This window comes from Parambassis ranga, chromosome 13 (genome assembly GCF_900634625.1).
Source record: "Parambassis ranga chromosome 13, fParRan2.1, whole genome shotgun sequence".
Taxonomy (NCBI): Eukaryota; Metazoa; Chordata; class Actinopteri; family Ambassidae; genus Parambassis; species Parambassis ranga.
Window position 1 is genome coordinate 19447482 of NC_041033.1, and position 144179 is coordinate 19591660.

The following is a 144179-nucleotide window of genomic DNA, read 5'->3' on the forward strand; positions in this document are numbered from 1 at the left end:
TCTTTGAGCCTTCTTGAAGTTTGTTATATCAGGCCTGAGGTGAGGAAGAGGAGGAGGAGGAGGAGGAGAGGAGAGATGCTGGACAGTTGAGCAAACACTGCTCATTTTTCAATGATTCCTTGCAGACAGTTTGGTAAACACACTCCGCTGATTGAAGCATTAATAATTATATGTTGTTGTGTGTTTACACTCAGCTCAGATTAGAATGATCCTCAGTCTGTTTGCTCCCTCAGACGAGGAGCAGTGATGGTGGAGGGGGTTCCCTCAGGTGGCTCCTTCCATCTTTTGCTTTTTACCATCATTTGTTCTGTCATCATTTGATTATGAAGATTACTCTCTCTCTCACACACACACACACACACACACACAGCAGACCACCTCCCTGACTCCTCAGGGTGCTCTGGAGGAGGAGGTGCTCCTTTCTTTCACTGAAAGCTCAGCTGAGCATCAGAACCGGCTCTGCCACTTCGTGTGATCCTGCTGCTGCTGCTGCTGCTGCTGCTGCTGCTCGCCGTCAACACACAAGACAGGGACCAAAAAGTTTTAAACTTCAGCTGTTTTGAAGGTAAGTTTTTTCACTTTAAGTGGTTGTGTTTTATATTTTTTTAGCATTTTTTAAGACATTGCATCATTAATCATTAAGAGTTTTATCTTTATAAATGTGAGATATTTTTGCTTTAAAGAAATGTAGTGTGACATAACCTGGCTCAGAATTTAGATGAGATTAATCTAAAGGGATCAAATGTTGATCTACTGTGGGCTGCTTTGTTGTGAGCTGCAGGATATTTGCTGTAGATTTCTCACTTGACACCAGGCTTAAAAAAAGTCTCAGAACTATTTTTGCTGTTTAAAGTTTTGTTTTTCCTCTTCTTCTCTCTGTGGTTAAAGCTTCATTCATGCATTTCTGTAACATAGAACCTCCTCCACATTTAACATGTGACTACTGCGTATTTAGTCAGAGCACTAAATGGTGGTCAATGGTTAAGTAATGGTGGTCAATGGTGAAAAAAATGGTGGTCAAAATCGTAGTGTAGACCTTGGTTACTATGATAACAAATCACTGTTTCATTCCAGCTGTAAAGTGACAGTAAGTAGATTAAGTTGGATTTAGTTATATTGGAGGAAGGTCTGAATATCTACAGCTGATAAAACTCGACAGCAAACCAAAACACCCTGCAGGCCACAGGAAAGATGTAAATGTTCAACCACTGTGTGAACCTTTTGCCAGCTGTGATGTTAAGCAGGTTTTTTCTCCCTTGCTTCCTCTCTCAGCTGCTCACTGAGGGCTTGTTTCCCACCTCACTGTGGCTGGCTGGCATGCCCTGGGCCAGACCCCAGGTGGACCTTCATGCCGGTGGAGCAGAGGCCATGGACCAGTACAACGCAGACGACCACCATTACGAGGGCTCCCTGTTCCCCACCTCCACCCTCATCCCCATCACCGTCATCTGCATTCTTATCTTCATCGTCGGGGTGACGGGAAACACCATGACCATCCTCATCATCCAGCACTTCAAAGACATGAAAACCACCACCAACCTCTACCTGTCCAGCATGGCGGTGTCGGACCTCATTATCTTCCTCTGCCTGCCCTTCGACCTGTACCGCCTCTGGAAGTACGTGCCCTGGCTCTTTGGGGAGGCGGTGTGCCGTTTCTATCACTACATCTTTGAAGGCTGCACCTCTGCCACCATCCTTCACATCACGGCTTTGAGCATCGAGCGCTACCTGGCCATCAGCTTCCCCCTCAGGAGCAAAGTGGTGGTGACCAGACGCAGGGTGCAGTACATCATCCTCGCCCTGTGGGGGTTTGCACTGGTCTCCGCTGCTCCTATGATCTTCCTGGTTGGGGTGGAGTATGACAATGACACACATCCAGACCACAACATGGGGCAGTGTAAGCACACGAGCTACGCCATCAGCTCTGGACAGCTGCACATAATGCTCTGGGTGTCCACCACCTACTTTTTCTGCCCGATGCTCTGCCTCATCCTCCTTTACGGCTCCATCGGGTGCAAGTTGTGGAAAAGCAAAAATGACCTCCAAGGCCCCTGCGCGCTGGCTCGAGAGAGGTCGCACAGGCAAACTGTGAAGATCCTGGGTAAGTGATGCAAAATTGTTTAGATGGAACTTTGTACTACTAATCTAGGTGGATCTTTGCAGCCCCAGATTACCAGGGGACTTTATATATAACACAGGGAGATCTTTATAACCCTGTCAATCCAGCTGGAGATTCATCACGCTGGTGTACCTCGGAACTTTGCATCTCTGGTAATCCCAGTGGAGTTTTGTTGTCCTGCAGTACCAGGGAACTTCAAAGCCCTGGGTATACACCTGGTGCTTTGTAAATCTGGTAATGCTGCTGGATCTTGGTGGCCCTAATCCACCTAGAGCTGTGTAGCCCAGGAGTACCGGGCAGTTTTGAAGCCCTGAAATCCAGCTGAAAGTTTGTTGCTCCCTGCTGTGCTAAGGAACAACCTATCTGCATTTCTGTAGCTCTGGATTACCAGGGAACTATGTAGCTCTGCCTCTAGCTGGAGCCTTGTATTCCTGGTAATCCAGCTGGAAATTTGTATTAAGAGTAAAGTTTGTAGCCCTGAAGTACCAGGGATCTTCATTGTCTTGTATCACATGGGATATTGATATTTGTAGCTGTGTAATCCAGCAGGAGCTTCAAGTGGAACTATGCGCTCTCGGTAATCTGGAGCTCATAGCCCTGGATTACCATAAACTTCATAGTGTTCATAATCCATTTGGTGATTCATAGCCCTGGTAATCCTGCAGCAATTTTGGACCCCAGGAATACAAGAAGGTGTCATAGTGCATCTGTGGTACATCAGTTATATTTATTTATTCATGTTAAACTCTAAAACGTTCAGATTAAGAGACATTTTACAGTTTTTACAGTCACATCTGTTTAAATTCAGCAGTGACCGTGTGTAAAGCTCTTTTGTCTGTTTTCTGACTATTGTCAGAAAACAGACAATAGTCTGGGATTTGAGCTCATCTTCTCTGTTGGTGTTTTACTTCCATCACTGCGGCTTTAATGAAGACAAAGCTGGTGCTGTGTGTGTGCCGTGGTTGATATCAGCTGGTTAATTGTTCTGGTTTGTCTGACACTCGTCATGTCCTGCTGCTGCACATTGCTGATTGGCTTAATTTGCAGCTCTGGTATATTGTGCAGGAAACCCTGTTTTTTTTAATGGTGACCAGGCCGACTCGTATTAACCAACAAATCCTTAAGCATCTGTTCGCATTTCTGCACAGAGCTCGTCACATCAAACACGCCGCTGTTTGTCTTCACATTTGTCGATGTCCTAAATTGGATTGCTGTTGATGGCCGGCATCCATCAGCTTTAATTAAAAAAATGTATTTTAATGTGCTGGTGTCACACATATCAATCAGTGGCTGCATGATCAATGAAAATCATCAACCTATTGATTAAACACAAATACCTTGGCAGAGACAGGCCAGACATCACTGTCACAGTGCACACTGATTATCGATCAATATCAGTGACTCGGTGATGATGTCACTGCTCACGCACATTTCTGGCTCTGTCCTGTCAGCTTTGTGGCACCTTTCTGCTGCATGCTCGCTGTAATTGGCTTGCTTATATGTCCATATTGCAAAACTGGGACTTCATCGTTGGAGCCAATTACAAGCTACAGTCACTTCAGGGCACACAAGAAGGGTGTGTGTGTATGTGGGTGTGTGTGTATGTGTGTCAGGAGGAGTTCTTTTGATGTCCCTGTAATTGCTGCTGGTCAATAATACATGTCAAAGGTGAACACAGACTCTATATATCACACTCTGAACCAATTTTCTTAATCAGCTTCTCGATATAAATGAGGCCAACACGAGCACACATTCATCCGTCGGTGTTTTCTCACTGGTCTCTGAACAACAAACAAATCTTTAGTGTTTCAATGCTACAATCAGAAAAGAACAGAGCCAGCTGCTGATTAAAAAAAAAGAATCCATCAAGTACAAACAGTCAGACAAATATATGACAACATGTCTACCTTGTCAACTAGTATGTGTGTTTGGCTGAAGGAGCTGTAGATGCACTTATAAAGGAACAGTTCTGGATATTTGTGCAATAAAGTAACTGTGTATGTGCCAAAAGCTGCAGTTCCTCTAATGGCAAGCTCACTGATCTGCTGGTAATACAGCCAGATTTACCTCAGAAATGAACATCTTTATGAAAAACAGGTTTGATCTCTTTTGTCCATGTTTGTTTCAAACAGCAGCAGTGAAGAAACAGGAAATACAATTCTGCCAGACAAAGCTGATCATAGCTGTGATGCTGCATTGCTGTGATGTGTCACAGCATATCTGGGGATGTGAGTGGCACAGTGTGCACAGCTTCACCCTGCAGGACCCTGTTAAATCCAGCTTCAGGCAGACGCAGGCGCTGCCACCACACCAAACTTCAAAAAGGCTTCACTAACAGACACACAAGTAAAGTGCTGCAAAGATGCGTTTGCCCATTTTTATAATACATACTTATGTCCCTAACCTATGTGTGTACTCTTGACCAGGCACAGTGACTTTCTAAAACACACCCCCAGCTGCTGGTAATTCGTTCCTCTCATAAATGCACCGCTTGAAGTCTGTTAGGATGGATTGTGTTTCTTTTGTCTAGTAAAACAGTATCTGTGTCATTGACTTCTTACTCCCTCCTTCTTCTCCTCTTCCTCCTCAGTGGTGGTGGTCTTGGCCTTCATCATCTGCTGGCTGCCCTACCACATCGGCCGCAACCTCTTTGCCCAGGTGGACGATTACGAAACGGCCATGCTGAGCCAGAACTTCAACATGGCCTCCATGGTGCTCTGCTACCTCAGTGCCTCCATCAACCCTGTCGTCTACAACCTCATGTCACAGAAGTACAGAGCTGCCGCCAGGCGCCTCTTCCTGCTGCACCGGCGTCCCCGACAGGCCCACCGTGGGCAGAGGCAGCTGTGCGTCATCAACCACATCACCACGCTGAACGAGGGCCTGACAGGAGTCTGAGACAAACAACACATGGCAGACCTCATGTTTCACTGAAGAGGCTTCCTCCTACTACTCTGAGGACACTTGCTGACGTGTAGAGAGGCACATCTTGCACCTAAATCTGATGTATTTTTTCTCACTGACAAACAGACACGACGCCCTGCTGCTGCTGTAGGTTCGCAGTTTCCCTGTCTCACCTCCATATTGTGTGCTGCTGCATGTTGTGCTCGCTCGTCACCATCATCATCCATCCACAGTTTAATGTGCTCGTTGTTAAATGACAGATGATGCTCGCCGCATGTGAAACTGTAATTTTTAATGGTGTTGTTATAAGATTCAATTTGTGTGGTGAGAAATTGTTATCATAATGTTAGTGTGTGTTGTCATGAATCAAGGAAAACAAGTAAACCTATTAGTGTCTGTGTGTGTGTGTGTGGAGGGAGAATAAAAGCAGATTAGTATGAAAATGGGCCACTTGTGTGTGTGTGTGATCAACAGGCCACCTGTGTCCTGAGGTTTTTTTTTTTTGCCTGTGTACGTGCCGGCCGTCACATGTAATCTGACATGGCAATTATATTAAATGGGCTCTGAGTTAGATTTACACTGGCAGCCTGCATCACTGTATTCAAAGTAACGTCTGCTCTGAGTGGGAAAAAGTGAGCTCATTGCTTTTATCGCTTCTTCTTCTTGCATCTTAACACATTCCACCATTCTTCTTATTTGACGTTTTGCATTTTGAACCTCATGCACTCAAATAAACTTAAATTAGCCGACTATTTTCCAGGTGCTGTCTATCATACATCTTGTTCTTTTAAAAGGAACCGTCGTGATTTTTTTTTTTTTTTTTTACCCATGAATCATCGGACCTTGGTGTGCTCAAATACAAAGAGACAGAGTCGCTCTGGGCTGACTCATCCTCCTGACACCTCCTGACGAGCCCATTCGTCTCCTCGGCAGAGGGAAGCTTACATATATCCCGCAGACCATCCTGCCATCACCTGGGGAAAGATCAACAAGCAGCACGGCTCCTCTGATTGTTATTTTTCATGGCTGATAATGAAGAGAGCGCCTGCAAGCGGTTTGTCCAGAGTTGTCAACATCTTCTATTCTCACCGACTACCATCATTCAGCCTTGGAAACACACAGTTTGTTCCTTTTAACTCAACTTTTCAGTGCACAAGACCGTCTGTAATACACCTGCAGAGGTGATCATTTAGACATACTGTTAAAATAAGACCCTAGACATATCTGTCTATCCTGAGGCGTGTTATTGTATAACTGGAAATTAGAACGTTTAAAGCTGATAATACATAAAAAATATGTCCATTATTTGAATAACTGCCTCATTAAATGTCTTGTCTGGATTAGATCTATATCCAGGGAATAAAGGTATTTCTAAAACTCTTTGGTGCATTGATGTTTTCATCATACTCTTGACAACAAGATGAACACTGAATGATACAGAATCTGAAGCAAGAGGTGGTATAGCTGTACTGTACCTATTCTGATCATATTGATCTCTATTCTGCTGGTAAATTAGGTGGACATCTTTTAACTGCAATGATTCTCTCCACCAGAAGAGGGAGCCAGAGTATGATGCTGATGCAGAGAGACAGCAGACAAATGATTCCATTTCCTTTAGATGGGTCAGATGTTGCTGTTTAAGATAAACACTTCTCTTTTTACATTTTTCCTTTAAGAATCTTTTATCTCAGCTTCCCTGTTTTCAGCCCATTTCCACAAATTATCAGCAACACATGAGCCTATTCACTTCCTGTTTGGCTCCATGTGGCTGCAGGAAACTGTGATAAGACGGGGGGTTATACAGGAGGGACGGGTCTGTAGGTCTGTCTGCGGGGGGGTTCACTGTCTTTCCTGCTGGTTCCTCTCACTGCCGGGCTCACTCCGCTGACTGTGAGGTCGATCATCTGTAACAAAATGAAAGCAGATTTAATGGGAATGTGGAGAACACCTGCAGTATTTAGGGGTAAACTGTTTGTGTAAATCACCTAGTTGCAGCCGTGTTCCTGTGCCAGTGTCACCTCATGTCGTCACAGCTGGGCGGCAGTGAGACAACGGCTGCGTCTCTGCCTTCTTCACACCACCACAGCACTTTAACGGCAGTGATAACAAGCTTAATTTATACAGATCACCTCATTTTCTGAAGCTTTCAGCGCACGGTTCTCATTGTTTAATGAGTCGTTTTAAATACAGAAGAGTCAATACACTTTATTTCTCTAAATTGGGAGAGTTTCCTGCAATTTCGAGGATAATTAAAGCCTACTTTAGTGCAGGGAGACATGTTTAACATTCAGACAAACTCCATCAAACAGGGTCATGTTGTGAACGTGAAAAAGAAACACTTGAGGTTCCTTTGTGTGTGTGTGTGAAGACTCAGGAGAATATATCAGCATGGATATTTCCATCCTCTGTGACTGTGCCTTTACGATAATGTGAGGAATTTTGTGTGGCCACTACACCAGCTGGAGAATCTGCTTCTCCTGCAGTTGTGTGGTGTGTCATTAGTGAGACAATCCATTAGACGGTTTCTCTCTACATTTCCACACCACAAACCACTTCAGTGACTCTCCTCTCTCTCTTGCCGTGACATCCAGGTCTTTCATCCTTACATGAAAACACGAGGAGAACGAAACATCAGCTGAAAAACAGCTGATGTTTAGACATTTAGCTGGATTTGACTCAGACGGGAGCAGAAAGAGTCGGTGCACGGGGAAAAGAGGAGATAGCATGACAAATGTGCAACAGTGGGAGCAAATTCTTGCAGTGTTCTTGCACATGATAAAGTAGTTCCAGGTGAGGATGTATGAATTTCAAATTGAATTTCAAGGCTGTTGTGACCTTTGACCTCCTGTCTTTAAATCTGTCATATTTTGCACTTTAAATTTAATTAAGTTTTAGTGATTATGCAGGAAGTTTAATATGTTATCATTATATACTGTTCTAGGATGAAAAAACCTACAAAAAGTCAAACACCAACAGATTTTTCTGTGCAGTAGTTGAACCCTTCACATATAGCTGGGCCAAAAGCAGACAGAGAAACACCAGCTGTGAGAGAACACTGCCTTCAAAATAAAAGCGTACAAATGCACAAACATGGGAGGACAGGAATATTTTTATATATATATATATATATATATATATATATATATATATATATATATATATATATATATATATATATATAAATTTTGTCATAGCTATGCAGCAAATATAAATGTCAAATGCAATAAACTAAAATACAATAAAATATTCCAGGACATGTGATGTCAGAGTTTGGAGGAGACATTTTGATGTTTTTTGACACCGGCTGCACGCTAAGAACAACATGCTGATCTGAGATGTTGTCCAGGCACAAATGAAGCTTTATTATGCACATTTATGGTGTAAAAGGGGAGCCAGAGATGTTTCTTTATTTATCCACAAGTCAGATTTAGCATGGGTCCGCTGCTACACTGTGCACACGCTGGTTCAAACTTTCCAAAATGTTGCCAGCATTTTCTTTCACCACTCATGTGGATGTGTTGTCTCTGTCTGTGTGCAATGATTGAAGTGTTCAGCCACCAGCCACGCCTCATAAGCCCCAGTCATGGGGCTTTTATTGTGAAAGTCTGAAAGAGAAGTTGTGTTTTTTTTCTGGTCTAACTTGACGCACCACTGGAGCCAAACGTGCGTAAAAGTTGTGCGCTCCTCCTCTTTCTCCGTGAGGGTGATTTGGCTCCAGATATAAACACAGAGCTTCTCGCTGTGTCCTCACAGTTTGCTCCAACAGGCCGAAAACCAGGAGGAGGAGGAGGAAAAGATCTCAGGAGGGGACGAACTCTGGCACATTTCCCAGGATGGAGGTAAAAAAAAAACACGCGTGGACACTGCTCGGCTGCAGCGCGCACTTACATCATATATTTTTACCATTAACGTGTGGCTGTGGTGTGGTTGAACTGAGAGCATTACATCATCAGCTCAGTGAGGACTTGTTGTTTTCTGAGGCTTGTTTGTGTCACAGTTCAACAAACAAGTGTTGCTGATTTGTGATCTTCATGTACACGTGATATCTGATGTGAGGTGATCTGAGGTGTCAAAGTGAGCTGGTGACAAGAAGGCACTCAGTGCAGAGGAAGGAAGTGGAGCTGGTGGATGGCAAGCTGTGTGTGCACCAAGATAGATGTGTGGAGGGATTTGGACTTGTTCACTCACTAAAAAAGAAAAGCTTCTTTTCCATACATGTGTTTTTTTCCTGCAGGTTTCTGGCCTCCTCCTCCCTTTTGCTCCCTTTTTAGCATCATCCACAAGTTATTTAATGTGGCACATAGGAAGAGAAACACCCATTTTCCCCTCCACAGCAGCACGTGAGGGGCGTTCAAGCACCCCTCAGCTTCAGATGTTCTGTTTCTGCTGCTTGTGTAATGGTGTAAAAAGCGGCTGGAATTCCCCCAAAATCTGGAACACATAACTGACTTAGAGATGAGGGGATTGCTGTGTGAAAGTTTTGTTTTTAATGTAACCTTGCTGCTTACGTGATGCTTCTGTGTCTTGGTAAAAAATGAACAGACCAAGGTGTTGTTAGAAATTTCAGTAATTCATTTAGAAAGAGCAGGAATCTTCAATTGATACTTGATTGGATGATCAGTCTGTCAATCACTCCCGGAACATGCTTCTAGCTGCCAGCAGCTCCGCACAGTATTCTGTTATCTGGCCACAAAATGACAGTAATGGTCGGTCTTTGAGGCTGACCAGTGTTTACATATCTGCCACCCTCCGTTGGTCATATGAGTATAGTGCTTTTACACCTAGGTGAGATGGGACTTGTTGCTATAGTAGCCAAGAAAATGGTGGAAAAGCTTGTTGCAGATTGAATCATTTCAGTTATTTTAATCCCAAACCTGATTTTAGTCTCAACCTAAACAGGTTGTGTTGATGATGAAGCAAACCGTGAGTAAAAATGAAAGCTTGCACATCAGCCAGAATTGTATGTGATGATGTGTTAAAGGTAGGGTAGGAGATTTTGAAAACTCAGTGAGAGTCAGATTTTGAAAGTAAACACACGCCCCTTTCTCTCGGTGCTCACCCCGAAGCCACGCCTCCCAACCAGTCTGTGACTTCGGCCATCATGCACGTACCTCTCTGGTGCGTGCAGACCTGGAAGAGAGTGACAACCAGCCAATCCTCCACGCAGGGTCCACCCGGAGGATTGGCTGATGTTTTTAGTGTTTTATAGCTTCCACAGATGATTCATATTCTTCGTTTGAAAGCGAAACTGCCAAACTAATGGGTTGCTATCGGATTGTGAAGAGAAGTTACACTAATTTAACAAAAAGTGCACCAGAATGAAATCTCCTACCCTACCTTTAAAGCCTGGAAAGACGGATTGTCTTGTGAGTCGGTGACACCAGAAGAAGCAAGCTGCTGCTTCAGTCCCCATTCTGACAGTTATGATTCTTGTGTCTGATGATGGAATGTTTCTGTTTTGAAATCTGTCCCTGTCACACACCTGTACGCTAGTGTGAAGCTGTCTTGTAAAGTCACACACACACACTTATTTGATGACTTCACATTTGTGCCTCAGGCAAGCTTTAAGACAAACACATGGAAATTCTTAACGTTTGTGTTTCCCATGTTGGAAGGGAAAGCTGCTAAATACACACACTGTAAAGTTGTGTGTGTGTGTGCGCGCGTGCACCTGAGGAGGTGGTGGTTTTCCTTTGATGGAAAAACAACACCACAGCTGGAGGAGTGAGTATTTGGGATTGCCTTGCCAAGCATGTGGCATGCACATTTATTATGTAATCCATAGTAAAGTTAGGAGACACAGAGCTCAGTCAGTACCAGCCAGACGTCTGCTAATGAGCTAGTTTTTCCTCCTCCTCCTGATGCACATCAGTGTGTCATTTAAACAGTGTCACAGCATTACTAGTACCACTACATGTACAACACACACACACACCTAACAAACTGTGAAGCTCAGAGGAAAGAAAAGAAACTGGGGCCTCTCCTCAGTGTGGATAAGATAAACACAAAGCGACAAACCACCAGCATCTCATGTGACTTTGACACTTCCTGTTATGATATGTCTGCTGTAAGCATATTTTCTAGCTCATATATAATTTAACCACATGAACAGTATCCAGTAGGATGTCATTGCGACATCATTCCTCTGTAGAATCTTCATTTTCTTTCGCAGCATGTTTGGTTTCCCTGGTGATGACTGTAACAAATGGTAAATATCACAGTATTAACTGCTGACACCTTCTTATCTGATGTAATTTGTACTTCATGTTCACATCAACTCAGATGAGGACACGGGGTGGCTGTGTGAACCTGTGAGCAGCACTGATGTGATACAAAAAGATAAGAAGACGAAGAAATGAGGCTTTGTAAACGTGTTTAGGTGGTAGATGAGAACAATAGGCTGATGCTTTATAAAACATCAGCCTAGTAGCCTAGTAGCCTGTAGTCAAGCAGCCGAATATGCTGTTAGCTATTTGTTTTTCTTACTTCCTGTTCTCTCTAAAATCACTCCTAAAGTTCACATTTCTCTTGGTACTTGAAGCAAATTATGGTTTATAAACCAAGCAGCAACTTCTAGTGCAGAAAAATGGAGGCAAGGCAGGTCCCACAGCTGCAGTTCCCCAAATGGCCACTAGAGGCTGGCTAAAAGTGAGTCGATCTCCACCGAACTCCATGTTTGTATGTCGAAATTATAGATGGATTAATCCAATCCAAGATGGCCTTAAAGACTGTGTGATGTTCACTGAGGTCAGTCTGAAAGATCTCAGGTTTGTTTCCTGACTGTACACGTCCACCTTTGTTTCCAAATAGTTTTGGGGCAGCTTGGCGCTCTGGAGGAAATCAAACGCTTCACAATCCATTAGCTGCTTTTTATTGCAAAGTGCTTGTTGTTATTGTCTTAGACGTTGTTGTTGTTGTTTGCTGGCCTGGTAGGCCCTCAGACTCCAGTGTGCTATCAGGGACTGGGGCTGGTAGTTTCAGTGTGTGTGGGGCAGAGAGATAGAGAAGGTGTGACGGGACCCACAGAGCAGATAGTGAGGAGGACGCTGGTCCAGTATAGGAGGACACGCTGCTGGCTCTTAGAGGTTTTGGTGTGAGCCAGTTTTTAGGGCATCTGCAGATTGTCAAATATTTTCAGGTTCTGTCAGTGTAATGTCTGAAAACATGCAGAAGGATTTTGAGAACAGCAAACCAGACAGAGGAAGTGGAAACTTGAGTTGAGTTGCTCAGAGGTCTCCCTGCAGAAACGGTTCACCCGCCTGCGCCTCCTCACCCACTGTCATCTGGTTTTGGCATGCTGCCCTGCTCTCTCCTTTTTTGGCAGAAAAGAGTGCAAACACAAAAAAAACTGCTGCACGCTGTGGAAGTGTGAACAAAAGGCATTTTGAAAATATAGAAAACAAAGGAAATGGGAGAAAAATAAGTGTTGTTGACTGAGGGAGACACTTCTTCCTGGTTGCTAGCTGAACAGGTGTGTGGGTTTTTGGGCAGAACTGCACAGACTCTGTCATGGCAGCACATGTAAGCGAGATTTTTGTACATAGAGCAGAGCCGTCCTGTCCTGTGTATACGGTCAATGGCCTACTACACATGTGGAGTCATATGCGAGAGAACTGGAAGTGCAATGGCTGCATCTCCAGGATTTGTAGCATGAAGTGAGGGAGAGCTGCTGTCACTGCCAGACAGCAGAATGTTCAAGTATTGCAGCGATGCACGAGTGGATTCCAAACCTTGTGGCACTCCACAGTGAAGTGCAGGGCTTGGCTGGATGAAGTCATCCCACGTCTGTCTGTCTGTGAGCCATCTGATCCGCCGTCCAGATGGTTTTCGTCATGAAGTTGTGTGTGTGTGTGTGTCAGTGTGGATCAGAGTGGTTGAGAAAACCAGAACACCACATCCAAGTTTAAACATTTGAGGATGTAATCTCCCCTGTGAGCTGTTTACATTTGTCTTCTGACAACTTTTATTTCTTAGTTTTGGCTTTCAACAAATCAAAAATGATATTAAACACGCTGCTATGTTATTTCATTGAAATATATCACAGCAAAACTGCAGTTAAACATCATCTGAGCATCTCATGAGGCCTTAAATAAGAAATATACTTTTTAATCTTTGTGTCTCTTTTTTTGTTTCCTGTTTGTTTCTCCAGTCTACAGTTCACCTCTTCTTCATCTGCACCCCCCTCCCTTTTCCCTTGAGGCAGCATCAGATGACCACACACACACGCAGTATATTAGAAAACACACACACACACACACAGAGTATGTTAGAAAACACACACAAGGGCAGTGCCAGTGAGGGCAGTGGAAAAGTGAGATATTCAGATGAGGTCTGGTCCAAATACACATCATGTTTTCCTGGAAAAGCAGCGAGCCAGAAAAGTTCCTGTCTGACCACTTAACAAGTGTCGGCAGAGAGGAGCAGCTCGCTGTGGAGATTTCCCTCCCGGCAGCAGAACATGCTGCTGACTGCAGACTCAAACTGAAGCCAAACCCTCACTGAACTTATTGAACAAGATTTCAGTGAACAGCTGTGAGCTGCATTTATCCTCACTGTTTCTGAGCTTATACAGATTGAATGAAGGGTTAAAGAGCCTCAGCTGACAGCGTCGTTATCAGCTCTGTGATAGATTACACGGCGCATCGCTGTCTGCCTGCTGCTGCTGGTGTATGTGAGGTTTGACTCGAAGTAATATCATGTGCTTCCTGGTGGAAACGGGCATCACAGGAACAGACAATCACAGGCTTTGTGTGTGATCTGTTTGTCTCTGTGTTCTCCTGCTGGTCATACAGTAAACCTCGTGTCTTCGTCTGCAGCCGGTGGGATTAACCTTTACTTCTTCTCCACACAGATCACTCAGCATTCACTGTTTTACAGTATATTTCTTGTTATCTAAGGCTTGTATAAAGAGCAGGATTACTTTATCGTAGCATTAGCATGATGTAACACTTTATCGGGTGCTACACAGACACTCGGTCTGTTTTCATTTCTGTTATAATTCCAGATATTATTATTTCTCAGGTCAGTGGAGGGAAGTGAAAACTACAGAGGCCGTGTCCGAAATCACCCCCTAATCACTACATATGGCCCTGTATAGTGCCTCCACCATTTTGTAGTGCTGTCCGAATTCATAGACCCCATATAGGGCCCTCAATGTATCCCACAATGCCTAGTGCATTGCAAAGTAGTGTCCATCCGATGCTCACTACAATTAGCAACATGTACCATCATGCATTGCTCGGACCGGCAAAAAGAACGGGAACGGATGTTACGTCACCTGTCTTATAAATATAATGATGTTTTCAGAATGTAGCATGACCGGCTGTGTTTGCTTTATAAATAATTTGCCATAAAACGTTTATTGGGCTATAACGGCACATTATTATTGCTAACAATGTAGTTTGTTTAGCCGGCCGAGATCGGCTCGTTTAATTTGCGACAGCAATGACGTCATTAACGGAGACAGAAAATGACGGAGGTAGAGTCTGAAATGTCCAAAAATGCTTTCACAATGAGTTCACTATATGCTGCCCTACATTGAACTCCCCATGTGGGGAGTAGGAAGTGAGTGATTTCAAACACTAAGGTCCCAGGGCCCATCATCCTTTACAGTCCGCTCACAAACTCCTCCTGCTTGCGTCTGATTGGACAAACCCTTACACTGTCTATTTTAAACCAAAGCAACATGGCCGCTAATTTGGAGACTTTCCTGATGATGTCTTTATTTTGGCTCAGTAAAAATTATTAAAGGCTTTTTAGTTGGATTGTTGCTGATATTAGAGTACTTTCATGGCTTTTAGGTGCATTTGTGTTGGGCTGGATGTGCCTGGTTTGACAGCTGTTGTGATGTGTGGGTGAATACAGAGGTGGAGCTTACTTATGTTTTTACCCTAGACACATTTATATTACTCATAAATGAAGTTAAGCTAGAGGTGGAGGCATCAGGGTGAAGGCTTAAGGTCTGTAAATATGATGCCATGGAGTAATTATGGAGGCTTTAAGTTTCTGATATTGTTACGTTTGTAGAAGTTGTTCAGAAGTTTATGCTTACAGCGTGTTGCAGCTTTGATTGAAGACATGTGGCTGGATGTCATTGAACCATACAAGGCCTAGAGTTGGTTATCAGCAGTGCACATGTTAACCCAGCTGGGACCCCACGCTCTGTGGAAGAGTGGGAAACTATGTTTCCCTGCAGGAGATAGCAGCTCAAACTATTTCTGGGGCTCTTGCCTGGGAAAAAGCCCCCGGAGCTGTGCAGGCAGCTCTGCCCAGTAACCCCTTTAGCTCCCCTATGAGAGAGAGAGTTTCCCTGGATATGCAAGACCACATCTGAAACATACTGTAATCCAGCATACAGAGCAACTGAGCATGTCTAAACAAGGAAACGATGAAAAAAGCTTCTTAAGGCAGAGCCTCAGCCATGTGATTGTAGTTTAAAAAAAAAAAAACGGGCCTGGGTCGAAGCTATTTCTGAACTCTGACTTCCCTGGAAACGGCTCATTTAGACTCGCTCTTACATACACTGTCAGACTCAATGCACCATTATGAAAAAACAGATGTCATAACTGCTTAGGGTTGAAGCAAAATCTATATTAAAGACAGTGTGGATGTGTCACAGAAGATTTTCTTAGCTTGGATCCTCAGACTACTCAGACGGCTGGGATTCAACGCAAAGACCGGTCCTCCTCTGCAGCACAGTGCCCTAAAGCTGCACATTTTCCCAGAAACTTGTAGCATGATACACTGATATGTATTTGTGAATTCCTTTTGAGACTTTTAATTCAAATGGTTGATGGGATTAAAATGATCTAATAAATTCTAAATTTATCCTATGATGGCAAAATATAAGGTGGAATTAAAAAAGAGCGAGGACAGTGCGTAGCTTTCATACATGTTCAGCACACGACTACATTAAAAGCACAAATTATAAAGAAGAAGAAGAAAGAGGGTGAAGAACAATAGTTTGATTGCCGTTGCTAGGCACTTCTTCTTCTTTTTTAGTCTTACGTATGTTTTTTGGCGCGTATCTTCAGCATACATTGACCGATTTCAGCCATTCAACTATCAAAATGTTCATCTCACAGAGGACATTCCGGGTCAACTTCAAGTTTTTTTCAAAAAAATTATAATTTTTCAAATATTAAGCAATTTCGGTGTCGTTTTTTTGAATATTCTAATACAGATGTTCTGTTTACATGAAGCTGAGATGGCACTCAAAGCGGTCACACCATTAAAATCATGCAAACGATTTAAGGCTTATTCTTCCTAGACCTTAACAGAGAACCCCTGCTTGACCAGCTGAGGTGCCGCAGGTTGTGGTTACTTCATGGCTCCATTTATACAACATCTAGCTATTGCACATTGTTCTGTTCTGACTCCTACAACATGTGCAGGAGTGCACTTTTAAAGTAGCCGTGTGTGTTTTGATAAGACATTCTTTAGGCATTTTACCATGAGCAGAACCTCATCTGTCACCTCATGTACTGTGCTCATGGTGTGCGCAGGCTTTTTTCATTTATTTTCATTCTGCATGAAGAAGTTCATTAAAGATAAGGGCTCGCTGTGGAGGAATGTTAATGGATCTTAAATGACTTCTTTGAAAATATGTTGAATAGTTAACACAGCTGGAGCCCCTTGGAAATGTTCATGTAGCCGTAACCTTCATTTCTGTGAGCGAAAATGGTCAAAATATTAAGTGCAGAGGTCAGCATCTGAAAGTTTAAGATGTATTAGTGGATGTTATTTGCATTTAAATATGGTCTGTGTAACAGGAAAAAGTGAAGCCTTGATTTTTCTGAGCAGAGACCCAAACAAAGACGGCCTCGCTTCCTTCGCCTGCGCTGTTGTGACTTGTGCTCCGAAGGAGGCGTTTGTTTTCGAAGGACAGGAAAGAGTTAAACAATTAGAGGTTACAAAATAATGGAGTGGGGGCGGGTGGGTGGTCCCCCCTGGTAATTATTATTTATCATGTATGAGAAAAGAGAGCTCAGGAAAAGGGGTCGGGGGGCGGGTGGATTAGGATGCAGAGCCTGAACTGTTGCTGGGTGGAGCGAGAAAGGTGGTGAGGTCATGTTGAGAACGAGAGGGAGAGAGAGAGGGGCGTGTGATTAAAACATGGAATGTGTATATCTGTGAAGCCTGGGAGATACGTATTTTCATAGGCCAGATAGGGGTGGGGGGACTGAGAGTGCACACCCAGGAAATGTGACAGAACTGGCAGCTGTGAGGGGAGGCGAGAGCTTTTTAGTGGTCAATAAACATAGGCTGGAAATGAGACGTGGTATGGAAGCCAGAAGGAGACAGGGAAGGGCCCCACAAACAGGGGCTACAATCCAAATCATCAATGAGATCAGCTCGAGTCCAACATGAGCATAGAACCTGGAAAAACAGGGCAAAACTGAAGTGTTGTGTTCAAGGCCTTAAATTCCAGTCTGACGCCATCAGTCCACTTATCACTTATCCTGCAGCTGATATGTGGAGTGTTACCGGTCATCAAAGGCGCTCTGCGGAGGAGGGACGTTCAGCCAGCCAGCTTTGGGAATAAGTGGGAGAGAGGCTGAAAGTGATAAGAGTGCGAAGCTGCAAGGACAGGTCCCTCCTGTCCCAGGCCGCGGCGTGATGGAGACCAGCTGTGAGCAGAGCTTCCTGTGCTCTTTACGAGTAGAGGAGATGAGTTCCTCCACCGAACGACACATGCTGGGGAAGTGTTTTCACCCTCCATGCTGTGTTTCTCAACCTGTCTGCATTTCCTCGAGGAAGTGAAACATTTTCAGCTGCAGAAAATCGCTCTTTGTTCAACGACTTTCAGCTCATTTGACTCATCTAGCAAGTCAAATTCTGACTGAATCTTCTGGAGTGGTTTCACATGTTTCACATGTGTGTTGGTTGCTCGACATCTCTCTCTCACCAACCAATCAATATCAAGGAGGGGTCAGACATACCATCATAATCAATGTCAACAAGAGAAGAAGGCCTCGCCTTTTTTAAAAATAAAGTACTGAAAGATGATGTTTGCAACAAAGAGATGTTTTAAGACTTTAAAGATGACAAACTAGTGACAATAAATGCACTCAGTCACAAGCTCCAAGTACAGTATGAGTGCACACAAGATGCATGGGCTCGCACAGAGCACATTTGGATGACCTCACACAGCCATGTTTAGTAGTGTGGACGTAAATGTGTCCACATTGAAGAACCACTTACCACTTACACATGTCACTCAAGATGTGCAGAGACTACTGTAAACAGACAGAAGTGTCCACCTATGAGAGGAATGTGAAGACACACGGCATTCTATTGAGACTATGGCAACTCTCAGACTACCAGGAAGTGAAGTGACCTGAGATTTGTTTAAGGTCACACAAATCTGATGAAGAAATCTTTCAATCCTGATTTTTAAATCAGACTTGAGTCAAGATGTGGTCCTACATTGGATATAAACCTGTGTGACAGTTCACTCTTTAAGATGGACACATATGAATTAACGACATCCTTTGTAATGTGAACATTTCAGTGATTTTTATGTAAGAATAACTAACCTGTGACATCTGCCCTTGTTCAAGCTAATCTATATATGAGCATCGCTGTTATATTAAGCATATTTAAGGTGTTTTTATTGAATGTTTTTCAGAAGGACTCTCCATCCAAGCCGTCTGTGGCTGAGCTGGCCGGAAGGTTCAAAGGTCATATTCTACCGGCTCCAAATGATGAGGTGCTTTTATTTGTGACTCTGCAATTTGCTGGTGAAATCATAGAAGATGGTTGTGATTAGATTTTACTGAGCACTCCCCCTTTCTGTCATTCGTAGCTGCCATTTCGAAGAAAACCTCCATCTTCCCTGAAGTTGCACAATCAGTCTGATAATAATGAAGAGTCAGATGTGAGTGTTTTCTTTTTTTCTCTTCACTGACCCACGTGCTACATTTTGGCTGCTTGAGTTTTTACAGGAAGTGGCCAGAACAGAACACAAAGATTCTTATTTTAAAACCATAAAAACATCATATTTAATGTTTTACATTTTGAGAGTTCACATGACACCTGTGTCTTATGATTGTCCTCTCTGGCAGAAATCCACAGCCCCCCCGACCCCCTCTAAAATCAAGATGAAGAACTCGGCCATCTTTGAGAAGCTGCAGGTTGGTGTTTGAATACTTTGTGAGAGAAATGTGGAAACAATGTGTTATTACAGCACAAGGTCAGACAAGTGTGAGGGTGTAGTTAAAGCAATACTGCCCCCTAGTGTTGAGTCCAGAGTGGTACCTACCGGTACTCTGCTCCCATGCAGAGGAAGAGAGAGAGGAGGAGGAGGAGGAGCTTGTCCTTGATGCCACAATCGGCTCAGATTAATGAGCTAATGGGATGATGGGCCACAGAGGCTCTGCTGAGGCTCTAACTCGCCACTCTAGTTTCTTTAGTTAGCAGTTCGCACGGTGGGCAGCCATGGGACAAAAGGGCTGCCGATTCTCCCTCTTCCTCTTCTCCCCAGTGCAGGTAGGAATCTGGATTGTAGCAGGGGTTAGCAGAGTTAAATCTGAGTTTTATGTTCAGGGTGTAAAAGGAAACTTACACCTGTGTGTTGACCTAGAGATTATATAGATTTTAAATGATGTTTTCAATGACGAATATCCCTGTGTGATTAAAAATGTATAGTTCACTCTTATTTTGGAATAATGTGAACTCTCTCTGAGACTTTAAACAATGTTATGTTGATTAGTATTTAGTTTTATTAGAACACATTGTACTTGAGATTATAGTGTCTGTAAGCTTCAAGATCTTCCTCTCCTTTCACACCTCTTGCAGGCCAACCTTGCTCTGTCCCCCACCGCTCTGCTGCCTTCACCCAAGAGTCCTGAGGTGAAGCTGCAGCCGGCGCCGGCGCCGGTGCCAGCGCCGTTGTCGCCCACCTCGCCCCGCAGCCCGCTGACCCCTCTTAGCCCCACACTGCGACCCTCACGTCAGTCCAGCGAAGAGGAGGATCCTGTCGGCTTCGAGAGCCCCCCTGAAGGAAACCCGCTGCCGAGCTTCAACAAGGTGAATATATCGCGCTGAACAGGTTGATGTTTAGAGGGCCCAAATCACACTCTAAATCACATTATTCCAGTCTCATGTTCATGTGAGTTCTGCGTCACTATGTGGCAAAGAGTGAGCTGCTGTCACATTAACAGCACTCTAAGTGTTTCTCACGCTATTCGCTGAGTGAGCAGTGACGTCACAGCCTGGCACTCGCTCCTCGTCCACACACACTTGCCTCTCGGCAGGTGTTCTGCATCTTCTGTTTAAGCAGGCCTCGGATAAGCTGAAGCAAGATGTGTGCTGCTGCATGGGGGATTGAAGGTGTAATCCCCTTAGCCTAGTTAGTCTCTGGATATATTTGTTTAGTGCTCGCACGCATACGTTGATGAGACCTGGAGATGACACAAAATCAATATAAAGTCACATTTTTGTTGCCATGAATTAAAATTTTAAAATTTGTATCTGAACTCTCTTCATTCCTTTTTCCCATTCTTTCACAGACTCGTGCACGACTATCATTCAAGAGGCGTCCGCCAACGAGGCAGCACAGGAGGTCAGCTGGAGAGGAGGCGGGAGCCTTTGGCAGCAGTCTGAGCCCATGTGAACTGTACAGCCCAAAAGAAAACGGGGACAAGGACCGGGTGTTGGACAGCCCGACGGAGGAAGCTGAAAACGAGCAGCTGGGCGGTTTAAAAAAAGATGAAAACAAGGATGAGGACTGCGATAAGACAGAGGATACTAAGGTAGCACAGAGTGACCCAGACAACAGGGAGGATCCAGAGGAGGAGGGAGAACGAGGCCCCGGTGCCGAGGCTTTGGAAGAGGACCCGGAGCCTTCAGAACCTGCTGACGTTCAGGGGGAAGAGGGGCAGGAGGAGCTGCCTCTGCAGGAACAACGAGGATGAGATGACAGGATGGGAACTGTGAATGTTTCTGATAAGAACAAATATATATATATATATATATATATACATATATATATAAGAATAAGTTATTCAGTGCTTTGATTTAAAAAAAGGAACTCCTCATTAAGGGTTCACCTGTTTTAAAGTTACCTGCTCTTTTAAAGCCCTCTGTCGCCCTCTCCTGGCGGTCTCTAAACACTGGAGAGTCACAAGAAGCAGCTGATCCTTCAAATGGAGACAAAAAGTATCACAGTTGATGTACTGTATCCATGGCAACGAGACGTTTCATTCATTCATTTTGACAGAGACAATAAGTGTGCACCTCTGTCACAACTTTGAAAAAGTGCTGACTGCTGGGTTCAGAGACATGAGTAGACTTTCCTTATATAAATATATATGTTAGAAGATATATAAATGTTTTTGGTAACGTACCAAAAATCACCTTTACTTTGGAATTATACACTTTTATTAGTTTTCTTTGGATGTATTCTCTGACTGAATTTTGTTTGCTACATAACAGCAGCGTCACAGAGCTCAGGGCCTCAGAGGTGATGGACAGAAATGTTCTGAAAAAAATAAACAGCTTCCTTCTTATGTAACGGAATCCTCCATGTTATATGTTGTTAATCAAATGTTTGGGTTGTTTATTCAGAAAAATGCTGAATGTAACCGGTGATGCAGCAAATAAAAAACCCACACAGGTGAGTTGGTGCCCATATTAGACCTCTTCTCAGGCTTGTCGGTGTGTGTAGCGTGCTCTGGATTACAGCTTTGTTGAACCTGTTAATGTAGGCCAGACTGCACACATGGCATCGGTTCATGGAGTCACAAAATTCTCTGCCATGGCTTTGATTTGTTTTTGATTTTGAACCTTTACATGGCTGTTGTCGGCTCACACACAGTGATGAGCTGTTATTCACAGAGCAAAACTTCAGAATTGTACCTGAATCGCTTTAATAATGGTGTTTATCCAATTTTACCTGAGCTTCTCTGGCAGCAGCTTCTCAACGGGCCGAGCCCACTGCTGAGAAGCTGCTCACAAGCCACCATGCATTTAGAGAAGAGGCCAGATATATGTCTACACAGTAACTACTACTGGTATATGATGACCAGCATGTGACTGACTGACCCTTTGTTAATGTTTCTAATAACAAAGAACATCAATAACCCAATAAACAAATGATCAATCATCACGATCATGTGTTTATTGGGTTATTATTCACTACATACATGGGTTTATTGACATATATTAGGTCTATGACGATCATATTATGTCTATCAGGAAGTAAACAAACAGGAAAATGTGTCCAGATACTAGAAGCAGCTTTATTTGGTCAAACACTCACACATGTGAACTTCTTTATGTGACCTCATGGGGGCGCTCGATACATAAATAAAAGCTTGGTTGGGGCCACACTCAACCTTGAATTTTATCCTAAATGTTGTTTTTTTTCTCCCCAACCAAAACAAAATAAATCTGTTTTAAGGCAGGTGACATGTTATCCAGGAGGCGCGTCGCTATGGCAACGAGTCAGTGGTCCATTTGATTGAATGATGGCAAAAAAAAGGTATTTAAAATTTTCATTTTAAAATAGGAATGTTAACCTGGTTAAAGGCTTATTTTATATTTAACAATATTTCTATAATATATAGAAACTCAATGCAGAAATCTTGACGTTGAGAAGAAATGAATGCGGGGTTGTGACATTCTCTCGTCATTCCGGTAAAGTTTCCTCCCACCGGTTTCTTGAGGACTTATCGGGACCCGCCTCTTGTCCTTAGACCGACACTCACCTGTCTGTGTGCGGCTGGGAGAGGGAAGGAAACCTGGACAACAAAGTTTCCACAGAGTGCCGCTTCTTAGACGATGTAAACCCGCCGAGTCAGCTGTTTGTTTTTCTTTTTACAGTTGTCGCCTTTTTGAACTTTGAGCCTGAGACGTTTACGGCCCCGCACATAATGCGGGATTTATGAGCGTTAAAAGTTTATACGAACAGATACTTCCGGGTTTGCAGCTGCTGTTTGTAAGCAGCTAACATGGAAATTAAAATGGACACAATGAGGGCAGATGAGTACGATGCAGCAAGATTTTCCTCTAATGAGCGGGTAAGTTATTGATTTATATATATACATATATATTTTTATTGAACACAGAAAACTGATATATTCTATACATACATAATGTACATGATGCAGACAGGTGTCTCCTATTTATAGGTTTTTTAATATGAGATTCCTTTTCGTCATAACATCATTCTTCATATCTTTGGGTTCAATTTACAAAATATTTTTATAGAAAACTAAATTAATCAATTACATAAAACAAAAACATGTGTATCTTCTAGGAGGCAGCAGATGTTGAGGCACACAGGAGTCCTGATGCGACAGAGACGGACCAGTTCCTCTCTGAGCCGGTGAGTTTTCACCGCCGTGGTTTTGATTCTTTGGTATCTTAATCAGCAACACATCGCCAGTCTTTCCTGGAAGTGGAAGATTCTCACACACTGTTTCTGCATGGCTGAATATGACAGGCAAGCTTTTTGTGTTTCACCAGGCCTTTAATGGGAATGGAGGTCACACAAGCGGCCAGAGGAATAGAGGAAATAATGACATCGGTCACAGGGTAGGAACTGTTCTTGGGTATTTCCTAAGGGAAGCATCACTTTAATGTTTCTTCATGTCCAAGTTTCCCCCTCTTAAACATGTCATTGTGTGTCTATAGGAGGGTGCTGTGTGCAGGGTGAAGAAGGAGCTCTGCCAGAACGTCTTCCACGGAGTCAGGCTGTGGATGATTATCGTCATCATCCTCCTCATCATCGCTGCTCTGATTATACTTTCACTATTTGTGTGTGCAGGTAAAAAACTTACACCACATAAAAACACAGAACGGGTTCTTTCAGAACAAAGCTTTGACGGTTTCTCCTTTTAACAGCGATCCATGAGGACGTGGACGAGAAGTTCGACTCTTCTCTGTTTAAAGTTCCTCGGTATTTCAATGGCAGCTTCCGTTTGCCAAACTTCGTCTTCACAGAGGAGCTTCTCACGCCTTCGTCCAACAAAAGACAAGCCCTCGCTGCAGAACTCCAGAACAAGGTTGGGCCAATTACTTCTAGTCATGTCCCTCATATGTTTATACTATCACTGTCATTTAATGCAGTATAAGCATCAGCATGTTCACATTATAAACACCAATTTGATCACACATGGGCTGCAAACACAACACAAGCAAAAGAGACATTTTCTTACATCTTCCTCTGTTAACACTGAGCTGGATTTTCTTGTTTTATTCCAAGATATCCTGCACGTTGCTCTTCTAAAGCCGGCTCTGAGGGACACACACTTTTTAGGACCCTGTGGAAACATTTCGTCGATGTTTGCAGCATCACTGTGTTTCCTGCTTTGAGCTTTATGATTTGTTGTTGCAGTGTTTTGAGCCCTCTCAGCCACTGTACGTTTACTCCTAATCTCTAACTTCATTTAACCCTTGTGCAACGTTCGCAAACACTACCCTTTCATGTTGTTTGGGACAAAAACGTCCTCAGATAAAAAAATGTTTTCATATTTTTTTTGCATAGACCTTTTGATTAACTTCAGTTCTGATCAAAAGTAGTGAAACAATCATTTCCCCCCAGGATTTTAACCCTTTAATCACCAATTTCATAAGGGGTGGTGCCGATAAATGGAAAAAAAAAACACACAAAATGGCTCATTTTTAATAGAAAAGGTGAATGTGGACTGGATTTTTTTTAAACCTTTATCACAGTCTTGGTCATGTCAAACATTAGTAACAACATCGACTTTAATGCATTATTATTTTTTGCACAGCACTGGATTTTCATTTTTTCTCCCTCACGTGTTGTTCGTGGAAATTTTTGTCCCATAGACTTCCATTATAACCACATTTTTTGACTGCACAGCCATGGCACTACATAATCATGCATTCTTGATTGTTGGTGGTTTACCCTGTTGGCAGGAGGTCAAATTTGTGATTTTTACAGTTAACAACCTGATGACCCTATTAACCCTTTACCTGCAGGCCCAAAAAATGTATGTAAAATTAAGCTTATTCAGCAAAAATGATTCAATTTGCTCACATATAGACAAAGTTATGGCCAAAATAAACAGAGAAATTACTCTCAGTGCATAAGGGTTAAGCTTGTAGTGCTTGTAATGTCTCATACAGAAAGTGAGTGCTGCATTAAGTCAAAGTATAAAGTGGAAAAACTGCTTCAGTGAGCCAGGACCTGCACAAAGCAACAAAGTGTCTGTTGTTGCCTTTATCTTGGCAGCAGCTCTATGCAGAGCGAGCGGTTTTATCCAACCACGTCTCTCTCTCACTGTTTTGTTTCTGCGTGTTTGAACCTGCCGCACCCAGCTGAACGACCTCTACAGATCCTCCCCTGCTCTGGGGCGATACTTCTCCAAAGCTGACATACAGGCTTTCAGGTAAACCCGCATCACAGTCAGTGGTAGTTTTCTTCTAGTTTCACAGCATTACTGTGTGTTGAGTAGTTACTGAGCTGCTTCCCCTCCTGTAGGAGCGGTTCAGTCATGGCTGACTACACGCTGCTGTTTCACCTGCCTGAGGAGGAGCTGGGCCAGCTGAGGAACTTCACTCTGAGCTGGGAGATGGTGTTCAATGTGTTCAGACAGTTCCTGTATGACCAGGAGTCAGCTGAGTCGGGCCCGATGTACATCGATCCAGATTCCCTACAGATGTATTCAAGACACTGATGCGACAAATGATCACACACACACACACAGACAGACCTAAGAAACTGTTGTGTCTTGCTTTCTCTCAACACATTAGCAAACACTGGTAGATGTCAGGCTGCAGGGTGATGTCTTCATGACAGGCCTGCACATGTGTTTTAACCACAGGAAGCTACATGCCCACACATCCTCGGATCCACTGTGTATCTCAGTCATTGTGGGTCATGTGTGTGTGTGGGGAGAAGTAGTCAGGTTAAAAGATCATCTGCTTGGTTCAGACCACAGAAGAATGCTAACAAAAAACAGAGCGAGGGTATTTGAGTATCTTACATGTGAAGAGTTAACAGCTGTGTTATATTATGCCAAAGATCCCTGTGTGTTGGGCTTTATGTAATGCCTTGTGTCATTTTACATCAACACCACAAACTGCTACTTTACAGGTTACTCCTCATTGCTGGAGTAGTATTATATATTTTACATAAAATTATTTTTTTACACAGATATATCTCCATAAAGATGAATGTGGCACCGGTTTCTCGGGACTTCAATAGAATGGAATTGCACCTTTTTGGATAAACTATTTAACAAATAGGTCCTTTAAACACTGCTGTGCTTTGGTTTTATATCCATTCCCTGACTATCTTTGTTTGTAGTGTGTTTTTTGAATAGGAAATGAAAGCGTTTGTTCCATTTGCATATCTGTGCCGTCATTTTTGCTTAAGCAGACAAACCCTGACTGTAGTCCTTTAGAAAGTATTTGCATAGAAAGCAACAAAACTGATGGACTATCACCTGTAAAGGCATTTTATTTACAGTACAGTCCTCGTCACTGTTCTCTGGTTAATGCTGTATTTGAACAGTAGGGGGAGTTCAAGCCTCACATGCAACAGTTACAGTCTCCCGTTGCCTCCTCTCATGGCGTCTGGTCGGCTTTCAGTGGGTCTGTTTGCAGAGAACAATCAAAGAGTATCCACGGATGTTTTCATGTTAACTAATGGTTAACTAACTGTCTGCTCACATGCAGTTGTCATCAGCTCATTTTATTGTTCCATATTTATTTCAGGTTAACCTTTAAGTTAACCAAAATACAGAGAGGAACAATGGGTTCAGATAACAGTGCAGATATGTAGCCTGTCTAGTCATTTTTCATTAAAAAGACCAGATTAGAGGCATTACTGAGGCTTTAATGTTTATTTTTATTGAATAATAAGAAACAGGCTACATGGATTTTTTCCATTTTGTAATAATGGGACTCTTGAGCTATGTCTTTTGTCCTGGGGGGGGGGGGGGGGGGGATATCAGCCTTCACGTGCGTTCCTGTTTGCTGGATGATTGTCACATGCTGGCCAAAAGGTCAAGTTTAAACTTCAGTTTCCAAAAGATTTTACCAGCCCATTATACTGTACATACAATTTCTCCACCTGCTCTTTGAAACCTGTAAACATTACAAATGTTTCTCTAGACTGGATTTATTGATTCAGGTGACACAAGGCTGCCCTTTTGCTGTATTTTTATGGTCAGTGAGGGTGCAGGTGTCTATCTCCGGTCTGATCGGAGGTAAACTCTTTTCTTAATCTGTTGGCAGCAGTGTGTGTAAGATCTGAAGGAACAGTCTGGCTGTGTTTATCTTATGGGCTACTTCACTCTGTGGTGGTCCATTATCACAGTCCTATTTTAAGCACTGTTAATCGTCTAAAGCCAGACTTACTACAATCACTGCCCTGAGCTTTGATAGCCTCAGTGGTTTTTTTTAACAGCAGTCACTGCAGTGCTGTTGAACCTGTGAGATCAGTCACACATAGGTCAGGCATGGGTCAGCAGCGATGGTTAAACAGGTTTTTATTCATTATGTGATGTATGGACAAGGATTCAGAACTGACATATTGTCTTGTTAGCTTGTCATAAATTCTGTATTTCAAGAAATTGATTAATTATTTAAACAAGACAGCCTCTTATTTACAAATCTATTTTCATACTTGCTTTGCCAATCATTGTTATGTAATGTGAACCTTTGTGGCTAAAATCAAATATCAAATAAAGTCACAAGTGCATGTCACTGTCATAACACAAGTTATGCATGTAGATTAGATTTAATCTAAGAATTAATGTGGAAGGAAGAGATGATGTGTGATTCCTTTACAGTTCCGTCATCTGTCTTTTCAGTGTTGCAGCTTTTGTGTTTAACCACTCATGACACTCAAGATATTCTGGATGTTTTAATTATGTTTCTTTGTGTTGGGAGACAGGCTAGAGTTGATGGCTGGGGTTAGGAAGAGCAGGTCTTACAGAAGCATTTGTACGTATAGCCATTTAACTTACGTGCTCGTCCTGTTCACTTAATAACTGTATTTTTTATCAATATTAATAATGATAGTTTATGTAATGTGCCATACGAGGTGCATTAAGAGGCCCAGAGAGGACAGAGGAATCCTAATCTTTGTAAGTGGGTGCAGGACTGTGCACAAATTCAGATTATTAATTGGATTACAAATCTCTACAAATTATCTCAGCAAAAAAAAAAGCAGATACAAACAATCAAATAAATCAAAAGCCAGGGCCTCAGAACATGGAGCATATTGATAGAAATAATGAACAACAACAATACGGCCGCTGTGGCACCATTACACACTGTTAAAAAAAAGCTGTATAAATTACGGTAAAAAAAAATGTCAAATAGTGACAGTAAAACTGACTGTAAAATTTTAAATTGTATATCACCCCTGAAAACACATGGAATTACTCTAAATCAAAAAACAGGATATAACTTAGATTTTTACGGACAATATATATTGAAAATGCACAACTTTACTGTAAAAATATAATATTTTGATAAAAATAACTGGGAAATACTATGCTGTCACAAAGAGGTCATTGCTGTAAAATTTGCAGTGATATTCAGAAGAAATGACAGTTTTTTTTTTGTTACTCACTTTTAAATTTACAGAACAAAAGCATTCAAAAATTTGTGGTGAGTACCAACAGTAGTGAGTGATAAGTGCAACTTCATCGCGTTTATTCAAAGAGAGAGAGGGAGAGTCGTGCGCATTTACGCACATGCTGTGTGTGTGTAAGTGTGTCTGTGTGTGTGTGTGTGTGTGTCTGCACGTATTTGGGCGAACTCCATTCTGCGTGATAGAGAGACCAGAGAAGTGTAAACCCAGGGACTGTAGAGACGGTAGAGCTCTTGGTGACGTTACATTGATGTTAGACTCAACTTAAAGAAAACGCTGGGAGGAAGCTGTTGTCTACTTAAAGTTACAGTAGATGGTATTATTTGGCTGATGATCTGTTATTTGCCATATCTGTGATGGACATAAGGAGAAGGGTTACAGGCTGGAATTAGTAGATCTGATTCCAGATTCACAAAACAAGCGTTTACTTCTGTATGTTTGACATAGACATAAAAATTATACTGTGTTGTAGAGCAACATCTTGTGATTCTGACTGTGTCCATATTTTTTGTCTGAAGGCTTCAGTTTGGACAAAAACAGAAGTTGTTTAGAGGGTGTTTTTACATTGGAAACGTATTAGGAGGGGGACAGAGAGAGCTGCAGTTAGGGGCAGTTGATAAACATTCAGGTTGCCATGGATACAGACAGGCAGGCAGGGCTGTTACTGTGGTGACAGGCTGACACAGGATCAAAGGTATACCTTTGATGATTCAAAGATGAAAGGTAACTGGAAACTAACCTGCCCGAAGTGCAAAGCAATAGGCGTCCTAAAGGAAAAAAAAGCGTGATTACTGGACTAAACGCGGAGTACAGAAGGATCAGAGAGGAAGAACGAGAAACACAGCTGCAGAGGAGGTTAACATCTTAGCAATAGACTTCTTCACACAGTCAGATTCGTGGTGAGTACCAACAGTAGTGAGCTGCTCTTATGACTGATTCAGCTCATAATCAGATTAATACAGCTGATTTTATGACTGATTCAGCTTGTGTTCAGAGTAATTCAGCTCTTGTTCTGCCATTCAGCTTCTATTCATATGCATTCTGATGTGTCAGTTCTAACTGTTTGGTGGGGAAACATATAAACCATGTTTCCCCACCAAACAGTTAGAACTGATGAAGCTGCTTGGATGAGCAGTGAAACATCTTCAAGAAAACTCTACAAGTCCAGACGCCTTGTTTCAATCTTCTCTACGTATGATGACCTGGATGACTGAGAACCTTCATCAACATTCTGATGTGTTTTTTAATATTTTTTGAGTTCAAAGCAATCATTCAGATAAGCTTTCAAAGCAATGCTTCAGCTTCTGCAATCAAACTTCAGCCATTCAACTATCTCTGTCCCCTTCCTAATGCATTTCCAATGTTTCCCATCCAGGGTGTGTCGTGTCCTCACAGGGTATACCCCGCCTCTCACCCAAAGCCCCCCGTAACCCTGCACTGCAAGACAAGCAGGGTTAACAGAAGATGGATGGATGGATGGAAACACCCTCTAAACTGCTGTTTTTGTCCAAACCGAAGCCTTCAGACAGAAAACAAGAAGAGAAGCGCGAGATGAAAGAGCGCAAAGAACAAGAGAAGCGTGAGAAGAAAGAGCGCCAAGAACGAGAGAAGCGTGAGAAAAAAGAGCGCCAAGAACGAGAGAAGCGTGAGAAAAAAGAGTGCCAAGAACGAGAGAAGCGCGAGAAGAACGAGCGCCAAGAACGAGAGAAGCGCGAGAAAAAAGAGCACCAAGAACGAGAGAAGCGCGAGAAAAAAGAGCGCCAAGAACGAGAGAAGCGCGAGAAGAAAGTACAAACGGTGAAGCAGTTTATTGTGGAATCAGACGGCTTGATCACTGGACTGGAAAAGGTCAACGGGACCGTCCTCACAAAAGAAAGTGAAAATCTCAGAAAGGCTGCCGAAGAACAGTGTTCTTCCAAGTGTGAGGAGCTGGCCAACGAGGCCTGCACTCTGAGGAGTGACCTACAGAAGGCCAACAAGACCATCCAGGAAAAAGACAGTATGATAAACCAACTGTCAGAGGACAGGTCCTCCTTCAAAGATCAGCTGAAACATGAGCAGGAATCAAGAGAAAGCATTGAGAAACACCTTGATGAGCTTGAGAAACATAACAGCGAAATTCAATCAGAGGTGGTTTGTAAGGAGTATGTCATTGCTGACCTGTTTGCTGAAAACAATCATGTCTGCAACGAACTGGCCAAGAGCAAGGCCAAGTTCAGACAGTTGACAGAGCTGGAATTTGAGCAAACACGGAAAAGATTACACCAGTCTCTGGCTCTGCAGCAAAAAGCGACTCTAGAGTTAAGGATAAAGTATGAAAAGCTCAGAAAAGAAAATGAAAACCTCAGAAAGGCCGCCGAAGAACCTACCCAGTGTTCTTCCAAGGAGCTGGCCAACGAGGTCTGCACTCTAAGGAGTGACCTACAGAAGGCCAACAAGACAGGAAAAAGACGGTATGATAAACCAAATGGAACCACCAAAGAAAGAATGTGTCGCAGAAACACCAGAACAGATCAAGGCCAAGGTCACACAGTTGGAAGACAGAGAGCAGGAAATCCTCCTTGCTCCAAGATGGAAAAAATTACAGAACCCACCAAAGAAAGAATGTGTTGCAGAGACACCAGAAAACAAATGGGACAGGCTGTTCTGCATACACAACCAGGGCTACCTAGACCAGGACAACCTACACGGCCAGGAATATGCAGACTACCAGAACAGCTGGGACTACTAAAGCAGTGATATTCAGAAGAAATGATAGATTTTTTTGTTACTCGCTTTTAAATCTACAGAGCAAAACTTATCTTTATTTGTACAAAATGAGATGTTAAAATATGTTATGTGTTTGTAAAAAAAAATAAAAAATACAAAAGTGTTATACTTACAGTATAGTGTAATAGATTTTTTTTCTGGAAACACTGTAACAATCATTTGAATTTGTCAGGTTGCATTGTGCTTGTGTAAGGCTTTTAATAGTTGCAGTAATTGTGTCAATGATTATGTTAATGGGAGGTGCTTACAAAAGTGCACAAATAGCTGCAAAGTTATTGTTATTTACGAAGCAATCATCTATAAACTAGACCTTAAACCTAAATATTTTTTTTCTTAAAAGATTTGACTATATTATTTATGTATTATATACTTCCAATATATATTGCCATTTATTAATTGTTTAATATGCTTATTTAAATATACTGAAGCTCTAATACTGAAACTCAAATTCCACACCAAAAGGGGGCGCTTATACGTCAATACACTACGTTTGCGCAGAAGACGAAGAAGAAATCAAACGCACGGAGAAAACGGAGCCTGTGGAGGAACAGAGGGAGGTGGTGACGTCACGGAACGTTTTGAATTTGAACCCTTAGCTAGCGCCACAGCTGCGCGCCAGAGTCTGAGCTCTTGTTTTAATAAGGACTTATAATAAGGACATCCTTGTGCTCTGCTTCCATGTAAGACACCCAGAGACAATTCTGAGGGCCAAAGATGCCCTACTATTAAACTAATTTGAATTCTGTTGAATTAAATGTTGTGTCAATCTATGAAAAGACACCAAAATCATCACCACAACCTTAATCTGTTTTTGCTACCTGTAGGAGCTGACAGCGTCACCTGGCCAAGAGCTCGGATTTTCAAGCTGAAATGATCCAACACCTCGTCAAACTTCGTCCAAGGTGTCACAGCAGCTTCTCAATGACACCGCCAGTCATGTCAAGACACAATGGTTCAGACAACAGTCCTGTCAACTGCAAATACAGGTGAGCACTACTACTACTACTACTACTACTACTACTACTAGTGCAGAGAGGGTTGTGCCTGAGTGAAAACATCCAAGCAGTATGAGCAGAAGTGGAGACAATACACAGGTTCCAGGTTCCAGACATTCTGACTGTTTGACACTGGCTTGTTGAGTGAGGTTTGGAGTGAGTGGCCTATTTTTTAAAAATAATTTTTTTTTGTGGCACTGCTATGTGAGTATGCTGAATGTTTTTATAGCGCCAGCTTGATTTATTCTGTAAAATTAACGTCATCCCGATGTAATTCCATATACATCGCAATGTATTTGTTACGGTAAAATCCTGGCAACCACAGCTGCTGGTAATTTACCGTAAAGCTGAACTTTTAATAAAGTGCCGTAATATAACATACAGGTGTCCTGCTTTATTACTGACATATGTTGCAATTAGGTCTATGGGAGTGTGTATTTTTTTTAAATGTATTTTATTTTTGACTGTTTTCTGATAACATAAGGCACAAAACAAACCACACACAATAGACTCAAACCAGACGTACACCAAAAACACTACAAATACTGCCAGTCCACAGAATATGCATCATCTATAAGTCAGTCTCTCAGATGTTGAAAGTGCCCAGTAGATGTCCGAAACTGTCCATGAGGTAAACACCAAAAGTGGTCAGAGGCATCCAGAGGCACTCAAGGTGTTAATTATATATCCAAAGGGCATAAAAGGGAAACATACAGCCATAAAAAAGGTACAATACAGAATATGCATATATGCCTAACTTGATACAGTATTCTTGTCCCTGTTAATATAATCGATAAAAGGACCCCAAATCTCAAGAAATTTGGCACCTGTGTCAGACAAAATCACCCTTTTTGCTATAACCATACCAAACATAAGAGCTTCTTGCAGTGCTATTGGGAGAGTTATAGAGTAAGTGGTAGTAAGATACCATCTGACTGCAATGGCTTATTATATATATATATAAAAAAAAAAGATGATCCAGGGTCCCTTCACTTGATTTGCACTTGTCACAGGTACTTGAGACAGAGGGGAAGATCTTATTAAGGTTAGTTTTGGAATAAGGTAATGTAATAAAAGCGATGGATTATTATATACTGGATAAGCTGAAGTCTAGCATTGATAGAACATGTTTTAATTCTTTTTAGCCCCATTGCCCACAGCTCTTCTGAAATCTCCTCACCAGCATCCTTGACCCAAGCATCTCTAATGTGAAGGGAAAAAAGTGAAACAAATTGAGAAATTAGGCCTTTGGATATAGGGCTACTAGTTATAAGGCTGTAGAATGTGTGTTGGTTGGGCATCCGGTCAAGGGGCAGAGACTGCCTTACAAAATTTCGAATTTGTAGATAGGGAAAAAAATGCCCAGTGGGAATGAAAACGATTGTTTATATAGAGACCTCTGGAGACAGGCCCCTCCCAGCCCAGTGAGTGAATGAAGAGTCCATCAAGCCTGGTTTGAATGTGGGATTCTGACATATAGGGGCATAAGAGGACAAATCAGAGAGCTTCAAAAAGTCATACTGTAATCTGTTATACATCCTTATTTTTCACAGTAAAATTCTGGCAACCACAGCTGCCGGTATTTTACCATAAAATACACCGATTTCTTTTTTTCATTGCAGTAGAGATGTCAAGAGTTCAGGTTCCACCGGAGTGTAAGCATCCCACCCCACCTCAGTTATAACACATGTAATGTCCTGCAGGTTCTAGGAAGACTTCTGCAGTTATCCCATTAAAGGGTTATCTCTGCTTTTGGCTCTTCCAGGACTTAGTGATTAAGGCAGTCATTGCAGGAGTTTTTCAGGCAGAGCACAGACCTGCAGCTGCTGCACTGTCCTCTCCTCTCCAGGCCTCAGCTTCACCCCCCAGCTCTCTGCAGGAGGAACTGCTGGACGCAGGAGGAATCATGGGCGCACACGGCTCCAACCTGGACGACATTCTGGAGGAAGACATGCATCACTGGTACACTAAATTCATGAAGGAATCTCCATCGGGGCTCATCACGTTGTTTGAGCTGAAGACGATGCTCGAGATGACCGGGATGACGGAGGAGGCCAGCAGCTACGTGGACCAGGTCTTCTTTACGTTTGATATGGATGGGGTAAGAGAGGCATTTCCTCATCTTCTCTTCTTCTTATTCTTCTTCCTTGAGGAGGCTATTGTGCATTCGCCTTTTAAACCAAACAGAACAGATCAATTCTAAGGACACAGCAGAGATTATGGAGGTCTCTGACTGCCTCTTTAAGTAGGATCAAGTGAGGTTAACCTGTGTTTGAGTGCTTATCTCTTTCACAAAGTGCACCCAGTAAATGTCTGCTGTGGCTGCTTTTAATGATAAAATGCTTTAATTGTGAAGTTCTCTGTCTTTTTTTCTTTTTACAGGATGGCTACATAGACTTTGTGGAATATATCGCAGCGATAAGTTTACTGCTAAAAGGAGAAATAAATCAGAAGCTAAAGTGGTACTTCAAGCTCTTTGACCAGGATGGAAATGGAAAAATTGACAAGGATGAGCTGGAGACTATATTCAAGGTACAGTATGTGTCCCAAGAAGAACCTCACACTTCAGTGAATTAAAGATTACTCCCCTCAGTCACTGAAATAGCAAGTGTGTATTTAACTGTTTGTGAACTGGATGTTACACTTAATCCCTCTGCTGTTTACTTAATTGCTGGTCTAAATATAGCCTTCTTATAGCCTACTTCACTAAACAGTCATCAGCCTGATTATATGAGGTTTCCCTACCTGTTTATAGCTGTAACACTTGCCACTTGCCTCTTTACTCTGTTAGTTCCCTTTTTATTCGTCAGGTAATAATCTGTACACTCTTCTCTCAGGCTATTCAAGACATCACCAGAATTTATGACATCCCACCAGAGGAGATTGTGACCCTTATATATGAGAAAATCGACGTCAAAGGAGAAGGTAACAAATAATGTTGGATGAAAAACCCACTGGTGTGAAATAAGAGAGCATCAATAAACATTCAGATAAGTGTGAAATTAATATTTAAACTGTGTGTGTGTTCCTCAGGCGAGCTGACACTAGAGGAGTTCATCAGTGGCGCGAGGGAGCATCCGGACATCATGGACATGCTCACTAAGATGATGGATCTCACCCACGTCCTGGAGATCATCGTCATGGGGCAACGGAAGAGTGAGAATGCTGTGAACTGAGCCAGCCACTCGGCGAGTGTGGCCTGTGTGGAGGTGAGCTGATTAAAGACTGCATGCACTGGACAAAGCGGCAGGTCCCATCTCAGACTGAAGTGAATGAGGACCTCCATGAAGATATGATTAGTCATGCATGTGGCCTGAGGGATTCGACCTCTTCTTCCTCTCCTCTTCCTCTGCTTGTGCTCTCACATTTATGTGTGGCATCGTTAAGGTTTTAACCCCCTTAACAAGAGACGAGTGTGAAGAGAGGCAAAGCTGCTTTCAGGTCTCCGTTATGATTCCTTTATGATGCACTGTAAGGTTAAAAAAACCTGAGCCTTTTCATGCAGACACAAATATATTCATCTAAATTGTCCCGACAATGAATTTTTTTTATCTATAATTCAACATTTCAAATCCACAATTAGACCTGCTGAAGAGCTTCTCACTAAATATTCTAAAAAGCCATCAAGTCGCATGATTATATTTTTTAACAATATTTGTTCTTTGTTCAGTTTCTTTATTGATCTGCATGCAAACTACACCACTGTTTACAGCTGGATAGTAATTCAATACAAATGTAGCAGCTACAGGTAAATCTCTGTGTCACTGTGTACAGGAAGTGTAATGTTTGACAATGTTTTGCTGCAATTAAGGTTGAAATGTTGCCTTAAAAATCAATACAATGCTTGTTTTTTGTTAAAAACTGTTTCATGTTTCAGACTTTTTTTTCATAATATATAATATATATATATAAGATTAAAAAAAGATAGTGGCTGGACATGTAACCATTATGTGACAATGTAGGCCTGAAAGGACTCAAGGTCGCCATCTTGAGGCCATCTTAGAACACTATGGTCAACAGAGACTGCTGCTAAAAATCAACAGTATGTACATGTTTGTAATTGTTGTGTTAAATTTATTTAAATTAATCTCTCACAGTTTAAAACTGATCTTAAACATGAATTGGAGGCCAATGCCTACTTTAACATCCAAACATATTTCATGTCATTGCACAAAACTAGACATTAAAGAGCTGATTATCAGGATTTTTGGACATAAGGTGGTATTTTTCTAATCAGACCGGCATGTGGCTGTGCTTCTGATCAGGCCTTCCAAAGGACAGACTGTCTCGGCAGAGCTTTCAATTTCAAATGTGCAGAAAAATCTGAGCTTATCACAAGTGTGAAAAATCTCTATAATTGCATGCAGTTTTGAGGAGTGGTCCGTCTGGACCCATTTCATTTCCCTCATTTTGAATTAGGACCATCATAAAGAGTGAATATCCAACTTTTCATTTGCAATGTTATGTACAGGCAAACAGCACAAGTCCATGTGATAACCTCCAAATACAAACACAGCGTATTTACTTTGTGTCACTTTAACATTCCTCGGGCCATTTTTATACTTAAAAGAATCAATATCACACCATCCACTTACATTAAGGTCATCCAACATCAGGCTGCCTTGTTAATGATTTGTGGTAAGTTCATTTTCGTGCATGCTGGTCGGACATTACAATCAACTCTGAGAAGCTGTGTGTGGTGAAAATCAAATAAAGATAAGGGTTTGACTCCACATAGCACTCGGTGTTCCTAGATATGTCGGATGATACTGTTGCATAACTGCAATGATCCACCCACCTGGGCTCACTGTATAAATTGCAGCATCTGCTGCCATGCTTTGCGCTGCACACTGCTTCCTACTGTCCACCACCACAGCACAGGAACAGCAGACCACATCCACCTTCAACCATGCAGTCTGCCGAGGCCAAGTTCAACAAAAACAGCCTCCTCTTGGCTCTGAGGCGATACAGCACAGCCGTCTGTGAAATGGAGCAGACCGTCCTCTTACCAAGCCTGCTGCGAGACGTTCCCTCTGATGATCTGTGGGACAGTGAAGCAGCAGAAGACACATGCAGGGACCTGTATGACAACTACTTGATGTTCAAGGCCATAAGATCAAAAGTGGAGAGTGGTCTGATTCCACTGGATGACCACAAAGCCAAGAACAACGGGGCACTCAACAAGAAGCTGGAGCCTCTCCTGGACAAAGATCCAGAAGCCCTGTTCCGCTTCCATCTGAAAGGGCTGTTTACTGTGATGACTGACCTCACCAAGAAGACTCAGAGCGTCACTGAGAAGTACATTGATATCATTGGAGTGTCAAAATAATGGCAAAACATATGTTGTCATCTAACCAAGTGTGCTCTGAGTCACCTGTACATCTTCAAATATCTCACCCGACCACATTTCTATGGAACAACTGTGCATTTCCAAACGTGATGAATAATATCTATTCACATGCAAACTGCAGCAGCTCATACTCATGATGTAACAAAAGATTCTGTGGTGTATCAACAAGCTTACTGGTTTCTGTGATCATTAAAACTTCAGACAAATGAAAATTAAATTTGTTGTATTTTTATTTACATAACTATATTCCATACAATAAATGACCAGTAGATTTCAAGACAGACGGTCTGCAGAGGTGTCCTCCGTCCCTCCCTCACTCTTTCATCACTTAGCGCACCGGATGGAAAGGCTCCACAATCTCTGCAAAGGTCTTTTTATCTGCAGGGATAAAAGATATCATTTGTATATATATATATATATATATACACACGCACACGGGCCACTGTGTTGTGTTGTGAGACTTGTTTAACATCTAAAACCTCAGAAATTACACAACAACGAATGTACATAGGGTCACATACTATACACTGCAGCAATATACTGGCACATGGCACAACAGGACATCACAAGATGCAATGATAGTGTACAGTTCTTTACAAAGAATAAATCAAACAGCACTTTCCCCATCTTTGTTGCTGTATGTTCAGCAAAATCCATCTACCATGTTAAAGGTAGGGTAGGAGATTTTGAAAACTCAGTGAGAGTCAGCCAGATTTCCAAAGTAAACGCAGTAATTGGTTGCTATTGGATTGTAAAGAGAAGTTACACTAATTTAACAAAAAGTGCATCAGAATGAAATCTCCTACCCTACCTTTAATGCTAAAGGTTGCATACATAAACAATCAGTGGTGTTTGATGTCTTTCCAAGGTGCATGCCATCCCACCACTCAAAAACAGATAAGCACACTGCACAAATGTCAAACTTTACTGATAAAAGAACATGACTTACCTTTCGGTGCAAATTCATCTGGATGCAGTCTGATGTACTCATTCATATCACGATCGAGCTTGGCGTAAGTGTAATTTTCATATTTTGTAAGGTGGTAGCCGAGGAACCAGCCGATTGTTGTCAGCAGTACCTGTCGATGGACACCTAAAAAAGCAAATAGGACAAATTATACAACAGTTTCCCTTTTGACAAAATAAGGGATTAAATTTAAGGTTGTTTTGCAAAGTGCATGCATGGAGCACCTGCAATGTAATCAATTTCCCCCTGGGATTAATAAAGTATTTCTGATTCTGATAAATACATTGAAAACGTGTCATAAGACAAAAGTAGAACATTCAAAGTACGTTATCACCTATTTCATACCCGTTTGTAATACAACAAATTATAGCATAATGGCTCTTACAATTATGTGATTCATTTGTAAGAAGAAAAGTAGGTACAGTAACAATTCAGAGATCATAACAACAGTGTCATAACAACTGATGCTCTCTTATTAATAATAATAATAATAATGATAATTATAAAACAAGCTCATGTTTAAATAGATGCACAAATTAGATAAAATACGTTTTTTATACTGTTGCCTCCATTTGAGTGCAAAGCGTAGCTCCGTAAACTAAAAACAGCTAACATGCTAACATGCTAACCTGCTTTAAGAGGCGGCCTGTGGTTCAGGCCATTATGAAGCATAGCAGAGAACCAGCCTACAGCGCCCAGCCAAAACGAATTCCGGTTGACGATTCCGGGAGGAGGGAGAGATTTCCCATCGTCTGGAATGATCCCCATGACGAGAAATGCACCCTTTAAATCTTTATGTATTTTAATGACCTCCCCGCAGCCTGCTTCTCTGCTCTCACCTCCCGTAGGAAGACAAGGGCATGGTGTGCAACCGATTTAACGTCCGGGTTAAAAAAAAAAAACAAAACGAGAATGGCTTTAGTTCCGCCTGATACGTTTCCAAGCAACAAATACGAGACGACAAAAAACTTTGCATTTGGCAACAAAAGCTATTTGTTTTCACGGACATTAAATTGATTTATGTATAAAGGAACACATACACAACACGTTAATTTATACATCAAGCTATAAACCATTGCGTGATCCACCGACAGCTTACTTTGGTGAGTAGCTCTTAGCTAGATTCTAGCTAATAGCATTCTCTCCTCACTATTAAATCCCTCTTCAGTTTTACATTTTGTTCCATGTTGTAGGTGAAAATACTTTATATACTTATAAAATAAATAATATAACAATTAAAAGACAACATGCAAAGTTACTTCCAGTATTTACATTAAGCTAATCAGGCATGCAATGAAATGCAGTGGAATAAAATGTTCTTTTATTATTATTTCTATTTCTCTGATGTACTGGGTTATTTTGCATGTGAACTGATGACATCATTGAGTGCAGTCCTCCTCCTCCTCCATCAGACAGGCTGCTGCTGAGCTGCTGAGGATACACAGCCAGAGGAATTATGCCCTGCCCAGCAGCAGCGGCTTTGCCCATTTGAAGAGGTGACCTATGCATACCAAGTAGTTATAAGTCCGGGGACATCCCGGTGTTTTTGGTAAGTGCAAACTATTTCCTGGCTCGATTCGGAGGATTGACTTTGATTTTTTTTTTTTTTTACCCCCTCCTGCATCTTCAGATAGAGCCAAAATGGCTAGGATCCCACGGTAGCAGCTAGTTGCTACTGTTGCTAGCTGCGCCCTAATGGCTATCAACTCAGATTAAAAAATATGAAACAGTGATCGCAGAAAGTGTAACGATAAATCGGATTAAGTATGAACAGCATGTTTGAATTTAAGTTGGCTTTAAAGTAATGAATTAAATGTTGTGGAAGAAAATGCGACACAGGGATTTTTTTTCATTATATATGTAAACAATTGTCTAATTAATGCCTCCAAATATATGTTTCTGTTCCGTAATTGTTACTCGATGATTCACGGTGTCTTGTAAGCAACAGTTTGTTTGCTTATTACGGTGATGTGTTTAGTTTTCATGCACGTATAGGCCCCATTCACAGCGCTGTTACAGCGGAGCAGACACAACGTTACTGCAACACTAAAATGTCATGTAATCATATATTTCACATGCTGTTTTGGTTTGTGTGCTTATTGATCCGTTAGCTACAGTTTTGCCTTTTATTCTAGCACTGCCTGATCTTCCCGTCATTGCTGCATGAGCCCCTGAAAGTGCAGCCTGGCCCCTTAAAAACTGCAGCCAAGCAACACAGCAGAAACTCACATTATGATGAGGATCTGGTGTAGAAGTGTTTGAGGGTTTAAATGTGTGGTAATTAGAACAAAGTGCATGTTAATACAAATGCATTGCATCATTCATATCTGCAGCAGGGATGGAGTTGGCACCACTAGTCCACATTAATGGCCAGTTCATTAAACTGCACTCTGGATTTTAGTGAAATGTGCAACTAGTGTGTTTATGCAAATGAGCTTAATCTGCACTCTAATTCTGACACTCAATGGCCTCATGGTATAGTGAAGCTTATTTAGGCCAGATGTCAGATGTGATTTTACTCCAGAGGATGCTGCCATGTGTGGGACATCATCTTGATCTTAGCCGGCAATATCAACATGCTCTGGAGCCAAATTTGAGCACTGAAAATACAGACAGATGAACCTGAACAGTGGTTTTGAAGCTCCTTATATCACCATCTTGTCATCCTTTTTTGTGTTTGTATTGATCACCTGTGTATTTTCTTTGTTTGTTCTTCACAGTTTAGTATGAGCATGGAAGATTATGACTACCTGTTCAAAATAGTTCTGATAGGAAATGCTGGAGTTGGGAAGACATGTCTCGTCCGGCGCTTTACTCAGGTTTGTATGTGCCTCATGTGGCTATGCGGTTGTAGAATTACTGATTTTATTATGTTTTAAACGTGTACATTTCTGTTCTGATTCTAGGGCCTTTTCCCACCTGGACAAGGGGCTACTATTGGAGTAGATTTCATGATTAAAACTGTGGAAATCAAAGGGGAGAAGGTCAAGGTACAGCAAGACCTTTATCATTGATATAAAAGCATGTCCTTGTCTCTTTTGAGCAGTTACTCATCTCATACATTGTCTTTTCCAGCTGCAGATTTGGGACACAGCTGGACAGGAGAGATTTCGCTCCATTACTCAGAGTTATTACCGTAGTGCCAACGCCCTCATTCTTACGTATGACATTACCTGCGAGGACTCCTTCAGGTGCCTTCCGGAATGGCTGAGGGAGATTGAGCAGTATGCTAACAACCAAGTGGTGACTATATTAGTCGGTAAGACGGCGTTAGCTGATCTAACTTTCTGTTATTTTCTTACAAAATCTTAAGAAGCATTTTCCTGGTGTATGAAGCTCACACACAGCCTTTGCTTCCAGATCCATCCCACACACACACGAACACACACACCTACCTCATCTTTCCATCTGTGCCATCACACACCCCCACTACTGTTCAGTCAGACTCAAGAAAGATATGTCATAATGCAAGAAGCCAGGCTCCTGTTTGTTGTGTCCCCTAAGAGATGGATGTTTTATGTATGTTTTGTAGGTAATAAAATAGATTTGGCGGAGAAGAGAGAGGTTCTCAGGCAGAGGGCTGAAGACTTCGCCGACGCTCAGAGCATGCTGTACCTGGAGACGTCAGCTAAAGAGTCCGACAATGTTGAGAAACTTTTCCTCGACCTGGCCTGCGAACTTATTCGAGAGGCCAAGCAGAACAAGTTGGATAACAATGACACTGCCCCAATGCCTGGTGAGGGTAAAACCATCAGTTACTTAAGCTGCTGCAGCCTCAATTAGAGAGAGCTCAGCCAACCTGGCCATGCTAACTCAGTAGCCATTGACTGTAGAGGGTAGATGGCTGAGCCCCAATGCCTCCGTCCCACTAAGATGGCATACAGCCACTTCTTAGTCTGGTCATTTCTAGTCCCATGCCTTTTTAACCCTGTACAAAGGGGAGTTAGTCAACTTTAGTTTGGCCTTCTGGGAATGAGCATTTTTAGATGCTACCAATATGATGAACATTATCCTCAGTGCAACAGGATGTAAAATGTTGGCCTGATGTACCCAGGAAGTCTTGAGTAGGGCTCCATTTTATCTTCATCCAGGTGAAATGGAAGGATTTTCCTGTTTGGTTTTTAGAATCCATTTTCAATATTCACCAGCAGTATTATGTGAGTGGAAAGCTCTGCCAGGTATTTTGTTGAAAAAAAGAACTTTCATGTCATTGGTTAACGGTAACAGGTTTACATAAAGTACATTTTTAAGATTTGATCAAAATGCAAAAAAAAAAAAGCTTTGCAAATGAACCCTACGAACCAGTTGCACAATCATTTATTTTCCACTACAATTTCTTCTGCTCTGAGAATTATATACGAAGTTATTAATTCACTTTTGTAATTTCATTTCCAAGGTATTGTTTGCACCTGTCATTACATACTGTGAAATATTTGTTCCCGATAGATTTTTTTTCTTGCTGCTAAAATGTGTTTTTATGTCAGATAACATAAACTGAAGACACGTATAAACGCTACAGTATTCTGTGACGCCATTATTATTATTATTTTAGTATACTTAAAGTGATTGTGATTAGTCAGTTGATTTAGCAGTTGGAAAGACCGCCATCAGCAGAAATTATAAGCAGTTTAATCAAGTGAGATTGTTTTTGACTGCCACCTCTCTCTCTTCTTTTGTTACCCATAGACAAAAAATTTTGCCTTTGTTGTTGCTGCCTAGCCATGAAATTGTGCGAAGGGGTATGTTTATGTAGTTCTGTATGACTTGTCGTATTTCATATGCTTTTATTGTGAAATTTCTTCGATTGTTCAGCATGTTTAGCCATAATTTGTAGTGTCTAACTTTCATATGTATTTGCCATAACTTGTAATGTACTGTATTGCACAATGCCGTATACTGCACACTTATTTTTATTGTAACATTTTGTCTTTTTTTTGTTTTGTTTTGTTGTACAGACTTAGTACTGTAGTACATTTTAGCACTTTGCTTTTATAATTTTGTATTTTCAGTAATCCCTTTGTAATACTGGCGAGCAGTTTGTTTTGCCTTTTAGATTTTAACAGTTAATCATGGCTAATCCCTAGCATCTTCCTGTCAACACACAACGTGAGAAATACAAAGGAAACACTGTTGGGATGTTGTGCTTCTTTTCCTTTATGTGTACAAAATAATCCCTACGATACTCTGTATAACATTAAACAATTACACTAAAATACAGCGTTTGTCGTCATGTGACAGCAGCCTTTTTTTTAGAATCTTTGACCGGAAGTTCTTTTTTTATTATTATTATTAGAACTTGAACAGCCTTTATAGCTTTTAAATTATGAGATATTTCTATAGTTTTGATGTACTGTTTGGCCTCATTCCTAAATGCAACAAAAAAAATGTTTTTGATTTGTGACCGGAAGTCCATCATCTGATAACTTGCAAAACAAAAATCACGTGACAGGTGACGCAGCGAGCTAGCTAGCTAGCTAGCTTACCTAGCAAAACAAAAAACCGGTGTGGATTTTTTTTTTAACTCTGATACTTTTTCCGTACGAGGGTGAACCCACTTTCGAAGTGTGTTTGTTAACGTTTTTTCTCTTCATGGTTACTCGCATGTAAAATTAATTTAATTTATATTATTTTATAGGAGTGTATATATACCTGCCTTCGCTAGTAGTCAAACGTCTACTGTTTGAAGGTATTTCCTGGTGCAGTGTTAGATTCCGCATTAAGTGTTTGGCTTGTGTTAGCACTAGTAGCACTGATGTGGGACTATGATCGGTGTGGGACAGACAGACTGCTCTGACTAGAAGTTTTGCAGCAGCGTGCTTCCAGAAAACTCAGACTCCCATCAGCCATTGCGAGCTATCTACAGTAGTGGGCTGCATTCATCCAGGGCTGCTAGCAGACTACTGTTAAATTTAATGTGTTAAAATGTTGTGGAGACTTTGAACCCGATGCTTCCTGCGCAGCAGCGGACTCACTCAGCTCTGATGCTAAATTTAGCTCACCCACACTGTCTGGAAACACCTCTCTTGATTTGCTGACACAGGAGAGTCTCACTTCCTTTCTTTGACGGGACAAGTCTCCTCTCCCCAGAGCAAACTCAGCCAGGCAGATAGGCAGACAGATCATCGTTAATCATATGCTGCAGTGTCAGTGTGGTGTGAGCTGACAGGAGCAGCGATGATAGCCGGAGACAGGACCCCGGTGTCGGACAGAGCTGCAGCTACCTGCATCCTAGCGTTGTGTTTTGTTTGTTTACACGTGACCGCACTCAAGTCACAACTTTTCACCAGACAGGCTGAGTTGACTTACAGCGCCGAGCCCCCCATCAGCTACAAGACGCTCTACTTTGACCAGAAGGTGAGTTTAAAAGTATTTTTTCTCCTCTGTGTGTCACAATAATAATCATATTTGACATGATTTCTTCCTCTTTTGCTCCTTTCTCTTTCACTTCTCCTTTAAATGGTTGACTTGCTCCTACTGTAGCCTGAATTTACAAGTGTAGAAAAAGTACTATTTACAAAATTCCTAAGGCTTTGAGCTTATATCAGTGTTTTCTAAAAATATAACCCTGATAGTAGCCTACCACAGATGTAGTCTGTCGTCTTTAAAATGAACTTGTACTTTTACAAGTATTATTAAGCTCACTGAGGTGATGACCCAGTGATAAAGCAGACCTGACTGTAGTCAGCTGCCGAGCTTTACTGCTCTGGCAGTGATACTCAAACTGTAATGGAGGCTCTGCTCCAATGTGTCAAAGGTTGGGGGTTTGTTACTTGTTCATGACAGTGTGTCGCCACAACACAACTCCCAGCATGAATAAAGAGGACACGGAGATGGATTCTCAGGCTCTTTACTTATGTAGATGGAGGGAGTGGAGTACAGAACAAACAAACAAAAGTTTATCTTAAACATCTTCCCTGAAGTAATATTAATCATAACTACAGTCAAACAGCCACCAGGCTCTGTATATTCAAAATAAGTAATTCCCCTTTTGACATTTATAAAAAAACATATCAAGACAAAGTTTTTACTGGAAATGTATAATACAACCTCACATGCACCATAGCATACAGCACATACAGCGGAGCAGTCTTTCTTATCACTAAATTATCCACCCATCCTCTAATATTTATCACTATATAATCAACATGAATCAACAATGTATCATAAACGGCATCACTGGCTTTGCTGATTAACTGAACTATCACATCAAGAGATTATAAGAGCACAGAGGACGAAGAGGAACAATGTAACTGAGGCGTCTGTCTCATTGAGTAACAACACAAACACTGCCGCTTAGTCCTGGGTCAGAAATGCTCTCTGCTGAGAAACCTCCACCTCCGCTCGGCCTCCGCCTCTGTCGCGGGCAGGTTGCTGCTCATTAAGCCACGGTGATGCACAGTCTGTGCATCGAGTGCGATGCTGCTCGTAGAAAATGTGAGTAAAAGTATTCAACTCATCAAAAAGAGGAAGTGAAGTAGGGGAAATAATAATACTCTAATAGAGTACAGATCCAGCTTTTTAATACTAAGTGCAGTAGTGAAGTAGTCCTTCCTTAATTTACACCTCTACAGATGATCTCTGACTTTGATTATTCATTTTTTTTAATATATACCGTCCACAATAAATAATTGGATCACTTGCTCTTTCTAAAAATTCCCAGTGCACTTAATTCTATGGAGCTTCATGTGTTGTGTGCGCTCAGACAATAGGTGTTTCCATCTGACTTCCTGTAGTGAAGGGAAAAACCATCACAATTGACTGTGTTCCTGCCAGCAGATCTGGAGCTACCCTTCCTGGCTTCATGCCTAAAGAGGTCTCAAGGGCCCAGTGAATGTGAAACACTTTACCTCGGGGGGGGAGGTTGAAGAGCTTCTCTCTCAGCCTGTACATTTTCTATTTCTTGTTACTTCATGGTGACTCAGATTGCATGATGAGGGTATATGCAGCGGTACATCATCAGGTGTTGTGATGGATGATGAGCTTTTCTCAGACAGTCACACAATGGTGCGTCTCACTCTAATGCTCCTACACAGAGGAGTGCTGAGAAAGGCAACAGTGTGCTTTTATGGTGTTGGTCATGAATTCCTTCACAGTCTTTAAAGTGTTAACTTAATATTGAGACCTATAAGCAGACTAAACACTAAACTAAGGACATTTCATCAATATGTTTGTTTTATTGATATATTTTACACTTATTCTATCTTATTTTCGAAGGTTTAAATAATGCGTTTGTTCCCTTTTTTCCCTTTTGTGCTCAGGTTCCTTTAAATCAAATTAATAGAGTAAGAATAATAAGATAAACAAGTATCTTTTCATTTATAATTTCAGGATGATTTGAACATTATTTAGAATCAATCACAATTAAAATAATTTTAAAGACAGTTTTCCAGTGTGGTGCTACCTTCCCTTGCTGCTCAGACTGAAAGTGAATTGTAATAAAAAAATTGATGCGAATCACCAGCTGAATAATCAAGAAAATAATCTGCAGACATACTGTGAAGTGTGTGTGTGTGTGTGCACTAAAATGTGTTTGGATTCGGGGACAATGCTCCACACCTGGTCCAACCCACGGCATCCTGTCTAATCAGCCAAGCTGACAAGAAGATAAAAACCCATTTCCTCCCCACTGACGCCCACAGTCTCATCCAATCAACAAGAAATTGTTTGCTTCTTCTCGACAAGTACAACAAATAAAACACTTTTTCAGTACCAGTAGCAAGTCCGCTGTTACCACAAAAGAACCATCAATCATGCCGTTCTTTTTTCACCACTTTGTTACACAAACTGCTGTGAAGAGAGCACCACCAAGTCATCAGGAAATCCTCTTGGCTGCGTTTTGCCAGCAGACAATGAATGGAAGTGTCTTGCAGCATCCTTCAGATGAACTGCTGTAGTTTACTGGAGCATTGTGCTCTGCTTGTTTCCCCTCGTGTCTGTTTGCTGGACTCAGCTTTATGTGTTGTGTGATACCTAAAATCAGAGCCGGCTCTCGGCATAGGCGACCCGCTGAAGGGGGCGCTGCTGCAGGTAGAGAGTCCACAGCAACCGGCGGGATAGATTTTTGCCTTGAGCGGGAGCGGGTGGGTGGTCATGGAGAAAATTACAGTGTCCCGTGATTAACCGTGAGTCAGAGCAGCGAGCAGGGCATGGCGTATCTAATAACTCAGGCCTTTTGTTGAACTGATAATAAATTGATTTGTTGGCGAGTAACGAGTAACATATTGAATATTTTCCTGTAAGTTATTCAAAACAATAACCTATACACCTTTTAGCCCGGTGATTAACAAACAGCACAGCAAGCACTACAGTAACTTACAGGGAGAGGAAAAAACAAATAAACAAACAGGGGGCATGCCATATTCTCGCCTAGAGCACCACAGTGGTTTGAGCCAGCTCTGCTTAAAATGCCACCCTGGTAGATGAGCTGCAGTGAAATTTAAAGGAGGCCAAAGTGTTGAAGTGCTGCCTGCTGTCACCACATGGTGGCACTACTAATCAGGGTGTGGATATGTTATGAAACCAGACTCACAGGTTTTGTGATGTGCATACTGAGTGGGTGGAAGTGATACAGTACTCACTGGGGGTTCTTTTGCCAAAGCACTTTTATTTTTGGCATTAAGATGGTGGATTTATTTTTGTGTTGTTTTGTTTAACACAAGTTTAAATCTCAAAATCAGACATCTCAATTTATAAGGACACTAATCCCATGCAATTCATACGACTTTTTCAAACGAGTAACTTAAACTCTAACATTACACTTCAGATGAGAAGTACCACTGAAACCTTCTTTGCTGCCAAACTGCTGAACTGTTCCTTTAAACTGTGTCACTCCTAAAAGCACCGCCAAGTGTGAAGGAGTTGAGTGCTGAATGAACACATTGAGGCCCCCAGAATGTTTTTGCTGTCACTGGCTCATAAAATTACTGCCTCCTTTGTGCCCAGCGAGGACGGGAAGAGAGCGAGGACGGGAGGGGAGACAAGACAAAACAAAAAAAAACTAAACAGAAACATTTTGTATGTTAAGTGTCGGGGCTGTTTTTAAGGGTTGGACGACTGAGTAGCCTCCTGGGGTCGTCTTCTCTGTGAAGCTGTTGGTTTCTTTCCTTCCTTTTTGTCTAATAAAGAACACAGGAAATATGCCTGAAAGGGGAAGATACCCCAGAATCCCTGAGGTTTTATGAAAGGACATTTCTGTGCTCGTCTAAAGTGGAACTAATGCAGCATCCCTTAAAATGGCTTCAACATTTTTTAATACAAATTGGGGCTAATTACTCACAAATTCAACCTCAGGGATTTCATAACATTAGAGTTGGCACGGAGCCTCTTGTCCAGTTACCCTGAACAGTTTCTTTGGTATTTATTTTAACATGTGTATCAACAAGTGACCAAACTTTTTTTTTTTTTTTTACAGATTGATCATTTTGGCTTCCTAGAAGATGGCACCTTCAAACAGAGATACCTTGTGGCTGACAAACACTGGAAGAAGCCTGGAGGACCCATTTTATTCTACACAGGAAATGAAGGCGACATCACCTGGTTCTGCAACAACACTGTAAAGTATCAGCTGTTACCTTGTGTGTATGTGTGTATGTACACTGCAAGTAATCCTCAGACCTGCTCGACATGCGTTATTGTTTTGTCTGCAGGGATTCATGTGGGAGAATGCGGAGGAGTTGGGCGCCATGCTGGTTTTTGCAGAACATCGTTACTATGGAGAGTCCCTGCCATTTGGACAGGACTCTTACAGTGTAAGTGAAGAGTCACACACACACACACACACACACTGAAGTCTACGTGAATTAAATATGAATCTGATCACATGTTTGTCATTTGCTTGCAGGACAGCAGACATCTGAACTACTTGACCACTGAGCAGGCGCTGGCAGATTTTGCAGTTCTGATCCAGAACCTCAAGAGCACTTTACCTGGAGCTCAGCAGAGCCCTGTCATAGCCCTCGGAGGTTCTTATGGAGGGATGCTTGCTGCCTGGTTCAGGATGAAATACCCACATATAGTTGTTGGGTAAGATATTAAGTGACTTCTGAATTGACCTTTGTGCTCTAAGCTCCATTTAACCTGCTCACAGAACCCCTTCAGACAGTACTCAGAATAAGAGATGTGCAGTTTGAGAGTGCAATAAATGGAAACGCTTCTTCTTCTTCTTGCCTTTCAGAGCGCTGGCATCCTCCGCACCAATATGGCAGTTCCCTGGTATGGTGCCATGTGAAGACTTCAACAAAATAGTAACACAAGACTTTGCCAAAAGTGGCTATAACTGTGATACGAACATCAGAAAGTCCTGGAAGGCTATTAATAATGTATCTGCCTCTGGTAAGTCATGCTCTTTTATTACTGTTGGAAATGTGTTCTCGGCTCCGTCGGCCTGTTTCTTATATTACACTACATTGAACATGTTTCATCTTTGGGATTTTAAGATTTTTGTAAAGCCTGAAACCAGACAGCTGGTATTAAAACATGTAGTGCTGTCGGGGTGTAAAGTCTAGAGCCTCTACACTGAGGACTCCGAGGTACCTTCTCCATGATCATAAACCTTAACTGTAGGATGAAGCTTTATTGAATCGAGTAAGAACTTTTTATTAGTATCAAATCTTTAGAAGTGTAGCTGGGCTGTTTAAGTTGATTCATGTCATTTTATCTGCTCTCTGCTCGAGTTATCTTTTAATGATGTTTTCATTGAACTCATTTCAGCAGTTTATTGTTTATATATCTCACCAAGTCAGAGAAAACCTTCCCTCAGATGAGTAATTATTAGCTTCTTTTGTCAACAGTCAAATTCACATGATGCTTTACGAGTTCCTGTTGACTGGTTAATTTAAAAAATTGACGCTGGTTCTCCTCTGCTGCTCATTAGTGTGATATAATCCTTGTTATTTTTCACTGTCTTTTAACAAAATTTAATACAGTTGTTTTCATGTCTACCAAGAAAGGTAAAGTTTGGAGAAAACACTATGAAAGCAGGTCTTTGTTATTCAATCACAGCGACCCAGAAACAGCAGATAGATGGGTGAAGGTGCTACAGTTTGTGAACGTCCGCTGTTTCAGAAACATCTGTGGACCGAAGGAGAAGAAAAATGATACGATAAAGACGAGAGATGATAGATTAACATTAAAGTCCAGTCCTAGCTTTAAATTTAAAGGGATCCTGTCACTTCACACCTCATAACAGGATACTGAAATCACCTATGGATGTCAAATAAGATCAAATATGATATAATTAGCATTTAGCAGCTGTTAAGCTGTTAACGCCTATGGCAGGTGTAGTCACTTGATTTGAATGCAATAGATGTGCAGTGGTGTTTATGTTTTCTGTTCTCTTTTGCCCAGAATCTGGTCTTCAGTGGCTGTCGGAAGAATTCAGTCTGTGTACGCCTCTTAAAAACAAGAATGATGCCATCAGCCTGAAAAACTGGCTTGAAGAGACCTGGGTGAATCTGGCCATGGTGGACTACCCATACGAGGCTAATTTCCTCGAGCCTCTTCCTCGCTGGCCGATCCAGGTATGAACTGCTACAAAATAAATTCTGCATTTTGCATCATTGCAACTTGGTAAAGCGTCTAATTTGGCCTGACAGCGCGTCCTTAATTGAAATGAATGTGCGATTCAGCCGGTTGTGCTACAAGTGTTTGTTGTGGTTCTTCCAAGCTTTTGTTTACAACAGCTGTCGGCTAACTTCATTAATATTCATAAGGATCGGGTTTCTTTCTCATTTGAAGTATTCTTTAGATGAGCAGCTACAAGTAAACCACCGTCCTTTTCTCCTGTCGTCCTTTCATTTGCACACTCCATCAGATCTCTGAGGTGTTCCTGTTCGGACGCTCAGACGGAGGACGCTTGCCCAGTGCGGCTCACGGGCCCATTGAACAAAAGTTCACCACTCCACCCTGAATAACACTGTAACAATTGCTTAACTCAACACTTCACAGTAAATCATTAATGCAAAAAAACATGTTTAAGCATTACAAAATGCTCCTTGTTTTTCTGGGACAGTACAGTGACTGTTCTCAGGAGCCTGATTGACTCAAGTGCAGTGTATTCCACCAGTCACCTTGGCACATCACGTGCATAAACCGAGCTCCGCTATTGACCCTCCCTCAACTCTGTTTGGTGCTTCTGCGTCCCTCATAGTGTGTCAGGCAGGAATCTCACACTTCCATTGTGATACATTTCTCATTATGTATCTCTAATCCATTCAATAGATCCAGGAAGGTTTAGGTGAAATAAACACTAAATGGTCATTTTGAGTTTTTTGGCTCCTTGCCTTTAATGTATGCGACCCCTATGGGTGGTTTAAGCGGTTTAGGCAGTGGGTGCAAAGAGGAGCTTTTTTAATGACAAAGCTAATGTGATTATCTGAGTGAGTGTGAGAACGGGGTATTGAGGGCTTAGAGGAGGGAAATCTGTTGGCAGAGATGAATGTATAAGCCTAATCCTATCTGAAAAGTAAGGAGAAGATGCTTTGGAGCTATTGCAGTGTTGTTTTTTTTTCCACAGTATAAATCTTTGGTTGGACATGTCTGTGGCCCTCCTCATCCATCGACCACCAACTCCTCCCCAGCCCGCAGACAAAAGCCTTAGTAACAGACTCCGCACTAGTGCAGCTCCCCTCCAACCTCCAAACAAGAAAGCCCAGTTTTCACTGCCTCACAAAGAGTGCAGAACAACAGCGGCGGCCAACTCCGCCGCTGCAACCATAACAACACTCAGTGACATCAAACAAGAGCTGAAGCACAAATATTTATCATTCACGCTATTAATTCTGAGAAATCAGCCATGGCCAAATAAAACGACAGTAATGAGAATAAAAACCTTTAGATTTTATATCATTGGCGTGAAGTAGATGGATGTTTTTTCCTCTTTAGTGCCAAGAATAGAGCAATAAATTCAGCTTCATTCCAGGGAATTTCACATGCAAATCAGGCGCCACCACTTTTTATGTGGAAACTACTTTAAGGGCGCCCAGGAAAGCAATCTTTAGTCTTGTAAACAACTTGGATGCAAGAGATTTTTCATCTTAAAAATGCATCAGACCTACACCTTAATCAAACGTCTCTTTATTTTGTTGTGTTTTTTTAGGTGGTGTGCAAGCATCTCAGCTTTGATTCGTCTGTGTCTGACTACCAGCTGCTGCACGGCATCTCCCAAGCAGCGAAGGTCTACTACAACTACACCGGAAGCTCCTCCTGTCTCAACACATCTCGGACGGCGACCAGCAGCCTCGGTGCACTCGGCTGGACGTACCAGGTGCAAAACACGACGCCAGGCTCAGCGTTGTCATGCTGAATAAATCAGTGCGCAGTGGTGTCAGTGGGCAGCTTTCCCTGTCAGAATGAATATGTGTTCAATCCCTCATCCCCAGGCCTGCACCGAGATGGTGATGCCCATGTGTACAGATGGCGTGCAGGACATGTTTGAACCCGAGGAGTGGAACTTCCAGGCCTTCTCTGATGAGTGTCACGCATGGTTTGGTGTCAGGCCACGCGCCGACTGGGCAGGGACAGTCTTTGGCGGAAAGGAGATCGCCTCGCACAGCAACATCATCTTCAGGTAAATATCGCATGGCAGGCGGTTAGTCATGTGTGAGTGTTTAATTTGGGGAGTAAAAGGAGGATTTTAGCAGATTTCGCCTGGCTTTTATTGCTGCAGAATTAGGACTGCATGCAGGGTTAACCACAGGAGGTAGACAGAAGTACAAAATTACTCTGTAGCTCAATAACAAACACTGGCAATCAGCAATTTGCTGCACTTTGAAAACCTAAATCACAAACATCCCTGCTTTACTCTCTGCGGTGGCGTCTATGGAAATAAGCTGTAATTGCAGCAGTGCTTTTGAATATTTCCAGAGATCCAAACAGGGTCCCCTATGTGACTCCTTAACATGTACGGCTCATGTGTTTTGTGCATCTTCAAATTTCACATCATTTCATTTGTGCGGGCATAGGCTGCCCCTGGACTTACACCGACTGCGTAACAACTGCGTCACGTTTCCGTCTTTAGCCCAACGTCAGTTCCCACCAGACGCATTTCTGAAGTGTGTGTATTGCTGGTGTTTTATATCATCGCATGAAGAACAAATGCAGAGTCAATCCACTACTCCACCAGCCACCACTGCGAGCCTGACCACACTGAGCTGCATTTTATCAGCACAAAACTGAGAAATATCTCCATGGAAACAAAGATTCAGCAGCCTGTAAGCTCCCGCCGTATTATTATTGTGTGCGAGTGTTGCTCGCACACCGCGTCTCCTCCCCCACTTGTCCACCAGCATCAGACAATGCCAAGAACTGGAAGCCTCATCACTGCAGCAAGCCAAGATCATATAGTTTATATCCAGCACATCCATCATGCAGGTTAGTTGTTGGACCATTTCATCAGTGGCATTACACAAGGGTGTGGTGTGTGGCTCGCATACTATTATTGGCAGATCTCCTTAGTTTAAAACTTTAGTGCTCTTAACTTTAAACCTTAGAAATTAAGTTTTCCACTTTACATAAATAAATAATTTATTCACTCTCATCTCTTTTAAAGTCGTCAAAGCCATGTTTTCATATTTTTTTTTTCACGGCCATGACATCGACAGTCGAGATTAGGTGCGTCTGATTCTCTCTCCTGTTGTTTTTCAGTAACGGAGGACTCGACCCGTGGGCGGCTGGTGGAGTGACTTACAACATAACAGATTCTCTGGTTTCCATTATGATCCCTGATGGAGCGCATCACTTGGACCTGCGCTACAGCAATGACCTTGATCCTCCATCAGTGCGCGCCGCCCGGCTGTTAGAGGTGAAGTATTTTAAGGACTGGATCAAGCAGGCTGGAAAGAAACCTCCTGCACTCCAAAAAAATGTGGCCTAAAGACGACAATATCTAGGATGAAGTTTTAACCTGTGAGGACACGGTGCTTCTCTGACTTCCCGCCAAAGTTTTACGCCCCATTTTCAATCAGTTTGTGTTCATATTGTGTTCCCACGTCACTTTTTCTAACGCTTTTAGACACACTCCATTTATTTATGCCAAAGAAAGGAGCTGTGTGATTATCTGGGAAACATCAGATCTGTTTGTCATGTAAACACAAAGCTGTACACTAAATACATGTTTGTGTATTCATCTGATCATCATCAAAAAACCCGTTTTGTTTTCTTTCATGTAGTCTGACAAACACGCACTATGTCCTGTTTCCTTCTCCTCACACGTTGCAATCAATGACGCTTTCAAAAGCTTTCAGCTCTTTGATGCCATTCCTGTCATTTTGCTTCATTATAATAAAAATTGCCCCCCTGTCTTTTATTTTTTTGTGCTTTTTAAAACACACAAAATCTCAGGAGAATTTTTTTTGGCACCAAATATGAAAAATGCATTCAAACTAATTGCCTCTTCTTCTTTTTTTTTGTATTCATGTCCTGCTCTGCGTTGCTTTGTGTGCCATCATCCGTCTTAACAGCGAAACCTGATTAAAAAGCTACAGATTTATTGTCACACAGTCCTCATTATTGTCTTCTGATCATACACAAAGCAGACTCTTTGTCATGTTTTAGCAGTCCTTCGTCTTCCATTCCTTGCTTCTCCGAGAACAATTGCACATGCTTGAGATTTAATAAACCCTCAATCGGAGGAGGCCAATAAAGTGAGTGGTGGGAGGTTATTGCAGCTGTGCCTGCTGACCTCACCCCTGCAGACCAACCTGTGGGATTCCCCTTGGCACGCATTAATTCACTGGCTGCCATTAAAGCTCCAAATTGTGGCACAGATGCAGCCTATAGACTCTGGTTTGTTCCCCCCTGCAAGTAATATTATTAATACAACTCCTGCAGAGCCAAAGAGGTCGAGGAGGGTTGATGGGAGGTTAAGAGTGGACGCAGGGACCAAGAAGCCTTTTGTAGTTCACTCAGAAGTAATTGTTTTTTTCAAAATGTCAAGATAGAAGACTTAAATCTCATGGAAATCTTGATACTAAAACAGCGGCTGCTAATGAAAACACATCCTCTGAGCTCTTTTGGTGGCTTCTTTTATTCTTCCGCAGTCCCCTGACATGACATGACCTTGTGAAGCAGATGGGAAACATGTCTTACACTGGTATGTGGGTTGATTTTCGACCGGGAGTCACAATGCCTGGCTCTTCAACATTTTGTCACAGGCTTGACTGCATTTCAGACACCTCAGTGGAAAGAAACACAGCTAAACATGGGGGAGGACGAGGGAAGGGAGGGTGGGGGGGGGGTTCCTCCGCCGCTAAATGCCCTCCTTAAAAGTTTTCTCAGGACTTTGAGAGGTCATTAATTTCGCCTGCCTTTTCTACGTCTCTGACACCAGGCCATCAATCAGAGGTGTTATTAGTATTCGCTCAACCCCAAACTCTGAGTGCGTCCCTGCTTCAGACGGGGACCACACAGTAGTAGGAAGAGATTAAGCCTGTGCGTGTCACATCACGTTGTACCGAGCAACCCCGCTCCTCCTTTTAGGGTTGGGTGCTGCTGAATAAGTGAATTCTGAAGGACAGATAGTGTGGTGGTAATGTTTAACCAGACGCTCGACAACAGTGCAACAGATCTGATTTTCCTCAGTTAAAACCTCCTCACATTTAAAAAACAATATATAAATGTATATGTATAATGTGTATATATATATATATTTGAGGCAGTCTGCTGCAGCCTTTCCCCTCTCTCCCTCTCAGCCTTTATGCAACAATAGAAACTTGTTTCCGGGATCTGTGCGTCAGGCTCTGTGATGTGAATGACCCACCAGCACAAAAGCCAAGACCCCCTGACTAGAAAAAAAGAGGGACATGGCTGCCATGACTGTGATGATGTCACTTTGCCAAAATTGTGCTGCTAGCACAGAGAGGGGAGGCAAAATCACTTTGGGCAGGCGTTTAAAGCTCAGGACTGAGATCATGCGCCTTTTTCCCCCCATTAAGTGAAGAAAAGTTTTAAAACAATTTCAGAAAACATTTCTGAAATGTTATTTTAAGTTTTTCTTTACCTCTTTTCTTGGATTTTGTTTTTTTTTTTTTGGTCACAGGTTGTGTTGGGTCACAGATAATTAGTGCTATCATTTCACTTTCCCCCTTTTCTCCATAGGAATTAACATAAGAAAGGACTTTTTCATCTCTCTAACCCCTAAACAAGTCACTGATTCACCTCAGTCCAAGAGAAAGGGACGTGTAGCATCTCTTAAAAGGAGAAAAATGTTTAAATGTGACGGAGCGCTCTCTCTGGTAAAATAAAGGCCAACGGTCTGATCGCTCAAAATTCTCTCGAAATTCCACTTAAATCCAGATAAGTGCTGGCAACACAACATTCTGGCTCTGGGACACATCCTCCATTGTATTCACTGCTGGCCAAGAAACTTCCTGTAAATGCGTTATTGTTTACAGCTGAAGTTTCATACCCAGGATTTCTTAAGGTCAACATTTCTTCTGGCACACTGAGCCTGAACTGCACTTTATTCCCCTTTAATTTAACAGCTCCGGCAGCTTTTCTAGTTAAATCGACTGTTCATTATTGAGACCCATTTTACGAAGGGGCTGTGAGGTGCAATTTAATGAATCTCTGGCACAAAGCTCCCTTTCAGTGCCGCGCGAAGAATAGAGGCTATTTAGACCCTGTAGGGCTTTATGTCAAAGGCAGCCCATAATAGTTGTCAGGCCAGGGCAGAAATTCCCACTGGCCTGGGAATGCACTAGAAATCAACTTTTGCCATGAGCAGATTAAGACACAAGCGAGCAGTTGGGGAAGATTCTCCCAAATAGTGGCATCTGTTTGGGCACAAAGATTTTCCCACAGAAAAGAAGCCTCTCTGGCTACTGTAGAGGCGCAATGTGATAGCCGGGTTTGTTTCAGCGCCTGAAGGAGCAGTAATTAGATTACTTGTATGTTTTATTAGTATTCCAGGCAGGAAATGATGATCTTATAGTGGTTAAACATATTTTTAAAAGCAAATAAGAATAGTGGTGGTGATTTTTTTGGAGGATTTTCCCTGTTTTTGTCACTCGTTTGTATTTGTTTTAATAGTGAGACTTTTTGTGGCTGGTAAAAACCCTTAAATATACTCTCCAGCAGGCTTTTCTTCTCACTGTTACAGTAATATCCTCCAGTTTCATGAAAGCCTTTTTTTTGGTTCACAGCACACACAAACAGTTAAACCAGAGGGGGAGCGCTCTGACAGAGGTTATTGTCTTCAGCTCAGCAGGGAATTTCAGACAAATCCCTCTTACATGCAGGTGGTCGGGCACAAGCAAAGAGTTAAGTCCTGCGCTCCCTTTGCCCCTCCTGTTTGATGTTCTGACATCATTAGTCCTGCCCCCTGAAAGATCTCCTCGCTTCTCCTCAGAGCCCCTCACTTCTACTCTGGAATGTTTACAGCAACTTGATGAGCAGCATCAGCACCGAGTGTGTGTTAAGAGGGAACGAGACATGCTCTGAAGAAAAAACTTTTGCTTCAGGGAACACAGTGGATGCCACAGGTGTAGCCGCTGGGCCTTAGCAGAGTGATGGCTGTTCAGGCTGCAATCATGAACCCTCAGTTCATGAATTTCTGCTTCCCTGGTTCTGTCATGGAGTACGATGTGGAGAAGAGTCTGGACGGGAGTCTCCTGGGGGAGGCAGAAAATGACGAGGACTACAAAGAGACCACTAGGGACCTGTTGAGCTTCATAGACTCGGCCTCCAGCAATATTAAGCTGGCTCTGGACAAGCCGGTGAAATCCAAAAGAAAAGTCAACCACCGGAAGTATCTGCAGAAGCAGATCAAAAGGTGCACAGGCATTATTACGCCAGGAAACGTAGCAGAAACGCCAGGAAAAAGACAGGGTTCCCCCCTGACTCAGCCGAGCCCTCTGCAGAGCAAAACTCTGCCTAAGCGCGACGGGGTGCAGGCCAGCTTACAGAGCAAGAGCCTGGCAGCTCTCTTCAGCCCTGTGAAGGATATAAGAGGTGAAAAGGCCAAGAAGCCGCCCCTGAGGCATCGCAACCTGCCTCCTTCCTTCTTTACTGAGCCTGCAAACTGCTCCAAAGTCAGCTCCACGTCGGGGATGACGCTGAAGGACCTGGAACGAGGCAACCCTGAGGCTGCAGAGTTCTTTGAGCTCTTGGGACCCGATTACAGCAACATGGTCAGCGACCAGGACCTTTATCAGAGCATGCCTCTACGGGGGCAGCCGGAGCTGGGAGGCCCCGATCCTGCTTCTTACGATGCTCACCATTTAGTGGGTGGCCTCCTGTACTCCGAGCCCTGGACTAGCTGCTCTGGGCCCTCTAAGAAAGCAGGAGAGAGCCTGCGTTCAGGCCCAGCTCAGCCTCCAGTCTACTGTCAGTCTGAGGCTGCTTCAGGGCCCATAGAGGACAACGCACTGTGCACTTTGGCCTTCCCGAGCTTCTTCACAGACTGCTCCATACCTCAGGTCACTTATGATTTAAGTGGTGGCTATAATAGAGCTAATTATTCATCTCTATGAGAAACATATAGACATATGTGTTGTTAGTTTAATATTAGCCTGATATTACTGTGTCGTATTTCATCCCTATTCTACAAAATGTCGAATAGAATGTCATGCAGCTTTTCCCTCCTTCTGATTTTGGGTAAATCTTTTTAATCTTTCACATTTTACGAAAACAAAACACACATCCCGGAAGCCTGGAGTTGCTGGTTTGGTCGACTAAACATCAGTTTATGCTAGAAGCTGATTTAACAGAACAAATGAGGCACTTTTTCCCCCCCACTCCTGTGCAGCAACATAAAAGTGAAAACTAATTCTGCTGAAACAATAATGAGAATGCCATGTTTACTTTACAGAATTTTTATAGCTCTGAATTTATTTTCAGCTGGCAGATTGAGCCTTTAATGTATCTAGCTTAATGTGAGAAGTCAAAATAAAGCTGGTCTTTATTACTTTGTCTGTTTTTGTGTTCATTGTGGAAGGAGAAGTGAAAATCTGTCTGGTAGCATTACCAGATTTGGATAAGCAGAAAGAAAAACAATGTGTGCTGCAGGTTCATTTTGCATTCCTTCAGGGACATACAGGCTGTAAACACCTCACACCTACACAAACACCTCAGCATTTTCTAGATGAAAAGTTCATGTAAATGTTAATCCTGTTAAACCATCATTATCCTTAATTAACTTTACAAACAAACATTGCCGTTTCTCCCACTGAACAAAGATGGAGGGAGTATCGGATAAATTCAGTGGCTAAATTTGGTAATTGTGCTGGTCTTTACTTATTTTTTGAGGATTTAATTTTTAAATGTTCTCGCAGGAGATCTCTGTGGAGATTTGAACTGCGAGTCATGATTACCTCCCTCTGCTGGCAGGTGAGGATTCATTCATTTACTTCCTAACATGGAGTCAAATATCATCAGAGTGCAAGAATTCATGCTTAAATATCATTCAGGTGTTGGCATGGTGAGTTTAAAGAGAGTTTTATATGATTGATTGATTGGTTTCAGCATCATTTTTGTGAAGGTTTGATGCTTTTTACATATTTTATAGACGCTACAGGTCTTTTCCTGTCATGTTTTGTCAATGTTACCAAAAGAGGACGTTTCCTTGAACACACACATCTGTGTCATCAACTTTATGAAACAGTGAGCCATGTAGTGCTTTGATACATATTTTTGGGACCATAGTGCAGACTTACAGCAGCGGTGTGGAACCTTTGTTAGTGTTTGTCCTCCCTGTCAGTCTCTGTTATACCTAATCCTTGTTCTGAGTGCAGAGATTCTCTCGTTTTATGTGTGTGCCTCCCCACTTCAGATGTTCCAGGGTGGGAACATCCCCACTGACAGCAGATTTAAAATGCTGCAAAGAGATCCATGTGGAGCTGTTAGGATTAATTAGCTTTATGGGTGTTTGAATGTAATAGATGTTCATTTTTTTTGGAAAAAGTTCTGTGCTGTGTCTCATTTAATATACACGTAGCCATCCAATAAATTTTATATAGCTCCAATAACAATTAAAATCTCAAGGCAGTTTATAGTCTGAGTCTGAAACCTGCAGAGCATTAAAGCGAAAAACAGCTCCCTCTTTAAAAAGAAGAAACTGTGTCAGGCTTATGTGAGGGCGGCTACTTTGTCTGGAAAAGAGATGCAGACTCAGAGGCATGCACACATGTTCATAAACATCATGATGCATGCAAGGCTGAGGCAGGCGTTTATATTATAGTAGTATATATAGTAGAGAGTGAGATGGTTGGTGGGGTCAGCATGTGCAGATCAACATGCAGCTCAACAGCCAGGGATCCCTCAGGGAGAGAGGACAGAGAGTCTGAGCTGACACAAACCTAATGGCATGCTGTAGTGGCTTATAAATATAGAAGGAGGAGGAGAGCAGAGGAGAGGAGAGGAGAGGAGAGGAGAGGAGAGGAGAGGAGAGGAGAGGAGAGGAGAGGAGAGGAGAGGAGAGGAGAGGAGAGGAGAGGAGAGGAGAGGAGGTCCCTCAGTGGCCTGTATGCCAAAACCTTAAAGGGTCAACGGAGCCAGCACTGCTTAGAAGCTTGTAAACGGTTTTACTTCACTGGACTGAACGTAATTTTTTCTCCTTTTATGTTTTTTGCTGAACAAAACATCAAATGAGAACCATAAATATGTCGAATCTCCAAGCGTGCAGTTCATCCACAAATACACTAGATGGCAGTAGTGACCTGCTGAAGACACGTCATCCACCACTCCCATGCAGACAGAAATGATGTATGACATGCTGTATGTAATTGCAGCCGTGTGTGATAAGAACTGAGTGGGTCTTCAGATGTCTTTACATAAAACCAATCTGTCCTGAATTTAGTAAGTTGGAGGGGAATGAGTGATGATTTTTAATCTCTGCTTTCACCATCATTTGAGATGCTGCAAGCATAAAATATGATGGTGAACATATTCATTGTAATACATGCTGCACTTTGAAGCTAATGCTGTCTGCTAGGCTTTTGTTTTACCTGCTGCCTGTTGGTGTTATTTGCAAATTGGTCATCACCGGTTCATATCACATGCAGGGCAAAACAATATCTGGCAGCACAGCAATCTGCACACAGACACACACACAGAGACGGTGTATGGATTTTCTGTCCCTGAGTCGACACCAGCTGACACATTCAGATTAGGGCCACAGTGATGGAGCCACAACTGTATCCTGCTTTGATTTATGGCACACTGGAGATGCAATGTTTGTGAAAGTGATTAACAAGATCTGTGTCACTGCTGCAGACCTGAATACCAAGAGCCAGATATCCAGGTAAACTGGATCATATACAGCAGAATGTGTCCAATAAACATGTACTACAAGCAGATAATGTGAGGAGATGGACACAGCTGCAGGAAGGTTTCAGCCGGTCCTGAGCTTCCACTCTCGCCTCCTCGCTGACCTTTCACAGCTCTTCCACATGTCTTGTTAACACCATCAGGGTGGAAGCAGGATCATATTCACAGACAGCGCTCCGTGACATGCAACTCTTTCTCCTAACTTAACTGCACGACAAAATTTTTGCACACCATTAATGCTTTATCTTTAAATAGTTAGAACAGGTTCTTATTTGGATTAATAAATTGCTCACAGGATCTGTTGATGCACTATGTTACACTAATCTTTGAAGACATTTAAGATTAAGATTAAGATTTACTTTGTTAATCCCCGTGGGGAAATTAGGTCATTTCAATAAACAGTCATTACAAGTAGTCAGGAGTCAAAAACATCTTCAGCTGTGTGTACATGCAAAGAAATCAGTCAAATGGCAACCCCCAAGGTCTGAGACATGAAGCTAATGCTAAGTGTAAAAAACTGCAGTTCCCCTCATGTCCTGTAGGGGATGACTAAAGAGCAGCACATACTAAAAAAATGGCAAATTTGGTCGATAATACACCTGCCAGAGAGCGCACAAGGTTACGTTTATGCAAACAGAACATTAGGATACGTTTCCCAAAATAGCACTGCATAGCATTAATGGAACACATATTCCATTATGGCATATTCCATTGGTTAATCCGAATACAGGCAAAGAGGTGGAGCACAGGGTGTCAGTGGGCAGCTGACTGTCTCTCAAAATGCCCATTGATATAACATAATTAAAATTAGTGAGTTACATAAACAATCAGTTATCATAAACAAGAACAAAAGACCAAAACCAGGCTGTAAACATGTTTATTTTTACTGTAGTAGTATATTGTAACATCGAGGTCTGTGGGGATTGACTCATTTTTTGGAGGCAGCCCCCAGAGGTCGTGAGGGGAAGTGCAGTTTTTGACATTTTTAAACTGGCGATGACCCATTAGTACAAAAAGGAATAGACCATAACAGCCATATATATAATCATACCATCTGAGCATGAATGGGAATAATTGGTGTAGAAAGGGCTTAGCAGGTTCCACAAGAGGGTTCCTTTGACCTCAGAAACAGTCAGGACATGGCACATGCTTACATTTACTTGTTACAGTCAGAGTCCTAGACTTTAAAATAGTAGCCTGTACTAGTGTTGTCACCATGGACTTGTGTTTGTTTGCAATTTCCAACTACCTGCAGCAGAACCTGTTATAACCCAGACCCAACCCCAGCTTTGTCTTTCTATTGTCAGCCCACGCAGCCGTTTGATGTATTTTTTTTTTGTCCAAAGATTTTCTTCACAAAAAATATTTTGTCAGCTCCAAACTGAACTTTAAATTCAATGATGCTATTTCATCACAAAGCCTGTCGTGGGATGCTTCACCACCTTTCAAGGGCATCTTGCTGCAAGTTCTTTAAGAACTCTACACAAGGTCAGATTCACAGAACACTCTACGTTCTGCAGTTAGATTACAGGGACCTGCACTGAACAAAAGGCAGTTTATCAATAAACATTAATTTCTTTTTGTCTTCTCTAAACACACAGTATTGCTCTCAGCACGGTATATTCCGTTTCCATATGCATTTCATGTCTCACTGCCTTCCATTTAAGTCTGCATTCATTTTCAGCAGTGATGATGCACTCACTGTTTTCCTCCTCGGGGTGTTGTGGGTACACTTGCTTACATCTGTGTGTTTTTTGTCACTGTGATAACAATTGCAAGCTGTGCAGCTGACAAAAGTCTTACAGAGATTAAAGACAGTGCTGCCTGAACATTTTTTTTTGACAGACACGATTCGCTCTCTGGCAAATCGCATTAATAAATATCAACCTTAAAGCCAAACAGATGACAGATGCCACAATTAAAAGAGCACTGCCTTTCACCTCCTGCATGGTTCAATGGACAAACTTTGGTTGTTTAAAGGCCAAAAAATCCTGATGCGGATGCAGAAACATGAGCTTTAATGAAGGCAACGCATTAATTGAGTTGTAAAGTTGTTTGTGAAAAGGCGAGCTCTCAGGGAAATGAAACTAAAAGAAGAAAAATACAGTTTTTTTACCTGTTGAGTCTCCTTCGCTTTGGAAAACTCATCCATCCATCTATCTCAGTCATGCTTGGTGGAGCTAAGTATCTGAGGCATGTTTTAGCCAAGCAATTTCCTCCAGTTCTTCTCCTCATAGTTGGTCATGCTCCGTCAGATTCACAGCTAGAGAGATTCTGTGCCCCCCTGACAACAGCTAAACAGAAGGTTTAATACACTGAATATCTGTTATCCCTGAAATGTTCCGGGGTCTCGTCTATCTCTGAATTATTCAAGACACTTTTGGCAGATCTCTGTTCTCTGTAAACCTGCACAGAGGTGATGCTTCCTGCTTATTGAGGTCCACCTGGTCCTTTCAGTTTTTGCCATTTGCTGCAGAATTTGGTCACTAAAGCGTGAAACAGCAGGAGAAAGTCAGAAAGAGGCTGATTACTTTAGACACAGTGCTAATTTTACAGTTGCTAATCACACTTATTAGAGTTAATTAACAACCATAAGTAGGTGTGTGTGTCTGTGTGTGGAGGGTTTTGTGGTGGTGGTATTGGGGGGGGGGGGGACTGACTGAAATAAAAATGAAAATGTGTCAAATTCATCAATTATGAGGAGGCGTTGCTACACATACTGTATGTTTATGAAGACTGGGTGTCTAAATGTGCATTTGTGGCCTATGACATCTATTTTTCAACATAGTCCCCTCCTACAGTTGCACACTTAGTCATCAGATCCCTTCTTGAACCTTCAGAATGTGGTCCACAGCAGCAGCAGTGAGGTCATCATCGCTGTCACAATGGTGACTGCCGAGCTCCTTCTTCATGTTGTGCAAGTGGCAGCTTGTTATCACTAGAAGAACATAATATGAGGTGGATATTTCCTCTCCTTTGCCACCACAGCTCCGCTGCCTGCCTGTGTGCAGTGTGTGTTGTTGGAAGTGGGGCTTGTTGCCATGGTAGCTGAAGATGGTGTCAGTAGAAGGGAATGGTTTTTCTTCTGAAATGTATTTAATCTAATGATTGAATATATTTGAATCCCAATCCTGACTAACCTTAACCAGTAATTTTTACCAAATGCTTGTTTCACAAACAGAACAAGAGGCACTTCAAATCCATCTGTCACAAACCCCAGACTCCTGGGTGAAGGTCTGCTGCAGGGTTAGTGCCACCACCAAAACCTTGTATCCCCCTTACATGGGCTTTTGCAGCTATAACCCATAATAGTACGTTCTGACGTAAACATGTCATTTCTGGGGGATGCAATCATTGACCGAATGTGTTTGTTTGTGAGTAATAAGTGTTGGAATAAGGGTGTTTGCCTCTGTGGACTTTGAATTGTCAGTTATTTTTTCCTGTCTCCTGTTTCAGACCTCAGTCCTGTAGACCTTTGTAATAAGCCACATCTGTGATGCAGACCTCTTCTAGTGGATCCTAGACTCTCAGAGGTTCTTCTGTTCTTTCATCTCACCATTGGAAGTAGTGGACCGAGGTCTAATCTGTGCTTCTAAACTGCTTTGAAACACAGGAAAACCAAACAACAGAGATATTCCTGGTGTTAGATTGTCTCTGGACAACTTGTTGAGCTGAATCTGCTTCTTATAAGAGCACACAGGAGCTGACACCTTGGTCATGTGGAGTTTGTTTTGGGTAACAGCGTGCACATTCACATTCAATGGTTTCCTGTTTTCTGCTGTGCTTTACACAGACCTTTACCCACTTCTTCAGCACGCTATGAGAAGGAATGACTAGTGTTGCCATCATGTCCTCCTGGACCTCCGTGCATGATAAGACCTCAGATTGGCTTTCTGTAGAATCACTCAGAGCATTTAATGAGAGTTGTGCTGCCTTTGTCCAGTGAGGCACATGCTCCCTCTGTGCATTCCCTTCCCAAACTTTCTTAATTTCCTGTCGTTGGATATTACATAAAGCTGAGATGGCAGAAGAGAAGCTGTGGTGCTCTTCCTGCAGCACCTAAGGGAACATCATGATTAGTCTCTTCCAGATCCTCTAAACGAATGTAGACAGCATTTGCATATTCCTGTAAACCTCTCTGATTATCTTACAGAGTCTGATGGTTGCTGTTAAAAGCGACGGTAATTGAAGTCAGTTGCTCAGAATTAGCAGGACAGCAGGAATTTGGTGAACAATTAGTTATATCTCTTTTATTAGAGCTGTCCAAAGTAACTAGGTGCTGTGTGAGCTCCCAGATAAAACACATCATGACTGCTGATTTATTTACTCTGTTTGTTTTGTTTCTCTGCTGCTCTGGGTGGAACAGTGGTTGGTGTTAACTGCATGAAAATGAGTTTGGGTGGCAGCTGATCTTCAAATCAGCTTTCCAGCTACAGCTACTGTAAACCGGAGCTGTCCAATAAAAGGACAAAACAATGCAATCATGGCTCTTAGCTGACAAATAAACAAATTCAAAGTAGGCCTTTCAAATTAAATCACTTCTTGATGACCTTGTTGTTCATCTTTTATGCTTCTGAGCAATGAAAGCATCACTCATTATAATTGGCAGTGGCAAAATGAACAAAATTAGCAACAAGACTCAGCAGCAAGCTGCCACTTACCCCGCAGCCATGTTCAGTTTATAGTCCATTTGTGCTTGTGTCCAATACCTCAGAGCAAAAAACGACATGTTTCATTTCCATTATTATCACTTACTGGCTTCCGGTTGTAGCGGCAAACTCAAGAAACACAACAGTTGCATAACAGCTCTAGCTGAGAGCTAGATATGTATAGCCTGTCTGCAGAAGGTTTAATGTCTGTCATGGCACCAGTGATGATAACAGTTTGCTTTTTTACCTGTTTATCTCTGTGCAAAGTGGGAACATGAATAAAATTCTCACCTCAAAATAGATGTTACTTTAGGTGAAAATGATCAAAACTGGCTGCCAACGAGACCCACAGAGCTAAGAAGAAAAAAAAAATCCTCCCTGGTTACTGTCAGGTGCAAATGCTCAGAGATGTTAGGATGGAGGTGTCTCAAAGCGAGGGCAGGACGGGGGATCTAAAGATATAAATGATGTGCCCATCATCTGAAGGAGAGGAAGTTGTATGTGCGTCCCTCGAGAAGCATAATAATCTTTAAAAGCAGAGACAATCCCATTACCTGTCACAGATTTCTTCCCTCATAATTGCCCGAGCCGCCCCCTGTGGGAGTGACAGGTGGGGTGAAGGACGCCAGACTCTCTGATATCCGGCTATCTTCAGGAAAAAAGTCTAGGGGACGTCTATTTCAGTCTCGTCACTCCCACAGCATCATTTGGCCTTTTCTTTAAAACCCAGAAACAGGAATCTGGTGTAAAGTAGCACAGCAGTGACATCACGGCTTCATGCTAAACACCAGCAAACACAGTAATACGTCCAGCCAGTGGTGGGCAGAGGCACTGTTTACTCGTCTGTCCTCTCCTCTCTCCTCCCTGCCCCGCGGGGTTGTTGCTTTATGCAGTGCAGAGTCGACAAATGAAGTGAAGATAACCTCACCATACACAGCTATTAGTGGTAAAACTAATGAAAAACTAAGAACCGAATCCCAAAGGCTCTGAACATCAGACCAGAACTGTGCATTTTAAGAGCACCTGACCTGAATGCAACAACAGCTGAGAGGGAAACGCACGAACAGCAGTGGGAGAGAAACAGGAAAAGACAAGTAGGAGAGGTGGGCATCTGCTCGAGATGAGTGACTCAGCCCACCTCTTCTGCCTTTCATTGATTTTTGGTTGGTTGTTCTTGTTTTCCTTTAAGGGCCCGTGAAAGGTCACAGGGGCCAGTTCTGGCCTGCAGGCTCTAACTTTGCCCAGGTCGACTTTAGATAAACCTTTCCTGGACCATTTACAGTCCTGTTTGTACATTTGTGTGCTATTTGAACATGGAGGCAGGTGTCAAGTGCAGTTTAAGATAAAATAAAGATTAAAAAAAAGATAAGATAATCCCTTATTAATCCCACAGTTGGGGAAATTGTTGGTGTTGCAGCAGCAGGAAGTGATTAAAAATAGAAGCACAAAACATACTCAGTCAAAAATATTAAAATAAACCGTGGAAACTGAACTATTTAACACTGGAATTGCACAAGAAGTAGATGAAGATTCTCAGTCATCCAGGTCATCATATGTAGAGAAGATTGAAGCAAGGCGTCTGGACTTGTAGAGTTTTCTAGAAGACGTTTCGCTGCTCATCCAAGCAGCTTCATCAGTTCTAACTGTTTGGTGGGGAAACATGGTTTATATGTAGTTACAGACCTCAGTGGGTGGGTCTGGGTCAAACTTAAAAAACAATAGCACTAAATGTTTCCATAATTACCTGTGATGATCTGGCTGACTGGGACAGGTGTGTCTAACGACTATGAAACTGCCGGAGGGGGACTGGTTGACAGCCCTTTGTTCTTGCTGTGAGTATGTGCAAACTTCCTGGGAATGGATGGAATCACTGCATTGTATGTGGTAGAAAGATGATGTCTGAGGCCAACAGACACAGTCCAGACGCCTTGCTTCAATCTTCTCTATGCACAAGAAGTAGTACAGTTAGTATAGTTTAAGCCACATATTTATGAAAATATATGCACTATGTCCATAAATAAAAACCTGGTCATTTGCAGTGTGAATGCTACGTCCATAAATCCCCTATTTGTAGCTTTCAGGCTGTAAAAATTTAATTAAAGGGTTATATCTCATATCAGGTTAAAGTGTTAAAGCAGCAAACAGCTACAGTGGATGATATGGATGCAGGGATGCAGTGGTGGTCATTGGTGCCTAAGGCTCGGTGAGGTCCAATCCCACAGAGGCAAGGTAGAAATGGTGTCAGAACACACAGTGCACCGTACTTTACTGAGAGTCCGTGCTCACACCTGTTCACTGATGCATGAGTCAAGTCTCCACACTCTTATAAAATAATGTCAGAGCCTCTTCTTCACTAGGTGTGCCACATCCAGACAATTTAAAAGTCAAATTGTAAATAACAAGTCAGCTTTAAGCAACACTGTGCCTGTTTGTTTTGTATGTGTCATTTGAAGGAACGTGTCTTCCATACATTTACTCAATCACCCTTTCCATGCCGCTGTGCCCCTTAATGTCCTTGTTCGTTTTTGTGATATGCAAATATATGCAGATAAAGGGTCCATTAGCATCTTTATCCCATGAGATGTGTCTGCATGTACTGATTGTATTTCTGGAGCCAAAAAATTCATATAGACAAGCCAAGTGTTTTCTTTTTTTTTTCTCTTCTCGTCTGGTAAATTGTTCCATTAGCCTTCCTCCGAAAAATAATTCTAGGCTTTCCAAATACCAGCCTACTCTCCAGCGATATCAATAATTATTACTAGTTTCCGACAACACAATTACATGTTGGAAAGACGTGCTTCGTAAGTGCTCGGTGCTGTAGAATGAAGTCCGCAAGAGAGTGTGTGTGTGTGTGTAACTTTGTTTATTTATTTCGGTTTCCAGCAGTCATTTAAAATCTCTGGCGTCTCCACTAAAGTTTGCAAACTCTGTCACAGGAGCTGGCTTACATCTTCAAAGCAGATGTGTGTAAAAGGTGAAATCCTCTCGAGCAGCTGCGTTCAGCGCTGGTTCATTGACCATACAAAGACAAATGACTAACAGCTGCTTTACACGCTGCAGTCACATTCTCAGAAGGTGAATTTCCTTCTTTAACTGTATTCGCCCTTTGTGTTGTAGTGTAATTATTCACTCACTTATAACACACAGACTTATTATAGAGCTTTGAAACTGATTTGTCTCACTCTAATTTATCTACATTCCTTCATTGTCTGACTGCTGATATATAAACAAAGATCAGTTCATTCCATCAGCCTCCATTGCACTGGGACCAGAGAGCTCCCAGTTTTATATCTCCCTCTGATCACCATCCCTTTGCACGTTGCTGCTAATAAACTGTAAACACCACGTCAACGCCCTGCCTGCTCCACCCAGTCTCACATTAAACTTTGCAATAGCTTCACTGGTCTCTTCACTGGTTCTTGCTGCGCCTGAGACGCTTCTGTTAAAACCGGATATATATGCTGTATAATATATATATATATAATATATATATATATATATAATAAAATATATATACCATTGTAAAACATTTTTAATATGCATTTTAAAATAATCTTACCCAACTGCCTCACCCCCAGTTTTAATGCCTAACCCAGTGTCAAATACAACTAGAAATGGAACATATCCATGAGTGAACCCCCACTATCCCTACATCCTTACCCCTTTGATCAAATTAGTGAAGGGGCAATACAATGATATTTTCTGTTAACGTAAATGTAACATAATATTGTTTTTTTTTGGTCTTATTCTGTTACCATAAACATAACCATGTGTCATATCTGGTGGATATTATGGACAAAATGTGGGTTTTTTTGTTTTATTTTGTTTTGTGTGTGTGTGCGAGGACGTTGTTTTTTAACCTAAAATTAGAGCACACATACTGTCTTTGTTTATTAAAGTAGCTGGCAGGTGATTGGATGAATGATCTGTCAGTCATCGTGTGCTAACGTTCACCAATGCAATCATCAAATTGCCAAAGAGAAAAAAGCCACACAGGGTCATTGAAAGCGAGCATGCATGTAACAATTTTCCCATCTTTGTAAGAAAATGTGTGCTTTTTAAGTTCTCCTCATATTCTGTCATCACACCTCAAACACACTTGTAATTTAAAAAGATCTTATCTCCACCATGATGTGCAAATGTTTTCTGTTCTGTGCAGCTTTCACATATTGCTCTCTACAGCCTACTGTGTTCTCTGTGTGTTGTACTATGAGGCGTCAGGTAGGAAATAGATCATCACACAAATAAGTCAAAAACTGTAATAATATAAAACAGTCAGAACTGTATCTAACACAGCAGCTGTAACACTGTTACAGTGGAAATAAAACCTGTGTATCCTCACAGTAATCCCATCGCTGTTATGATATTAACACATTTTTACAAAACTCTGCATGATGGGTGCAGTCATACATATTAATGCACAGCTTTACAGCAAACACCTCATAAATGCCCGAGCACAGAGTTCAAGGTGTGATGACTGTGGAAAAATTGGCAATGAAAAGAAAGAATAGGCCCTTTATTTAGATGCGCGGCAACAAATCTATTGACTCGTCAATAAACCTTCACCCCGAAGCCGTGAATCTGTCAAACGCTTAATCAAATCAAATCTAAAATCAATCGAGTCTGATCCTCAACATGAGGGCTCATTAATGTGTTTCTATTGACACAGACATCTGCATACAAAGCACTCGGGGTCCACGCCTGCAGCTTTTAGATGAAACATTTTTATAAAAAGCAATATTATAAAGATTCTTCTGTCCTTTTGCAGAAGTGGAGATGATCCTTCCTCGTTATATATGCTCTTTTAGTTTCATGTGCAACAATAGCTCTGATTCTTTCAATCAGGACAAATGCCATTAGTATGAGTGTAGTCCTCTGTGACCTTTTCAGATTGCGTTATGATAGTGAACACAGTGACAAGGTCAGTGAGCGTCCTCTTTGTGTAGAAGAGGAGGAGGAGGAGGAGGAGGAGGAGGCATGTGAGCGCTTCTAATTTAGATATTATAGCAACAAGCACTGAGGAAGAAGCTGTAGTAAACAAAGAGCATCACGCAGCACACACAGGAGTCTTTGTTATTCCTGACCTAACATGTACCAATTAAAGATGCACACACATAAATCATAAATGTCAAAGCTGATTTCTATGAAGAGGTTTTTGTTTTATCTCTTGACAAACATCCTCATGGACTCAACCAACAACTTGTCAAAATGAGAATATTCAGGACTCCATCAAAGCTCCGACACTAAACTCCACGCTTCCTTCTGCCGACAGCACGAGCACAGAACTAGCTGAGCCACCGTAGCCACTTAAGGTAACGCTGAACTCAAAACAACCCCGGCTTTGACCTTGTTAATTCATTTCTCTGGGAGGTATTGATCGTACAGCGGTGGCTGAACAGACTGCTGCTGTGTGTTTGGGTAAATATGATACAAATACGGAGAGAAGAGCCTCGGGCTATGAAATAAATTTAAATTTGTTTGTCTGGCAGTGATAGAGAGAGACAAACTGCTCGTATTGTATGACACACAGAAGTAACTGAAGGCTGTGTGATGATGATGATGATGATGATGTTGATGCATATGTAATAATATATAAAATATACATGCATATTTACTGATTACAATTGAGTGGTGCAGGATAATCACCTGCCAAGTGACAAAACGATAATCCTTATTGACTCATTCAGGAGTGATTACCACAGTTCATGTATTTATGAAGTGTTCAGTGATAAATTAATTCATTAGTGAGAATAAAATTAAAGTCTTGCTTACACAGGTGTGATGTCACTGGAAGACATATAGCCTATTATGCCAAATCAGCTTTGTCACATAAATATTCTGAGTGAGTCTAGACCATATAGACAAATGGACGATGCCCATAAGTATGGCCAAAATATCTCACTTACACAGGTACTGCCCTGTTGGAACAGGGTGCTACCGTAGAACGAGAGTCCATCCAAACACTTCCATGATGAGCCAGTGTCTGTGGCTGCTCCACTGGCTGCTGATCGTGATGTTACTTCCTCCTTTTTTTTTTAGCCAAAAATGACCCATTAAATATGAATGTATTAAAAAATAGCATTTACTAGCTTACATGCCATAAACAGGCAGTGTTTATGACCTATATTGCAGGCAGCCACCAGGGGGCAGTTAAGACATTTTGGACCAAGTTGTTGAGCTGTCATGTTGCCCATCTCTGTTTGCAGTCAATGGTATAGATCAAAAAACTCTTCTCATTCCTTATCTTCATCTATGAAAATGTGTGTCAGAGAAAAGCCCCCTCAGTTCTGCAGCCTCTTGTGATGTCATAAGGGGGATCAGATCCTTTCCTCGATCTATGGTTCAATCTAGATTGCAAATGGAAGCTGATGCAGGGATTTATGTATTCATATAGGGGCTCTGCTGCTGGTCCTTGTATGCGCTATGATAAATCAACATGGTTGATTCCATAAAGTGTCTTGACATGGCTTAACACCACAAGTATTTATAGAGAGGTAGAGAGGTGTGCGTTTTTAGTAACATTGCATCAAAAATGAAGCAACAATATCACCACCAATATTCCACCATCTGCAGCAGGACACCATCTGTTACAGCCGTGGATGACCTCAGTAGTGCGGCTCATTCATTTAACACCTGCACTGTGACAATTTATATCACTGTTCCCTAGGTGTGCATGTAAAACTTACTTAAGAAGAGCAGTCCCACCTCACACCTACAGCCAATTCCAAAGTGCGACATTTATTCAGAAGTGAATTGCTAAGTATCTGACATACATGGGGAAAAAAAAAAAAAAGAATTAACGGCACCGCATCCTGTCAGACAAGGTCAAAAGTAACAGCAACATATTTTACTTTAAACACCTGCGTCCATGCTGCAGCATGCTTTGTGTTGTAATTCCAGCAGGGTGGAGATAAAATGCCTTTACTTTGGTGAAATGTCAACTTCATAAAGCGAATATTTTCATAACGATAACAGCGTATGGAATCCTTTCATTGTGACTTGTCTTGTGTGTGTGTTTTTTTCTCTCACTTTGTTTGTGTTATCATGACATTTAATGGAGCAATCAAAGTACAAGCAGTGATAACAAAGCAGCACTTGAGGCCTTTTTTTTTTTTGCAAGCCACACAATGCTTGCTTACCGTTTAATTTTATAATTAACATACATGAATCTTAAGCTCATCTTAATTGAATTACGTTGGTTTTAATTAAGGGCTATTTTAAAACTGTAATGGGACACGCCGCTATCACTCTGTGTCTGATAAATGCAGGGGGCAGGGCAGGCGAACACACCTCTCCTTGAATGAAAGAGGCTGCGAGTTAATTATGTCTGCAGAATAGTGCACAGGCAAGGCACAGTGTTCCTGCAACGTATATATATATATATATATACATCAGTGCGGATGATGCTTCACAAACCAATAAGCATTTCTTTGCCCTCTCTCTCGACGCTCCATCTACTTTGATTGATAGAAATTACACAGTTGTAGCTGAGCGAAGAATTCCACTGCATATTCCTAGAAAAGCTAATAACAGGAACAGAAAGGTGCTTTTGTCACACAGATCTAAATCAAAGTAACAGACCATTAAGGCTCCTGTGCTCCGGAAGGTGAGGGCAGCACCAGAGGTGAATACCTTTACTTCAAATAGTTCTCCAAATACATGTGACATTACGTCTTAATGAGCCACACGTCTGTGAATGTAATCTCAGTGATAACCGTGCTGTGCAGGACCATATTCACTGTAATGCTTCGGCACAGAGTCTGTGCAGGAGGAGGAGGAAGAGCATGCAGTGTAATATCATCTCAATGTCATCGAGGAGATTATTGTGAAATAGCTTTGGAGTTACTGATGAAAGTGAACTAATAATAGCGTGAACAGATAATGCTTCATCAAGTCAGGGGATGAGACGGAATGATCAAGGGAGCGAGTTTTAAATTTGAGGAAGAGGAGGGGGGGGGGGTAAAATCAGATGCTACATTACATCATTAGAGATAATCAGTGTGTGGAGGGTTGGTTTGTGATTGGAGTTTATTATTTTTAGTGTACCCGCTTTTCCTGAACATGCCTTATTGAAGTCAACAGGTAATTCACACAGTTCCGGCAGATCTTGAGTGAACTTGTTATATTCAATCAAAGGTGTTTGCACTGGCAGAAACTGCATATATATGGTCAGTGTTGGGAAGAATACTTTTAAAAAGTGTTCAGTTACAGAATACAGATTACATGCCTTAAAACGTAATTTGTAATGTATTTCGTTACATTACTCAATCTGAGTAACATATTCTGAATACTTGGATTACTCACACATTGAATTGCAGTTTAAGTGATAGAGTGCAACAATCAGCCCCTGCTTACTACAGAGGATGCTATAAAACATTCAATAAAACATGTGCAGATTGTTCCAGCTGACTGCATTCAGTGTTATTAGTTATTCTAGAGAAACAGAAGGTAATGATGTCAGAATAATATATTTTTTAAACAACGTAACCCAAAGTCATTTTACACAAAAAAATCCTAAAGACTCATTTTACCACGTATAAAACTACCTGACTGCAAGAGACATGTTCCTACTGAAATGTTAATCAGCCTCTGTTTTGGACGGAGTTAGCTAGCAGCTAACAGCTAACTAGTTCACTTATTCAAGTGACGCTAACTGTGTACCGACATCATGACCGAGGAGCATTAAGCACGCAGTGCTTCATCCTCATCCTCAGACTCTGACCTCCATCAGTCCGGCTGCTCTGTCCTCTCTGTCGCCCACAGCTGCAGCTTTGCTCAAAGATGTTGTACTGACGGTAAGAGCTCTCACTCCAATGACTATTCACCGCCATACACACGTATATGACCACACAGTGAGACAAGGAGAGTCAGACATCTGCCGTAAACAAGATCTTTGTTGTAAGAAGACAACGATTTTTTTACCTGACTTGTTTTATCCAGCACAGTGAAAAAAAACATGTGAAAGTACCGTCGTGTAATCCACTGATTTCAACGATGTAACTGTATTCTGATCTCTTAAGTCTGTAACTGTAACGGAATACAGTTCCTATTTTTTTGTATTCTAATTACGTAACGTTGGTACAAAGTAATCCGTTACTCCCCAACACTGAATATGGTGTAGTGTGCCAGCCAGTGGGTGAGTGCAATGTCCATTCTGATCTGCTAGTGCTAGTGTAGTTTCTCGTCATGTCACATATACACGTTTGTTATGCTGTGAATATGCAGCAGAATGCTTCCTTTCCTTGTTCCAAAACATTTTGCTGAAAACCTGTTGAAGCACAAAGGTTAGACAAGAGCAGGGCCTGATGTTAGCGCTCAGATTTTAGCAAACACTCTTTTGTTATCATTGTCAAACTCCAACCTTCACACTACACACTGTTTTCAGCACATCCAGAAGGAAGTGTGAAGGTCAGCCCTGTATCACCTAACAGCAGCACGTTGTGTGCAGTTTAATGTGCGTGTTGTTGTCGGTGTTGTTATTTCACACCGTGTAGTGTTGATGAGCTGATGTTGATCAGCTTTAACAGCTAACATGTCAATAGAAGCTGTAAAATGACACAGGAAATGTTCCCACAGTGATGATGTGCTTTATTTGGAGTTAGGAGGAGTCTTGGTGATGGTTGTTGCCATGGTTACGGACTGACACCGACACTGATGACATCAGATACGTACAGTACCGTATATGTTTTTTAAAAGTTTGAGATGTCTTTTATTTAAACTTATTTTATCGCAACACTAAATACAATCTAATTTAGTCCTAAAGGCTGTTGAATGGCCGGTGAGTATCGCACTGTGAGCAGAAGCTGTTATACTGCCTTCAACAGCTGGAGGGGATGCAGCACAGTGGGAGCACGCCGTGGATTCACATTTGTGGATAATGAAGCAGATGTGATTCTAAGGCTCCCCGAAAGAAAAACTTAATTGAAAACACAAGACCCAAAAGAGCTTAAAGAACAATGATTAAGGATACTAGGAAGGATGCTAGATTATACTCTCAGATTTTTACTCTGACTTTTATGGCCACACATCAATGATGTTTTCTATATATTTTCCACCGTTTTTAGCTAGCTAGGTTCAGGTCTGGACATGGTCCGCCATCTTGTTTTTCCACATCACGTGCAATACTTATGATTTGTTTAAAAAAGTATGTACTGTAACCATAGACCATGTTGGTGGCCTCTGAATTCTTATTAACTCCTGGTTAATCCAAATACAGACAAGGTCTGTTTTTGTACCAGCCTGTAAATATGTCTATTTCTGCTGTAAAGTTGAACATGGAAGTAAATAGGCTTGTTTTGGAGCCAGCCCCCAAAAGGTGGTGGAAGGAACTGCAGTTTTTGACACCTTCATATGGGCTGAATAGCCTTTAAACTGGATACGTTCAGACCTATCACACACGCCTGTCCACGCTTAATCCGGCTTAATCCGGCTTGTTTGTTGTCCTCCAAACCGCTACGTGGCGCCTCGTAATATACAGAGTCTGTTCAGGCCGCGCTAGGACCACATGTGCGCATGCGTCGTGCATTTTTTTTTTTGTCCCATGTCGCTCATTTTTTCTTGTTTTTATGTTGCTAGCCGGATTTGCTAGATCCACCTATATCCACCTATAATCTGGAAATATCCAGATTCACGTTGTTTAGACTCAGAAAAAAAACTATCCAGATATATCTTGATACGGCCTGAATCCCGCTCTAGCCGGATTAATTTCCCCAGTGTGAACGGGCCCTAAGTTGATGATGTCATATCCTATTATATCATTATAGCCTCATGTCATACAACCGTCTACAACCTGAGCAGCTGTGTGTGGACTTTTGTGCGTTCTTTGACTACATAATCAGCCCTAAAACTCCTAATTAGTTTGTTTTATTATAATCCCACACAATCATGTTTTGGGTGTTTCAATTAGATAAACTACAGAGAGCAGCCTGCTGCGATTTAACATTTTTTTATTGTGGAAACTAAAGTTTGTTCTTTTTTTTCTAAGAAATCATCTGCTTCTACTTTTATGACGTTCCAAGAATACTTGGCTGAAGAACACAGCAGTCCTAACAGTGTTTGCTCAGTCTGGATGAGAGAGTGTGAATGTGTGTGTCCATCTGTCATAACCTGTCCATTGTAGTTCTTTTGTTTATTGATTTTGTCCATAAATCTCTTCAGTTTCACGTTCTGTCTCTTTCCCCCCTCCGCTGATCGAACTGATGTCCTTTCTGACCTCTGCCCGCCTGCTCGTTTCAGGTCCTGCAGGCAGCCGGCACTCTGTTTGTTTGGTTTGTAGCATAATGATTTCAGATGTGTACAACACTGGAAAGTGACGCCAGTGTTTCATGCTGTGTTTTACATTGAAGCGGTCTTTTAACCCATACTGTGCCATGGATGTATATGTCCACCATGTCGGCTATAGTTCAGGCTTCATTTCCTTAAATCCGTGGTGACATAATTAAATCTGTTTGTTTACCAATATCAATGGGTGGCTGCTGTTACTCACCCTCCACTTGCTGTAGTAAACACACACATGCTGTGTGTCTGGGCAGGCTTATGTAACTCAATTACAGCCATGCTCTTAGATCCTGCGCTCTAACTAAATGATTCACTCACATGTTGTCGTGATACTCCCTAAACAATGTGATGTGTCTAATTACAACTCCATTATCTGAATTATCAGTGTAGAAAATGTGACAATCTCACGTTGCTTTAAACCCACCCCTCTCGGCCCGCTTGGCATTTCTGTCACGATCACGGCGTTGTAATTAAAGGGGCTTTGTCTGCCCATGGATCATTGCTTTTAGCTGATTAAGGAATGATAGGAAAGACTATATAAATCAAAGACAACCAACCCAACTAATTAGCTGTCCTAACCATTACATCCACTAACAACCGCTGGGGGTGCAGGCTTCCCTTACATAATCAACTTCATTATTAGATTGTTTCACCTTGTAATGGATCACACCTGATAGCAAGCCTGCTTAGCATGTAGAGGCAGAATAGGTGTGTTGTGTCATGTGTCGTCAGGTGCAGGCAGCCTGTCAGCGCTGCCGATGGGCAAAACAAATGTTTTCTCTTTTTTATGTCCCCCCTCCCCCCCAAGGGCAAACAGGGTGGCGGGTCATTTCAATTACTGAAACACTTTGGCTTGACTCTAATTTGTCTTTAAATCAATTAATAAATCTTGACAGCAGCATTACATCAAGGTGCGAACTGAAAGTATGAAGGACATGCTTAATGATTTAATTACAGAATTACACAATGACATTATGTGAATACAAAACATCTCCAGCATGTGAGTGACAATCAGGACACAAAGCCTCAGTGACAATCCTCCAAGCGCAAAAAAAATTAAAAATAAAACTGTGACCATTGTCTGTGCTGAGCAAAGATTGTGTCCTCAAACGCCTCACCTTTAGAGTGGGGCTATTACATTTCTCTTGATATTGGCCCGATGCTAATCAGTGTGGATTGTATTTTATGCCTGGAGGCAGGAAAATGTGCTGATGAGAGCTCCACAATAAATGAACCTTATCACCTAATGGCATCTCTGCCCACCTTGTGACTTACAGAAAAAAACCCCTGCTAAATGTCACAGGCAGGCCGAGTGCACATGTGAGATAATTAGAGAGGAACGAATGATCCACAGATCCATTGGTAAGTTACAATTATTGCTGATAGCAAACTCTGAGGTCTCTTGGATACGCTAGAGATTTCAAATACCATCCTCCATTTTTACACACGGGAAATATTTCTGTCACAGCTGAAATGTAATGATTGGAGAAATAAGACTGACCTTAATAGACCTCAAGAGGGAAAACTTCAAAAAACGACTACTTATATAGAACTTTAAACGCCACACTTTCTACACATAGGCGCCATTGAGCAGTAATGGAGTATACAAAACACAAATAGCTGCGTGTCAGTTCACTCACAGGCTGCATTTGAAGGCTGATTTCAGCCCGACAAGGCTGTGTCCCATTTCCAAGTCTCTTTGTAACAGGTACACTCTTTTTACTTGATAGTGAAAGATGGAATGGATGGATCAACCATTCCTAAGATTTCCTGAGAAGCAGCTACCAACAGCTGTCAATGTTGCTGTAGGCGACAGGAGCAGCACAACCTTACACAGGCCAGGCCTGTCTCGTTTAATCCTGACAGAGTTTAATCTGACCTGCGACACTCTAGTAAAACTGCTACCTTAGCTGAGGTAATAGCTGCCAGCTTGTTGTTATTGTCATCAGATCTTACTAACAAACAAACCAGTATGAAGAGTAAAGAGCATCTCATTCACAACTTGCATTGCGTGTGATATTTTCCTCCCTCCTGTGGTCATACTGTGTCTGTCTGTAGTGCATGTCAGCTGTGGGCCAGGCTTGTCACAATGATGGCCAAAAATAGAGGCCAAACCTTTCCCTTATATAAAAACGATTAAAGCTGTGAACGCATCTGTGTTAATCCAAAATGTCTAAACCTAACCACAAAGGTGACCTTCTTAAGAAACATGCTCCATGTGAGTGGATACAAATTATAGATAGATACAGTACAGAGTTGTTCCCAGGATTCACGTCACTCAACGTAACAGACATTTGTTCACACTCTAGGTACCATAGCACAGATGACTATCTCCTGGATAGCCATTACAAAAACGCTCTACACCACCTCCAACCTCCATCACTTTTTTTCTGCTAGGAAACACAACACAATCTGTCCAACTAGAATACAACCCTCTTAAATTTAAAACAACATACATATTGATCACTGGATCAATTTGCTCACAGAACACACTAGAAAAAAAAACATTGGGACCCATTCATACACTACTCAACATGAACCAAACTCCTGATGCAACACACAGCTTCAACAGTAATTTACAAAAACCTAAACTGTCCTGTTATTTAATGTATCACATCCCATGTTCAATAAATATATAAATAAAAATCAAAGAAAGAAGCAATCACCCAGCCTCCTGGCTGAAAGTCTGGGGCCTCTTGTGGACTTTTGGCACCAGTACGAAACAAAATGAGTCATTTATATTTGAGGATGTGTTTGTACACCAACCTAAATGTCTGTGAGCTTTTAAACAGTTTACTGTAAGAGAGATACCTTCCCTGCTCGGTGCAGCATTGAAGATTTATTGTTATTCATACCTCTTTTGCCCTTTTCAGGCTGCGGAAAAACAAAACAGAGAAGGTAAATAACCGACTTTTCTGTTGCCATTTTTATTTTAACAGGATCATTCCAAGGCAAGAAAAACGTTATACAGAACTGCCAATTCATATAATAGTTTTATTTTCACCTTATATTTCCTGGTTTAACTTGATGCTGTGAAAAATAACATTTAATGAAAGACTTTTTCCAGACAAAACATCTCCATCAGAGTCGTCTGTGGAGAAAAAATATTGAAAAGTTTCCCTCTCAGCTGGCTCGCAGAAGTGAAGCCTCAGCCACTCTTACTCCGATATAATTGGTCTATGCCAGAACTTCAATCATAGATTACGAAGGCGATAAGTGGATAATTATCAGTACACTCTAAAGAGGTTAAAATAGTAATTTTCCACTAATTAACCCTGTAGGGTGAACACAAATCTTGACATGGATAATATAAAAACAAAGTAATTTTTGGCTCAGTTATAAACTCCATATTTTCTTCCTGATATTAAGATTATCATTCAGCTTAACACACCAGTGTGTGTGTGTGTGTGTGTTTGTGTGTGTGTTCAGGATGGAAATGCTCTGTAGAGCCAGACTAAGTAGACAATCAGTCATTCTGAGTAACGGCAGAGGTGAAATGTAAGTAAACTCTGTGAATGTGCACAGCCGCACAAGTGCCAGATGCTGGCAGCCGGTGCCAACATGACATGTGAGTGACTCATTATATCAGAGGAGAGGAATACGCTTGGCCTTTCTCTGATGACTCCGTCGCTCATTTAAACCATAAGACTCTTTTCCATCAGGGAATCCAGCCAGTTGGGAAGGTTCCCGACTCATTATTGGCATTCGGGGGGGAGGGAAAGAAAAAAAAAGATTTTTGTAAAAATAGCAATGAGAATGGCACCATAGGGAGGCAGCCATGGTATTAGAGGAAGGAAAACTGTTTCCTGTAAGCAGCAGATTATGAAAACATTAAGCAACAATTACCGTAATGAGAGTTATTGAAGCGGTAAGGTAGCAGACAAGCTGTGTGCATCTGGTTGCCGCATCTGGCTGTAGTGGCAGAGCATCCGAAGGGGCAGGCGGCAAAGCATTCATTTGTTATAGCCGCTCCTTCCCTGTGGATGGAGAAATGGCATGTCAGTAATTGTCACGTACTGAAAATGATCTCACAGGCCGCACGTTGATGCATGCACACTGCTGCAGATACTAAAAGCGCTGTCAGACATTTTGAAGATGTCATTTAGGATAAATTGAGGGAATGGCATTCACTGGGCAATCTGTGTCCCTCCCTCTGTGTTAAGAAATGAGCACAAGAACTGCATCATTTGGAGCTACAAATTTTGGATTTGTTTATGTCAACAAAAAGCAGCCAGAGAGAGAGAGAGAGAGAGAGAGCAGCCAAACTTCCCTCTGCACCAAAGCAAATGTTATTGTTTAAATAGACGTTAATGTTTGCTGCAGTGAAGCCATTATGATTGGGATTATGTTATCTAACGCACAGCAAAGTGGATTTTGTGCAGCTTATGCTTAATACCATGACCCTTCATTTGATAAACTGGTTTATCAAGGCTATTATTATTAGCATTTCAGTGTCTCCCATACATTCAGCCATAGAAGCAGAGAATGCTGCTTTCATCTTTTCAATGGTAAACTGTGCTTTATGATTAGCTCCAGTGCATGTGGATCTGCATCTGCAAAAAAAATCTAAAATAAAACATTAAAGAAATGACGAATTTACTTAATTAACATCAAGCAATGTCAATAGACATTGTGACAAATATGTTTTTGCATATTTTTAACTAACCCTCCCTCTCCTCTCTCTCTCATTCAAACTGAATTTCTGTTGCCAGGATGTGAGTTAAAGATGGAAATGTGTTGATAATTCTCTGATATCAGGCAAGATTTTTTTCTCTCCCTCAGGACGCTGCATTTCCATCTGTTGACATCATCTGTCTCTCTCTTTTTTAATGGTCCTCACCAGATTTTAGTCAGAAATGTCCTTCACTGATGATTGCAACACGTTGTAGATCAACCATGTCACCAGCAAAACCCTTTCACAGATCCCTGTTCTAATGCAAAAAAGAATATTATGGTGCATGTGTTGATCAAGACTAAACCGACATTTTGTGTGTTTTATTTTGTGTTTCACTCGATTCCTCTCCCTGCTTTGTCACTGGCAATTTAGTATACAACACTGAATCCTGCCCTCGCTGCACCCCACAGCCCATTTAATCAGGGAGTGGGATTAAGGCTGAGCAGCCCAGCCTCAGACAAGATGTACAGTAACACGACTCTCTGCTAGGTGCTCAAGATGGATGGGCCGGGCTACAGTCTGGATGGAACGCCTCCATTGGGCCGTTTGGCCTGGTGGAGCCCATCAATCAGGGCGGCACCAGAGGTCTAGGCTGAGGCTGTGTAATGATGCGAACAGCATGTGGCCGAGCCATCCCTGGCTGCTCAGGTGTAAGGGTCTGCCCTGTCCAGCGGTCCTCTCAGCTCCTTCACCGCTATCATCCATCAAACACCGACCATGTTCACAGAATGCAACAGATTTCAGTTTGATAAGATAACTTTGCTTCAAGACTTGATGTAAATGATGTGATGGTATTTTCTGGGCTGGTTGTGTTCAATTATAATAATTCACACATATTTTATAGGTTTTTTTAAGGTTATATGGAGGTGCTGTCACAAGGGAACATTAACTTCAACCCATCAGATCAACTAATCACAGAGGAAACACAACAAGACACATAGGATTCCTGACGTTCCCCCCGGGGATCAATACTGTATCTATCTGTCTATCTTAATGCAGGTTGCATGTTAGTGCCATCTCTTTACAGGTACTATCAACTGTAAGCAAACAAGTGTTGACAATTGAACAGCACACCCACAGCTGCACTTACAGGACACTGGGCCACCTGTAGTTAAGCTACACAAGCACAGATTTTGAATGCTGGCACAATAGCTCAAGAGTGGCTATATGCAGAACATCATTATCTTAAAATGACATATAGGCCATCTGCATATCAGATGGAGGTATACTGTGTCCCCAGAGAGTGTATCAACATGATGTCAATATGTTTGGAGTGTGGAGGTGTTAATTGTCAGACACTAGCTGCTGCTGTCTGTAAGCATAATGAAAGTTACCATATGCTGTTCTTTGCAGTTAGATGGAAAATGCATGTGAATATACCGATACTTGCAATAGGATGAACAATATTACTATATTAGATATTGGAAATACTTCTCACTCCTTATAAAAAAAACAACTGAATTAAGCCTCCTAAGATCTAAAAAGGCCGCTACCCTCCCGAAAAGCCCATTCTGCTCTCATTGGTCAGCTCCAATGACCTGTGCTGCACTGTCATCCTAACTCTAACACATTGCTGGCAAAATAGAGATGCAGCGGTAAGGTGAGACATAAAAACATTAGTATATGGCTCTGAGTGCAGGATGAGTCATCAACATTTACCTAAAAAGTACATTTTTATGTCATTTTTTGTAGCTCTTGATGTACTGTATAGTGGCGGACATAAAAACAAGCATTTAATGGGGACATAAAGCTGCGTAGACCTGGGCTAGACAACAGTTAGCCCCTGTTTTGGATAAATGATTTGTGTCTGCATGATTTTCGCCTGCACTGTGTTTTGACTTCAAAGAAAAAGCAACAGTACAGAAGTGAAGACTAGACAGTTATACAGGAAGTTGCCATTAGCCATTTTTTTATGTGGCCCATACTTAAGGCAGCGTATATATATATATGCTTCGGTCTTTCTATAATGTTCATTAAAGGACATATTTTACTGCACATTATGTGCTTCATACCCCTCACACAAACATATTATCCTCCTGGATGAAGGTGGCCTTATGAGTCCCATAAAACAAGCCTCATGAATATGAGTGTAAAAGCTGCTGCTCAGTCTGGACTCAGTGTGAATGGAAGGTCATTTGGTAGAAAGCATGCGCTGCAAAAATGTATGCTTATAAAAATGTCTTTGGTAGAGTTTCCAAGCTGCTGCCTAATGGCCTCCTTTCCCCCCACCGACTGGAAGCAGGCCTGGGTTTCAGTATGTTATGGAACTGAATTAAAACAGACCCATTCTGTGGTCAAGGATTTGTTTTGTGCTGTCACATTTTACTCCCAGTGACCCTGAAATTCCATCATAAGCGCTATATCGCAATTACTATTTTTTTGGTTTCAGTGCACATGTAGGGTCGGTGGAGTAAATGAGCATCGACAAGAGCCGTATGAATCCTGCTCTTGTCTCCGGCTTGTCGTTATTTAACTGCGTGCAGGACCTTTTTTGTATTTGCATTGGCGTGAATGTGATAATGAAGGATGTTGAATCAACTAAGCATTTTCCATTTTTCTTATGTAATCAATGATGAGTGATTTTTTTTTTTTTAAAGGCAGTGCGTATGAATGTCTGATAATTGCTTTTTGTTCTTCACTGATGATTACTATGGTTATGGAGGCATAGCAATTTCTGATTAAAACCTCAAATTGGATTTCAAATCTGGGATTTGAGGTGTGAGGAGGGGCGTCACACAATGCATTATATGGATTTTAAATTCTCTTCTTTCTCCTAAATTTCAGTAAATCATTAAGAAGTGTGCGCTCAAAGGGTTTATTAATTTGATATTGATTGTTTCATTTACATGAAGAGGGATTTCACACTTTTTTTCAAATTGAATGCATAATATCCCCACAAATCCTCATAAAGCCTATAAACCCCAGAGAAGGAATATTTCCTGATGTAGTTGCAGAACCTCAGCACTTATTTTTTTTTTTTTTTTTCCATGTCACATCTTGTTAATCTCATCCATATTTGGGCATCTAATCAAGGGGACCTTTCTGTGCGAACTTCATAATTAAAAAATGTATTATTATTCTGACTTTAATTACACAACTATGTAACTTTGTTTTAATTAAAAAAATACCCTTTCCCAGTGGGAGCGTAGTTTGACTGGCTTAAAAAAGCTACGTCTTCCCCCGCATAAGCGTGATTATCATAAAGTTCACCCAAAGAACTCTGCGACCTTGAAAATAAGTGAACGACAACGATGGTCAAGCACCTATCACAGCATGCAAATTGCTGGATTGTATGCTTCGTTACTGCTTCACATTTCCTATACTGTGTCCACAGCTCGTGGCCACACTGAGGGTTAATGGCAGGCTTTTATAAAAAAAAGGTGGTGATGGTGAACGTCCTTTTTTTTTTTTGGAAAGAGACGGGCAACGTCCAGGGATTATTAAGACGTGTTGCCAAGACATAATGGGGTTCCAGCACATTACATACGCCTCTCTGTGTCATTGGGTTTTGTCAGGCATAAAAACAGTCATTTTACTAATGTGAACAAACCATTCTTCATTGCCATGGTAATGGCTGGGAAAGTGAGTGCAGTCCAGTCAAGTCATCAGTGTCATGGATGACCAGTCTCATTTGCTATAACACCATAGATGGCACTGTTGCACTGCTGACAGGCAGACTGACAGCCTGTTGATGTGCCAGTCAAAGAGCTCAGGCTGCCGTGTCACTCCACATCTGTGCATTCGCCGAAAAAAGCTGAACAACCCATGCTGAAAAGCTGAAAAGTAGAACTTCCTGCTCATTTTTCTCATCACTTTGTTTCCATGTGTGCAAAATCAGATCCATGTAAAGCTGTTGCTATAGTGAGGATGTAATTATAAGGCACACGTTTGCTAATTTGGAAAAAAAAAAGTTAATTTCCTGTGAAGCTTTGGGTGCCTCTGTGTGAATTACACACAGAAGTATGAGGTGTCGTTCACATTGACAAGCCTATTTTCTGCTCTGTCATTTCACCTGTGCACATTAAAATATATGTATGCCTTTATCATTGTAGGCAGCATGCGCTGTCAGAGAGACTGAGAACTGCTGCAATTACCTTGTTTTGAAAAGAAATCAAGACATAATGAAAAACATTTATTTCAGTTTTTTTTTAGTCTAGGAAAAAAAACAGATATGAAGTTAGTAAGATCCAGAATAAATTAGGACAGTAATTTACTTCATATAAAAGAAGCATAAGTTTATAATAACAGATTTTATAAAATGGGTTTGAGCCTTCATGGGTTGTGTCCCTCAGTGGAGATGAAAATTAGAGCTGGATTTCTAAAGAATTTAAGGCACTGCAGCGGGCTATTTATTGAGGCAAACAGCCTGCACATGGCAGCCCACACAGGCCTTCACTAGAGCTGTGTTGCCTGTCTGGTGGCTCTCCAATTTAACAAAGTGATGTTTTAATGAGCCTGGATCCAAGGGACACCAGGCTCGGGGACATTTAAGGTCCCTGCTGAAATAGGGGGGAAAAATGGAGAACACCTGGTACTGAATAAATGCATGGCATAACAGCATTGTATAGCCTTCTGACAGAGAGCGTCGACTTGTTATCCTTGTCTGTTTGCTGCTGTTAAATCACATACATTGAACTGTATGATTGTAACAGTGGACTTTTTTGTTTAGATGCACAGTAGTTGATGTAACGACACTCTGAATTATGCAATGAAAACATCAAGCCACCATCCCCGGCAGTCTGGGTGATAAGGATTACCTCTTCGCTGCAGTCATAACAAGCATATCAAGCAGGAGACTTGGCTCCAGTGCTTTGACTCCTTTTAGAGGATCTCTTCACTCTGATGTGCATGATCACACAAGTGTGATGTGTTCAGAGATCAAGGATGCTCATACCCATACACTGTGAGACTGGCCTCATTAGGGCCTGAAAGTTCTAGTTTTTTAGACTTTATCCATGCCACAAAGGGTCCATGAATCATTCTCTGAATCACGTTTGCTGGGGCAAAACTCCACATACATCAGAGGAAGGATGTTCTTTGCTGTTAATCAGATACAGACCCACGGTACTGTTACACAGATCACGACACTGACAGTCAGGAGGAGACAAATCTTTTAACCTCAAGTGTTAATTTTCATAGCTTTTGGTTTCCTGATCACATATTATTGACTGACAATAGATTATCAATAAAAATGGAACATATGTGTAATTAAATTAATCTGTAGTATTCCATTGAAAATGGTATAAAGTGCATTTTAAAGGGGGTGGGTTAAATATACAACTGTGGCTGTTTGTTGTGCCTTTTGAAGAGCCTTTAAGCAACAATCTAAGAGAAGGAAAACAACAAATGACAAAGCTAACAAGCCCTCTATATATTTGTCATTAATGTAAGGATGAATCATACAGACAGGGCTGCCCAATTTGGTGCTTGCAGGCAAACGCTCCCTTTGTTTTGCTCCCCCTAGGCAGAATATATCATATCTTATTTTGAAAGAAAATTATTTTTCAAGAAATCCCTAAGTGCTATCATGTACACATACATGGCAAATAAATTCAATTCTTAAAAACAAATCTGAAAAGTTAATATTTACAGGAAAATGCAGCCACTTCAGCTGCAGTGTCTCCTATGTATTGTCACTAGGAAACAAAACATCACTTGTTATTTTTATGTATTTATTTTTGGCTCTGCTTTGGTAATCTGTGATGCACATTTCAACTGTGCAATTATGCAAAGTTGTGGCTGTGTGTATTTATAAGAGCCTGTTAAGCAACAAGAAAACCTGAAAAACTCTTGCTTTTTGTTTGTTTTTGTTTTTTACATGTCAAAGCAAGTTTTCTCTATGTATTACATTACTGCAAATAAGATTTTTCCTACAATTATGCTTATTGAACAGCATACACTGCAGCCAGAGCCACATGTAATTTAAAAGTTTATATCTTAGTAATAAAATTTAATTATTACTGACTAGTATAAGCAGACTAAATTTCATTAATGATAAACTTTATAGAGAGATCAAGCAAATCGCTTCCGGGTTTGTTTAGATTTGTTGACACAGATGCATTATGGGAAACGGATACAGATAAATGTGCAAATTATCCTAACTGTATTGTATTGTCACATTTTTAGATGCGCCCTCCTTGAAGACTGTGTTAAGTCTTGTTTGTGTGTGTTGGTAAAATAACTTCCGTTTTTTTTATTTTTTTTAAAGATCGTTGCGTGATTGTTGTGGAGTACCCACACACAACGGCTAGCTGCTAGCTTAACAGAAGTTTCACGGTAAGTTTGGTTTGTTTTCTTCTTTATTAACACTTTTTTGTCGCGTAGCAAAGACAACGTTAGCTAACAGCTTGTTGGTCTTTTGTGATGCTTTACGTCATGTTTCAGACACCTACACCTGTCGGAAATCCCAGCAGAGAATGAGGCCTTTTTGTAAACAGCATCTTCTCCTTGGTGAGTGTCTGGCTTTCCAATCCTATTATTCTCGTTCTTGTCCCTCAAACATCATCACAACGCTGTGAATATTCTACGCCTTGTCTCTCGTTAAATTATTTGGTGTCTCTGTGGGATCTAATTGACATATTTGAAATGCAGTGTCAGTTTCAGAATAGATTGTGCTCAGCTGTGCGCTTTTTTTTTGCCTTTTATCACGCTGGAGTCTGTTCACAACTGTCAATCTCCTTAACCCAAATAATTGACTTTCATTTTAAAGCAAACTAAACAATATTCCAGGTAGATATGATCCAGAAATTAATTTGAAAGGAATCTTGTGATATGACAAGTTTGGGGAGCTTGTAACAAAAAGAAGGTTGCACTGAAACAAAATGATGAAAATGAGAAATTCAGGTTGCCAAAATATTTATAATATTTGCCTTGTTTAAAGTCTGTGTGTGCTGCCGGTTCACATTGTTATTGTTCGTATACCATGAATGATAACAGTGCAAGATTACAGCCTGGGGGTCAGAAGTATCTGTGAGCTAATGTCACTTTTATCCATGCATGCTTTTGAAAACTAGCTTTTTCTAAGTGTCTGGACCACAGAAAGCAATTTTTCATTTTTTTGATTGGTTAATATGGCTTTAGGGCTGAAGATATGGTGTCATCTGATGGATGAGGATGTCTTTGAGAATGAAATACTCATGTATGTGTGGACAACTCTTTAACTTCCTACTTACCTTTAGACCTATGACTCAGTCCATTTTATACAGTTTGGCACTGTGACGCCACACAGCTGCTTCCCAATGAAATCGTTATCAGCAACATTCTCACTCTCAGTATTGCCCGAGCCTCTAGTTTACTACGATGTCGTGGTATTTTGACATGCCACTGCATCAGTATCGACTCAAAATAATAGAAGATTCAGGCAGTTACACTGGTCTCCGCTGACTGCTTAAGGGAAATTGATTTCCCTCTGCTACAGAACTCAGGCATTGTCAGAGTGAATATGGAAACGAGACAGTGTTGCTACGTTCAAACAGATTTCCATCTGGGCTTTTATTTATGTGGGTGTGATACAATGGCTGTACAGAGGAATGCCGTTGGCTCTTTCATAATCCAGTTGTGTCCGGAGGCATTTTGGTCTGTGCAGCCTGTAGATAACCCCCCTTGGAAATTAACTGAGAGGTTTCTGATTCATTTGCATTTGTGCATTTATCTGTGGATGGCAGGCTGGACATTTTATGATTTTATTTTATTTTTTTTTTTAGCAATGCAAGCCACAAAAGGAACAAACAAACCACAGATGTTGATCATTGTCAAATTAACAAAGGCTGTCATGGTCCGGCATGTTCAACAAGCAATTATTTATTCATTCTCCAAAAAAATCCTGACAATGACACAAGTTTGAGTGGCTGATGAAATGGAAACATCTTGACTTCCTGTCTGCTGCTTGGAATCAAGATGCACTGGAAAGAACCTACCTGTTACATTAGTGTCAGCAATGGATTACACAGCTCTATAAGATGTCAGCGGTCATTTCAGTACACAGCAGAAATAACCAATTGTATTCTTTCCCTTTTCATTAATTTGGAGAGATTTCAAATGTCTGCCTCTACATTGGGAACAGAAGTTAATCAAATATAGTGGGATTAAGCATATCAATCATGTGGACTCCTCGAGGGTCCGTGTTGACTGCCAGAGCACATGTCATCATTCATTTTCAGCCAATTCACTTGATGAATAAACAGCCTGGCTGAGTGTTTGGCACCCATTTTAAATTTACATAAATCTAATTTCAGGTGAAATATTCAAAGCTCACCTTTAGCCCACGACAGCCTTCAGTCCTTATGTTGTGACTGAAACAAGCATCCTCATTGAGCGTTTTAGCAAAAGGGGACTAAGTGGCATTGGCTTGGCTTTGTTTAATTACTCACACATATTTACAGTGTAAAGTTAATTGCCTATCAGCAAGGCATGTTAAAACCTATAACCAAATGATCTGAGACATTTTTTGTATGAGCTGACTTGTAGTGATTAATATCATATCCTTAGACAAGTGCTAATTTACCTGTCATTTCTGAGATTGTTGTCATTGTTGATGTTTGACAAATGGCCAAAAACATTTATTTTTAATAATAAGGAAAGAGTGAAATGTTTGTGGTCGTATTAATCTTGTTTAATTTGGTTTGAAACATGGCTGGAGTTTGGCAACTTGTTATAAGGATCTATTTGTGTCTGTTGTGGATTTATCCTAGGAGATTATGGGCCATGTATTTACTCCTCTCTTAGTTTGCTTCTAGGCTTTCTTTGATATTTTTAATGTATTTTTAATGTTGTATTTTATTGGATTTAAAAAAAAAAACAAAAAAAAAACAGAGTGGCTACGGGACATGCATGACAGCAATAAAGGAAACAAGCAGCCGGTGGCATGTATGCATATTACATAGCAAGACATTTTACAGAACTCACAGTGCTGGTATCATTGCACAGCCCAGGAAGCAGCAAGCAGTGAAAAACCCTGGAGAGAGCATTAGAAATTTTACAGGGCCCCTGGAAGACCACCAGCTGGCTGAGCAGTGCTTCATACTATCGCTTGAAACAAAATATTGCTTGCTTGCTCATCTTCTTGCTAATTAAGAACTATATATGATGCAATTTTACAGTGAGATTAGTATGTTTTTTCCTGGTGCTTTATGGTTGACTTTATGAAATTCCTACCAACCGTTGCTTGGAAGATGCGGCTCAGATGACAGTTGCAGAACTGCTGCCTGCACTCCAGAAAATGGCTCAGAATTGGCATGTACACTCTGGTGTCAATAGCCCCTTTTACACATAGATTGCACCATAAAACCACAATGAAGAGCTCTTCTGTGTGCTGCTTTCTTCGTATACTCTTTCATACAGAATAGTAGCTCATGTTACTGCCAAATGGAGCTGAAATATGTTGATCAGTGCAACATACTTTGATCCAGAAAAGAATTGTTCCCTTCCCCACTGAAGACAAGCAAAACAGGATAGAGATCCCTTTACCTTACACAAACCAGCACTGGTTTTGTTAAATTATAGGTTAAGTGTGTGGGCTTTAGGGGATCTGTTAGCAAAAATTAAATATTGTAGCCCGAAACCTCTTAATGTGTCCTCAGTCTGCAACCTCACCACTATATGTCACTTCCCCTTTAAGAGAAGAACATGCACAATCATAGAAAGCAGTGGAGAGAGCTGCACCTGATATGGAATGGGTGCTAAAGTGTGTTCTGTTTGCCAAAATGAAACCACTCATGAAAGCAAGCGCAGGGCTGACTTTGGTACTGGAAATGACACCCACTGTATTTTGATTGTATCTCTGTGTGTAGTATGGACACCAGCTGCTTCAAATATATAGCGCAAAGTACGGGTGGGTGGGTACAGGTGGGGGCAAAGCCATAGATCTGTGCTCCAGATTGAGGCAGTGAAGGGAAGTCTACATAGAAGACTGCATTCAGAAAGAGCTTCTTTTATATTCATCCACTTGTAATGAATATGAAAAGACAGCAAGCTTAGCAGTTTGATTTAATAGTTGTACATGATGATTCTAGCTATTGTTGCAACAGCTCCTTATTAGCACCTATTGCTGCCTCACTTCTCTGCAACATACAGCAGAGTACATGCAGAGACTTTTTAATGAGTTAGCTGTCAGATGATCAAAACCCGTGCCACCATGCAGGCAATTGCACGTCTCCGAGATAACAGCATCTATGTTGGAATCTTTCCTCTTGTCTGTGAAACTGTTGGGCTGTTATTAATTTTGACTTTGCTTACATCAGTACATATTTACAAGTTATGATAACAATCAAGTCATGGAGCTCCAAGATGTGACAAAATGACTTCCTGGGATGACTGATGCAGTAATCATAGGGTGTCTTCACCCTTAATCAACACAATGAGATGTGTTTTGTGATGGGGTTTGCATCGTGTAGAATATTGTATGTCTTCAATTTGTGCATTACCAGCACTACAGGTTTGCATTCATCTTAGATTGCTTATATTACATGGATGATTGACCATAACAGATCCTCTAGCTTTTACATTATTTTCCTATGAGATGAAGCTGACATTTTGTCACGCTGTCCAATAAGCTCTTCCTGAAGTCTTTAGATTCAACATTACGTTACTGCTCCTGATAAATGAAGTGTCCTCAATCTCAAAGTCACCTTGCCGCTCCAATGTGGTCAGTTTTGCAGATTACATGCAGGCCTGCACGCGTTCATATTGGCAGGCTTTATTTTTAGTGCGTGTTTGGAGGTACTGCGTGGCTGTAAGGCACAAGACTGGTTGCGGACTTGACTGAGACTCAAATTGTCATTTTGAAACTGACAAGGTGCTGATTTGCCTGCCTGGCACTGAGCGATTGGACATCACTGTTGACAAATGGGCAGTGGAACAAAACTGGCAGGATGCAAGGGAAGACAAAATGCCTTCAGCCAGAGTTTTTTCTCCTATCTGTTATCACAGCTGGACAACAGCTAGTTAAAATTCCTGAGTTTACTGATAGTATAATCATTTTGCCGCCAACTGTTTCTGTGTCAACCACACTTCTGGCAAATATTTATCTACTGTACCATTATTGGATTTTCCGTCTATGCTCATTGTCAGTTATTTGCTGGATATGTGGAGAAAATGTGGACCATGGGGATTCAGCTGTTTCTTCCATTCTAAAGATAACAGACCTTTACATAGTTTCTAATTATAAATGACTTATTAGTAGCATGCTACCTTTGGCATGTGTTGCATATCATCTATCAACGATGACCTCACCGTGTGAAATGACACACTCAACAATATACAAAGTATTGGTGCATGACTTGGCTTGGTGCAGATGCACTGTTAAGTGATACTAGCTTGTTTATTTAGGTCTGTTCACACCAGCAAAAAGTGAGCAGCATTTGCTTGAAACAACAGGCAGGTATTTACATATTTGGTACCCCCATATTCCCCCCAACAAAATTCATTTGGTCTTCACCTTTTAAACTATAAGAGTATTCCTTCGATCAGACCAGTGTTTTGTGTTTTTACCTTTACATGTTTCGACTGCTTCCTGCAGCCTTCTTCAGAAGTCATGTGATGTTACTGGTGACGTGTCTGCCAGCTGATTTTCTGCAGGTTGTGGCGCCATTCTCCCACTACTCCAGGTAGTAGGGGAACAGCGCCACCTGTAGTCCGGCTTCTTCAGCACTGTGTCCCAGGTGTGGGAGCTGCATTAAAATCAGATATATCAGCAGGACTTTACACAAACATTAAAGTGTAAATAGTGTCTTTGATTAGTAAAATCCCCTTTTATATACATAATTTCTGCTGTCTTGGTAAGGAAATTATCTACTGAAATGCTAACTCCTATTTCCTAGGTTGCTGCTTTTTGCAGATGATTGTGTTTATCTGATTGGCTACATTTATTTTGTGATGGACAGTAACTGAGATGAGGCTCTTCCAATCACCTGCCATCGTAAAAGCACAGGTACTCCAAACTTTTCCATGGATGACCTGGATGGTTATGTGTAACAAACAAGCGTGATGTTATCACTTAGTACTTTACTGACTGAAAAATAAAATGTAAGTGATGTCACAGGTCATAAGTCACTTAAGTAAAACACATCCATGGTTCCATACTACTATAAGTCCCAGCCTCATGGGTGTGTATAAAGCTATGTTATAGCCTCATCCACCAAAACTTCTGCAGAGTTTTGTCAGCATTTATAGCCCTGTGTATTACCCCCACAGCTGATTGTTTTCTAATAATCCATCAAAAACCAGACCATATTGTGTGGTAGTTCATTTTTTTAGGTCGGTTACGATCAATCTATTGTGGCATTCATGTGTAGGGATGTATTGGTTTGAAAACTTTCAGCATAGTGTATGATGGAAGATGGAAAAAACGACTATGCTCACTTTAGAGAGTATATTTTACATCAAAAAAGGAAGCCTGGCATTGATCAGCAAAAGGCCAAATGCACTGGGGATTCACTATTTTTGTTATAAATATAGTCGTGTTACATAAAACAGGTGTAGAGATGTTCAGACTCTGGGAGCTGGAAGACAGGATACAGTAGGATTGGCAGTAGCTACTGCTGTGTGTGTGTGTGTGTGTGTGTAGAATAGGCCTGAGTGGGTCAGTGGATGTCAACAAAAGACAGCGGTTGTAAGTGGGATTAGAGAGGGAGGGATGAGATGCAGATTGCTGTCATTTCTGCAGCATTTCTCCAAAGCAATTTGTAGATTGCAGTGCATTGAGGCTGTTTGTTGTATTCTAGCTGTGTTTGTACTGCGCTGTGTAACTGGTATGTTGTAATACCAAACAACAGAAAGACCAATTAACAGAAAATCCACTGTAGACTTCATTGTTTGGTTCATATGCTCTCTAAAACTGAATTGTTTTTTGTTGCATATTCAGAGTAACTAGTTAGATTTCCTTAATTTTCCTTTAATTCCTTAAAGACTAATTAATTGTGTTTATGTGTTGGTAGTGTGGGGACAAGCCTTTTCCACAACTGATTGAGACTGCTAGGTCTAACTTTAATCTTCTTCATTTAACGTTAACTAAAGTCAATTGAAGTTCACTCTAAACTGACACCATGTTAAAGAATGTTGGTGTAGCTGTATTTGTTGGTATTGTTGTCTGATATGTGCCAAAATGAAAACTATTTTATTAGAATTTAATGCTAAAAAGTAACTCTTGTGTGGGTGTAAACGTGTACAGTGTGTCAGGTCTACTGTTTGCAATATCATGTAGCTGAGCAGATATTTCAGTGGTTGCTAAGTACCTTGCTGAGAAGTTAATAAATACTGTCACCATCTTTCCCTCACTCAATAACACTCTGACAACCATCCTGTCATTGATGGTTATTGCATTGACAACACAATCTAACATGAGGACTGAAAAAGTCATCATGTTAGATTGTGTTATCAGATTGTCTAATTGGCTTTTGTTGACTAGTTTACAATATGTAACCTTCTCCGAGGGTGGACTGGTAGCTTTTTACGCATTGCTTTGTCAGAACTGTGGTTTCCATCATATCAGCCTGTTGGTTCTGATGCATTATTCAGCTCCTGCATTGGGAGTTGGAATAAGAGTGGAACACACATTCACATTCATTTGGCAAAGGTCTGATCGGATCTGGAATTTTCAAAACAAATTCTACAGACAGGACGTGATTCTGTAGCCCTCTCTGGATGTATTTCTGAGTGGTAATGCATTCTCACTGCCTGCCTGAGCAATCCACTGAAAACTGAAAAGAAAAAACATATGTTAGATTTTAGCTGCCTCTGAGTCAAAACCAATCCAAGCTGTTGCTGCAGATAAGACTGCACTTGTAATTGAATTAAAAGTGAGACTGCAGCTTGAACATTAGTATAAATGCAGAATGACATTTCCCCTGCGCACTATATTGATTTGCTGATTAATCCTTAAAATAATTTCTCAAGTAATGGTTTTCAATGCTATTATGTAGATAATTCATAGTGAACATAATAACTAATTTTGAATCCTTTTTTTATTCTTAGTATCGGTGAATAGCAGTTTAAATCAACTTTTGAATTAAAATCAACAGATGATTAGCAGCTGGACACCCTGCTTTAAATCTGAGGACATTAGGCGCTCCTGACCCACAGCAGCTCACCTTAATCTTGTGAGCATGTGGTGGCATAACAGCTCACACCTCCCATTAGGTGAGAGGTGAGGAACCAATTACCTGGAGATATGTCTAGGGGCCAAAAATATCATTGTCAGCTTGTCACAGTGTGAGAAATGAGGTGGAAAAAGGAGAACAGTGACAAATCGCACGGCAACATGACAGATTGTGTTATCTTGTGCTTCCTCCACAGATCTGATGAGATCGACAGTCAGACCCATAAGCTTAGTACAGTATATAGACCTTGATGCCGCAGCATCACTTAATGCCTGTGTGAAAACATGTCTGTCAGTGGATATATGTTACTCACCATTAAGGACAGTCACTCACTGGAAAAATAAGTCTCACTTAGCAATGAAACAGCCTCTTGTGCCAGAGAACCACAGCATAGTGGGTGAGTGCTCGAGAGCACATTATCAACATTACTCACAACACTACTATCTTTAATCCACAATGATGTGTTTCTTGGCTACTTGGGGATGGTGCTGACAAACATTGAAATATGTTGTTGCTGATGTATTTTCATTAGTGTTGTCAAAGTAATGCACTAACCTTTACAGTTTATAATATTTATGCAGCTGTATTTAATTTAATTAGCTGATATATGATGTATGCATGTCACATGCTTCAAACTGTCACCAGACAGGTCTGACAAGTCCAAACACAACAGAATAATACAAGCAGCTTATAGCGAGTGTAGAAGATGAAGTTGCAGCTCCCTGTGCTCTCCGCCTCGAATCTGTTCTTTAGAAGAACCATAATCTAATCAAATCATATAACGACAAAGGCTGCAGAGGATGAGCATGCTTGAGTTAGCAAAGGATGCCATACTTTAATCTGACATTGTTTGCATGTGAACAGTGTTTAAAACAATGATAATGCACCTTCTGAGTTTTACTGGCTTTGAAATACTCTTTTTAAGATGACAGTCCGTTTTAATGGCCTTGAATTGTGCAATTAATAACAAACATAACGTGGATACAGCTTTTACAGATACCTCTGTCAGGTTGAATCAAATTGTGGTGGCTACTCTCAAGTTTCACAGTTTTAAGTTGACGTTTAAACAGGAAGGAAATTCATGGCAGAAGAGACTGAGATACCAATTTCACTGCTGACAGTAGCTTTAACAGCCGATAATGCAATACAGACACAAGACGTGATAGAGTTTGAGTAAGGGATATGACTCTTACTTTTTCTACAGTGGAAAAATTTGATCTCTTGCTCTCATATCACTGTCGCTGTCGCTTACACTATCATTCTCCCACCTACACATAACACCCACAGCTGAAAGCTAGGAACTCACAGGTCTGGGAATGTACAAAATCACTAACTAAAGCTCATAAGACAGACTGAAGGAAAGTGCACATACCAAGAGGAAAAACTGGGAACTGCAAAAGTTGATCAAAATCCACTGAACATCACAGAATGATGATGATGTACTTGTGCAAGAGTAAACACTGCATTGTTGCAAGAGAAAAAACAGGTCAGCCACACATCATCTGTTTGATAAATCAGTTGCCATGAAGTCTATTCATCCAGTGTCCTGCTGAATCTGACTTATATCCAATGACTTTTTTGATCTATTTAACAAAATAGATTTGATTAGTGGAGGCATGGCTATTGAAACTACAAAACCAATTCCAGTAAAAGGGTTATATGTTACATAAGTTAAACATCTCTGTGGTCGATGCTGAAAATGTCCAGCCGCCTTTCATTATTACTGCCAGTATACATTTAAAATGGGCACTGCAGTAAGGGGTAGAAGATGACCACACAGCTGCGTAACTGTGCACAATCAGAGTGAGTAGCGACAATTTGCTCAGGTAACTATTTCATTTTCACACGACATAAACTGATAGCAACAGCTGAGACTGACAGCGGGATTTATATCCTGACACTGATACTGTATATACATCACTCAGTATCAGCTTTCCTTAAAATTGAGCAGACAGATATGTGTCTGCAGCTGTGGAAAAAACCCACAAGAGCTGTACTTGTATTCTTGTAGAGAGGATAGTTCACATCTCTAAGTCTCATGGGCTCAGGCCAAAACATCCCATAGGGACAATGAGATATAGACATAGTGCCATTTGTCATGACCAGTCAGTCAGTAATAGACCTCTCCATTGTCTGATTAATGATTTCATTCTAATGATGAGTTTCATGTAATGTACACGTATTGTTGCGGAATGAACTTTGGTCTTTGCTTTTTTCTTTTGAAGTCGATGTCAAAAAAAAAAAACAATGGCCTAAGCTGCAGAGAAAATGGGAAGAAGCAACATGGTTTATGAGAAATATTAGGTTAATATTCTAAAATAATTGCTCTCACTACCATTTGACGTCGTTAGATAAGGATTATAAACTGTTTTCCCCTCAGCATTTATAGAAGGGTACCACAATTAATTTCACAGTATAACAGTTTAAGGGCAAGACTGCACATCTGGATATATATTACTTGTGTCTCTTGATTGCCTCCTGCATGCAGCGTATTCAATTGTATTAGTTTTTTTTTAACTGACTGATCAGTGAAAAATTATTTATTATTCCTTAAATTTTTAATCTGTTTTTTTTTTCTGTTTGCTTTCATCAAGAACACACGAAAAAAAAATTCTCATGATGATCAATATTAACCACAGAGATGGAAAAACGGCACATTCAAGTAGTCATCTGCATGTACTGGATTAAGTAGTATCTCCTGCTTTCAAAACAGGTTTTTCTTGTACAGGGAAGAGCACTTCTCTCTGCTGGCTGTATTAAACCAAGGAGGCTTCTGGAGGTTCTGCAAAAATAATGAGTGCTTTGAGGCAGACATATTTCATCATGAACAAGGAGACATATAGATGTTAGGGAAGCTGTCTTTCTATCAGTCAGGTCAGTGTGCTGTTACAGCCCATTTTAAGTTTTAGCCAACTGTCTTATGGGGTTTTGTCTGGCAGTGCTGACGTGGTCTTTGTTCTGTGGACTGTTTCAAAAAGAGTAGGGGGTAGAGTATTGCACCTCCCTGAGAGGTGAGCCTTTTAACCTCAGCACAATAAAGTGAGGCATCACAATTCAAAGGGTAGCTCCACACTCTGTACACAGTAATTTGTTCAGTCATGCGTCACTGTCACTCACATTCTCTATGCCATCACATTTCTGTCGTGTCGTAAATACTTCAATCACAGCATGTCTCCCCCCTGAGGAATAGCACTTTCTTGAACCAAAATGGAGGCCAGAGCAGTTTCACATTCCAGCCAACAGCTCATCCATCATATTGAGCAATAATGGCACCTTCTGTGTCCTTATTAAGAACACTTTTCATGAGATACAGATGACTTGACTTTGTGAACAACAGTATATCGAGTGTTGGCGCAACATAACATGTTCCAGAATTTATTGGCAGTGTTTTTTTAGTGGAGCTTTTGCTGACATCTTATTTATTATTAATTCAGGGATCTGATCAGAAATTTGGGGTCAAAATTCTAAATGATTGGCTTGTTGGTTTGTGTTGGAATGATGCAACACTGAACCTAACAATGTTACATATCCTTCGTCTGTGCATATAAGCGGTTGCATACGAGTTAAATGCAATTAAATATAACTAAGGCCCTTGGTCCTATAGTCCAGTTTTATTATAAACTGTTCTGCTTGGCAGCATCAATACATTATCATTTGGCTCTTTTGTCAGAGCAGCACGCTACAGATGAATGCCACTAAAAGGTCACATTCTCTGAGAAAGTATAGTCAAAATACACGTTTAAAGGACAAATGGAGTTATTTGCATTGCCTCACTTTGTGCATCAGGGGAAGAGTTTCTTCAGCCCTAAGTCACCAGAGCAGTGGCTTTTTATCCATTCAGCACAATCAGGTGCCGGCCTCTTAATTTACAACGGAAAACAAAGGTGGTGCTCCCACTTCATCCCTCAGTGCGGGAAATATAAAACTGAATTGATGTCTTTGGAGGACAGCAGAAGAGACTATATACAATGAGTTCTGTGCCAGAAGAAGAAGAATAGAAGTATTTGTCTCTCAGTCACAGCACACATTTTTTTTTCAGGCTATGCTTCGGTGGGCTAACCTCCAAACAAAAAGGGAGGGTGATAAATGAACATGTGACTCACCGGGGTCGTAGATCCTTCATTAGATCACGGCATGAGATATGTCTGGCCACACTAATGCTAGAAATGATTTCACCCATGGGTGTGAACTGGCTTACATTATGCTAAATAGTTAAACCAGTCATTACACCACAGGTATGGTCATGCCATTGATATGAAGCAGTTAGAATGCAGCCATATAAACTTAATTTACCTGCCGAACTTGGAGAAGATTAGAGAAAAACTACTGTAGCTTGTAATAAGTGGAAGAGGTTCTTTGACTAAATGAGGATTTGTTCTGACTTGATGCATTTATGCCTCACAGGTTCTGTTTTTTTTTAGTTGTTCTTAGCCATCATATCCATTAAGTGTTTCATTTGGATGAGCGGTCAGATTAAAGGGTACAGGTCACCTTGAATAACAGTAAATTGACATTAAGTAAATGGTTTTTCACCTCCGAGGCCATTTCAGTAAGATTTTTCCTATAGAAAGGGCCTTTTATACCCACCTCTAAACTCCTGTTTTCTCAGGTTATTGATCGAGAGCATGGCGTTTGATGTATTTTGTGTACAAGCTAATGCTGATAAGCTTACCATCACATTACTATCTCCTAAACTGCAGATTAAAATAAGTGCTTTGTTGTGTTTATCACACTAACATGCGATTGTTTCCACAACTACAAACCTGATAATTAATCCACATAAATAATAGAGGCTATCCCCAGGCCAATAATACATTACCTTCATCACACTGATAATAATGCATAGTCACAACTTCAGGGTCCATTTTCCCTCCCCCACAGCAGTTAAGTCACTTTTCATTTTCCTCTGGGATTAAGTGGTTGGCAGCTTTATTTACATTAAATATTCCGGACCGCTGCACCACAGCCTCAACACGCGTTTTCTCCCTTTACGTGCTTTTGGTCTTTACTGGGTAAACAAAAAAGACTTTGACTTCCCATGTGGCCTTTCTGAGTAGATGAAAAATATGAAGTTAATTAAAATGAGTAATCAGTGGTTTCTGTTTGGAAAATGACTTATTGTTTGCTTGTTTACACGCTCCAGGGAGTGCTTTCTACAAAAGGAGAGAGTTCTTTATCTAGAAAGAAATCAAAGCTAAAATACTGTATAAGCAGAAAACACTTTGTATATCCTGATTTGTTTTTTAAATCAGTATTGAATTGAAGTAGTGCCAGAATATAGTCTGCCGTGGGCTGGAACAAAATGTTTACCTTTCATCTGATATGCCATGGTGTTTCTTTAAATTATTACTGACATGTATTCTTCCATGTTAAAGACCAACCATTAAATGTCCAATATGCAGTCGGCAAACTCCTACGTGTGGCACACACAATTTGGACACCAGATGATCTAAGTTGTAGTTTTTTGGACCAAATTTGATGATAGAGGTTCCCTGTGATCTGTTAATATCCTTTTTGACTGATAGCTTGCGCAGCAGACAGCAGCTTAGTAAGGCAAAGCCTCTTATTTTCTTGTGAATTGCTTGCTCCAGAATTGATAACCTGCATTAAAATTCATTAGATTGCTAACAACGTGAACATTAGCATAAATTAGTTGTTCTCTTTTCATGTGTGTTTGACCAGCAGAGAGTGTTGGAATGCAAAACGTTGCTGAAAACCATTTTAGGATGCACTGTACTGAAGTCTGACTGTTCTTTAGGGTTGAACAGCTGTGGGGAAGCACCATAATATGCAAGGCATATTTCAGAGATGCAAAAAAAAGAATGGTGCCTGTGTACATTTCTGTACATGTGTGGGTTGGTGGTGACCTGTCACACTGTATTTGAAGATAACAAATTATTTTCCACTGTCTGCTGCAAACTAGCTAACTGTTTTGTTTGTCAGACAATACAGCAGCCAAGCAGTTCAAAGAAACTGCAAGAGGAAAAAAAAATGTCTTCATTTTAGTGACTCAACCTTAAAGTAAAGGTTTTTTCCCACCTCTATACATTGTATGTGTGGGTTTGGTGTTGATAGACACATTTAAATGAAGGCGCACCACAGAGTTTGAGTTTAACCTTTTTAAAAATCTGAAAGAACCTAAATTAGAGTAATAATTGTTTCACCAGCATTATATAAACATCATGTCTGCCTCTGTGCCTTTCTGTTTATCAATAACCCAGTAAATACTTGTCTTTTCATTCTCATCCCATAGTACACTTGACATCAGCAGGCATGTTTGAAATATTCAATTGATGCTGTACACTGTGTATGTTTTGTTGTTAGAAGAAAAGAATACATTTTATCTGGGCACCGTGGCCCTTGACACAGCTCTTTAAGATTTCAAACCTGATTCCGCTGTTAAGGTTGCTGTGACCTTTGTTTATCTACGATCTGGTTCAGTCTCTTAGACTGATGCTCTTATTAATCTTTTGCTGATAATAAGGTAGGATATTAATCCTCTAACAGTAATGCATCTCCTCAGTTGTTCTACTTAATGGCCTGATTTGGATTTAAAAGCTGTAATAGTAAAGCTGTAGTAATTAAATAATATAAATTATTCTGATTTATCATTATAAACAAAAATGAAATTACTCGTTGTAATCTCCATTATTAGCCATTTTGTATCCCATGAAATTTGTTCTTATTAAAATATATATATATATATATATATACATAAATGCTTTTATGGAGTGGCCAAATGCTGATATCAGTTATTCCTGATATCAAGGAATGTACCAGTTGATATGTTGATGAAGATTCTCAGTCATCCAGGTCATCATACGTACCAGTTGATAGTTCATGTTTGAGTTTGTGGACAATCATTTCTTCTCTTAAGTGATTGTTCATCCCAGTCTCATCACCCATTGCCGTCCAGTCTCTGGCTGAGGATGTCAAGAGAGTACATGAAAACAAAGTGATTACATAACAAGACCACTACGTCACATTACACTGTTGCTGAGCAGACTGGCCTTCGGTGGGGTGGTACGACTTCTCTGCACAACTTCTCTGAGTCAAATGGGGTTACACAGGCCTTTTCTATTGTCCTTGAAGACAGGTGCTTATTGAAACACACACACAGTGGAAAAATACAAAGCAAAATGGTGAGCGAAATAATTTTACCATCACATTTGCATATGAATAGATAACAGTGGGCAAAAACAGGAAATTTGAAAAAACAGTTGAGGGATTTGATGACTAGCAATAATGAAAGCCTAAAACCCTTGGAAGGTATCGCAGATAAAGACGATTTGGACAGTCAAGGTAGTTCTAATGCTCATTTGGTGTAGGACTCAGTATGCAATATTGGTAATCTATTTTATTTTAATAATACAATTGATGTAATGACCTGAACTCTCAAACTAATCTTGAATCGAATACCTTAATTGTTTTGTGGAAAAAGATGATCTTGACCCAGATCTTGGACGAGCCAGGGCAGGAGAGTAAGGACAATCATCCAGTCAGCAGCTGGCAGTAGTCTGCAGCTGTCAGCAGACGTCACTTGCAATAGAATTCCAAGAGCATAAATTATGATATTTAAAAGAAGAACATGAAGTTCAGTTGAAAATCCATAAAGCCAAGTTGTCTGTGAGAGCGAGAGAGAGCGACATGATCAGCAGCAGCAGTCTTTTGTACCAAGCTTCTGCCTTTTTGAAACAGAAATCTCGGTTACCAATCCAGCAATAATATAAAATAAAATAAACCATTTCTGTCATTGGCTTCCTCTGCCACAGGGGCATGTGGGTCACTGACATCTTCAGTATCCAGGGCTGTGCGACCATTCTGTTTAAAATAATAATGAATCACTTTGTCTGTTCATACCCACTGTTATCAAGGATTCCACTGTGCTGTCCTGCTTGACAAAGGGATGTTCTGGAAAATCATGGAATTATGGGTCAAACCTTTCCAATGTGTAACAATGTTGGAAAAAATGCATACGCACTTCTTTGCTCCTTTGTTTAATCACATCTATTACATATATTAATTAAAAAAATATTCAGTGTAGTCAATTTTCCCAATTTTCCTGCCCTATTATATGAAATAACCTGCAGCTTAAAGATAACCTTAAACGACACTGGCGTTATTATGCATTCTGAGCTTGTTTACTTCAAGTGCATCAAATGATTGACACGGTTTAATCCGTGCATGCTTAACCATCTCAAACACGCCCACTTCTGTTGGCAGCAGCTTCCAAAGGAAAGCTCTCACACAAGATTTGAAAATGCGAATTTAATAAAAAAAAAAATTAGCTTTGGACATCATCATTTCTGTGGACAATGAGCATAAACATCATGATGCTTCTGTGCCTTTCTGTTTATAAATCAGTTCCCACAGAGTTAACCCAGTAAATACCAAATTTGATTATGTTATCAACAAAGCCGTGCTTTCGTTCTTCCCCTTATAGTACATATGGGCCACTACCAGGCAGTGTTTGTCATTACTTTTGTTAATGGCGCTGCAGCACTAATTGACACAAGTAGTACTGCGACTGTTCACGTCGGGTGGTGCTGTTAACATTGTTTGAGTAGAGTGAAGGACACACACAATCTGTGATTAGGTTTCATTATTCTAAAAGCTGAACTAGCTTACTGAAGCACTCAGTCATTTTTTTTTATTTCTAGCAGCTCTGTTATGTTGCATTTGGTTCATTCTTATTCATGAAAGAATATTTATTTGCATTTATTATTTAGGTAATATTAATTAGACTGCAAAAGGTTTTCAGTCTTCATTACAATAATGGCACGATATTCATTTTACAGACAGTGATTATTTACCTATATACATACATGTTTTAAAGGCAGACAAGAAAAAGGAAATCAATGCACTTTATGGTATTTCATATACACATCCGTCACAGATTGACGAATAACACAACATGGCACACAGCTAGGTTTGATCACCCTATTTGTAAGTTACAGTATTCTTGAGCTCTCTTAGCAAAACAAAACAGGAACAAAAGAGCAATAAAATATAACAGGAATTAAAGCTGCAAGCAGCGATGACGGGCCCTCGCAGCCATTGCGGTCCGCGGGACCAGCAGCCACCACCTCCCCTATCGGCCCACGACCTCTCTCCCAGCTGTACCGGCACGAGCTGTGTTCTGCAGGGCATTTCCTGTGCATTGGCGAAGGGTCAAAAACGCAGCAGAAGTGGTGCTGCGTTTTTGATTACTTTTGGTCCGTGCGAGGGCGAGTGCACCAATTTTCAGCCGTATCAAGCAATTCCCCTAGGAGGAGTTCGCAAAACTGCGGGGTGTGCAAAGTGGAACAAGGCGTGTTTTTTTAAAAATGGCGGACTTCCTGTACATCGTGGAATTTTCGTCCAAGAGGCTTTTTTTCTCGTCACATGTCGATACATCTGTGTACCAAGTCTGAAGTCTGTAGCACTTGCGGTGAATATTTTCACACGTTAGGGGGCGCTGCAGAGCCATGCAGCCACGCCCGCCAACGGCGACAGTGTCAAGTCGCGATTTTCGTCGGGGGACAATTTTGTGCCAAATTTGGTGAGTTTTTGAGCACGTTCAGGGGGTCAAAATCGCGATACCGGTGCCGGAACCAGAGTCAAGTATAATAATAAACGCTTGCATTTCAATAGGGCTCTTGCACCATTCGGTGCTCGGGCCCTAAATATGTTATTTTTTAATTAATTATACTGTAGCCACTTGTCCTCTGAGCTTTTTCATTTGCTACCATAAGCACAGTATGAAATGTAAATTCACTGCAGCACATCTTGAGGTCATTTGTACATCTTCTTATGTAAAGTCAAAGTATTTACTGAAGTACAGAATCACTAACCACATTCCCTCCCTGCTGGAAATGCAATATGTAACAGTTGTCATTTCCAATTACTCAGACTGAGTAGGTGGCAGGTGATTGACCCTGTAAACATATTTTGTGCCTGAAGATGTGTGAAACCAGCCAAAAACAATGATAATGGACAGCCTGTAGTTGGTCTGTCTCTGTCTCCAATCCTCCTGCTGCATCGTAATGATATGTGCATGATTGCTGTTCTCACCTGATCCTACAAGACTGAGAGAGATTTTTCTTTTTGTTAACGCTTCACATCTTACATGCACCGAGTCTTTCTGTTAACCCACAGTAGTCTGCGCTCAAAGTGTAATAATATTAAGTGTGAAAATGTTTGCGCAAGCAGACCTGATAAACATATGGGAGGGATGAATCATGGTACCAAAAACAGTGTCGTTGGCAGTGATAAACAGAGTATGTCTGTTCTGGCAGTAAATTTGTGGAGTCACTAGGTTTGGTTTGTGCTTTTAGAAATGAGAGAATTTAGCGTGCTTTCATAATTTTGTCGCCTGCAGAGAGTATTACTGGAGTCCTAACTCCAATTAATGGTGTCCTAATTACATCTTTGGCTATTACAGTACAAAAGCAAATATGCTACATGTTCAAACGGGGTTTTTATCTATAAAGGAGAAGTGCAAAGGTCTGAGGTGCCATTCACTGAATGACTTTGTTGCATGTCAAAGCGTATATATGTTTCTCATATTTAGCACAGTGTTTACAGTGCAGAGGACTACTTTACTGGAGGCTAATTATGTTCTCTGCTTTCTCCTCTTATATTCTTTGACAGGTTTGTCCAGACACATACAGTCCTCTGTGTACATGATGGTACGTACTGTACATGTCAGGCAGACAATGTGGGGGTGGCATTGAACTCTATTTAGAGTTCTTTTTTTCCTACTATATTCACAGAAAAACACATTTTTCACTTAAAAATGCTATGGCAAATGCATTTGTGGGTAGTGCTCTCTCATCTCTCATTTGGTGCATCACATAATGTGAAACAATTATTTCATCCCCCCCCCGTGCTCACCCGAGAGCTGCCCTCTTCCTCCTCCTCCTCCTCCTCATAGATAATTTATTTATGCTAGTTTTTTGGCATCAACTAAGAAGAGGTGTGTACGTGTGCAAAGTAAATGAGTGCATTTTCAGATACTATTGGCTTTCACACTGTGAAGTTTGTAGAAGGCTATCAGGGAACTTGGTGCTGTAATTGATTTGGATCAGTTACGGCTGACTCCTGGTTGTCATCAAGAAGAAAAGATCAATATTCTCACTGATGCCAGAGGAGGTCAAAAGTATTTAGCATGTAAACTGCCCTGCAGATGTGCGCTGTGGTCATGTAAATGTTAGCTATACGCTTGTCAAGCCAGCACATGACAAGCTACATGTTTAACATTATTCAGCGATACAGCGAATGTAGCCTTTAAAGAAATAGTATCCGTCCTTATTTGTTTAAGAAGCTAACACATTAAGGAAATAATATGGAAAAAAGCTTTTTGGCCTCTCTGGTGGTATAAATGGATAATTTGTTTCAGTTTTACTTGTTAAGTCACACATTCATCTCCAGAAAGAGTCCTGAGATTTGTAATTGCAAATAAACAGTGATTACAGTGACAGTGTAAGAGGTCACAAATCTCCAAAAAGCGCTTTAGCTAAAGCAACGAGTAGAAAATTAGCTGTTTTCAGAATAACACCTTGAAAGCTATCGCCTTAGTGCAAATCAAAACATTAAAATTCATCCATTATAGGCCATGCAGAATAGCCTGCAAGTGTGCTCAAAACAGCCCTGGATGGAGGATGTTGTAATGGATCACTCTACTACTGTATAGGCCACTATTTTTAAAGGAATCAAAGAACAACTGTGCCAATTAATAGTCATCTCCAGCAGAGATCAGTAACAGACATTAGGAAAAATAGCAGAGATGGGTTGAAATGGTTCTGCTGTACTGGCCCGGTCCTCAGCTGTAGGTTTATGTGTTTTTTTGCTATTCTGCCCATGTCTGCTGTGTGTGGTCAGATGCTGAAGTTTGAATGGAACTAAGGACACTTGGGGTAACATCATTGTGCTGAGCTAAGGTTGCAGAAATTAGGTAACATACTCCTCACACTGTACGTTTTGCATGAGTTAAATGGCAAATTCAATTAGAGGTCCATCAGTGGCATTTATTTGTTTGCAGACCAGTGCATGAACTTAATGTGCAAATCTTTCATTTGGCTTGGCTGCAAGATGAGTTGACCTATAATTGCTGGGTAATTAACATCATGGAAGCCCTGGTAGCAAATTAGAATTTACCACAAAGTGACCTTTGCTGAAAATGCTATACCTCACTGAACACTCTTATTTGCCCTGCTATATCACATGATTAAAAAAAACCTAGACGGTCATTTCAGTTATTGTTTGGGAAATGACAGAAGTGGTTTTATAACTCCTTGAAATTTAGAGAAAAACTAAAACCAAATAATCTCACATTAGTGGTTGGAGAATGCAGCAAAGTGAAAGTAGTTGCACAAAACAAAACAGAAATAACAAGGCTGTCACATCACTCACACTGCCTCTGTAGGATGTATCACAATTTATCTGCAAGTCGTTGTCAAGGATACAAGCACCAACAGAATTATTATTTACCCAATATTCACAAAGGTGAATTCATCCCATGCTAATAAGGGAACCATATTTTATAAATTAACCTTGTTACAATCAAATATCATATTTGTTTGCAAGCCAACTGGAATAATCAATTCCTTTGACTTGCTTTTGATTTTAATGTCCATAAAATGTTACATGTTGACCGTATAACATCACATAAACTAGTGTTATTTTTTTGTTGAAAGATAGTGTTTTGCTGTTGAGGAAGAGGTCTTTGGCTGCAACAGAAAGATTTCCCTAAGCTGTCAGTAGAAACTAAAAACAGAGCTAAAATAAGATGAATACAGAAGCCTACTTAATTTTTCAGACATGAAAAGAAATTTCTCTTTTAATGTTGCTGCTTGATGTGTGAATAGCAGGCTAGTTCTACCTTTGACCAGAAAAGTGTGTCACACTTACTGTGCAGCGAACGTCTGCACAGTAAATCACACTGTAAATTTCTGACAGCAAAAGCACTGCACTGCCTGTACTCTAATTAGTGTATGCATAGATGTAACATGTTTCCTTAATACTGATATGAAGGTGACAAAGTGCACACACAGGTGCAAGAAGAGATTAGTTGCAATTGTAAGTTTTGCAAAAAACTGTGTAGCAGTTAAAAGCTTTTAACCAGGCTCCATGTGTCGCAGGAGGTATTTAGCGGAGAGTATACATGTACCAAAAAAAAGAACTGATATATGCTGAAAATGTGCTGTAATGTACATCAGGGCTGTTTTTGTTAAAGTCAAATTTTTATATTTTATTTTGAAATATGTGACATTTTTAGGAGCCAGTTAAATCAAATAAAGTTGCGGGTGCTGAGCAGTGGAACATAATTAGTTTATTACCTCTCATTTAAAGGGCACCAACAGCAGAGTACATTTCAGTTGGAGTTCCAGGTCACATTTTTATTGAGAGGTTAATTAGGTTCATAATGCAACTTTTCAGCAGTAGTAAAACTAACCTGTCTGAGCAGCTCGCCTCACTTCAGGTATCTGCATCCTTCAAAGGATGTTGAGTTATTAAATGAACCAGTCTGGCCTAACTATGATTTCCCTTTTGCAGCTCATCACACTGCGCCACCCCTATCACCTTGAAATCAGCAGTTAGGGTTGATTCTTACATTTAAAATTTTATTAAGTGTATATATTCTCATTGGATCATCACAAGTATTGTCATCCATTCCCTGCTAGAAGAGTAGAATTGTGTCCATCGGAGGAAGCGTTCAAAACGTTTTTAAGGCCATGCCCAAAAACTGTGACACAAAGGCAGAGGCTTTAAAATAAGATACATGTGCAGTAGCAGCAACAAAAACACAGTTTCCTCAGCTGGGTTTGGAGTATCTTTTGTTTGATTTTGTTGTCTTCGGTGCACCTGCTGGCTTAGCCGAGCAGCACGTGCACAACATGTTCTATATTGTGTCAGGTTGTGATTCAGAATGGTGATGTTGACGGCACAAACAATACAATTGCATGTAGGTCATATTCCTCTGATTTGATTCAGACATATGCAAACATACATTTCAGTGGATTTTTGCACTAATTAAAGAGCACCAGTGCTCTTCATATGAGGGTAATAAAGTTACTGTTTATCTGCAGCAGATATGCTGGTTTCATAGTCAGCTCCAGAATGTGTACAGCTGGCACTAAAAGACTAAAATCTGCTCTAATTAAAAGTAATCAGCTTTGGCTGACTGGTAAATGGACTATTCACCAAACTGTAGGGCTGGACACTTGCTACATGATGGGTCTGTCTATTTGGCTTAGATTTCAGGATTGGCACAATGGCAGGTCATTATGGAGCCTCATTGCGCCCCCAACAAGAGGGTTGTTGCACCTCTGTTTAACAGCAGTCCTGAGCATCCACCTGACATTGTTTGGAACATCATGATTGTTATTTTCACACTCTAAACACTGACAAAGTTCTAAACATTTAAAAAAAAAACCAAAGCTTTTTGACTTTTATGTGAATCCAGAATGGTTTAGGAGTCAGCATTGTGTGTGTGGTCCTCCGACAAAATGCTGCTGCTATTTCAGTTTCCACTTTAGTTTTAATGATCCTCTTGGGTTCTTCAGTTTATTGAGTCCAATCCCCTTTTACAATGAATTGATACATTAAAGCCAAAACAACAATTAACACTGTTAGTGTTGTTTAATCCAAAGCAAATCCTGCTGTTATGTTTTTATATGTTTTCTAATCTCCAAAATTATTGGAAGAACAAAAACGATGCACTTTTTTTTAGCATTATAACAAAGTGCCATATGTGAGGTCTGTTACTGTTCACATTGTCTGCAACCCTGCAAGACTTCGGTCCTCCCACGCAGCGCCACTTCCCAGCCTGTTACACTATGTCCATCCTCTATCATGCTTTTCATGTATTTCATGTGTCACTTTCTGTTTAGTATGACATAAAGACCTGCAGCGGGCGTGAATCCCCACGGGGTTCGACGCATGTTTCACAGGGTTGGGCGGGATTGACGTTGCCTGGGGCAACAGAATATTCTTATGTATTCTTATGTCTTATAACTCTAATAGCATAACTTTCAGAAATCTATGAATTCTAATAACTTGGGCCTTTTGTTCAACCGGTAATAAACTGAAAAAGTTAATAAATGATCTCATCTTTTGATCGTGGTTAAAAATTCAACTGAATATCCAACAATCACACATTGACCTATGTGTTGAGCGTGTGCCATTCCAAGCTGATATGTGATATGTGGGAAACCCCCATCATTTTGCAGGAAACATTTCAGCTCTGCACCAGGTCGTCTTCAGGCTTCATGTTAAAATGTATATTTCTTGGGACCCAACAGGACCCAACAGAACTCCGGGGGCAGTCGAGTTGGAATAGAGTTCAATGTCGGGTCGGGTGCGATCAGAGAGCCTTTGGGAGTGGGATTGAAAACTCATTTCTGTGTAGGGATAACCACCGTATAATGTTGATTCCATCAACACCCGGCCTTTAACCAGTTAATAGCTGGCCAGCAGTGGCATTTACCTCAGTTACGCCTGGACATAGAGATGTCATCTGACAAAATGCAATCGTACATCTTCACCATGAAACTGCACATAGTGGCACAATTTTATGAGACCCCTCTTCTACTTTACCAAATCAAGAGATGCACAATATGAATGCAACATGAAGGGTGTTCATTATGTTAGATCACAAGTTAATATTTCAACTCATAAAATAGTTCTTTATCGGAAAATGAGATTATTATTGCTTGAGTTTCATACTGGATGTTTTCTTGTGTGGATTCAGCAAAGTTGTTTTTTTGTTAAATGTTAAAGTCTCTGACATTATGATAGTTGGAGTTATTACCCTGCCAAAATCGGAGGACATCAGAATCTTATTGTTGTGTTTGGCAGCTCATGAATAAATATTCGTTCAATTTAAAAGTTCAGTGATTTATTTATTTTTATTTTTTTTCAGGGATTTTGGAATATGTAATTAGTCTAGCTGTTTGCAGAGACTCATAAGTACAAAAATCAAAAGATTATTGTAACTGTTAGTTTTGGCAACTTTGGATTGTGTTTTATGGGTCTTGCAAGATCTTATGAAAAGGCTTATAGGCAGGACAGTATCTACCAAAAGTTTTATAATGGATCAAACCATGGGTATCTACAGTATAAGGCCTGTAACATCAAAATCACAGAGGGAAGGTGCACAAATCTCTAAAATTGTTGGAGTGAGATGAAGGTCTCCAAAAGTGAACAAACAAAAGTTTGATGCAGAGAGCACATAATTAGGAAAACAACTCACAAATAAGCATATCTATGGAAATTATTAGTGACTGCTGTGTGTGTGTGTGTGTGTGTGTGTGTGTATATAAACTATAGCTAGCCACAGTGAACCTCAGCTACAGATCAAATGTATTCACTCTTTTCATCTGGATTTGTGTTGGATATCAAAAGACACCAAAAACTCTGCTGTGACATTTGATCCTACACATGAATTTATAGGCTGTGATCACACACACACACACACTGGAAGAGTTTTTCTAACCTGTGAGCCTCTGAAATGAGATATTTTGCCTGTGGCAGAATTCAGTTCCTGTAACTTAAACCAAGCATGATGGATTTGTCTGCAGCCCTTACTGTAATTTGCTCAGCCGACTGTAAACATTTCTAGAATCGAGAAACATCTTTTCTGTAATTCCCAGGAAACGACTATGTATTTTATTAACAAGACAGTTTAACTGGATTCGGTGTAATTCAATTTTTAATGTATGCTCAAACACAGACAATTAATGACACAGCTTTAGGATAAAGCGTTAAAAATATTTTCTTGTATGAACTCAACAGTCCTACATGTAAAATATTATATTAATGCAACAAACAGAAACAGATATGTCCACGGTTAGGTTAACCTCAGTCTATAGTGGAATAATATACTACACATGGTTTTCTGCTGTGGTCATGGAAGTAATTACATGGGTAATCATCACTCACAGACAGGCCATAGGCAGAGACAGGAAAACAATTCCTCTGGTTTTATGTTACACACTGCCCGGTAAAACCCTCTGGTAGGTCATAAGAATGAACTACTAATAGCTGCATACACGGTTGCATAGTAATTCATCTTGAAGTGATTTGAGATTTAAAAGAAATATGAGAATCTATGAATAAACATTTCAAGATGGTCTTATTGGCTGGGAGTAGCTTTTATTGATTAACATTTCCAAACAATATTCCCCTCTTAGAATATCAGCAACGAGGCTATTATAATCTTTGTAATGACTCAGACTCACTTACTGTTTTTCATGTAAAGCTATAAAAAGTACTCAGTTGTTGACATTCTCTGCAGCATTAAGCACTGAGGTCATGCTCACAGATCCACATTACTTTGGTGACACATCTCCTCTCTGAGGCGTATGTTGATGACATCTACTGCAGAGCCGTTGCTTCAAAGAGCTTTGTGTTATCAAGGGTAAACACTGCGTTTTCTGTTCCAACAGTTCATGAGCTTAACTGTAAACAAATTGCTCAGGGAAAAGTGCGGATGTATGTATGTAGTTCTGCATAAAGCTGTTGTGTTGTATACATCTAACGGAGAATTACAAGCTAAGATGGAATATTTATTGACCCATCTGTGAATCCAATAGTCATCGAGGTGTAGACGAAGTGCAGAGATATTATTTTGTATCTGTAGTCCCTGTCTGACGGTGCGCAAACACCACAAGTGCTGCAAAATGAAATATCTTGCTAGCAAAGACCGACTGGGGTTCTATCCTCATTCCGGACAAAAAGAACCACTTTATAATCAGATTAGATTCTTCGGCTTCAGAAGACATCTTGAGTTTCGTTTTTATTTATCAATCATGCATGAGGTCACAGAGATAAGACCAAGGTCAGCAAGGATCCTTGGCAGAGGAACTCCCATTAATACTACTCCACTGATCTGTCTTTCATGCCTGCATCAGCTGTGCACTATTTCACTGCAAACTGTCAACAGATAACCATGCCATTAAATTACATTCATTACAGACGCTCTGCAGATGTTGAGTGAAATCTAGTTCTGGATCAGATTTAACTGCTGAATAAATGGATACATAAAATAAATAGTTATACCACTAGTATTTGGTAGTTTGACAACATTTAGTGAATCATTCCTAATCATTCCATTACATCCTCAGAACCTTAAGATGATTCCATCAAACCAAGACAAAAATATACAGATAACAGATAATAATGGACGGCCACCAAAACTTTATAATCCCACAGCATATCTCATCATCATCATGATCTTGTAATCCTGTGTAACATTAGAGCATTGCTGGGTTGTGACCTGATTTGTGAGGATTTAATTCAGGTGATTTGTTATTTAGGTTTCTTTTCATGTTCTCATTTGGATCAAATCTGGAAAGGAATGATGATATATTTATTTTGAAATTAACCAAAAAAAAAGAGGATAAGATTTAACTGTGAGCAGGTTTTAATATTTCCAATAGTGCAGACCATTGTCCTTGTATATTTTTTTTATATGAGAGTTTGTCATGGTAGCATTTGTCTTCCATGGAGGTAATGTTAACAGAGCAAACATAACAACAGCTCATTGGCAGAATGGGGGGACAGTTGGCCTGGCTCACATCCTGACACTGTCCATGTGACAGCCAGCCAGCCTGTCCAAATAGACAGTAACACATGCATACATTTAAAATATGCAGTTACTTGCAGATTAATGCCGTGACAGTGGCAGCAAAAATTCCAAATGTAATAGGAACTCTTTTGACTTTCATAGTGAATTTAGCCTGAGCACAATGCACTGAGATCACCTGCCTGTGGCCTTGAAATGTGCCACATGCACGGACGCTAAATAACTCTGACTAGTCATGCAAAACAAGATGTGCTGAAGGCAACACAGTCTGAATTAAGAAGTAGGACAGCCTTGACTATACTGCAGTTGACCATATATGGCATTAATGTGATTGATTTGTTTATCTTACGTTGTAGACTTGTGTAGTCGCTTAGTTTTAGCGCAATCACCAGAAAATATTTGATTAATCTCAACACGAAACACTAAAATAATCCTGCAGAAAATGCTTGTTTGCACTGATGCCTACAGGTGCAGCTGTTTTAAACTTCCCCATTGTACAGAAATCAGGTTCTGCCAAGATCTGTCTGTTGTCTGTAATATTGAGTATTTTTCTCTGCCCTTTGAGCCTTACACAATGACATAAAGCTCTATCAGAGTAGAATAACTTCGAAGAGGTAAGGGGCATCAATTGTCACCAAGGCCAGTCTCTACTTTTACTGAGGCAATTTCACCACCCACCTGAAAATCCCATTTGTGTTTTTCCTGAAAGCTGGATGGTTTTACCCACCATCTGTTTCCATGCGTCAACACTGTCGATACCTCTCTACAGTCCGTCTCCTCATAGTTCTCTTTTCTTCGTTCTCTCTCCCACCTCCTTTTACCTCTTGTATTTGTGTTCTGTGTGCCACAGATGTGTCTGCACTGAACGACTGCTGGTGCCAAAGGCAGCAGATGCCAAACGGCAATCTCTACAACACAGAGAGGATGTAAAGTGGAAGTTTTGTACTTCCTGAAACAGCCTATCCCCATAGACCACTGTGTTAATGTCAAACTTTAGAGCAGAGATTAACATATTTGCTGCCAGGGTTAAAAGGTCTTGGTCCCAGTAAGCATGATGGTCTGCCTAGATATGGTCTAACACAAAAGGATAATGCATTATGTTTAATATTAAGGGTATAAAATGGCACATACTTCTCTTCATATCTTAAAATGTGTACAACTCTTTGATGTGGTCAAAAAGCTGCGTTTGACCAAATGATCCTAATTCAGCATTCAGTTGCAGCTTTTCATGGATGTCCCTTTTTGCTCCTGGACCTTCAACATGCTGTAATAATAGAAATCTTTAAATAGGGGCAAACAATAGATCATCAAGACAATGGGTGAAAAATCCATTTTCTGTCTCTTAATTACATTTTGGCTCACCTCTCATATATTTATTTCCTCTCTTTGCTCTGCGCATGTGTGTTTGGTCAGTTTAATAACCAAGGCCTCTTAGTGACCCACATGAAGCACTGATTATACTTGCAGCAATCTATTTTACATGAACAATAATTAAAAACTGGTGCTATGGCGGTTTTTCAAGTTTAATTTGCCTTTTAACTCTCTGAAGAGTTCTGTAATGCACTTACCAAAAAGAGCACTTAGTTCCACGATATCCATCGACGAGTGCATTCTTTAGTATTTTGTCATCTGGTCTGATCAGAGGAGAGTTAAAAGGGTTTGCAGCACTTGCTATGAACATCTTGATGAAAATGAACTCGATGGGCGAGTAATTTTCTGTATCAAGGGACCCAGTGACAGTTTTCCATTCAGCTTCCCTCTGGTCCATCAGTCTGCTTTACATGTCCATTTTCCAGCTGGCTAATGCAGTCTTTCAATTTGTGGATGCAAAAAATAGACTGCTGACAACTGATCATATTTAGAGCCTGCTGTATTTAAAGGGATATAACAGCAGGATGTTACACCAGTATGAAATTAGGTTATTAGGCCAAATGCAAACACCACGGTTTATTGGTACCCTCGGTGTCTTATAGGCTAATTTGAGATGCTGCTATGTGTAATGCTTACATGCTTCTAGCGTCATGCTGCTCTCACTGACCGACCATCCCGGTGTCCCTGCCAGAAGAACAATAGAGATCAAGTTTTAGGGTAAATGGAATGGCCAACGCAGCTGTGTGAATAACTGCATAAAATCGTCTACATTTGGATGGGACTCAGCACCTTGGTAGCCCAACCTGATCTCATCCTATAATGTGATGAGGTCATGTAATTTTGAATTGTTTTATGCCCATTGACACAACCTTTGTGCATTTGCATTTGTGAATGCATGGAGCTTGTTTTAGGGGCATGAAGCCCTTCACTAAAATGAAACAACCATGCAAAACTGGGACTCCTGGGTGAAGGTCTTGAGGTTGTGAGCCATGCTTCACCACCTCACTTTATACTGTGGCAGGGAAAAATGTGTGATTCTTTGATATGAGCACAGGGGGGGAAGTTGATGGAATAATTCATGTCAATGTGCACAAAAAAATGAGTTACATTACATGATTATTTTATGTAATGAAATGAGGCTGTGTTGGGTGGACAACAGATGTCCAGTCTGTATATATGTATATGTATATATATCTATATATATATTGTTTTAAACTTTTCTTAGTCTTAATGACGAACAGAGCTTGAGATGTGATGGCAGCCAATACCTCAACAAAAAGCAGAACACCGCCACCCACAAAAACGTCAAGTTCAGAAACAAAAGACAAGATGTGCAGGGACAATTTATTACCAAACATGTTGCCAAACCAAGAACGCACATTTTATGATTCAACTGTCTAGGATATGTTTTTTTCCCACCAAATAAATCATGCCTCTAATATAGCATGATTTAAGGAGCTAATACAGAACACAGACTTCTCTGATATTTTCCCAATGGTCTGAGATTATTTGTGTTCCACAGAGGTAGCTTTAAACCATCTTAAATCAGAACATGTATTATTCCAGCTGTTGGGGAAATGGCAGGTTGGGACGCTCGTCTCTGCTGAAATGTTTTCTCAGCTGCTCTCTCTGCATTACACACGTCTCCCCAGGCAGAGGACAAGAAGCAGGACCTACCCCCCTCTGTCAGGAGGAGCCCCTGGCTTCCACCCGCGGGAACTGCTTTGACTCAGGCGGCTTATTAAGCTGCTTTAAAGGATGCTGTATTTTCTGTCTGAGGCTAAAATAGTTCTGCACTCTCCATGTGAGTTTTGTAACCTCACGACTGACACAATTTGTCGGGCAGAGTCACCCTCCTCTGGAGAGTTTGACCTTAACACACCATTTAGCCCCTTCTTCTATATTTGGAAGAAAATCTGTTTGATTTTTCTTTTGGCAAAGAGGCCCTGTAACTTCTCCAGTGAATTGGCTGCTCATGTTTTGGACAGAGTTAGTTTTACACTGGCTGGGGCTCATATTCTTGAAAGTACCTAATACTTTATAACAGAATCAATGCAGAAAAACAAGTCACACCCATGACCTGTTAAAATGCCCAACTTTTAAAGCAAAAATGACAGCCTGGTACAAAGCTCTCTGTAGCCAGTTATCCTGTTTATAGTTATATGTAATGCATCAATTTATGTTAAGGCTTCAGAAATATCATCACTAATGTTTCATGCATCTTTACATATTGTCACTGCTGCATCATAACTGCATGTTTTGGATAGCTCTCTATCTCCATGCAGAAAATATGTAAATATTTGCAAACAAATATAATCTGCTAATCGCTTCATGTTAGCTTAAAGATATTAAAATCATAGCAATACCCTGTTATTAGAGGAAGCACCTAGTGATAGAATTACACCTATATTGGCTGTCCAATGGAAGAGGCATTTTGCATCGCTGTTAAAGGGAACATCATCCAAGCCTGGTAATGCTCTGCTTTTATATAGCATCTTGAGTTTTGCAGTCATTCAGTGGTGGTCACAATTCACTTATCAGCCTTTAATAATGGGCACAAGCTCTTATCATATGATGACTATTTTACCAGTGTAAATGGTTACAGCCTGAACACATTTTGAAAGTAATATGAGCAGCTCGTTTTATGAGAAAGTAATTTACACCTCCCAGAAATACAATACATGAGCCTTTTTTTCCTCCAAATTATACCTTAATGTTTTCATCAATATCGCACAGCATTTTTATGTTTGCAGAAAAAGGCCTGAAAACATTGTCCTGGAGACCAATGAATGCTCCTGACAAAAGGACACCTTGGGATGGGTGTAATCAGTCCAGTGAAGGAGGATGGATCCTGTTTGTGAGGCGGTGACATGACCATCCAAAACCTTGTAGGCTGTTGTCAGAGGAGAATGATCATAGTGGTGCTTAACCAAGGTCACAGTGATGGAAGGTGATGATGCTATAGGCTCAACTGTAAACATGCTGCACACTTCACCCAGTTTACATCTTATAGTAGTAAGTCAGTGGTGATGTCAGTAGTTTTGTTTTTACATAGATGCTTCAAAACTTTTATCTGATTGTATTTATTTTAAGCTTTACAACCACCTGCATCTGTTAGGAACATCTATACTGAGATAAACCTAAAAAGCATGATCAACAAGCTTAAAAAATCCTGAATTTCTCTGTTGAGGTGACAGCCAAGAGATAAAATTCCTCACCTGATAAGGCCAATGTGCAATTATTGTGTCAAAGGCAAACTGATAGGTCTTCGGATTCCACCCTTATTTTTCTGTGGTAGTACTAATTTAGACTAAATTTCTCTTCCTGACATATTTCTGCACATATTTCTGAAATTATGTATGTGCAAATCAAAGAGAGATCAAAGATGTCAGGGGAAACGCTTTGTTTAACTGTACAATAAACTGTACAATTTGTCTTTAAAAGTATATAAAAGAGTGTGTGCACTGTAGAGTATAATAAAAACAATGTAATCTAATCCTCAAACAGAGTTTGCAGAGTTATACTGAACATTCAGGCATCTGTGGCTGTCTTGAGGAACTGGGCAGTATAAACAGGGCTTTTATCTACCTGTGTGGTTCCATGAATGAACACAATAACCTGAACCTTAAGCACACCTGATATGTACTGTATGCACACACACTGCACATCTCCTTTTGGATTCACAACGCTCGTTTGACAGGGAAACAGGGAGGAAGTCGATGACTCTCTGTCCTCAATCTTTGACACTTTAATGAGGTGTTAGAGGAGAGACAGGAGAAGTACAGCGGCCATGCCAAGCTTTGAAATTAGCTGCTATTAAATAATGGAGCATGTCTCTCTGCTACATATACATACAATCGCATGTTCTTGTAAACCTGATGGTTAACATTTATGTCCCAATGGCTGCTTGTCGCTTGAAATTATACACTCACTTTAACAAGTCTCTTTGCTGAGACTTGCACCACAGCTCTTCTTCTCACTCACACAGACTTTTATAACAACCTGCTCAATGGAGGCAGCCTCATCGGAAACTGTAAGATCGATTCAGACATCATTGTTATAAATATGGTACGAACACTATAGTAGAAATGTCAGTGAATATATGGTAAGCTGCACTAGCATCCAGCTGTCATTACAAGAAACTCGCAGAGGTCAAACATATTTCATTTGTTTATTATAAGTGCAGAGAAGGATGTAATTTCAGCATAATTCAGATTGCATCCTAACCTTATAATCCAAGTTTATTATAATAGCGGTCACAGAACCCTACACTCGAGATGTGTTTTTCTGGTAGAACTAAAATTGTTTTGGTCTTATTATAGAAGCCTGATGCACTAAAGATAGTGTTCATTATGTTATAATTCAGCCTTTTTATTTTGTATTTACTTCCGACTGCAAACATGAAGTCCCCGTGGCTTTAAAGCAGCCTTTTGGAGATCTCGCTGGGAAAATTAATCTTTCTTAAAGTCATTTCTGTGTAAGGAGGAGGGCAATTTATTCTGCATAGTGTTGGAGCAATTGGGTGAATATGGTTTGGCCCTGAATTTTTGGCCCAGTTATTATTTACTCTTTAAAAAGGCATTTTATTTTACTCTGTTATTTTAGGTTAGCTGCTTTATTCCTTCTGATTAGTGTGCTTAAAATGTTGTTCCCTTTTCTTTATTTGGCTTTGAGGACAATAACATGGTAATTAAAGCTATCAGAATTATTGATGGTGGTAAAGAGGGTAGCAGCAGTAGTGATAGTATGAGGTTTTTTTTATGGTGGGGTTGTTGTTTTTTATAATCTATTCTTCAGATTGCTCAATGTTTTCCAGTGTCATACACTACTTACTTTAGATTACATGACACTATTATTGCATGAAACACTGAATAATCATGGTATTTACGCAACAGTGCTAACGCAGACTAAAACCAGCAGTCGCTCTCTGACAGTGAGGTTTTGTCTCAGAAAAATGGATGAGGAGTCCATTTGTCCTTTTGTTTTCCACAGTATTAACCAGTAAACAAGGACCATGTGAATTCACACCTTCTTCTTTCTTTAGTGAAATGGTTGACTTACTAGGTAGCAGTCAGTGTATCAAAGTGAACCTTTTATGCATTATATTATTTTTAATTTTACCAAATTTAACTTAAGACTGATGTTGAATATGAAATATTGAAACATGTTCCAACAAATTGAGCTTTGCTGTGATCATTTTCTGTAGGACCATCATCAGCCATTAGCTATAATGTTATTACTGTAGTCATTTAAAAGTAAGAACATTGTAATTTCTCTCAGACACTAAATGAATGACCGATTCCTTACGTGGCATTTTCCAAAATTCTTCTTTGTCAGGTATCGTAAACTGGTGTGCTATACAGCAGAACACTGAACTACCTCAGCCACTTTTAGGAGTCTGTATACAATGGCCCTGCAGTGACGACTCCTGCTGTGATTGATCAGATGTGTGCTTCCATTGCCGGAGCAGCCTCTGTAACAAGGTGGTGTGCACTGTGTGTCATGTAAGCTCCCAGTCATTATCTCCCAGCCAGTGCCGAGCACCTCGCTGTAACCCAAGTGGCTCTTTTGACCTCAGGCACACAGCTTGCAAGTGCCCAGTTCCCACTTCGAAATTAGTCACTCCCTGACAGGTGGGGATGGATGCCTGTGATCCTGGCCAGATTCATACACTTTTCACCCCCATCTATCATCACCCACGGCTGCTTTTGTCTCAAGCTCCCTCCTGCTCCATTTTTATTTCTGTTTCAGGCTGTTTTCTCTCTGGACGCCATTTGATCACCACTGATTTTGGCACAAGGTAATGAACATATGAAGGCTCATCCACTGATGAGGTCCATCTTATTATTTTCTTATCTATCCTTATCTATTCTGTATAATTACCTTTGTCTAACTCTAACCACACATACCTAAGACTTGCATGTGACTAATGTATCTAACTTTATAGCTATAAATAAAAAATAGCTGTATTTTTTGAGCCCAATACTGTGTGGGAGACAGATTGTCAAAATCTCAGAACTGCCACAGCATACAAGCCAAGTATGTTCTCAATTCACTTGTATGATGCAGACAGTCTGTTTTGCTTTGTGGTCATCACTGTAAGCACACTTAGGGGAGCGTGTGTGTGTGTGTGTGGGTGCCCTTGTGTGCATACAACTAAGTGGGTGTAAAATGAATCAAAAGCAATCTGAGTAATCAGTCCTTTCTGCCTTTATTAACCTTTTAAGTACACGCGGCCCGAGGACGGGACGGTTCATGTTTTCACTGCAATATCTCCGTCTGGGCGCAGCCATTTTGTGCTCTTTGTTGACAACCTACACCTCGTTGGAAAGCCACTTCCCTACTCTATTGATTGACAGCTCGTTTGACCATACAAAAGGATCGAGGGCCTGTCCCTAGCCAAAAGAATCCAATGAGCGACTATATCGAGCGAAGCACCTCCCCCCACTCTTACGCGTGTATTTTCAGCCCATTATATTTGACGCTGAATCTGATGCAATGGACGTATAGCCAATAAGATTTCCGTCACGGGGATGTCCCACATGAAGGGGTTGTGGAAGGAGGGTGGGCTACAGGCCTAAGCGTAAACATGAACAATGGATGCCGGCTGTCCATGCGTAAATGCGTAATAGTGAGAGTGAGCGTATATCTCCATTCCAGTGGTATTTCCAGTGACCAGAGAGATGGCGAAACGCATGGAAAAGAAGAATTACACTGTTGAAGAAGTTATTGAAGAGTGTACGAGACGGGAAAGCGACTTTTCTGACGAGGATGTGTCGGATGCGCAAAGTTATGTGTCGTCTGTTGACTCGGTGGAGGAGGACATGTTCATTGAAGGAGAAGATATTGTCCATGACAAGTAAGTGTAACTTTTATACATGTTGCAGTTTTATAAATAGAATGTAGACGTTTCAAAGAATTAGTGAATACAGTGTTGTGTCCTTTGTTTTGTTTACCTGTGTGGGGGAGGTGTGCGCTTTTACTATTCCTCCAAAAGTAGTTGTGGAGGACTGATTTGTGAGGTGAACAATGAATACAGCTACAGTTGTTCTGTGAATGAATATCTGATATATACATACAACCATACATACATCTATAGTTATTTTGTTTTATATATATTTTGTGCATTTTTAGGCAAACACTGTGTTCTATTTCATTTACCTGTGTGGGTCCTTTGTTCTGTTTACCTGTGTGGGGGAGGTGTGTGCTTTTACTATTCCTCCAAAAGTAGTTGTGGAGGACTGATTTGTGAGGTGAACAATGAATACAGCTACAGTTGTTCTGTGAATGAATATCTGATATATACATACAACCATACATACATCTATAGTTATTTTGTTTTATATATATTTTGTGCATTTTTAGGCAAACACTGTGTTCTATTTCATTTACCTGTGTGGGTCCTTTGTTCTGTTTACCTGTGTGGGGGAGGTGTGTGCTTTTACTATTCCTCCAAAAGTAGTTGTGGAGGACTGATTTGTGAGGTGAACAATGAATACAGCTACAGTTGTTCTGTGAATGAATATCTGATATATACATACAACCATACATACATCTATAGTTATTTTGTTTTATATATATTTTTTGCATTTTAGGCAAACACTGTTCTATTTTGTTTACCTGTGTGGTGTGCACTTTTACTATTGATTTGTGAGGTGAACAATGAATGCAGATACAGTTGTTCTGTGAATGAAAACCTTATTTTTTGCATTTTAGGCAAACTGATTCAGATACAGAGTGGGAGCCAAGCACCAGAGCCAGAGCAGCCTCCTACTCCCAGTGTACAACATCACAAGCCAGTCTACATCTCTGGTGACAGTAAGACACCCATCAAGCTTTCTAGCTGTGCTTTGTAGCAGCCCGTGACTGTAACAGTGGCATACTGAGAACAACATGTGGCTGTGAAACCTGTGGAATTGTAAACATGTAAACAGTTTGCTGTAAGTAGTTTGGGTATTTGTTTAGATAAAGGTGTTGTTTTTGACCATATCTCTTGTTCTGAGTCTTTTCTTGTGATGCACAATTTCAGTTTCAGTAGAATAATGAGCATTCAATGTGTTTTTGCTTCACTAACATTATTTCAATCATACTAATAGTGAATCTGAATATGGAATGAGGTTCCTCTAAGTGGCACCTTTCATTAGAGCTCTCATTGATGTCTGTATGTTGAAGCATTCCAGAGTTATGCACTTTGGTGCCAAAGTGTCCATTTGGAGACTCCAAATGGCACTTTTTGGAGAGCGCCTGGGAATACCTACAGAAAAACCTGTCCCAAATGGTCATTTCTTGTCCAATTACTATCTACTTTTAACTGGGAATAGGTAAGACTTCAGCCTGTGTCACTATATTGTCATCTAATCAACATCACCATGCTCCAGTTGTCAAGCAGCCTTTTTTTACAAAAAAAATTTAGGCGAGCTACAAAATCTTTTTATTTCTCTGTGTTTAGACTTCTCTCACTGTTAACCATTTGCAATTGCAGTAAATCACACAGCTAAAATAAAAATTTCAGAGTGTTACCTTCACAATGAGACCAAGCTTTTGCACATACTCCTAAGGGGTCACAAACAGCTTGTAGTTTAATTTGGGTATGCCTTTGACAGGCGTTTCATCAACTATTGAGGGTGGTGTTAAAGGGTTAATGAGCTGTGTTTTTAAGTAGCAGAGATGGATCTGTCATTTTTTTGGCTCAGCACTCTGCAGTGTTCAGGGTGCATTTTCTCTCCCACCTATGGCAATATTGCTCTTTTGAGAATCACTGTGTGTGGGAGGTTTGCAGAGAATTGAGTGTTTCACACCCTCCAAAAGGAGTTTTTTCCTCTTAACATATTTGTAATCAAGCTGTGTCGAGTAATAATAGGAAAATAACTAAGGTGCACAAGCAGTCTCTGTAATGTCAACATGTTTACATTTGAGCCACAAGAGACTCTACTGTGTGAAATCTGCCAAACGTGTGTACTTACGTCATGTTCTTATGTTTTCCATATTAAAGTGATATTTTATCCTTACATCTAACATTAACTCCTAGTTGACTGAGGTCGTACATGGAGGATTGATACGTTTTACAGCCTAAGGCAGAATAAAATGAGGTATCAGGCTCCTGCTACATGCATGAGCAACTCAGCTCTTAGCTAAGAGCTGAAAGCTTGAAGTTAATAACCTTTGTTGCATTTCTATCCCAAGTAATTGAAAATTGCAGGCCAGCAATCTAAAAATCCTTGTTCATATACATGCAGTTATCCACAGTAAACTCCAAATGACCAAGGTGTCAGTTTAGAGGGTCCTGAAACTCCTTGGGTTTGATGAGAAATGGATGCAGCACATGTCAAAGGGTAGTCTACATAGTTTTGAGGTGGATCCTAGGAGTCAAGTCTAGTGATGGTGGCTGCCATTCAGCAATGAATTCACCTGATATCTCACTTGACACCTTCACGCAACTGCCTCTCAAGACAAGTAAGGAGGTCAGGTCACCATTTTTACAGTCACACTACTGCTGTGGACCCCTTTTGGAGGTCTATGAGGTTCTAGATTTCCCAAATGAAATCTTTCTACATCAGGCAGTAGACTGATCAGTCGCCCATGTTGACATATTTCTCCTCTACACATCCATGTGGATCAGTATGGTATGAACAGTCTACAAGAGGCTTTCTCGCTCAATCTGTACAAACTATCATGTTGATCTTGTGAGATGACTCATGTGCTGGCTTGTGCACATTCACTGGACAACTGTTCAGCTTGTGAGTGTTCATTCTCAGAGGAGAGATTTTGGGTATCACTTTAAGGCATAGTTACACATACAGCATGTCTGAGGCAGATAGCTTATGCATTGGAATATGACTGCACAAGCTCAGCTCAAAATCACATGCTAATGAACTGTGGCACCATTAAATCCAACAGATTGCTTCTTCTTTTACCAAAAGGCAAATGAGGAAAAGAAAGCAATTTTGTTTAAGCTCAAGGAGAAATTACTCAAAAATATTACTTCAGAGCACAAAAGAACCCAATAGAGCTGCCAGGTTTTTAATCACCTGGTCTAGTTAGGCAGAGTGAAAACAGAGTGAAGGAACTCTTTGACTTATGAAAAAAGCTACAGATTCAAGATCTTCCTCTCCCCTCTGTCCTTTTGGTGCTAAGTTCCCTGTATCTTCGACCAATATTAACTTGATCAAAAGACAGTGGCTGGCCTCAGAGCAAACTAATATGCTCATTAGCATTTACGAGGGTGCCTGGGAGCAGTTCATGTGCATTAATGAATTAAAGAACTGAGCCAAACAATCGTACCCAGCTAGCTTTGGAATGCGCAGCCAGCCACACGCGGGGCTCCCTAATGACCCGAGGATCTGAACTTGGGCAGAATTCAATAGGCCGTTGTAAAATGGCTTTGTTCAACAGCTCTGTACTGTTATCATGTATAGCTTACGGTGCTTTTGTAAATCCTGTGAATAATGTTTAACTGCCCCCAAGTTGGATTTTATTTTTTTAAATGCAAACAAATGAAAATAGAACAGCCTCCCCTAACTACATGTTGTTCCACTTGCAATGCTAGAAAACACTGAAAGAAAAAGGGGGGGAAAAACAATTTTCCTTGCATATTTAGATATGTTCCCCCAGGGATATGTTTAATTTCCATGGATGAATTGCCCCTCACATTTTCACTTCCTAAAACTGACTCACTGAAGCAAATGAGTTTTCACTCTTTTTCTTGGGGACAAGAGGTCATTTCATTACATTTTCTATCAGCACCATGGATATACTGCGCCTTATATTCTGCAGCCAAGATTATTTGAATTGATTGACCACTGACATTTTGCAGTTGTTCTCTGTGATGCAAATTTTAACTGCAGGAGTTGGCAAAGGGCATTATTTTCAAAGTATTCACACCTGCCTCCTCCAATCGGGGTGTCGACTCGCTACAGGGCCACAGCTTGCCACATGACCATTTCAAAGATGACATTTTATCAAGACCATCTTCAATTGTAAGTATGGGTGAGTGCAGACAGCGTTCAGGTCAATTGTCCCCTGTGTCCATATAGGCTGCAGGGTGTTTGCACTGCCATACAAATTGCAAGCTCTCCTTACTTCTCTCTCTGTAACTTCCTGTATCTCCCCATCTCTCTCTCTCTCTCTCTGTTGACAGCTCCCTCAGGCATGCACATGCTCAGACACACACACAAATGTATACAAAGACCAAAACTCAAAACCTTTCTAACTGAAAAACGAAACAAAGTGATATTCTTTGCGGTTAAAAAAAATTAACTGTCTGTGCTACACAGGTAGTCTGTCTGAAATTAGAGCTCTTGCAATACTAAAAGTATTCCTAATGAATGTTTGTGTCTATGTGAAGTGGTGATAAAACTTGATATACGCATGAAAATGAAGTCAAACAATATGTACCATTTATGTGCATGCTTGCAGCATCTGATTGCATACTAAAAAACCCTGAGGGCCTTATTACTCAGTAGCTACACCTAAGTGCAAAGAAGCATGCAACATAATTTGGCGCATACACGGCCCTAAATTAGATGACTTCCTTCCTTTTCTTTTTGAAACCAGTGATGTTTCAACCAACAAGTTGCATTTGAACAGTCTAATGGAAAGGGTAGAGTGTGAACCAAATGATGGATTTTTGGTTCTGCCAGGCTGACCTTTGGCTGAGGTTATCAAGTATTTGCAAAAGGCGCTGTTGGTCCAAATTGAAATGAGAGAGCAGAATGAAGCTTCCCCAAGCATCATGACCTTTGCTAGCCACTCCATCAGCTGCTCGTCACCTTAAACTCATTTATCAGGCATGGCGCTCCCTGAGAAAACTCACAGGTGCTGCCCCAGATGGGGTCACATGACATGTCGGGTCATCTCACACAATCTTGGCTAGAGGCAATAAGCAGGTGGGCGGAAACACAGCCTTCAGTGGTCAATACTGAATAGAATAGAGCTCCGGCAGCAGGGCTAATTTGGTATATAAGTGATTTTCTGTTGTTTTACGAAGGGAAATTGTTTCTGACAGTGTCTGGTAGAGACAGAGGCGGAGATCCATTTGCTGGCATAATCTTCCACAATCTTCCATGCATAATTAAAGATAAAACTAGCATTTGTGGGGGTTGTTGCTGTCAAAGACATAGTATTAAATAGTAATTCAATGTGTGATTGATATACAATGAAAACATATCCTATTTTACTGGTTTGCTTGTAAACACAGATATTCTACATCATTCAAGTTCATTCAAACCTCTGAACAATGCCTTAAGCATGCCCCTCATTTTGAACCGAGACATCAATTAAATTCTTAGAATTCTTACATCATCTACCAATGTCAGTCTCTTTATTAAACCCAATAATGAGCCACAAAGTGCACAGCGCTCCTTAATGGGTATTTTGGCTGATATTTCCATCAGGAATGACAATTAGCAGTGACCTGTCACAATTTGAAAGGAGTATGATCTGAGAGAGAGACTGTGCACTGAGAGTGATGTTCAAAGCTGTTTACATTTGCTGGTGCTGGTACTCTTAGGTCCATCTTGGTGATACTGTTTTTACACCATCAAGTATAGCCAAGGAAAACCACTGTCAAACAGTAGGAGATACTTTTCTGAAGGGCAGCAAAGGGTTTCATAGCTGGCTAAAAAAAGTCCAATTACTAATTGCTAATAGGAAAAACTGCAAGCCCTCTCAACCTTTTTATCATTGTGCCTATTGTTCCTACTGTGATATAGATATTGATATTAAAATTTGAGCTGGTATTGGTCTAAATTATGCTGTAAGGGAGTTTATTAAAGTATAGCAAGAGCAGTATGATTCTCGGATTGTTAGATACTTTACCACTCTGATTTACAAACTCTGATAACATATAAAACATGTACTTCATGTCTTCACACAATGCAAAATCAGTACTCATCTTAACAAACTGCTTCATTATTATAAAAAAAAAGCAAGTTTTTGTGGTTCAATTACAATCTGCCATAAGGAATTGGACATTGAGTATAAGTGTTTTTTCGTCAAATGTGACAAAACTGGCAGGATTTTTAAATAAACTTTTATCACAAATTAATTATATATAAATAATTCAGTAAATTGTAATATGGTGGCTAGTCGTACAGATAATACAAAGTCCTCTATGTGACAAAATCCGAACCAAAAACAAGATCATTTGTGTAAAATCAACATCTAAATATTGAGTTGTATACCAGACATGTAAAAACCTCCTGCTTGCCCGCGTGTATCGTTATGTCCGCTGTGTTTTTTTCTACACACCGTTCCTTTTGTTTTGAATTGAAAACACATCTGTTCTTACAATGCACACTGTGTCTATTGTCTGAGGCATCATAACCCATATGTTAGGTTGTGACTCAAATCAACCCCTGTAAAAGTAATGATGGGCTGTTCGTGACACGCATGAAGACTCTGTTTCACACCACTCTCATTTACAAGCCAGCAGCTTAGCTTCCTCCTATGCCAGTCAAAACTGAGCTTTTTTTTTTTGTGAGGGACGGAGCAGCGGATGAGGTCAGGCCCCTGGCGCTGCTCGCTGGCAGATAATAGCTGATGGGTTTGAGTGGTCTTCAGAGTGGGATCCACGCAAAATATCCTGATTACATTCATATTCAGGCCATACACGGTGAATGGATCAAGGGCTGTTTCTCTGCATCTGAAAGAGGCAGCACTCTCCCTGGTGATTTCAATTATCTTGATCAATTGCAGATGACTCAACATGGCTCTAGTTTTCAATTGGAGGAAATTGGAAGATGAGAAAAGATTGTTATTGCACTGTTTACACTTTATGATGATGCATGTGCTTGTGTGTAATATATTGCAAAGTAAGCCCGCTTCATAATTCATCATCTTTGTAGCATCCAACATATTTGCATGCATCAGTGCATAAGCTGCTGTACCTTTCAAATAGAGGGTGTCTCTGGTGACATGCTACACCTATTTTCTGCTTAGGGCCACATATTAATAATTGTCAGTCGAGGTGAGCTGGCTTAGGCAATGACTTAATGCACTGCTGAATTGGTAAATTGACCCTAGACCCTGACACCACACTTCAGCTCTTATTAAGACAACACGGTCAGGGCATCGAGCTGAGACTTGATTTTGACAGACATGCCGTCGTTATCGCCGTTGGTCACCTCTAATCATGTGCTTCTGCAGACTGAGCAGTGGCTCGGGACAGAAATTCAAGGTCAGGACTGTTTTCTTTTCCAAATGAGTACGGCACGTGTTACACACAATGACACAAAGTGCAGTATACTGCAGCTTTATAAAGTCAATAAAAGCTTTAATAAAGTGCTTCAATCAAATTAATCCACTGGTTGACACTTCAAGGTGCTTAGGTTGTGTTACGCCCCACATAATTGCATGACACAGCTGAGAGCTTCCCACTGCTAAAAAATAATACGTTACAGCTGCGTATTCTTCATTTGCCGATTCCTTATTTAGCAGTGTTGCTTCTAATTACAGGGCTTCTTCATGTTAAGCTTGACATGGATACCCTGCAGGTAAACCAAAGTGACAGCTGTCTTCATGTAATCAGCCATTTTTAATAGACACAAAGAACCACTCTGTAAGATGCTCTCGAGATAATCAACAATGGACAGGGTTCGATGGAGCTGTAGCCCAAAAATGCAAAAATTACAATATCTTTCTGTAGTTGTTAGGCAACCATGCAGCATCACACACACAAGAATAAGCAGAGACAGATCCATCCCAAATGAGCAGACCAATCAGCCTCCACTAGCAGAATACTGTTGTTTTATAAGACAAGCCACCTAACTCAGAGTTCTGATATGTAAGAGTACCCAGAAGCAAGTGTAAATAATTACTTTAGCTCTTTAGCTCCATCCTCTGCACCGTTGATGTGCACATTGGTATTCACTGGAAGTGGACGAGCTCTTGTGGTGGAGTGTGCCTGTGGAGCTAAGGTGGGCAGGCAGCTGCATAAGTAGGTAGGTTGTGGTGGTGAGATGGGACTCATGTCATTCAAAGTGCTCAAATCTTTAATCAGGCATAACTTTTAGGTCTTAATCTCATTTAAACATGCAAGTAATGTTACATCTGAGCCCTGTTCAGTTATCAGGCTGTAAATTTGTTTATGCTGTAAATTTGTGCATTTTAACTAGGGATGTCCCGATCCGATCACGTGATCGGAAATCGGACCCGATTACGTGATTTCAGACTCGATCGGAATCGGACATTACCTCCTGTTCAGGACTCGGATATATATTTATCAGGGCTGTCAAAGTTAATGCCTTCTATGCAGGGTGGCTCTGTGTCTTGTAGTGTAGGGGTATGACAGCTGCTTTGGCGCAAGAGGTCCTGGGTTCGAGACTTCGATGCGTGTGTGAAATCTCCCAGTGTGGCGGTAGTCCTGATCGGGACATCCCTAATTTTAACATGGAGGTCTGTCATAGCAAAGTTGCATTTGTTATCAGCCTCATGTGGTCACTTTAGGAACTGCGGTTGTGTTTTACTAATCCCAGGCAATTGTCCTCTGATCATATTTTGACTGACCGCAAGTTCTGTTGTAAAAGAACTAATAAAAAAAAGAATACTGACTGCACATTACGATTCAACGCCTAGTGCATGAAGGACACAGCTAAGGCACATGAAAATGCTCTTGATTGTTTGAGCTTCAAAAAGGCAAAGTTGATAATTGGGTTTGTGCTAGGCCATTTGTCTTCAATCAAAAACCTGTCAAACGTTTCCTGAGGGGTTAGAGTACATGATCCAACACCGGTAACCACACGAATCAAGACTATTGTCATGTAAATTCATGGCCAGCTTGTGATTTTTATTTTTTTTTCTTCTCTTCTCACTTTTTAAAATTCCTATTTTTTCCCTCCTCACCTCCATGACCATTACTGACACCAGTCCTTCTGAGGAAAGAATAGTCTGATTAAAAATGATTGCCTGCTTGTCCCTGTTGCCATGTCCCCAAGACTTTCTCACAACCATTTCAAATTATTGGCATTCACTGCAGTGATCTTCTCATCTGCATGGTGGCAGCCCTACTGCCAGCACAAGGACAAGAAATTGGACCTCAGTAGGGAGCTAAATGTGCCTTCAATCTCAACAATCCTTTTAATCTTTCATCAATCATGTGCAAGCAGCTCGGAGCCCTGATCCTATTACAGTTTGAGGGAAATGGCTTCGAACTGACAAGCATGAGAACTGCAGTGAAAGTTTGCCACGCGAGAAAGTTGTGATGGAAGCTGGGCTTGGCTCGGTAATTTGACGAGAGAAAATCCTCAAACTGGTTTGCTAGAATTGAAAGCAAACAAACTGGAAGTGGTAATTCAGTCGCTGTCAACACAAGGGTTTTGAGAGAACATCAAAAAGTGGAGAAGGTTAAAAAAAATTGTTTTCTTCAGCAGTACGGGACGAGGCAATCACAAGGCAGTACGGCGCCGAATGAAATGCAAACCCTGGATTTACAAAGTCTGTGTGCCAAGTTGCTCTTAAGTGGCCAAATAAGGGATAAAGCTAAAGAATAATGGGTGGCTCATTATGGCTGAAAGTTTCTCTGATAGTAATTTACCAAACATTTTGGGTCCAAATGTGCTCCCAAATCAAGACCAATGAGCTGGAAAGGTGATTTAGAATAAATAAGGAGGTTCTTATTACAGATATAGCGTTGCTGCAGTGCAGTGAGCACATCACACACTTGTTGCCTCAGGTTTTTATTGTAATTGGGATAATGGTGGCTCTTAGAAATCTACTTTTGGGTTTGATATTGAACTAATAAATAACAGAAATCCAAACATAGCAGCGGTAATATAAGTGTCTGCAGCAATTCACCAGTATAATTTTTCACGGTTCTTGATCGCCACAGGCAGCACTGTTCGGATCTCTGGGGACTGATGGAGAGGTGGTTCGGAAATGAGACGACACATATTTACCGTATAAGTTTCATCACAAGTTTCATCACAACTAGCGAGTTCTGAATCATTCAATAGTCAAGTGAATTAAATACCGGAAATATTTTCCACACACCTGTTGGCCAAATGGCAAATTCACTTTAATTGCTAGTGCGTCCTGGTGTGCAACGCTCAGCTGGCAGCCTCCCTGTTAGCCGCTTAACTTCTAGCTCTGACTTTAGTCCCCAGGCCATGCCATGATCGCTCACAGCACAGGAGCCCATGCTTCTGTTCATTAGACGCAGGACAAAGATAAAAATGTTAAAGTTAAAACTAGTCCTCAAGAGGGGGAGAAAGTTATCAGTTCAGAAGTTGGCCCGCTGCATCCTTTTCCAACATCAAACATTTTGAACTGTCACCTTCACACTAATGATGTCACACTGCCGCTTTCTTTCTGAAGGATTTTACATGTTTGATGCTGATGAACTCAATCACAAAGAGACTATGGATTGTATTCATCCACCAAGCATCAAGTCCTGTCACTGCTATCCTCCCACAAAGAGCCAACGCTTTTGAAAGTTAAGCTTGTGTATACATTAAGCATACAGGTGGCTCCATGTGGTGAATTCTGTTGAGTCTGAATTGCTGAGACAGATGGCCGGATCATGGATGTTCATTTAGGTTTTGGTGATGTCTGTAAGCTGCTTCACTTGGAACTAAAATGCTGAAGAGCTGCTGTTTCAGTACATTTGTTATTTTTTCCTGATTTTTTTCTTTATACTGATCCTGATGAGAATATATTTTGATTCTAAAAAATCTATTCAAAATAGTTGTTTTCTTAAACATGTTCAGTTGAGGCAGATGAGATTTCATCCATGTTTTGGAATGAGAAATGCCCTCAGACTGTACAGTGTGTCTGTGTTTAATTATTTCCTTCGTTCATTAGAAAGAAATAGTAAAGTAAAGGGAAAAAAGATGGGGAGTGGCAGTACAGCATTGCCAAGCATTCCCTAATTAGGAGTTTTATGGGGCATATAATTTCAGTCACAGCACTGAGCCTTGATTCAAAAGCTAACATATTTTTTTTTTTACAAGAACACAGTGCTGCACTGAAGTCTCACAAGTTTCTATTGTAGAAGATGAATCAGCAGTGCTGAATACACAACTTTAAATTAAGTCATTGATCTGATATTTTAGAATATAGGCCAAGACAGACAAAAGACAGACTTTCAATATATTCTGTCATCTTCCATATGTACAGCATGTGCTAATTATAACTGTGATTATGAGAGCAGGAAACCGTCACATGACTGTCACTTCTCTGAGCAGGTACTGTTCTGCTCTATCTGGAGTTTTGACATGTTGATGTGTAGCACCACTGTTTTCACAGTGGACTACTTTCAGAATCAGAATCAGAATTACTTTATTTATCCCCCAGGGGAAATTCTTTTTTGGTACAAATAGAAGTCAAAGATAAATTGAAATATGAAATAGAAATATATAATAAATATCTAAATACCTATATAGCATTTAAATCCCTGAGTTGTATCTAAAGAACATATTTGCTACTGTATAAAAACCTTGACATAGTAAAAAGCATGACATGAATGTCCCAGTATGAATGTACAGTGTCTGAGTGACTGTTACAGTTCAGAGTTCAGTAGTTTGATTGAGACAGGCAGGAATGACTTCCTGTGTCTCTCAGTGGTGCATCATGGGAGTCGGACTCTGTTGCTGAACGAGCTCCTGTAGCTGGTCAGTACAGTGTGGAGCGGGTGAGAGGGACAGTCCAGTATGGTCTTTATTTTGGGCAACATCCTCCTCTGACACACCTCTGACAGAGAGTCCAGGTTCTCGCCCATGACATGGCCGGCCTTCCTGATGGTTCTGTTGAGTCTGTTTATGTCCCTCACCCTCAGACTGCTGCCCCAGCAAACAACAGCATACATGATGGCACTGGCCACCACAGACTCATAGAACATCCTCATGTTTCATGTTCCAATTGCATATTTCAATCAGTTATAATCAAGTGTATGTTTCTATGATTGGTTTTATGGAATATTTTACCCGTTCTTTTAGGTGTTTTTCTTTGCTGTAGCTCAATTCCGTTAAAAATATCATCTGTGTTGTACCGTTTTTTTTTTTTTTGGCCACTTAGGGGCAGTGGGAACAAACACTGAAGACTTCAATGACATGCCATTTTGTCATGGTAAACAGTGGTTATCCACACATTCAGCAGTTACGGAGCAACACTATCATTTATTTGAAGTCATGCCATTCGCTTGGTGTTGGTCTCCACCAGCTCAGGTGGGAATGAACTTCCTTGTAGAATAAATGTCTTTCTGCTAATGCTGAATCTTTGCTGTGAGAGCATTAGAGAAGAGAGGTGTTGATCAAGCTGTGGTACATAATTTAAGTCGGATGCTGGGCTGAACATAGCACCATTTGTATATCATGGAGGTCAGATTATAGACTTTAGCTTTAATGTGTGTGTTTTGGTGTATGACAAACGCTACGCTATTGATTCTGTTTGATGGTTGAGTGAAGAATTACCACCGTGAACCATCAATTTATTTTTCACACATGGGGTGGCATGGAAAATGGTGCATAACCATGGAATCACAGCCCACCACCTGCAAACATGAGCCTGAATGCAGCTTCTCAAACTCAAAACCAGCCCCTCTCCTCTCTGTTGCCTGGGTCAACGGCAAATCTCACATTCCCACAATGACACGACGCACAATACCCAGCCAGTCCTCAGTTTTACATTTGAAAGCATATTTAACTTTTCACTCATCCATTCACAGCCCGTGAGCAGTAAGACTCTGAGCCTGGCCGAGATTAGCTTTTGGCAGACAATGCAGTGAATTAAAGGCCACACATGGCCCCTCTCTTGTTCTCTGGGTGACCAAACACACTTCCAAGGCCAGGAACTCTTGACCAGTCTTTTTAACCCAGAAGGAGAAACTAGGAATTGGAGATAAGTATATGGCAGTGGATTTAGGATCAGAACCTGGCCAGACAAAAGTCTTGTCAGATGGAACAAGACAGATGGTCTCCTTGTTAACCTACCAAACTCAGTGTCAGTGTCTGCATAGGTTGAGAAAAGACACATATTGACTTGCTACATTTCAGCCTGTAAATTAGGATTGTACCTTGTTAGCATCTGAATGTTTAGACCTTCGGACATGCTAAGACCTTCAACGGATTGAACTCAAAACAGAAATAAATATTTATCAAGAAATCAACAGCTCAGTGTACATACAGCTAATCTTCAATTATTGATCATGACAAGCAAGGATATGAGCGGCCTGATTACTTAATAAAAAAAAGTATTAGAAAACGGTGTTGGAGATACCCGAGTAAGATTCTGTAACAAACTAAATATATGTTAATGCAGTTCAAATATAAGTAAGCGGTAATCCAAATATAGTTATATTCGTAAAACCAATTAATTGATTTTTAGTATGACTTCTTCCACTCAGAATTTTAAAAATAACAATTTTAACACTTGTTGGAACTGCTGGCATAGCTTGTTACTTAAGTGTTTGCACAGCTTGTTAAGCAGGTTCAGCTAATAAACAAACTGGAGACCAGAAAATTTGCAACTTGTCGATGTCAAAGTCATTTTTGGTCATTTATCTCCTTCTAAGAACACCAACCTAAAGGTGTGGAAACTTTAAAACATCAGTTTGAGAACTTTCAGTTTGCTTGCTAGCTTCCTGTTCAGCACTGCTGATTCAAAGTCTCAGAAAACAGAGTTAAACTTTCCTTTCTTACCTTATTATTAACTTATTCTTACCCTTTGTTTTGAGAGGAGAGGTTCCATGACAGCAAAGAGAAACCTACATGTTCAATGGAAACACATTCATTCACAGTATTACCGGGGATAATAAATAAGACAATATTTAATTATCTAAAGAAGTATAAGAAAGTATTTGTCATGTATTCTGTCATGTGTGACCTGAAAACATCAAAGTAAACAGGCCATTATGTCTGTTGATACTTATATATCAAGAGAGAATACAGAGTTCTAATTATAATTGATTATTAGTTGAGATTTATTAATACATAAATACATTTTAATACATGTTATTATATCTATGTTTTTTCTGTCTCTGGGCTTATATGAGGGATTTGAGGTTAATAACTGGTGGACACTGTATTTCCCTATAGGAGTCTTACTATTACATCCATTTTTAATGAGGAGAAACGAGCAGGAAAAAGAGGCAGAAGCTCGGGCGCATATTGGAAGAAGAGCCGCTGCCTTTACCGAAGGGGGCGACCACGCACAGTCTCACTCATCCTTGCTCCAAACTCGTAATTGTAAATCGTGAGGGACCACGCAGCTTCGCTGTTCCCCCAGCACATCGGCTGGCGTGTCACCTTATCTTTCCACTCCTCTGTGTGCGGGGGACTATTGCGCTTATTCCTCACGGAGGATTTTTCCACGGGCGTCCACATTAGGTTGTGTGTGAACGTTAACGTGCATCTTGGACGGCTGCCTTTTTCATCCATGTGTGCCTGTGTGAGCGCACTGTAAGCAGCAGCAGCAGCAGCAGCAGCAGGAGGTGGAGGATTTCTTTCCGCCGTTCCGTGTCGAGCACAGTGGAAATACACTCGCCTGCTCTGGCTACTATCACAACGAACGGGAGGAAAGAAGAAGACGAAGCAGGCGCATAAGGGCTTTTTTTTAAAAAAGGGGGGCAGCCCGCACTGAAACTGGTGAATTGTCCACGGGACAGGCCTGCTAACACTGGATGTGTCTCCAGAATGGTAAGGTTCATTTTAGTGACATTTTGCAGCACAGAAGCATCATGCAGTAGTGGAGCACACACACACGGGGAACTAACGCAGGGAGCTGCGGTCAGTGTGTGTGTGTGTGTGTGTGTGTGTGTGTGTGTGTGTGTGTGTGTTTTTAAACATATCGTTCATGCTGGATGTTTTTATTAACTGTCCATTTGCCTGCGCGTTGTTTCCTCACACGGAGATGAGCGGTGCTCCGTGAGCGCTGCGGAGCAGACGGTATATCTGTACCTGCTCCTGGTATTTTAGCAGCCTGCTGGGGGTGCAGACCGCCTTAACATCGCACTCTTGAGCAAATGATGGTTAGTAAGAGATTTACAAAAAAAAAAAAAGTCCACAGTTGCCTTTTCCTGGCAGCCTCGGGTAGAGGAATGGCTGCAGCGTGTCCTAAATGATGAGATAGGTGCGTAAAAATGGATCAAGGAGCCGGTTTCCAGAATTAAAACCCCCTGATGTGTGACTGGAAGACTAACCTGGTGTTGCTGTGTGACTGTAAGCTGCGACATTATATTTCACTACTATATGAGGCTCGTATTTAAAGCATAGATACAGAGAATATGGATGAGAAACGGTTGGGATTTGGACTTCAGCTCCATCCCTTAATACCACCACCTCTCCCTTTTTTTAAAAAAAATACAGGTGGGTCTATATTCAACTTTGTAGTAGCCTTCACATCATATCGTGTGGTGGCAGTACCAGCCCAGTCGGCTGCTTTTTAAATGGAGCAAGGCCTAGGGAAAACTGCATAGCTAATAGTTTTGCTGCAGTATAATCATAGTAATAAATAAAAAGAAATGCAGTTTTTTTTTCCACCGCAACTAGATTCTTATTAAATTATGGTTTCATGTTAAATTTGCCATAAGTCAATTCATCATATACAACATCTGAAACAAATGAAAAGAAAACTCAAATATTTGAGGCTGTAAGAGTGAAAGTGAGTGAGGTGGAGGACCCCTGGGACTCATTGTTGGGGCCCTGCTCACTGCATACACTCGGACTGGGCTGGTTGTGGGACTGACACACACACACACACACACACACACACACACACACCCACCCTCTGCATTATAGTAGATCGTAGCCTCGTGTGACTACAAATTAATATGGATTATAGGTGGATAGGCATTTCGAATTTTCAAAAAAGTCCGTATTACGACTTGACATTGTCATAAAGTGATAAATGTATGATTGATTATAAATATGTGTGTGTATTAGTAGTCAGTTTCCCCAGGATACACCAAAAACATCCAGATCGTTAAGGAGCTGCTCTGTGCGCATTGGGGTGTAGTGAGGTGGGGGCGGTGGGGATTTCACATAACAAAACTCACAAGTGCTACCATTGGATGTAACGGGATGCGTGACCCCAGATATTAGAGGTTAAATCCAGGGGAATCCAGGGGCCCTTGCTTCTCCACGGCAAGTGTTTGGTGGAAGCTTCAAATGAGAAGTCTGAAGTTGTAAGGTCCCGTCGAGGTTAACCTTTGTAGAACAAGGCTGCATTCTCCCGGTTGTCTTTGTCGTGCTGATGAGCTCTGAGAAGCCGCCTCAGCACTAGTTCTCTGCATGATAAGAGGCGAAGCAGTCCTCCCTTTGTGGTCACAAATGAAAAATCTGTTGCATGTCTTTTTGCCTCAGCTGTTCATTGTGAAGCAAAACGTGCACGCTATTCTCTGAAGGACAGGCTGCCGAGAGAAAGATGACACGTAAGCTGCCGTTGGACCTTGTTATATTCCATAAACGATTGTTGTGTTTGAACTAATGTTGGCAGAGCACAGGGGCCGGCGGATGACAGAGAGGAAACAATGAAATGCCTTTGTCCCTCCGGAGTTATCCACTGGGATATTGTGTATTTCAAGTAATAATTGTTGTGAGAACTGTACGGTCATCAAGGGAGGAGGCTATGGCTGTGTGTGAGTGAGAAGGATTCTGAGTACATGCTTCATGGTCACTGGGAAGAAATTATGTCAAACCTGCATTTATGTGAGAGGAAACTACAACATGTAATATTTACGGAACATTTCATCAGTGTTCCTGCTAACTGATATAATCAGGGACACATTGTATCACAGATTTTTGAACTTTACAGTGCATCAAAAGGAGACGTGAGTCTTGTAGCCTGGAGCATTATCATAAGTTCAAGCTGCAGTCATGTTGTGATTTATCACTGTAGAACTAATACATTTATGTCACAATTACACCACTTTATCGGACATGAAAGGTGTCCACTGTCTGTCTCTGTCTCACTCACACACACAGACACACAACTCAACCACCTCATTTTTTCCCCAATGTTGACAGTACAGCTCCAGACTTTGTGAGGACACTGCAGAAATCAAAAACATGTGCTGTTACCGAGTGTTGCATGGCTGCTTTTTTCTCTGTAGGCAGTCACAGACCTGGGCTTAAAATTAGAAGTCACAAGAGGGCTTCTTCATTTTTTTTGAGGCAGTGTGTGTGTGTGCCTGCCTGTGTCTGTATGAGTGGCTTTATGAGTTTGTTGTGAGATGAGAAATCAGAAAAAATGTGATGTGACAAGCAACTTAAAAGCTAGAGACTTTTTAAATAACTTAAGAGCGGTGCAGAGCAGTCCCCAGTTGATTTCACCTTGGTGTTGTTACTCTCCAAAATGAACATAACTGAAGAACTTAACTTTGCTCTCTGAACACTGCAGCACTGAGTAAACAAATAGAAATTCTCACATGATTTGCCATTTTACACTTAATAGTTTTTCCTTTTTATATACTAAGCAAACAAACATGCGACCTCACATCTGGCCTCACTGTAAAACACCTTAAAAAGTGGAACGTTACACCTGTTTGGTGCTCGGAAAGTCAGAACCACTCAAGATATTTGAGGAGTGTGATTGAGGTTGAAATTATGGAGTCCTTGAGCACCCCCACCCCCCCACCCCACATAGACACAGGATAGCGTTTCTCTTCCTGGGCACACTGCAACAGACCCACCTTTGTGTCCCACATTTCTATGTACGCATGTAGCAATTTTTAAGATGACTCTCATTCCTGCTACAAGCTAATGACAACCTGCAGATGTGGCACTCATTATCCTCACACACACTCCACTTTGATATGTGCTCAGGGTTACGACATGATGTTAAAGGTGTTTTATCGTGCTATACATAACAAGGCAGAAACAGTTTTTCACACATTACATGCTAGACAATAGTCTATACTTCTTTGAAGCAGTATTTCTTTACTACCTGCTTGTTTGACTGAAGGATATAAAGAGGCTACAAACACTTGACCTCCTTTGCAAAGACTGAAGAAAAAGCTTGTTGAGTTAACATCACATGTATTTCCACCTTGTTGCTTTATTGTCTGTTTCTATAGATGTTAAGATTCCTACATTTAAGTATGGATTTGGGGTAAGGTAACAGGAGGAAGAGCTATCTCAGTGGGGTCATTAGATCTGTTGGTTGCCCTGCATGGTTGTTAACAGCCAAATAATATGCAGCCATCGTAGAGGATACTCTCTTGGCTTGTCCCGGTATTCTCAGACAATAATGCCCCTTAGTGCATTCAGAAGTGTTTCCTCAACACTGGAAGGATTGTTTCCATACTGTAGGTCCTCGTTGTCGCATTTAAGAATATCAAACTTGACAGTGAAAGAATGGGATGGAGTGATTTCAGCGTTTTTATTTTTTGTTTTGTTTTAGCTTGCCAATATTTCTCAGTCATTAGAGCCTGGATCTAGCATTATATTACGGGGTAATTGGCATTATATTTTCCCCATATGCGTTTATTGTTGTTTTAATTTTACTGTAGACGGTTCTAAGTTGTGGCTGTGGTGGCGTTTATCACATTATATGAGCCTACTTGGTCTGTTGGCTTGCACAGTGTTGTCACAGACTAGCCAGATCATAATTACACTATTGTCAGATGTTTGTCATGGTTGGCAAATGCACTATAATAAAATAAATAAAAGTGTTGTTGCTGCAATTTAAAGTGAAGTGAGGCCAAAATCAAAAAAGTGCCTTGAAAAAAAAAACAAAAAAAAACTAAAATGTCAAAGTAACCATCATCAAACTGTTTGCTTTAATAGAGCAGATTTGGCATTGCTGGCCTTACAAACCTTTATGTTTGATTGCCCATCATGTACTAAAAAACTCCACACTGATGGAGAGAAATTGAGGCTGACCATTTCAAACTGCTCCCAACTACTGCTCACAGACCGACTCTGCCTAACTGTCGGGTCAATGTTTTTTACACCACTTGAGTTAAATGCGCTGCAGCAAATCGCCCCACTCACATGGTCGTGTGTTCATACTGTGGCCTACTGCAGCTATGTAGCAAAGATCAGAAAAAAGGAACAAAAAACAAGTAATTTGATGGCAGAACTTCAGCTCGTGTTGAAGTTAAAAAAGTGACAGCAATAATAAGATGTCCTTACTGTGTTTGAAAGTCACATTATAAGGATGATTTAGCTGACACGCATCACATTCCTCACAGCTATCACACTAACAAAGTGGCAACTTATATTTTCTGCATCTTGGAATCCTCCCATCAGAACAGACTCCCCAGTGGCATTTCATCATGACCAGGCTAATCTTATGCAAGACGGTGAAACAGCAGTTAATTTGCAGGTAATTAGGCCCTAGTGGTTTACAGTTGAAAACGGAACATATACAGTAGGCAGTCAACATCGCTGTGCAATATTTCACATGTTAGTATGACGTGAAGAACTTGTCTTTAAAACATAGGGATTCATAGTGGACGTTTGAATGTTGCATCATCACAGCAGTGAGTGGTGGGTTTAATAAACTCCCATAATGCTTTGCCTTTGTTTTCAGCTGCTCTGTTTATGCTTGTTCACCACATGATATTTGAGAAACAAATGGTTAAGTGTGGTGGGTTGAACTGATAAAGTAATAACATGGACAATGAGGTGTTTTAAATGCAGTAAATACCTGAAGACCCTTAAACAAGGCGGATATGTGGTCAACGACTCAGAGCTGTACTGACTTTAAAAACATATCTAGTAAAATGTTGGCTAATTCTTCCTTTGAGTGAGATTTTTTTTTAAAGCAACCTGATTGGACAATTTTTAAAATGATTCTGAAGTGTGTGGATGTTCGATTTAGCCAGTATTTGTCACATTCATTGTGATCTGGAGATGAAACTTTTGCTTTGATGATGGTTTCAGCTTGGTTTATCAGTGTTGTTTAAGAACGGTACGACTAGGCATGCCCTGCTAAAATCTTTATTCCTATGTGTTACACACAATTCATAAGATTTAACTTCACAGTTGACTTGACTTCTTCTCCCATCTCATGCTGATTTGAGTTTAAGCTGTGATTGCTGTGACAGACACATTGAATCAGGACTGAAGGTGCAGGACATTTAGGAACTTATACTTCTCACTGATTAGACCTCCTTTTTAAGAGTTTTCATAAGGTTGGCACCAGCTCCCTGTCATCATGTTAGTACTTTGTCTTCTGAATTACATGCCCATACTTGTATATGCTTTTAAAACTTTTGATAAGTTTATAAGGAACATATCCTCTTAAATTGTTATACTCTGTTTTTTTTTTCTTTCTCCAAGGATCACCATATATTCCTTTTTTGGTGTCATCTGAATGTGAACATGAAAGTGTATTAATTCAGCTCAAGGATGAGATCAACACCTGTGGTTTACTGCCAGCTGCTACCTCTCTCACACATTTTAGGAATTGGCATCAAAGGGCATCTTCTATTCAAAGAAACAAGCCAAACCAAACATAAGGACAAAAACTAATCTTGTTTTCCCCTGTGTGCCAATGTGAACATGTTACAGTATCCACAGTATCACAGGGCAGTGTATAGTCCGCCTGTAGCCACCAGGATGGCTCTGGAAATGTTTAGCAGAAAAATGATGAGATTATCTTCCAGTCTGCATTTTGTGCCTCACTAATCCAACCCAATCAGATCTAGTCTCAGGAAGGATCCT

General features: G+C 40.9%; 9 protein-coding genes and 1 long non-coding RNA gene across 13 annotated transcripts; 8 read left to right on the forward strand and 2 right to left on the reverse strand.

Annotated features, from left to right (window-relative positions):
- Positions 1-489: 489 nt before the first annotated feature.
- On the forward strand, positions 490-5017 carry mlnr (motilin receptor). Its single transcript, XM_028419919.1, has 3 exons — positions 490-565; positions 1273-2101; positions 4710-5017. The coding sequence occupies exons 2-3, from the start codon at positions 1318-1320 to the stop codon at positions 5015-5017; spliced, it is 1092 nt and encodes a 363-aa protein (XP_028275720.1). The 5' UTR covers positions 490-565; positions 1273-1317.
- Positions 5018-8705: 3688 nt separating this feature from the next.
- On the forward strand, positions 8706-21645 carry zgc:153184 (capZ-interacting protein). 2 transcript variants are annotated; one of them, XM_028420208.1, is made up of 6 exons: positions 8706-8862; positions 18654-18734; positions 18831-18902; positions 19090-19158; positions 19823-20053; positions 20536-21645. In XM_028420208.1, exons 1-6 carry the CDS (start codon positions 8857-8859, stop codon positions 20938-20940), a joined length of 864 nt encoding a protein of 287 aa, XP_028276009.1. In that variant the 5' UTR covers positions 8706-8856; the 3' UTR covers positions 20941-21645. The 2 variants fall into 2 exon arrangements, with proteins under 2 accessions (XP_028276009.1, XP_028276011.1); XM_028420210.1 differs by having other exon boundaries at positions 8707-8862; positions 18657-18734.
- Positions 20786-22852, reverse strand: LOC114445256 (uncharacterized). Its single transcript, XR_003671616.1, has 3 exons — positions 22735-22852; positions 21091-21165; positions 20786-20919 (listed from the first exon to the last, which is right to left on the reverse strand). It is a non-coding gene; the product is annotated as an uncharacterized LOC114445256 (long non-coding RNA).
- Positions 22665-26349, forward strand: c15h3orf52 (chromosome 15 C3orf52 homolog). Its single transcript, XM_028420211.1, has 7 exons — positions 22665-23046; positions 23286-23354; positions 23495-23563; positions 23663-23795; positions 23873-24033; positions 25316-25386; positions 25479-26349. Exons 1-7 carry the CDS (start codon positions 22978-22980, stop codon positions 25672-25674), a joined length of 768 nt encoding a protein of 255 aa, XP_028276012.1. The 5' UTR covers positions 22665-22977; the 3' UTR covers positions 25675-26349.
- Positions 26350-30585: 4236 nt separating this feature from the next.
- guca1c (guanylate cyclase activator 1C) lies at positions 30586-35939 on the forward strand. Of its 3 annotated transcripts, none has more exons than XM_028419598.1 (5): positions 30586-32359; positions 34134-34469; positions 34751-34900; positions 35206-35293; positions 35402-35939. In XM_028419598.1, the coding sequence occupies exons 2-5, from the start codon at positions 34275-34277 to the stop codon at positions 35542-35544; spliced, it is 576 nt and encodes a 191-aa protein (XP_028275399.1). In that variant the 5' UTR covers positions 30586-32359; positions 34134-34274; the 3' UTR covers positions 35545-35939. The 3 variants fall into 3 exon arrangements, 2 of the variants coding, with proteins under 2 accessions (XP_028275399.1, XP_028275400.1); XM_028419599.1 differs by having other exon boundaries at positions 34218-34469; XR_003671589.1 differs by lacking the exons at positions 34751-34900; positions 35206-35293; positions 35402-35939 and having other exon boundaries at positions 34134-34274.
- A 1257-nt stretch (positions 35940-37196) lies between these two features.
- thrsp (thyroid hormone responsive) lies at positions 37197-37930 on the forward strand. The gene has a single exon (XM_028419631.1). The coding sequence runs from the start codon at positions 37278-37280 to the stop codon at positions 37695-37697; it is 420 nt and encodes a 139-aa protein (XP_028275432.1). The 5' UTR covers positions 37197-37277; the 3' UTR covers positions 37698-37930.
- On the reverse strand, positions 37931-39560 carry ndufc2 (NADH:ubiquinone oxidoreductase subunit C2). The gene is made up of 3 exons (XM_028419633.1): positions 39315-39560; positions 38668-38811; positions 37931-38096 (listed from the first exon to the last, which is right to left on the reverse strand). The coding sequence occupies exons 1-3, from the start codon at positions 39451-39453 to the stop codon at positions 38047-38049; spliced, it is 333 nt and encodes a 110-aa protein (XP_028275434.1). The 5' UTR covers positions 39454-39560; the 3' UTR covers positions 37931-38046.
- Positions 39561-40098: 538 nt separating this feature from the next.
- rab30 (RAB30, member RAS oncogene family) lies at positions 40099-43817 on the forward strand. The gene is made up of 5 exons (XM_028419063.1): positions 40099-40234; positions 41406-41504; positions 41592-41675; positions 41761-41944; positions 42218-43817. Exons 2-5 carry the CDS (start codon positions 41412-41414, stop codon positions 42466-42468), a joined length of 612 nt encoding a protein of 203 aa, XP_028274864.1. The 5' UTR covers positions 40099-40234; positions 41406-41411; the 3' UTR covers positions 42469-43817.
- Positions 43818-44208: 391 nt separating this feature from the next.
- Positions 44209-55177, forward strand: prcp (prolylcarboxypeptidase (angiotensinase C)). The gene is made up of 9 exons (XM_028420590.1): positions 44209-45039; positions 49097-49237; positions 49332-49433; positions 49526-49707; positions 49859-50016; positions 51031-51203; positions 52781-52948; positions 53064-53251; positions 54328-55177. The coding sequence occupies exons 1-9, from the start codon at positions 44860-44862 to the stop codon at positions 54554-54556; spliced, it is 1521 nt and encodes a 506-aa protein (XP_028276391.1). The 5' UTR covers positions 44209-44859; the 3' UTR covers positions 54557-55177.
- Positions 55178-57914: 2737 nt separating this feature from the next.
- Positions 57915-59422, forward strand: fam181b (family with sequence similarity 181 member B). The gene is given in 4 exon segments (XM_028420290.1): positions 57915-57946; positions 57948-58104; positions 58106-58174; positions 58176-59422. Coding segments are annotated over 4 exon segments (1236 nt in total). The 3' UTR covers positions 59154-59422.
- The last annotated feature ends 84757 nt before the right edge of the window (positions 59423-144179 follow it).

Excerpts from the sequence above, each read along its gene's own strand:
- prcp (XM_028420590.1), top strand. The coding sequence starts at position 44,860 with ATGATAGCCGGAGACAGGACCCCGGTGTCGGACAGAGCTGCAGCTACC. Across the intron at positions 45,040-49,096 it reads CGCTCTACTTTGACCAGAAG|ATTGATCATTTTGGCTTCCT; the intron begins GTGAGTTTAAAA and ends TTTTTTTTACAG. Across the intron at positions 49,434-49,525 it reads TTGGACAGGACTCTTACAGT|GACAGCAGACATCTGAACTA; the intron begins GTAAGTGAAGAG and ends ATTTGCTTGCAG.
- guca1c (XM_028419598.1), top strand. The coding sequence starts at position 34,275 with ATGGGCGCACACGGCTCCAACCTGGACGACATTCTGGAGGAAGACATG. Across the intron at positions 34,470-34,750 it reads TTACGTTTGATATGGATGGG|GATGGCTACATAGACTTTGT; the intron begins GTAAGAGAGGCA and ends TTCTTTTTACAG. Across the intron at positions 34,901-35,205 it reads AGCTGGAGACTATATTCAAG|GCTATTCAAGACATCACCAG; the intron begins GTACAGTATGTG and ends CTCTTCTCTCAG.
- ndufc2 (XM_028419633.1), bottom strand. The coding sequence starts at position 39,453 with ATGGGGATCATTCCAGACGATGGGAAATCTCTCCCTCCTCCCGGAATC. Across the intron at positions 38,812-39,314 it reads CAGGCCGCCTCTTAAAGCAG|GTGTCCATCGACAGGTACTG; the intron begins GTTAGCATGTTA and ends TTGCTTTTTTAG. Across the intron at positions 38,097-38,667 it reads AGATGAATTTGCACCGAAAG|ATAAAAAGACCTTTGCAGAG; the intron begins GTAAGTCATGTT and ends TTATCCCTGCAG.
- c15h3orf52 (XM_028420211.1), top strand. The coding sequence starts at position 22,978 with ATGGAAATTAAAATGGACACAATGAGGGCAGATGAGTACGATGCAGCA. Across the intron at positions 23,796-23,872 it reads TTCACTATTTGTGTGTGCAG|CGATCCATGAGGACGTGGAC; the intron begins GTAAAAAACTTA and ends TCCTTTTAACAG. Across the intron at positions 24,034-25,315 it reads CTGCAGAACTCCAGAACAAG|CTGAACGACCTCTACAGATC; the intron begins GTTGGGCCAATT and ends TGCCGCACCCAG.
- thrsp (XM_028419631.1), top strand. The coding sequence starts at position 37,278 with ATGCAGTCTGCCGAGGCCAAGTTCAACAAAAACAGCCTCCTCTTGGCT.
- rab30 (XM_028419063.1), top strand. The coding sequence starts at position 41,412 with ATGAGCATGGAAGATTATGACTACCTGTTCAAAATAGTTCTGATAGGA. Across the intron at positions 41,505-41,591 it reads TCGTCCGGCGCTTTACTCAG|GGCCTTTTCCCACCTGGACA; the intron begins GTTTGTATGTGC and ends TTCTGATTCTAG. Across the intron at positions 41,945-42,217 it reads AGTGGTGACTATATTAGTCG|GTAATAAAATAGATTTGGCG; the intron begins GTAAGACGGCGT and ends TATGTTTTGTAG.
- mlnr (XM_028419919.1), top strand. The coding sequence starts at position 1,318 with ATGCCCTGGGCCAGACCCCAGGTGGACCTTCATGCCGGTGGAGCAGAG. Across the intron at positions 2,102-4,709 it reads GCAAACTGTGAAGATCCTGG|TGGTGGTGGTCTTGGCCTTC; the intron begins GTAAGTGATGCA and ends CTTCCTCCTCAG.
- zgc:153184 (XM_028420208.1), top strand. Across the intron at positions 18,735-18,830 it reads TACCGGCTCCAAATGATGAG|CTGCCATTTCGAAGAAAACC; the intron begins GTGCTTTTATTT and ends TGTCATTCGTAG. Across the intron at positions 18,903-19,089 it reads ATAATAATGAAGAGTCAGAT|AAATCCACAGCCCCCCCGAC; the intron begins GTGAGTGTTTTC and ends CCTCTCTGGCAG.